This window comes from Tenrec ecaudatus, chromosome 15, assembly GCF_050624435.1.
Source record: "Tenrec ecaudatus isolate mTenEca1 chromosome 15, mTenEca1.hap1, whole genome shotgun sequence".
Classification (NCBI taxonomy): domain Eukaryota; kingdom Metazoa; phylum Chordata; class Mammalia; order Afrosoricida; family Tenrecidae; genus Tenrec; species Tenrec ecaudatus.
This window is the reverse complement of record NC_134544.1, coordinates 115398897-115515252: the sequence shown is the minus strand read 5'-3', so window position 1 is coordinate 115515252 and position 116356 is coordinate 115398897. Positions and strand designations below refer to the sequence as shown.

The following is a 116356-nucleotide window of genomic DNA, read 5'->3' as shown; positions in this document are numbered from 1 at the left end:
GAGTGTTGGACTTCTTAGCCATCTTTCTCTTTCAGAAGTCAGGCTGACAACCACTTAGCTCCGGAATCTGTGGAAACAAGAGCAAACCCTCGACTCCTTTGTAAAATCTCTCCTCTGGTTTGATAAAATATTGGCTCAGGAAAGGAACACTTTCTTTCAGGCTTAGAAAAATGAGATAGGGCTGCAGAGTCCTCTAGCGTTTGCCACTGATTTTAGCAGACAGAGCGCTTTCCACCAACATAGCGCCAGCTAAAGCCCCTGCAAACTACTCAGCCTGATATGCAGTTCCGCCGCAGACTGATATGGGAAAAGCTATTATTCCTGGACCGGGGTGGGGGTGGGGGGGCGGGGACGGCTTGTCTTGATCATAAATGGTATCTAATCCTGGGGATAAAGGACAATCTTCTTCCTCCTCCCCATGATCCTGCCGTGCGAAAGTGAAAGTAGCTCAGGGCAATGGAGCAGCTGATAATGGCATTTAAACATTTGTTTTAGCAATCCTATAATCTCTTGAACATCATTTCCTTCTATCACAACATCTGATTCTTTCTTCGCTAATTCTGGGCCTAATTCCTCCTCAGCTACTTCTGCATACTCCTCTTCCTCCCTTTGGGTTCCATTCTCTTTCTTATCTTTATCCTTTTCTTCAGCTTTCTCCGAGTCTGTCTCTAATAACTGTAAAGCTTGAGTAATAGTACTACACAAACACCATAGCTTTAAATTCATAGTCTGTCCCCATTGATGAGCAGTGTGTAATGTTTTCACTACTTGTTGCCATGCTCGTGAATTCAAATGAACCTTTACTTGACTGTAAAACCAATAACAATGTTGTTCTACATGTGCAAATAACTCTCCCAATGATTTATCTTTAACCTCCACCCCTGCAGAATGGAAGAGTACTTTTATTAACTTTCTGTATTCGCGTTCCATCGACGGGGAATTTTCCATTTTTTTCTCTCCTCCCCTCCCCCCAAAGGCCCTCTATTGATTACAGAGGTGCTCCCTTTCGGTTTTCCCTGTTTCACACAGGTTTATTTTTTAACCCCGAAAGTCCCTCTAGTAATTACACAGGCGCTCCCTTTCTGGTTTTCCATGCTTGTTTTTCTTCCGACAGTGCCTCTAGTGATTACAGCTTACCACTGAGGCACTTCCCTTTCGGGTTCTCCCTCTTCCTTTTGGCCCCAAGTTGGGCGCCAAATGATGTGGTTTCTTGAGCAGGGAGAATGAACATGGAACCAAACAGAAACACACAAACACTACATGACGGCAGCGCAAAATAGACACAAACAGAGATGGTACAAACTGCAGCCCTGACGGACCACAGCGCTTTACTTTTAGGTACTAAATACTGGCAGTGTTCCCATTAAGTTCGCTATTCCCACGCTTGAATTTCTCATAGCCTTGAGAGTGAGTTCCTTATCTCAGCCCGTACTGCTCTTGTTTACATTTTACCAGGGAACACTGTTTGTAGCTGCTCCCCAAATCCTTTACTGTTTAACCAGCTAGGACAGACGTTTGCACACTGTCCTAGACAGATACATGACACGAGACACACACCTTCTCTCATGGCTCCTTCAGGGGTCTTAAGGGCTTGAGGTTAAACAAGAAGCCATCTAGCTGAGAAGCAACAAGCTCCCATTGAAGACACACACCAGCCTGTGTGATCATGAGGTACAGATAGGATCGGGTATCAGTCATACCGTATATATTGATGCAAATGATGGGGTCAGAGAGGAGACCCAAAGCCCATCTGTAGACAGTTGGGTATTCCCCAGAGTGCACCGACAGAACACACAACATTCTTCTAGTTCTTTAATGCTCCCCTCCCCCACTCTGTCATGACCCCAGTTCTACCTTACAAATCAGATTAGACTGTAATATGTAAACTGGTACAGATAAGAGCTCTATACACATGGAATCTAGGACAGATAAAACCCCCAGGAACAGTAATGGGAGTAGCAATACTATGAAGGTAGGGGAAAGGTAGGTAGAGAAGGGGGAGAAATGGGGAACCAATTACAATGATGGACATATAACGCCCCACCCCCTTGCCACCCCAGTGAGATGAACAACAGAAATGTGGGTGAAGGAAGATAGTGTAAGATATGAAAATAATAATAATTTCTAATTCATCAGGGGTCCATGAGGCGGCGGGGGAGGGAGAGAAAAAAGAGGAGCTAATACCAGGGCTCAAGCAGAAAGAAAATGTTTTGAAAATGATGAAGGCAACATATGTATAAATATGTTTGATACAATTGATGTATGGATTGTTATAAGAGCTGTAAGAGCCCCCAATCATATATGTATTTCACTGCCATACTGGGAATCTTGTCACCATTTTAGTGTTCTCTCGGTTTCTCTTGTATTTGAAAGTATTTCTGAATAGCTTATTTGCAAGAATGGAAAACACTGTCATAGCTGCTTTGAGTAGTATTCCTCAACCTTAATTTTATTACCACATTCCTTTCACAGTGAAATGTAACATTCCTAACCTCATACTAGAATTTTATTTTTTATGTATATCCAAATTGAAAGAAGCACATAGTGTTATAACCAACTGCTGTGAAGACCTGGTAGTGCAGCTTCTAAGTGTTCAGCTGCTAATTAGAAGGTTGGTTGTCTGCTCAGCTAATCTGTGGGAGGATAGACCTGGACACCTATTTTTGTAAAGCGTGTAGCCAAGAAAACACGATGAGGAAGTTCTACTCCGTTACGTGGAGTTACTATGAATCAGAATTAGCTCAGTAACACTCAACAACAACATGCCTAACTACTAGAATTTATAATTGTTAGTATTTTTCTCTATTTGTTTTATCACAATATCTATTCTTTATCCATATATCAATCGATGTTTTTAAAAATGAATTTCAAATAAGTTGCAGACATACAAACACCTTATCCATATCTACTTTGGGTGGGATTTGCATATATTTTTTAATGTTTGTTTATAGTTCTTTTTCATTTTGAGGTAAAATTGATATGTAGTGAAATGGATATAGAAATGCAAGGTTCACTTCTTCTAGTTCTTAAATGCTTACTCCCCCCAATTATCATGATCCCAATTCTACCTTGCAAGCCTTGTTAGACCAGAGGATGCATAGCGGTACAGTTGGGATCTGGAAACACAGGGAATCTAGGACAGATGAACCCCTCAGGACCAACGGTGAGAGTGACAATACCGGGAGGGAAGGGGGGTAGAAAGGGGGAACCCATCTCGGGGATCTACATATAACCTACTCTCTGGGAGATGGGCAACAGGAAAGTGGGTGATGGGAGACACCAGGCAGTGTAAGATAAGATAAAATAATAATTTATAAATTATTAAGGTTTCAAGAGGGAGGGGGAAGTGAGGAGGGAGGGGGAGGGAAAAAAGGAAAATGAGCTGATTCCAGGAACCCAAGTGGAAGGCGAACTTTGAGAATGATGAGGGCAATGAATGTATAAGGGTGCTTTACTCAATTGATGTATGTATGGATTGTGATGAGTTGTATGAGCCCCAATAAAACTATTTATTTTTTAAAAAGACAAAATAAGAAATGGAAGGTTCACAGAAATATTAAGTGTACATATTTCTGATATGCGAGGTGAATCATTAGAGGTAAATTAGCAGTGTGGCTACTCTAGCCATCACTGTCAGTCACCTCCACACATTGAAAAAAAAAAGAAATATTATGTGTACAATTCTATGAGTTTTGACAAATACAATGCCATTTCCTAGGCAGTGTCCACTTTTACTCTCACTCTAGAGGACACAGTCTGTCTTTATATTTTTTAGAAATATCATTATAGCTTTGAATTGCATGTCTCTAACGTTTAATGATGGAATCTTGGTGGCATAGTTATGCATTGAACTACTAACCACCAGTGTTAGACCTGGTTGACTAGAGAAACAAATCCAGGGACATGCATATGTATAAGAAAGAGCTTTATATCAAAGAGTAATTGTATATTGAGAAAACATCTTAGCCCAGTCCAGATCAAGTCAATAAGTCTCATATTAGCCCAAATGTCCAATATTAGTCTATAAATTCCTCTTCAGACTCACACAGCACATGCAATGATGCCAAATGTAGGAAGATCATAGACTAGTAGGTGAAGTCTTGTGGATCCAATGCCGGTGGAAAACATCTCAGTGCTGGCACAGCTCTCCACAACATGGCTCGCTCAGATCTCTGCATTGTTTCACGTGGCTTGTCAACATGAAGGTGAAGCAGAGAGAGAGAGTGTGTGTGGCCTACTTTCAGGGAGAAAGAGAGGAAGTTCCCAGAATCCTCCTCATTTGAAGGTCACACCCACCAGGAGGCATCATCAGCCTGTGACCTGATTGACCAGTTACACCCAACTCCACTCTTTCACTTTATTTATCAAATTGACATTAAATTATGTAACTACCACAACAAGTTTAATAGTTTGAAACCTGCTGTTCCATGAGAGAAAGATAAGGTTTTCTATTCTTAGAAAGAGTTAATCTCAGAAACCTACAGGAGCAGTTCTATCCAGGACTGAATCAACTAATTGGCTGTGAGTGAAAGGTTAATGACAGCACCTTTTCATCTGTTTTTGACTATTTTAGAGAATACTTTGAAATTTGCTGTAGAACGTAGAAAAGCTAGTAACTGAAAGAAATAATGACATAGAAGAGATGAGCAGAATAGTTGAGAGGTCAGCTTGAGAAGATAAAGTACTTTAGTGAAACATGCAAAGACCTGGAGTTAGAAGCCAAAAAGAACACAACATTCATGCTAAAGGAAAAACTTCCCACCTCCAGTTACAACATCGAAGGGTTCTATGCGTAAAATCTGAGCAATGCAGGAAGCATCAAGCGAAGATGAAAAGAATACACAGAGTCACCCTCCCAAGAAGTGGTCAACATTTAACCGTTTCAGGAACTGATCAAGAACTGATAATATTGACAGAAGAAGTTCAAGCTCCATTGACATTGCAGAAAAATGTGGCTCCAGGAATTCATAGAATACCAGTTGAAGTATAAGTGGCCAGTCTGTTCTTATTTATTTTTAGCTTCCTTTAAATAATAATAACAATATTATTAACAGCTTTCAATTGACCTGATCAGATCAGATAGTAGAGTCCTCATCCTAGTAATCTCATGATTTAAGTGCCTGTTCCCGATTTAGAATACATCTTAGGTTTGTAGGCATAAATGTACATTCATGTGAACCTATCTTATTTTCTCCGTGTTTTGACAGACACTGGACTAGTTGCTGCTGTGTAAAGCAAATGGAATGTAATGATCTTCCATGTTGTGATAAATGCATCCATTGGGTGTGGTCTTTCTTCAGAATATAAGTGACTGGGCAGAGCATCCTCTCTCTTGATCCTGATATTTTTCAGGTTACCTGGCCTACCAATCTTAGGATGCAAGCTTGCGGAAGTCTTCAGCCTGTCACCTTACCTGCAAATTTGTATTTGTCAGTGTGTTCGACCAGGTTGACTAGGGAAACAAATTCAGAGACACTCATATATGTATGAGAAAGAGCTTTATACCAACGAGTAATTGTATATTAAGAAAACACCCACCCCAGTCCAAATCAAGTCCATAAGTCTGATCGTAGCCCATAAGTCTAATAGTCCACGAATTCCTCTTCAGACTTGCGCACCCATGCAATGAGGCAAAATATAGGATGATCACAGGCCAGTGGGTGCAGTCTTGTGGGTCCAGTGGTGGTGGAAGCATCTCCAGGGCTCTCACAGGTCTCAGTGTGACTCTGGCCACTCTCCAAGTGACTCAGCAGTAGGAAGGCGAAACAGAGGGAGGCTCTTGCAGAGTTCAGCAAATCTCCACGTGGCTTGTCACCAGGAAGACAAAGGCAGAGAGAGAGTGTGGCCTGCCTCCAAGGAGAAAGAGAGGAAGTTACCAGAATCTTCATGAGAAGGCCATGTGACCTGACAGACAGTCTAGACTCCACCCCTACACTTATTTATCAAGTTGACATGGAATTATGTAACTACCACAGACAGCCTCTCACAACCCTGTGAATTGGCAAGAATTTCCAGTCTACCACCTGACCTGCAGATGTGGGGGTTGCCATTACTCACAACTGCATGAGTTATTTGCTTAAGTCGATCTCTCTTTGTTTCTCTCCCTCTTTGCATAAAACACAAACTAAGACATTTTGGTACCAAGAATGATTCTAGAGGAGCAAAATCTTAATGAATTTGCAGACTTGGTTATCAAATCTACCATATATACTCAAATACAAGTCGACCTGAGTATACACCAAGGTACCTAATTATTACCTGGGAAATCAGAAAAACTGATTGACTCAAGTATAAGCCTAGGGTGGAAAATGCAGAAGCTATTGGTGAGTTTCAATAATCAAAACAAATGAAAATAAAATTACTAAAAATTAAGACATCAGTCGGGTAATGTATTTAAATATTTATTTTTTAAAAAAACATCAATAAAAGGACAACAAGTCATTTAACATTAATAAACCAGCACAGTAAGTGGAAAATGGGTTCAATAAAAACAATAAGGTATCAACAATCACACCTTAAGAGTACTATTCCCTGAGCTCAATCAGCAACCAAGCTAAAATGTAAAGTTAAAATCCTTCAAAACTGGATTCCTCATCATCATCTGTATCCCAATGCAGAGCTTCAGCTGGTGTGAGGTCATCATAGATGCTGTCCTCACTGAGATCGCTGTCATCACCATCAGTGCTGTCATTTTCATACAAAGCATGGTCTTCACACTGCCATCCATAGCATTACTAATACTACATTTCTGGAAGGCACGTCACACCATGTCTTCTGGAATGTCTTCCCATGCATCTCGAACCCACTTTGCTATTAACTCTATGTCAAGCTTCATGAGATTTCCTCCTTTTGTTAGTCAGGCTTGACCAGATGACATCCATTCATGCCACTTATCCGTGTATAAGCTGAACCCCAGTTTTTCAGCACATTTTTTTGTGCTGAAAGACTCGGCTTATACACAAGTATATATGGTAATTAGGTTTTAAAGCTCTAATGACTTGATTTTTATAATAAAGAAGGTACTGCTAACCCATGGCATGGTACAGCAACAAAAATATACAAAATATTACCACCATTGGATACTCTACTCAAATACTGTGAAAGACAAGGATCTGGGTGTCATATATTTGGTGTTTTTAACTGTCAAATTGACAAGTGAATTCAGGGCTCCAATGTCCAGGCCTGAGCAGCACGCAATAAAGATTCCAAAAGTTATTTGTGTTCTGAAAGAAAATCTATACTTTGTAGTAACATAGTTGAGATTTCCTAAAACTAAACCCAGAGTCTTATCTTAAAAGTGGCTGGATTACAATGCCAACTGAATTATTAAGCTGGAAAGGTGACTGAGGTTAAGGATCAGGAAGCAATAGGATCCTGAAAATTAGGATGGGGTCACTTAGAAGATACTGATGGCACTGAGGACATTGATCCTTAACATTTATTGAGTGACCTTTGCCAGTAAAATCAGTTCTACTGAAGTCTTGGTGGTACAATGGTTAAGGTACTTTACTGCTAATTGAAAGTTGGGAGTTCCAACACAACATTGCAGGGAAAAGATGTGGCAGTCTGATTCCATAAAGATTTACAGCCTTGGGAACCCTATGTGCAGTTCTACTTTCTCCTACAATGTCTCTATGAGTTGTAACTTACTGAAACTACAGTGAGTACACCATCATCTGATAAAATGACTGGGGCATCACCTGAGGTAGAAGTCTTGGAAACATTGCTGAATTGTCTCAAGACTTACCCCTATCTTTGATTCTAGACCTATGATTATACTCAAGTCTCAGCCTGTGGGATAAACAGTGGTGTCTGCTTGCTCTGGATGGCTGATAACCCTTAGGAAGCATAACCCCTAACCTACTTCTGTTGACCTTCAAGAATATAGTCATCTGCCATGTGTAGCAAGCACCTAAGTTTGGGATATATTTGGGGGAGACAACTTGGGAGAAATCTTTCTGTTTTCTACAATTCCCCATTTTGTTTTATATATAATTCAAAAGAGCCACAGTGGCTACATGGTTATTCTCTATACATTGAAAACTGTCAAGGCATATTTAATTACCAAATTAATATAGCTAACCCCAAAATTCAGGCTTATGGTAAGCATTTTGAATTCAGGCTTGGGGGATAAATGCCCCTATGCCCATCTACTATTGGGGGAAGGTATGAGAGGAATATCTGCTTCTATAGGGAGATAGAATCAACCATTTGTTCACTTTAAGGCAGCACAGCTTTAGAGGGAGAAACTGTGGACGTGATAAGTTACCACAGGAAAATGTACTTGGACTATATCTCCAACTACCAGAGTGCTGGCTTTTTACCATGGAACACTGGTCTTCCAGATTGCCTCTGTACTAGTCAGGTAATAAGTTCCAGTTCTGTTTCCCTCGGTGTTAAGATCCCACATTTCCCCTTCCACATTATGTTTAAGATTTAATAGTGTCATGGAGGCAACATGGTCTCTCTTCATATCTTTTAGCTTCCTACAGAAGCGACACGTGACTGTGAGCATCACAATTATGATGGTAAACAACACAGTCAGACTGGAACTTAAGCTATGTGAAACACTTTGAGCCCAAGCTCGAGGGTCGAATCCTTCCATGCCATCCACCAATTTCTTAATCACGTCAGAGCCAGGAGACACCTCGAGTCTGTCTTTGAATGTATAGAAAATATCCTCCTTAAGCTGATCAACATCTAATGAAATGTTTCCCTTAAACTCTTGCAAATGCTTCCTGATCAAATCCCAATCGTGCAATGTCTTATTATATGGATAAGGAATTATACAAAAATCAGTTACATTCCAATCGCATTTTAGCATTAATTGATGTTGCAAGTCCATGATCTGATCTCCCACCCACTGGACAGTTTGCTTCAGCTCCGCTACTCTCCCCCCCCCCCCCCCGCCCAGTTCATCGTCCACCTTTGCCTGAGTGGCCCAGAGCTGATGTGAGTCCACTTGCCACTTCTGCACGAAATGTTCAGTTTTGATGGACTCTTGTAGAGCACCCCCAGTGATGGCGGCAGTGGTGGCAATGGCTATGAGTCTAATTGTAGCTGCGATTAACATTCCCTCAAATAGGCGAGATCTTTTCAGTATCTCTGACACCACTTGCATCATGAAGGACGATTCCGGACTGCTCTCCCATCTGCGCTCCATCTCTACCGGGATCCACACCCCATCCTGCTCATTAGGATGAGGATGCTGTCTTTCGAAAGGTTTATAAGCAGAGCATGGTTGATGCAAGTGAACAATTTATAATTATGGCAAGTGGCACGGCGAGCAGTTTCATTGATGATGATGTTTCCTACAGCAGGCACATAAGGCAGCTTTACACACGAGACTATGCATCGAGTCTCATTCCTGTGAAAAGTATAAGTATAGCCAGAATGACTGGTGCCAGTAAGGCTTCCTGTGTAGCCTGTTAAAGGCTTAGTGGCAAGTGGTAACATCCACAGGTCCCACTGGTCAGGTCCTGTCTCAGGCTTCAGTAACCTGGGGTGGGGAGGCACAAGGCCTCCTTCATGCCTGGCCGTCAACTTTGACCTGGTAGTGGCAATGCCATTAAAGGTTTCTTGCCATCCACAATTACTTACATAATCACATGAGGCGATGTTGGATTCCTCTGAGCAATTAGTTAAACTCACCGTGGGACCCCCAATCAATAATAGTTACAGTGTCATTTCTTAACACCTTTCCATTCGGCCCCTGACATTTGAGCCATTTGAGCCTGTCAGCAACAACATGCTGGTAACTCATAACTTTACAGGTTTTCATGTCTCCTCTCCCATCCACAGTAGTGGAATTTTCATATTCTGAAAATCCTTCACCTATTATAGAAGCCATAGCTGATTTTCCAATTAGTCCATGCTTGAGAGTTAATGGCTAAATAGCTAGGGCTGGTGCCCATACATAAAGGCAGAGTTTCAAAACCAGAGTTAAATGAAAATATTTGCCTTCCTCATCAGGATGTCTGGCTGTTCCCTCAACTCTCGGAGCACAGCATGAGCTTCCCTCCTTTCTTCTGAGCCTTGCTGGCTGAAAAGAAATCCACTTATTTCTTTTGCCTGTGAAAACATAAACAAATAGCCCCTCTCTTCAGGGAGTCAGCAACCTAGAAACAGAATCATGGTTAAGATTTTGTGGTTCCTTCATGTTCTTCATCTTCCTCCAAACGTGGTTGCGTCCTCCTAAGGGGAGTCCATCCGCTTTATTCTGTGAAAACATAAACGTATAGCCCTTTCTCCAGGTGACAAATGGACCTGGATCCCAAACACAATTCCTGTCTCCCTGCGACTCCTTAGGACCAGCTTTTTCTGTGGAAGTGAAAATGTGTTTATCTGCCCTAATTTTGTTACAAGCTTTTAGTAAAGAGAAAAAATTTTGGTTAAAATGACTGAATGAACTTTGTCACACATAAGATCTCTCTTCTCCCCTTCGGTTTTAACAAAGCAGATATCAAAGCACTACTAGCAATCTCAGTTAACTTGTTTGATTTGGGACCAGTATAATTACTTAGAGTTCATTGTTATGTAAATTTTGACTCCCAGCTCTCAGAGAATTAGGAGAGCTAACTAATTGTGAGAACTTTGTACCACTCTAAAGATGATTTGAAAGACTTAAAAAATTCTTAATAAATTTGTCCAGCTATTTTTGAAGTAACTTACCAAGCAGACATTTTTTCTCTAAGTTAACCAATAAAGTTACAGGCTCAATTAAGCCATATTGCCCTTCAGACTTCTTGCACTGTAGGATGTTACTATCTTGCAATATTCTGCTCTGGTTAACTTCTCTCATTCCCTCCAAGCTGGATTTAGAGGAAGCAAGCGAGCAGGTCTTAGGCCCTTGTGAATGCCATGAGGAAATGACCCATATTCAGAGCTTAAAAACGGTTTTCCTCCAATTCCATGTGGGGTCCTGCCGTTTCCCACAACAGCACTCCAAAAGACCCCTTGATTTATAGGGTGGTCAGACTTCTCAAGTACTCTTTCCTGATAGGTATAAATCTTTACTCTAGAAATGCAAGGAAACAAAAATCACCTTAAGCAATCTTCCTTCTTATAAACCATTAATCAGTAAACCATTAATCAATGATTAATAATAGATTTAATCATTGCCTTAATTTCTTCTTTATAATCCTGACCAATAATTCCAGTAACCACCAGAACACTGAAAATTTAGGTTGTATTTTCCTAATACATATCCCATAGTTCTTTTAGGTAGCAGACCCTAATTACCGTTCTTAATAATTTCTGGTTTGATCACAGTTTTTGGCTTTTCCTCACAATTCTGATCAACTCCAGCATCAATTTGAATTCCTTGAGTACTTAACCCTATAATGCCTGAATTTTTAATTTCAGGAAAAATATTTGTTTTTATTCTTTACTTTCATAGTTATATACATTTAATTAAATGTTACAAAAATGTTGCACTCGGCATTATAGGGTTAAGTTAAATCTTTGTGATAAAAAACTGTATCAGAGGCTCCTGCTTTTAAGAATCAACAAACTGCTGTGAGGGTTTCTGAACCTTTTCTTGGTTAGTCAAACTTACTGCAGTGACACAGAAGTAGGTCAGGGGTTATTCTCCCTAAGGGTTATCAGCCATCCAGAGCAAGTAAACACCACTGTTTAATCCCACAAATGGCGCCCGGACGTGGGGTGGAGACAACTTTGGAGAAATCCTTTGGTTTCCCTCATCAGCAGGTCCCAAAAGGTGAGATATAAAGTCTGAATCATAGTTATTATCTACATTTTAAGACAACTACTTGATTTTTTCTAACGGGAATGATAATTAAGGTGCTGATAATATTACAAGGAATATAAAGTTATCTCTGTCTGAATTTATCAATATCGACCCCCTAAACAGCGTTTCTTCATTCAGTGTTTCTGCTCAAGGGGATAGAAATAGACCTAATAGTTTATTTGGTTGTTTAGCTAAAACATACACCCAAAGTTAGCCTACATTAAATGAAGTTAAAACATTTTCACTGCCATTGAGTTGATACTGATTGATAGTGACCCTATAAGACAGGGTAGAACAGTCCCTTTGACTTTCTGAGACTGTAACTCTTTACGGAGGTAGCAAGTTGTCTGTCTCCCAAGGAGCAACTCCTGGTTTTGCACTGAGGATCGGTATAGACCAACACAGAACCACCAAGTCACCAGGGCTCCATTGAAACAGTTGAAGGAAGCTAGAGGAAGGTAGCCAAAGGCATAAGAAGTCGGAATATTATAGTGGGCTTATTGTTAGACAGGCAGTGCTCAGAAGATATATGCCTTTCACAACTGTGTAAGGATAAATTGATGAGGAGAACATCAGCATGCTTGAAGAGTATTGTGACTGCACTTGTGTGTAGGTCAGATATTGGGAACTGCCATCACCGACTTGGAGAACCTAAGTTATATGGGATTGGTAGAGTCTTGGGGTGGCAAGGGCCAGGTAAGAGCACTTAATTGCCAAAGATAAATTGGGCATGGTTAGCAGAGTCCAGTAAGTAATCAGAACAGTCTAATGCATATGGTTTTATGGCATGGCTGTGTTATCCCTAGGAGTGGAATACATGGGAGACCTCCCAAATGTTTAATTGATCTATATTTAGTGAGGAAAATTTCCAGGTCAAGTTAACAGAATTCTAACTTGAATCACTAAAATAGAAAGTCACAGTCCCCAATCAATTCCAAGACTTAAGCCTGTCAACAAGCCCACAATCCCTTGAATGAGTGGGTAGTTGAGTTCTCTTGGGGAAGAAATTTACTATACTACCCCCAATTTTACTGTTCCTTTTACTTCTAGCCTTCCCCTAAAGGATCTATGGGTTTTTACAAATATGATTGTTCACTGGGGAAAATAAAATTATAAGCTCTCTTGTGAATTACTGAAAAACGAATCTGAACTGGCATTAATCTCAGGAGGCACAAAGTATCACTGAGGTTCACTTGTCACAGTAAAGGCATATAAAGGTCATAGAAAATTAGCCCATGTCTGCCTCTCAGTTGGTTCAGTGGGTCCCCAAGCCCACCATATAGTGATTTCTACAGTTCCAGAAGTCCTAATTGGAATAGACATACTCAGCAACTGACAGAATGTTTACGTCACATCCCTGATATGAGTAAGGGATATTTTGGTAGAAAAAGCCAGGTAGAAGTGATTGGAACTTCCTGTACCTAAGAAAATTGTAAACCAAAAGCAATGCTGCATTTCTGGAGGGAATGTAGAAATTAGTGCCACTATCAAGAACTTAAAGTATACATGGTGGGCAATTCCCACCACATCCCCATCAATTAGTCTGTTTGGTGTGTGATAAATAATGTATGTCTTGGAGAAGGACAGTGTATTATAAACATAACTATATGGCAACTCCATTTTCAGCTGCTGCTGTAGATGTGGTTTCATTGCTTGAGCAAACTAATACTTCTGGAAACTGATAAGCAGCTATTAATTTGGCCGATGACTTTTTCTCTATTCCTCTTTCTAAAGACCATCAGAAACAGGTTGTCTTCAGTCGGCAAGACCAGCAATAAATCTCTACTCTCCTACCTCATGCCACAGTGTCAAAGTGGATAAAATGTTCAGCTGCTTAGCAAAAGGATAATGGTTTGAACCAGCTAGCTGCTCAATAGGCGAATTATGTATCAGTGTGCGCCTGTAAAGATGGACAATTTTGAAAATCTGATGAACAGCTTTATTCTATTCTATAGGGTCACTCGAAGGAGCCCTGATCGTGAGAGATTCACATGGTCAGCAGTTCAAAATATCAGCAGTTTCATGGGAGAAAGACTGGGCTTTTTACTCCCATAAACAGCTACAGTCTCAGAAACCCATAGGGTGTCACGATGAGTCAGTATTGGTTCTGTGGTAGTGAGTATAGGGTCACTATAAATTAGAGTTCATTCAATGGCAGAGGGATTTTGGTCTGACTTCCCAGATATATTAATTCTCCAACATTATTTACCTACTTAGGAATATTGATCATCTTTCCTTTGCACAAGACAACTACACTGGTCCATTTTATTGATGACATTGTGGTGATTGGATTTAGTAAGCAAGCAATATCAGTGACTCTAGACTTATTTGCATGTCAGACAGGAAAATAAATTCATCAAAAATTCATATACTTATTGCTTCAATGGAATTTCTAAGGATTTTGTGTGGGGCATGTGAAGATATTCTTTCTAGAGGATGTTTTTGCATGTTCCTGCGCATGCTCCTCACCACCATACACACTAAAAAAGGAGACACAATGACTGATAGACTTCTTTGGATTTTGTAGACAACTTACCGGGATTCCTTTTGTCCTAGAGAAGCATGAATATAGTGTTCTTGTTGGGTGGAGTGCTCTGTATATGTCTAGGAGGTTGAGTTGGTCGATTGTGTTGTTTAACTTTTCTATTTATTGAGTTTCTTTCTTGATGATCTGTCTTTCCTTGAGAGTGGTGTCTTGAAGGCACCTTTTGTTATTGTCAAACTCTTTCTGTTTTCAACTCTGTGAGCATTTGTTTGATGTAGTTTGAGGATCTTTCATCGGGTGCATATATGCTTACTAAGGTTAAATGTTCCTGGTCTATTGTTCCTTTAATCATTATGTTATGTCCATTCTTGTTTCTCTTATTTGTCTGGAAGTCTATCTTAACAGAGATTAATATTGCCTGATTTGTTTAGGGTTGCTATTGTCTTGGTAGATTTTTCGCCGTCCTTTGACCATTAGTCTATTTTTGTTTTTGAGTTTAAGTTGTGTCTCTTGTAGGCAGTATATAGACAGGTCTTGTTTTCTAAGCCAGTCTGCTACTCTGTCCTTTGATTGGTGTATTTAATCCATTGATATTTAATGCCATTATTTTATATATGGATTTAAATTTTGCTATCATTTTGCTGTGTTTGTGTTTGGATTCTTTACCCCCCTAGTGGTAGTTTTATTGGTGTCTTTGTTTCCCCATTTCTGTGTTGTTTAGAGTGTTGCTTTCCTTGTATGGGTCCTAGGTGGTGGTTTCCTGTCTTATGCTCTCAGGTTGTCTACTGTTGTTGATTCTATGTCCATAGTCATCCAGTTAATGCTTGGGGTTTTTTTTGTAATGATGGTCTTGCTTTCTTCAAATTCCTTTAGTTTTCCCTTCTCTGGAAATACCTTTATTTCACCCCTATATTTGAGGGATAATTTTATTGGATATAGAATTCTTGGTTGGCAGGGTTTTTTCTTTTAGAATTTTATGTCACTCCATTGTCTTTTTGTCTGCACAGTTACTGCTGAGAAGTTTGCGTGTCCTTTATCTGTTTTCCTTTGTGGGTGACTCTTCTTTTGTCTTTAACTGCCCTCATGATTCTCTCTTTTTCCTTGAAATTGGAGTGTTTGACTACAATATGTCAAATGTTTTTCTTTTGAGATTGATTCTATTTGGGTTTCTCTCAGCTTCTTGAATAGCTATTTTCTTTTCCTTTGTGATTTTGGGGAAATTTTCTTCCAAGCTATCTCATCTGATTTTTTCTGTAGCTTCCCACCGCCCCCCATTTCTTTTTGTTCAAGGATCCTGATGAAATGTAGGCTGTTACTCTTGATGGTGTCCCACATAATTCTCAGGCTTTCTCCAGATTCTTTCACTTTATTTAAATATCTCTTTCTCTCATTAATTTTACTCAGAGCAATTGCCTTTGAGCTCACTGATTTGATTTTCCTTTCCTTCTGTTCTGTTCCTCTGATCTTTTACTATATTACATAATTCTGTTATCTCAATGTTTATCTTATGGGATTGTTTTGTTTAAAGAACTTCGTTTTTCAATTTATTTTGTTGTTCTCATGAGTGTTTCTCACATCTCTTGAAAGGACCTAAACATCATACTTCTGAATTCTGTTTCTGTTATTTGTAGGATCTCTTCTTCAAAGCACTCCATTGAGTTTGGGTGATTTCGTGTGTGTTTACTGTGATTGTTGTTTTATAGGCATTGTGATACAGCTGTCAGTGGTGTTATGGTTGATTTACAGAGTACTGTAGAAGCGGTTGGCTCTGTATAGTGACATCAGAGAGGTCTAATATGAACTGAAAACATACAGTGGTGAAATGGAGAAAAGGAGAAAGAGATAGGAAAGTAGGGGGTGGGAAAGAAGAGAGAGATTTCTGGTGGCAAGTATTGAATGGGCCACATTTACCCTAGCTTCTGGGTGTATCCTGGGGACCCAGGCCTCAGCTATGGAACACTGGGACATTGAATCTGAGTTGTTCAAGGCACACAGCATGCTTTAGATGAAGCATCAGTGAGAGCCAATGCAGAAACTCCTCTGGGTAAACTGGACCTTACCTCAGATACACTTGTAACCCGAGGGGTTAAGTCAGAAAACACATGGTGTCTGAGGAAGTGGAAGGCAATAGTGTCAAGACTGTTGAACGCTCAGTAGGCAGACAAACATGGTCTTGCTGAATCAAAGCCCTATATGTTGAATTAAGATATATATTATTCTGACAAACCTGTGACTGACATTCTCAGTGATTATTGTTGTAAAATTTCCCTGACAGCTAGCTCCCATTGTTTGTGTAAATAGCATCGATCCACAAAAGGACTGATTCTGTAAAAGTGAATAATTCAGGTACTGTGATACGGAGTTAGTCTACATTGGCACAACACCCCTCTCTTAACAGGGCTTTAAAAAATTAGTACCAGAGGCTAATCAAAGACTATATTAATGGAAAACAGTTATGCCCTAGGGTGAATATTGATAAGACTCTCTACTGTAAATTAACAAGGAAGTTTTGAAAGGGAGTCAAAGGCAGATTAAAAAAACAACAACAACAAAAAAAACAAACAAAAAACATAGATCCAGGCATGGGTTTGGGGCTCCCACTAAATGGTAGCTCCAACTTAAAAGCAATTAGTTCTTACTTCATGGCCCTGCTCCATACGCGCCCTCAGGAAGGGAACACAGAAGATATAGGTGCTATAGCAAAATGTGGTGAAGAAATAAGATGGTGCCTGGTATCAGATAAAATCATGTCTGGGCTCTTAAAGGCTTGTCTCCAAACAAATATCCATATAAGTGAGATTTCAACTAAGTCCACATGGAAGAAGCACACCATCATCAGCCACCGAAGGATTGTAAATCCTATAATCTGAAGTTGAAGGAAGGGTTAGTATCAGAGCCTAAATGTGTGAATCCAGTTTGCAGAAGGCTGTGGTTGACAATGAGAAACCCAGATAAAACTGTGGGAGCTACATAGGAAACAAGCTTCCTATGATTTCCCTCTATCCATAATTGAGGAATGGAAGGGAAGTAGTTACTAAACTAAAGGAGAGATGGATACTGAAGATCAAAAGGATGAACCTGACTTGAACAGTTAAAACCTTGTCAGTTGATCCCCCCTCTGCTGCAGGCTGGACCTGATCTGGTTTTCAACATGTTCTGTATTTTGATTTGTTTTTCCTTCATTCATGTTAGGGTGTATCTCAGATGTGTTATGTCATGTGTGTCACCCTCTTGAAGTTCTGTTACGCTTTTCTCTTTTTGGTATATGAGACTCAAGATTGGTGAACCTATAGGGACAGCAAGTAGAATAAGGTTTTTATTTTGGTGGGGGGGGGTGTACAGTGGAGGGAGGTTAAAGAGAGATGATGTCAAGGAGTCCAGGAAGGAAAAGAATGTGTTGAAACCGATTGTGGTGCATTTGCATAATGCTGCTTGGCATGACTGAACTATGGAATTACATATGTATTAACTACCAACTTAAAATAAATTTTAAAAAGAAAGAAAGGAGACAATAAAAGAAAATAAATTAAGCCCAGGATGGATTAACCTATACAGACAGCAAGTAGAATAGGGGGCTTAGGGGGTGGGGGGTACGGTGGTGGGGTAAAAGGGAGCAGTGTCAAGGAGTTCACGTTCAGAAGCTGCTTGTGGTAGCAATTGTACAATTCTACATGATGCGAATGAAATATGGAATGGTATGATATTTGTACTAAATTCCAACTTAAAAAAATGGCAGTATTAATATGTGACTGTCTGAATAGGCCAACAGATTTGTAAAAATAATGGGGAAATGTATTTTAAGAAGGGTAATAGGAATTAATAAGTTTTGTGGAAATATATATATATTTATCAAGGAAAGAAAGCAGAAAGAGATCATGTGTAGATCATGGGTGTGGCTTGAGTGTGGGTGCTTAAGTTCTGTTGCTATGGCAGTGTGAATGTAGGTGTGTCTGGATACCCCAAGGGCAGGGGGAAACTCCTTGTTTGGGTGGGTATGCTGGACTCTACACGTCTGTCAGCTTTTGCTGGGAGGAAATGTGTATTTTCAGGAGGGAGAGGTTACATGGAAGAGGACACCAGAAACAGAAGAAGAAAAAACTCCCAACTCACTGCTGCTAATTGATGCTGACTCCAAGAGAGCCTATGGGATAAGAAAGATAGAACTGCCTTTGTGGGGTTCTATGCATCACTCTTTTGGATGGCAGCCCAGCTCATACCCACTTTCCCACCAGAGCTCCTAGAATAACTCTTTACGAGAGTAGAAAGCTCCATCTTTTTTTCCCAAGGGGTGGCTGGTGGTTTTGAACTGCTGATCTTGCAGTTAGCAGCCCAATGCGTAATTATACCACCAGTGCTACTGTACTGGAAGAGGAAGTGGGAGAGCACTAGGGGAAAAAAATAATCATTGAATTGGAACAAAAAAAAATGAAAAATCAAATAGGAAACAAAACTTCCTTCTGGAGGGAACTGCTGTTTCTTTGATAGTGCTATGTCATGGGAACATGGGGCATATGACAGAGGGGAGGGAACCAAAGAGCAAAGGAGGAATGAAGGAGGAAGGGAAAAATGGTAAAAAGTGAAGGTTGGTTACTGATTATGTCTGCACCAAGCTGTCCATGTGGTCTGCTCTCCAACAGAGCCTCTAGAAGCCAGAAGCTTTGGTTGCCTGGCTTGCCTATGGGGCCAGGAAAGATCGCCTGTGCTGGGGAGGAGCAGAGCTCACAGAATCCTCACATGCTGCTGGCCGTTGGGACAGGGGAGTCTGTCAGTGGGCATTACTGCTCTACCACTTAGGTCTACTTAGCTTATAAATTGAGTTTCTCACTGCCAGGAAATGAAGGGATCCCTCCTAGTGGAATCTCTCCAGTCACTGCAGAGCTCGTCTTGTGATTGTTATCTGGCAGCCATATTGCCCGAGCTCAAAGGCACCATATCCCTAATTTGAATGTGCTACTGCAGTCTCCTTTACAAACTGTTAGTTTTAAGTAGGGCTTAGAATCAGAGAAAGCTCTGTTAAGAGGTGCAGGCTATCATTCACTTCCATCATGTGATCTAGCTCATCCAATTGTTCATGAGCTATCAGTGGCATAGAGAAATACTGTTGGAGTCTTAGGCAAATCATTGGCAAACCTATTGGCGAATCATAGTGCAGACCCTTCGAAGCAAAATATAACGTCCTCGCAGAAACTATGTCTCTTCTTTTTTTTTTTGGTAAGTTTTTATTGTGAATTGGGTGAGAATTTAGAGAACAGATCAGTTTTCTATTCAACAATTCATACACATTTTGTTTCATGTAATTGATTGCAATGTCAAGGACTTCCCAGGAATGCATATGGGAAAATTGATGTCAAGGAGGTATGGGAAAGATTTATGTGGATAGACCTTTCTGAATGGAACAAAGATGTGAATATATTTGTGTTTTGTATGAATACACACAAAGGGGACATTGGGCAGGGGAAGATTTTAACAACCAAGTGGATAGGACAACATGTTTTATGGTACTAGTCAGCCTTTTTTCCTAGCCTCTCCTGCCATTCCCAATGGGATGGGGAGACAGGGATGGGGGTTTTGCATGGGATCAGCATTACAGACTTTTACTCCCCAAGGCTGACTTTGCTGCAGACACTCCTTAACATGCAATCTGCCAGGAGCATAAGCCAACATTGAATCATTGATATGGCATGCTTTCTCAGGGCAGTCAGCTAGCAACCTGGTGGCTCACTGATTACATCAGACTCCTATGATGAAAAAGGAAGTTTCATTCTTATTGGCATAGATACTTCATCTGGTTACGTATTTACCTTCCCTTCACACAATGCTTCTTGCAAAAATACATCTATGGATTTACAGAATGCCTTATCCACCATCATGTAACCCCACTCAGTGTTGACTTTGATCAAGGAATTCACTGCACATCAAATGAAGGTGAGCAATAGGCCCATGCTCCCACAACTCATTGGTCCGCATGATCCCACATCATCTTGAAATAGTCAACTTGAGAATAGTGCAATTGTCTTTTTTTAATTATTAAATACTTTTACAGGGAGTTCTTACATCTCTTATCACAATCCATACATACATACATTGTGTCAAGCACATTTGTACATATGTTGCCATCATCATTCTCAAAGCATTTATTTCTACTTGAGCTCCTCATTTTCCCCTTTCCTCCTCCAAACTCCCTCTCATGGACCCTTGATAAGTTATAGATTATTATTTTCATATCTTACATCATCCTCTGTCACCCTCCACCCACTTTTCTGTTGTTAATCCCCCTGGGGGGATATATGTCAATCCTTGTGATCAATTCCTTCTTTCTCCCCCCACCTTCCCTTTATCTATATCTCTATTCTTATTGTTGGTCCTGAAGGGTTTATCTGTCCTGGATTCCCTGTGTTGTAGGCTCTAATCTATAGAAGTGTGCATATTCTAGTCTAATCTGATTTGTAAGGTAGTATTGAGGTCATGATAGTTGGGGGGAGGAAGCATTAAAGAACTGGAGGAAAGTTGTGTGTTTCATCAGTGCTATACTGCACCCTGATTGGCTCATCTGTTCCTTGTGACCCTTCTGTGAGGGGATGTCCAATTGTCTACAGATGGGCTTTGGGTCTCCACTCCTCGTCCCCCCAACTCCCACACCGCCAATCACATTGGTATGATTTTGCTCTGGGTCTTAGATGCCTGATACCTTATCCCATTAACACCTCATGTTCACACAGGCTGATCTTCTTAGTCCATGTGGGCTTTGATGCTTCACAGCTAGATGGCCATTTGTTTATCTTCAAGTCTTTAAGACCCCAGACGCAATATCTTTTGATAGCTTGGCATCATCAACTTTCTTCACCACATTTGTTTATGCACCTATTTTATCTTCAGCGATTGTGTCAGGAAGGTGAGCATCAGAGAGTGCAGGATTATTAGAACAAAGAGTTCTTGCATTGAGGAACTACTTGAGTGGAGGCCCAATATCCATCTGCTACCTTAATTCTTAACATACAGATATAAGTTCATAGATCTATTTCCCTATTCCCTGAGGTAAGAATAATCAGCACAGTAGGTATAGAAGAGAAGCCACCTACCTCACATTATATGTGGTTGAGTTTCAGGCAGTCAGGTGAAGGTCAGACTAAACCCAACGAGGTACATGTTAATCCAACACAAAGGAGAAAGTGGCGAAAGGGGAGAGAGAAACGGGGGGTGGGTGAGGCAGTTAGGAGAAAGTGAGATGATGACATGGGGGGGAACAGGACACTAAGCCACCAGGGTAAGGGTATTGGTTATGTCTCCACAGAATTGGGAGTGAGCATACAGACTCCACCAGGGTGCACCAAACTATGAGGGCAACATACCCACATGGAGGAATGCGTGAAACATTGGGCTACAGGGCCGGCCCCAACCAGAGCCAAACTGACCCCTCCCTAGAAGTATGTGCCACAGGGAACCACACTAAAACTGCAGGTTAGGGAGGGGGGCCAGCATGCCACACCCACAGAAGCAAACCAAGAAGGGAAAAAAAGGGACAGCCAGTCTAGACCCCAAATTGGCACACCGAGCCCGGGGACAACGTGCTTGCAAGAAACTGCTAAGGCATGGAGAGGACTGTAGGGCCGACGACAGCTCATGACCCCTTACTGAAGCACACTGTGACAGAGAACAGTTCTGGGGTCACACGGAGGGGAGGTAGTGCGATCTGAACCCCACACCACAGGGCAAACCACAAAGGGAACATACTAGATCAGCAAATGGAGCAAAGCCAAGCCACGAAGCCCCTAAGGAGCCCCCCAAATAGACCAGGCTAGGAGGGGAAGTTCCTGGAATTTTCCCAGGACCAGCGGGGGGTTAGTCATAAAGTCAGTGGGCAGGCCTGGAATTATATGGTTTTTTTTCTTTTTTTCTCCTTTTCTTTTTGTTTGGTCTATGTCATTGTCGGTTTTCCTACTTAAATAAGCATGGGAAGCAAGCTCAGAGAAAGCAACAGGACCGATAGTTCTGGAGGGACTTGGGGAAGAAGGTGACAGGGGAAGGGTGTGGTGAGCAAACAATGACATAGACAGTGGAACAATGAGGGAATTAAAATCATCAACAAGGAGGAGATAGTGATCCTGGGAGTGTCAGAGCAAGAGCAAACTAGCTGAGAGGAAGTACTAAGAGGTGGAAGTAGGAGGAACATGGTGGTGGGGCAGGAGGAAGGTAAAAGGAAACAGAGGAATGATCTAAGAAACAAAGCAATGGATAGAAGGATAAGCATAGGTGTGCACACATGTAAATGCATTAATTCACGGAAGTAGAGGTAATGGCCTAGGTACATATATTTATACGGCAATACACTGAGGTAGTGGACGTACTTTGGACCTGTGTTCATACCCTCCCTCAATACAAGAACACTTTGTTCTAACGAATTGGCATTCTGAGATGTAAACCTTCCCACAATAGCTGAAGACAAAATGAGTGCATAAGCAAATGTAGTGAAGAAGGCGAATGGTGCTGGTTCTTAAAAGATATATCATCTAGGGTCTAAAAAGCTTGAAGTTAAACAAGTAGCCATCCAGCAGAGAAGCAACAAGCCCACATGGAAGAAGCACACCAGCTGGTGTGATCATGAGGAGTCCTTGGGACTGTGTAATAGGAATCAGAAGACACATAACAAATAAATAAACAAGCAAACAAAAACATATTAAGAATGAGATGGGTTGGAGCAGAGACCTAAAGCCCATTTGTAGACAATGGAACATTCCCCTACAGATGGGCCACAGGGAAGAGATGAGTCAACCAGGGTGCAGTAAAGCATCAATGAAACCCACCATATTCCTGTGTTTTTTTGAGACTTTCTCACCCCCCACTATCATGACCCCAGTGCTGCTTCTCAATTCACACTAGACTGGAGCATGTACACAGGTACAGATGAGATGGGAGCTCATGACACACGGAATCCAGGAACAAGAGTGGAAATAGCTATACCAGAAGGGTAGGGGGAAAGGGGGAACCGATCACAATGATCGACACATAACCATACAATCCCCTCCATGGGGAAGAACAACAGAAAATATGGGAAGAGGGAGACAGTAGTCAGAGTGAGATATGAAAATAATAATAATTTATAAACTATCAAGGGGTCATGAGGGTGGAGGAGTGGAGGGAAAAAAGAGTAACTGATACCAAGGGGCTCAATGGAAAGTAAATGTCTAGAAAAGAATGATGGCAACATATGTACAAACATGCCTGATGCAATCCACGTACGGACTGTAATAAGAGTTGTGAGAGTCCCCAATAAAATGATCTTTTAATTAAAGAAAAAAATATAAATAGATATATATGCATATGTAACAAGGAATCAGATGTACTTTGAGCTTCTACTTAAATCCTGCCTCAGTACAAGAATGGTTTCTTCTAATAACGTGGCACTGTATTATACTCACCTTCCTGACAGGATCACTGAAGACAAAATGGGTGCTTAAGCAAATTTGGTGAAGAATGCTGATGGTGGCTGGCTATCAAAAGATATAGAGTCTGGGGTCTTAAAGGCTTGTAATTAAACATGTGGCCATCTAGCTGAGAAGCAACAAAACCCACATGGAAAAAGCACACCAGCTTGTGTGATCATGAGATGTTGACAGGAAGAGGTATCAGAAGATCAAAAACACACAACCAACTCAATGTGAAGAGGCATGGATGCACCTGAGACCCCAAACTCACCTGCAAGGTAATTGGGCATTTCCTCTCAGAAGGGCCCACGGAAAGGATGACAAATCCAGGATATGCATGACACCGATGAACCACATAATTATCTATTAGTTCTTTAATATTTCCTCCCCTTACTATTTAGGCTGCTATTTGTTTTACCTCATTAATCATGTTAGATTTGCATATGTTCATTTGCATATTTAAGATTGCTTGGTAAATGAAAGTCAAGATAACTGCAGAAACAGTAACAAGAGTAATGGCTCCCTGAGGGTAAGGGAAGAGAGAGGAGTGGGGAGGGGGTGTGAAAGGGACAATGGGGAGCTGATAGCATTGATGATTGTGTAACTCCACTTGATGCGATTGCACAACAGAATTGTAAGTGAGTGGATATATTTGACTGTGTAACATATGTCAATAAAACGTGTGTGTGTGTGTGTGTGTATAAACTCCCCAATAATGGCTGAAAAAACCATAGGAAGACCTCAATCGAAAAGAAAGGGTGGATTATTAAAACTGAAACAGCTTTAAAGTGGTCAAAAGGAGATCAAGTAAGATTATTACATTTTAACTTAGCAGTATCTGCCATAATTGATTTTATAATGCTCTTTGATGACAAGGCTACTCATATCTCTGACTATATTCAAGGTGATTCACCAGAAGCTTAATTCATGTGAGGATGCTGCAAATGGGCTTTGGGCTTCCACTGTCATTCATATCCTTTTATAAACCAGATGTTTATAATTTAATATCTATTACCATTCCCTCCTTCATATTTGGATTTTATTCTTTATAATCTTTGTATCACTCAGGCTGGTGTGCTTCTTCCATTTAGACTTAGTTGACACCTCACTTAGATAGCTGCTTCTTTGAAGACAAGACTTTAACATCTCAGACGTTATTTTTTCTGATAGCCAGGTATCATGTAGTTTCTTTGCTACACTTTGCTATGGCACTTATATTTCAGTGATCTCTGCATGGGGGTGAGTATTGAGTAGGGCCATGCGTGATAGTTAGGTTAATTGTGCCAATCTTGCCAACAGGAACATGTAGGATTAATTAGGTTGCAGTTTAATTGGAAGGTAAAGAGATAAATGGCTCTGCAAGGCCCGCCCCCACTCTCTCTTGCTCTGCAGTCAGAGAACATGCTGGAGCGTGCTGCTGCTTTAGCTAGTTCTCTGCCTCAACTTGTGAACTACACCACCTGTGAGCCAAGCCAACCCACGGCTTGTGTCGCTAGAGTTTGAGGTTCCTTCGAGACCTGCTTTGCCACGCTGCTGAGCGTAGGGCTGGTATATCCTATCGCCTTGTACTGCTTGTATTAACTTCACTAAGCTCCCGAGTTACTGACTCTTGGTGACCCACCCTGCTGCATGCTGCTTGCCTTGCCTGAGGGAGGACTCTGGTTTCTGCTTCCTTGACCTCGAACCCAGCAGCCCACGTTAGTTGAAGGACTTCCAGTATATTCCATGGAAGTGAGTTGTGCTGAACCTCTGTACTGCTGTGTGGACTAATTAGCTATTATATTCCTTCTTGCTGTGTATATATATATAAATCATAGGTGTGCTGATTTGTTTCTCTAGAGAAACCTGCCTAACGCACCATGCCATAAAAACTGATTGTTCTTAGACCGAGACTAGAATTAAGTATGAGCCCCCAATCCAACCACAATTAATCTTAGATAGGATATCAATCTATGTGTTCTGTTTCATTTTTGATGACTTTAAATTTTTAAAATAATGTAATTATTATTTTTTAATTGTGTCAAAAAGATACACAATAAAACATTCTCCAACAACTTCTGCATGTATAATTCAGTGCCATTGATTATACTCTTTGTGTTGAACAACCATTATTGATATCTTTTTTTCAAATTACTCGGCCATCATTAATGACTTCTAATTTTTCTAATATTAGTTCATTTCGCACTCCAACTGTTAATGGATGCTTGCAGCTCTTTGTTCTCATTTTGAGCCATGCCCCATCAGCAAATGAAAGTGCTGAAAATGTACTCCAGCCCTGTCATTAACACTGACTCGACTTTGTTCCTCCACAGTCATGTTTTGAGTGCCTTCAGATATGAGGGGCTCATTTTCAGCATTGGAAAGATAATGTTCCACTGCTATCCATAGGTTTTCACTGAAGAATCCTTCAGAAGGAAGTAGCCTTCTTCCTAGTGTGTTCTTCGTCTGTGCTCTGTTAAAGCCTGTTTACCATGGGTGGCCCTGCTAGTACTTGAAATGCCAGTGTCAGAGCTTCCAGAATGGCATCAACTCAAAAGCCACTACTGTACAACACACCAGTGATGATGGCAAAGGATTAGTGATCTGGAAATATGGCTGTCTTCAAAAGTATGTAGACCAGCAGTGCTGCCAATGCCCTGGCGGAGGAGCTGAGGTCAACATCAAATCTGAAAAATTTTAAATGGATTCAAAACTATTTCACCAAGCCAGCCCAAAGTGCATAGTTGTAGGTGATGGGGCCCTTGGTAAATATGTCTCCTGACATCCTAGGCAATAAAGAAATTTCCACCGGAATATTTACTGTTTTTGACACCTATACCATCACAGTATGATTGTTGGAGAGCCATATGCTCGCCAACTTTTTGATACGGAAGGGTAAGAGGATTATTACAGATAACAGCCACTGCGTTATCCACAAACATATTTCTATGTTTGGTCTCTCCATCTTCATTTGAAAACGTGAAAGAAAAGTGGGTCCCTGAGATAACACACCAATGTCTAAAGACTTTCTTGCTTGTTAGCATCCAAATTGGTCTCAAAGATGACCACCTCTACTATTGAGAAGCGTGTTTATCACCCCCAGGGACTGCCAAAAAGCTGACCAGTGACTTGAGAGCTGTCAAATATGTGGAGTGTTCTGCACTCCCACAGAAGAATGGATTTGATGAAGCAATATTGGCTGCCCTGGAGCCCCCAGAACTGAGCCGCAGGTGTGTGCTTCTATGAAGATCTCTCCAGAGCTTTTCTGCACAACTGGTGCCAGTATCATACCAAAAACAAAGTTTGAATCAATCTAAAGATTAAAAATGAAAACTTGTTTTGCTCTTCAAAAAAGAGGCGTGTATAGACCTAGATGGAGGAAACGCTGAGAAACAATAGCTTCACATTTTGATATTTTTAGATTGTTTATTTTTAACAAAGGTTTCTATGTTTTTGTTTTTTCACTTACCCTGATATTTTACTTTTCTGAAGGGACTATATCTATATTCCAGCTCCTTCTATAGTAGCCCCGCTCTCTTTTGCCCGAGTCCTGGAATCTTCACATTGATCTCCTGCTTGTAGAGGTAATAACTTCCGGAGGTCAGAAATGTACTGCCCAAACTGGATCATCCTTTTTAATCCTTCTTATCAACTTTAGAAATGCACTTTTATATTACTACTAATAAAAATGGTATCTGGGTGGCACAGGGCACTAACCCACCCAAGGGGAGGGTATTGTTTATATCTCCACAGGGAAAGAGGGACTAGACTTCAACCTGGTGCTCCAAGATGTGAATGCAACATGCCAGCGTGGAATGGTTAACTAATGGAGAGGTCTGGGGCGGCTGGCCCCAATCCCAATTACTACGTGGACACCTGCCCCTCCGCCCAGAAGAAGTTTTTTCAGGGGGCAGCACTGAATCTGCAGCTCCAGGAGAGGGACATGTCTGATCAGAGCTCACGGGACCAAATGAAGGGGTAGGAAGAGAGAGCAGAGCACATCCTGGCTGACCAATCCTGGAGGATGATATGCCCACTCAGAGCAGCCAAACCACCGAGAAGACCACATGGCTGGCCCCACTATGAGACACGACATCCCTCACTGACCCATAGCCCTACTGGTGGGAATTCTGCCCAATCTGATCCCACCACACCGAGGCAAAACACTAAGGGCATTCAACAGAACAGCAAGGGGAACAGAGCAACCAAGTCCACAGGGAATACCAAAAATAGACTTTGGGGCCAGGGCTTGGTGCCCCAACAGACTCAACTGGAAAACACTCCTAAAGGCCAACAAACAGTCCTTGAACTAACAACAAGCTTTTCTTTCTTGTTGTGTTTTTATTCATTGGTTTGTTGTTGTTTTCTTTTGTTGCTTGGTTTTGCTCTGTCTTGTTTTTGTGCATGTTATTATCTCCACAGGTCTGTCTAAATAAGGCAGACTGAATGAACAATCTGGAGGAGAAAACAATGGGACCGACATTTCTGGGGGGACATGGGACAGGGGGAGGAGGGTGGGAAAAGGTAGTGGGTGTTAACAATCCCAGGTACAAGGGAACAAGTCATCCAAATCGGTGGTGAGGAGGGTGTGGGAGGCCTGGTAGGGCGTGATCAAGGGTAATGTAACCAAGAGGAATTACTGAAACACAAATGAAGGCTGAGGATGACAGTGGGACAAGAGGAAAGTCAAGGGAAATAAAGAAAAGAGCTAGGAGCCAAAGGGCATTTATAGAGGTCTAAATAAAGGCATGTACATATGCAAATATAGTTTTATATAAGGATAGGGAAATAGATCTATGTGCATATATTTATAGGTTTAGTATTAAGGTAGCAGATGGACATCAGGCCTCCAATCAAGCACTCCCTCAATGCAAGAATACTTTGTTATATTAAACTGGCATTCTATGATGCTCACCTTCCTGACACAATCACTGAAGACAAAGCAGGTGAATAAGCAAATGTGGTGAAGAAAGCTGATGGTGCACAGCTATCAAAAGATACAGTGTCTGGGGTATTAAAGGCTTGAAAGTAAACAAGCGGCCATCTAGCTGAGAAGCAACAAAGCCCACATGGAAGAAGCACACCGGCCTGCGTGATCACGAGGTGCCAAAGAGATCACTTATCAGGCATCAAAGAACAAAATGTCATCTAATTGTGTGCTCGTCTCCCTGATACGATCGCTGAAGACAAATGCGTACATAAGCAAATGTGGCGAGGAAAGCTGATGGTGCCCGGCTATCAAAAGATAGAGCATCTGGGGTCTTAAAGGCTTGAAGGTAAACAAGCAACCATCCAGCTCAGAAGCAACAAAGTACACATGGAAGAAGCACACCAGCCTGTACGATCATGAGGCGTCGAAGGGATCAGGTATCAGGCATCATCAGCACAAAAAATCATATCATTGTGAATGAGGTGGGGACTGCGGAGTGGAGACCTAAAGCCCATTTGTAGGACACTGGACATCCCCTTACGGAAGTGTCTCGGGAAGGAGACGAGCCAGTCAGGGTGCGATGTAGCAACGATGAAACATACAACTTTCCTCTAGTTTCTAAGTGCTTCCTTCCCGCCCGACCCCCCCCTCCTACCCCCGCTAGTATCATGATCCCAATTCTACCTTACAAATCTGGCTAGACCAGAGGATGTACACTGGTACAGATAGGAACTGGAAATGCAGGGAATCCAGGGAGGATGATCCCTTCAGGACCAGGAGGGTGAATTGGAAAGGAGGAACCGATTACAAGGATCTACATATAACCTCCTCCCTGGGGGACGGACAACATAAAACTGGGTGAAAGGTGACTTCAGACAGTGCAAGATATGACAAAATAATTTATAAATTATCAAGTGTTCCTGAGGGAGAGGGGAGTGAGGAGGGAGGGGAAAATATGAGGAGTTGATGCCAGGGGCTAAGTGGAAAGCAATGTTTTGAGAATGATGAGGGCAATGAGTGTACAAATGTGCTTTACACAATTGATATATGTATGGATTGTGATAAGAGTTGTATGAGCCCCTAATAAAGTGATTAGAAACAAAACAAACAGTATCAACATTCTTGCTAAGAGAATGACACTTTGTGGAATTCCCTCACTCTGAGCTTGAACTGGGAATATTCAAGCCTTGATCTCAATCTTTGACTCATCAGTTTTTACCTGAGTGATTAAGACAAGTTGGGATCCTTTTCTTTTTGGAGCCCCGCAAAGTAGAGCTTCAGCTGGCCACAGAGACAAGCTACTGGTCAGGCCCACAAATCCTTTTCTGCTTTACTCCTGTCCTTATTCATGCCCCACCATTCACATTGTGGTCCTTGTGTATTTGCTGACAAAAGCTAATTTCGAGAGATTTGGCTCCTCTGTAATGAAAAGCAAATGATCCGTTAACATTACCTCTGAGTTTGTTTGAAACTTCTGAGGAAGAAAAACAACTATGATCTTGGGGAAAATTATTTTTTATTAGTTAATAAAAAATAATTTGTTTTTGTTGCCGGGAATATACACCCATCAAATAGTTTCTATGTATACAATTCAGTGACCTTGATTATATTCTTCCAGTTGTGCAACCAATCCCACCCTCTTTTTCTGATTACCCTTAAGTTTACAATCTGACCTTTTGAGTTGCTGCTGTCAATAGAATCCCATGTAGATCTATCTTAAAAGACTATAATGGTTACGGCAGACCTCCTTCACTGGTTAAAAGAAAATATTGCTTAATTTTAAGAAGAATTCAGGTGTTTTTGGCTTAAAAATTTAAAGATTACCTCAGGGTAATAGTTTTGGGAGTTCATCCAGACTCCATGGCTCCAGAAAGTCTGAATTCCATGGGGAAAATTAATTTTTAAGAAATAGTCCAAAGCCTATAATTATAAGTTTAAAATGTTACCAACCATTGACATTTGAAATAAGCTATTCTTTCTTTTTCATCTTTCACAGAGATCACTTTGACATTTTGCTTCTGGGAATTCTTTTTGGCAGCATATACTGAGCTGGAATAAATGGACGTTCTAAGCATTTGAAGTTTTGCCACTGATGTCTTCAAAAGAGATAAAAGTAAATAAAAAGGGAAGGGGAAAGCGTTTTAAGATCTTTAAAACATCATTGAAAGTTTGCTAGGCATGTGCTGTCAGAACCTAAAATGAAATAAAACATTTTCAAGAAGGGTTGACTTGGGGGTTTCCCTCATCATCTTTAGAGCGGCTGTTCAAGCTGAGGCCTACTCCATAAAGCTTCTTCCTGAGGACATGGGCTGACTAGCAGCGAATAAGGATTTAGAGCTCAGTGGGCTGCCCTCCGCGACGAGCCACTGGGTGTTGAGCCATGAACGCTAGGCTCATCTTACTAGTCTCCTCCTCAAACCCTCTTCAAATTTTATTCCTATTGATCAACAACAACAACAATCATTAGTGGAAACCAACCATAAAAATTTAAGAGATCAAGTGGTAGTTCGATGATATTACAGCAACGTGTAGTTGTATGAAAGGGTAGGGGGACGGGGGAACCCAACCTGTCAATCAGATCACAGCCAGATGTGGCCTCCTTGGGCGTGTGGTCTTTTTCTAAGCAGGGAGGAGGGGTGACTGGAAATGCCTCTATCCCTCTCCGCCCCTTTGACTTTCTGCTTGCTGGGACTCTGCCACTGACCCCGAGTCAGCGCTCTGTCATGTGCCCACCAACCTTGGAGCCACATGATTCTGCACCCCTGGGTCTTTGTGATTGCATGTGGCTATGTGAGTCTGAAGAGGGACTTAGGGACTCATATCAGACTTTTGGACTTGAGTTGGACTGGGCTGGAATGCCTTCTTCATATATAATCACTTCTTGATAGAAAGCTCTTGTTGCTCTAGATAACTCCATATAATTAGATGGGACTCCATACTGTGATATAGTGAGAGCAGGAAATCACAGAAAAAATATATTTCATGTGATGTCATTTATGTCTTAAAAATACATATGCATGGTGCATTTGTTGTTCCGTGATAGAATTCTTTCCTTCCATGAGGGAAACCCAGGTTTGATTCCCTGCAAAGGCACCTCAGACACAGCCACCATCCTTCTGTCAGTGGAGTCTTGCACATGTTACTATGATGCCAAATAGGTTTCAGCAGAGTTTCCACATGAAGAAAGAAAGGCTTGGTGATCTACTTCTGCAATCAGCAAACCCAAACCCTGTGGATCACAATAGTCAGATTCCAAAGAAATCACTTAAAGGGACAGCACAGGGCTCTGCAATGTTTCCGGCCATGATGCACGGGGTTTCATGAGTTTGAACCAACTTTACAGCAACTACGAACATCAATCTGTGTGAGTTAGAAACGTAAATGGAGTCATGTGCCCACACAACTGAAAATGGCAGTGCCTTCCCATCAATAAGGCAAGTGAAGGTTGCTACAGATGACGTTTGACTAAGCCCAGTATGGGTCTCAGCCACGGAGCAGCCTTCTGGAGCTTCTAAGGGACAGAGCAGAGTTCTCCTTACCATCTCAGTCCAACAGGTGTCCTTGGGTCTACTGTCCCAAGGTTCCTGGGATGAAGACAATGGCAAAGGAAATGAAGAGAGAGGAGTCAAGTTCTTGTTGATCTGGTCCTTCTCCAGAGTTTCAAAAGCCCCATCTTGAGGAGGGACCATTCCCTGGGACAGTCATTAGAAGGTGCCGCCTACCTTTGGATGTGCAGACTTCCCTCAGATTCCCAGCACCTTCCCCCAAGATTTTCTTGTTCTAATCTCTTCATTAGCACCTCCCCAGCCTACTACCTTAAGTCCTCTCTGCCTACACTCTGCAATATGGCGTAGTAAGATTTTTTAAAAATGTTAATGAGTGTGAAGGCTTACAGAGCAAAATGTAGTTTTATACACATCAAGAATTTATACATATTCTGATTAAACTCATTCACTTCAGTTTCCTTAATTCACCATTGCTCATCCCACTCTCTAGTGTTTTTGTTTTTTCTTTTTAACCCTTTCTTCCAAAGGTATCCATGGGACCCAATTATCTTTTAAAATGGAATCTCTTTTTCAGCTCTAGTAAGTGCTCTATAAAAACACATTTTTGGCTTTCTGATTTGAGGAGAAATGAGAAGAAAGGAACAATTTTGTAGGACTCTAGAACTCAGGGAAGGGCTGGAGTAGGAACTTCTCTATCTATCTAATCTACAAACCTCCTTAGATAGTTCTGGAAGGATTTGTGATATTTTATTGGGAAGAGAATACAGTGGGATGTATGTAGGGATCTTCGCTTTTTAGTCCATTGATTTCTGTATTGTTGCAAATTTTACAATGAGCATTAATTCATGTTTTACTTCTGTAAATAAGCACCCAAGTAAAAGTTGGCTGGAAGTCCATGTGTTGTTGAAGTTGACTTGATGGTAACTAACAGCAAGAACCATCATTTGTCTGTTAATTTGTTGTACTAGGGGGGTTTGTGTGTTGCTGCGATGCTGGAAGCTATGTCACTGGTTTTTCAAATGGTAGTATGGTCATCCAAAATATGTAAGTTTAAGCGAAGATTCCAGACTATGAACAGAATATGAAGAAAGAACTGGTTGCCTGCTTCAGAGGAAGTAGCCGCTGAAAACCGTATGCATAGTATGAAAACACTGTCAGCTACTGAAGGCCTAATGAATGGAGGCAGAACCTTGTTGGAGATGGTGCCCAAGGCTGGACCCACAGGTGAGAAGGCACTCCAAATATGACTGAGATGAAGCTGCTTTCTCAGAGGAGACTTGACCATTGTAACTTGAATGTACTCAAAATAACTCTAGGAAAACTTGAAGTAGTGAAAAATTAAATAGAACACATAAAAATCAATACCCTAGGTCTTAAGTGAGCTGAAATGGAATGGTATTGGCTATTTTGAATCAGAAAATTATATGGTTTACTGTTCCTGGAATGTTATAATCAAGAGGAATGGTGCTGCATTCCTTGTCCAAAAAGGATATTTTAAAATCTCTCTTGCAGTGCCATGCTGTCTGTGGTAGGATTCTATCGATCTGCCTTGAAGGAAATGCAATAAATACAATTATTATTCAAATTTATGCACCAACCACAAAAGCTAGTGATGCAGAAGTTGAAGAACTCTATCAATATCTTTAGTCAGCAATTGATCAAACGTGCCCTCAAGATACATAGATAATGATCGGCTAGTGGAATGCAGCAGTTGGAAACAAAAAGAAAGGAACAGTAGTTGGAAGAAAATAGAAATTAAGCTGGAAATCATGGAATTTTTCAAGACCAACAAGTGTTCATAGCAAATATCCCTTTCAACAACACATGAACTTCTTAAGATGGAATACAGAAATCAAATTGACAACATTTCTGGGAGGAGATGATTGAGAAGCTCAATATTAGCAGTTAAAACCAGACTAGGAGCTGACTGTAATAGACCATCAATTGCTCATATGTAAGTTCAGGTTGAAGCTAAAGAAAAGTAAAACGCCTCCTCCCTGGGTGATAGACAACAGAAGAGTGGGTGAAGGCAGATGTCGGACAGTGTGAGACATGACAAAATAATAATTTATAAATAATCAAGGGTTCGTGAGGGGGTGGTGGGGAGGGGGGAAATGAGGAGCTGATACCAAGGGCTCAAGTAGAAATCAAATGCTTTGAGAATGATAATGGCAAAAGATGTACAAATGTGCTTGACACAATGGATGTATGTATGGACTGTGATAAAAGTTGTGAGCCCCCAATAAAATGATTTTTTTAATAAGTAAAACAATCCACAGGAGTCAAAATATAACCTTTAGTCTGTGGTAATTATATAATTTCATGTCAACTTGAAGACATAAAACTGTTAGGGTGGAGTTTAGCCTGTTGTGTTAGTCTGGGTAGACTAGAGAAACAAATTCATAGATATGCATATGTATATAAGCAATAACTTTATATACAAGAGCAATTGAATATTGAGAAAACATCCCAGCACAGTCCAAATCAAGTCCGTAAGTCTGATATAAGCCCATATGTCTGATACAAATGTATAAAGCCCTCTTCAGACTCACGAAACACATGCAAAGACACTGAATGCAGGAATATTACAGGTCAGTGGGTGGGAAGTCTTGTGGATTCAGTGGCGGTATAAACATCTCAGTGCTGGCAGGGATCTCCACATGGCTTCTCCAGCTCAAGGCATTATCATAGTTCCATGTGGCTTGTCAGTAGAGCATCTCCCAGGGAGTGAGCAAAGAAAGAGAGTGTGTGTTTCCTGCTTCCAAGGAGGAAATATAGGAGTTCCCAGAATCCTCAGGAGAAGGTCATGCCCAACCAGAAGCCTTATTGGTTATCACCTGATTGACAGGCTACACTCCACCCTTTCACTCTCAATCCTCAAATTGACAAGCGATTATGTAACTACCACAGTTATGGTCCACATAGTTGAATGCCTTAGTATAGTCAGTAAAACACAAGTAAACATCTTTCTGGTATCCTCTGCTTTCAGCCATGATATCCCTCCGTTCCATGTCCTCTTCTGAATCCAACCTGAACCTCTGAAGCTTCCTGTCAATGCACTGTTGCAACTGTTGTTGGATGATCTTCAACAATATTTTGCTTACATGTGATATTAATGGTATTCTTCTATAATTTGCATATTCCATTGGGGTACCTTTCTTTGGAATGGGTACATGTGATAGGTGTTTTGTGCCAACATAGCACCCGTAAGATATGGGTGGAGTCTAACATGTCAATCAGGTCATAACTTGATGACCTTATTTGGAGGCATGACCAAGATAAATGGTTCTTTGAGGCCAGCCCTCCCTCCACCCCCCTTTCTCTGGTGGTTGGAACAGAGCGCTGCCTGATATAACTGCCCTGCCTCAACACATGTGCTGTGCTACCTGTGGGCCAAGTCAACCCATGGACTGTGTTGCTGAGTCGTGCTGTTCACCACACTAGCCCAGGGGTACATCAATTCTTCTGCCCTGTCTTGTCCACCGAATGTCACACTGGTCCATTACATTGATGACATTACGCTGATTGGACCCACTAAGGAAGATGTATCAAAGACTCTAGATTCATTTGGTACAACATGTGTGTGCAAGAGGGTGGCAAATCAATCCAACAAAGATTTAAGCACCCTTCACTTCAGTGAAATTTCTAGGGGTCCAGAGGTGTAGGGCATGTCGAGATATTTCTACTAAAATGGATAAGCTATTGCATCTTCCCTACCATCCACCAGTGACTACACAGGAGGCACAATGCCTAGTGGGACTCTTAAAATTTGGGAGGCAACCTTTTTCTCACTTAGGTGTGCTACTCCAACCTATTTATTAAGTGATGCAAAAGGATGCCAGTTTTGAGTGTGGCCCACAATAAGAAAAGGCTCTGCAACAGGTTTAGTCTGCCATGCAAGCTGATCTGCCATTAGGACTATATGATCCAGCTGCCTCAGTGGTGTTTGAGGTGTCAGTCACAGATAGAGAAGCAATGTGGTCTCTGGCAGATCCATATTGGTGAGTCAAAGCACAGACCCCTGGAGTTTTGGAGTAAAATTCTGCCATCCTCTGCAGACACCACTCCCATTTTGAAACACAGCTGTTGGCCTGTTATGGGCCTTAGTGGAGACTGAACACCTCACCATGGGTCACCAAGTCATCATGAGGCCTGAGCTGCCCCTCATGAACTGGGTGTTATCTGATCCACAGTCAGAAAGTTGGATGTGCACAGCAATACTCCATTGATGGAAGTGGTTAGAGCAGGCTCTGAAGGTACAAGTAAGCTGCATGAATAAGAGGCCCAATTGCCTACAATCTCCGCTCCTGCCACAGTACCTTCCTTCTTTCTTCTTCTTGCACCTATGGCCTCCTGGAAAGTTCCTTAAGTTGACTGAGGAACAGAAAATTGATGTATGTTTTTCTGATGGCTCTACATGTTATGCAGGCACCACTTGAAAGTGGACAGCAAGAGTACAGCCCCTTTCTTGGGATCTCCCTGAGGGACAGTGGTGATGGCAGAACTTTGAGGTCGTTCAGTTTGCCTGAAAGCAGTGGTCAAGTATGTGGCTATATGCTGATTTATTGGTTGTGGCTAATGTTTTGGCTGGATGGTCAGGGACTTGGAAGGTACATGACTGGAAAATATGTGACAAGGAGGTATGGAGATGAGGTATAGACCTCTCTGAATGGGCCAAGAAGTAAGGATAATCATGTCTCATGTGAATGCTCACCATAGGGTTACCTCTGAAGAGAAGTTTAACAATCAAGTGGATAAGATGACACCTAATGTGGAGACTAGTCCTCTTTCTTCTGCACTCCTGTCATTGCCAAAGGGGAATATGAAAAAAAAAACCAAAACAGCCTGGACTTCCACACACCAAGGCTGACTTGGCCACTGCCCCTGCTGAGGTCTCCATTTGCCAGCAGCAGAAGTCAACATTGAGTACAAGATATGGGGCCATTCTCTGGGACATCAACCAGCAACCTGGTGGCAGGTTGATTACATAGGATCAATCTGCCAATAGCATTTTGTTCTTACTGGAATAGACCCCTACTCTGGATATGGATTTGCCTTCACCGCATGCAATGCTTCTGCCAAAACTACCATTTGAGGACTTACAGAATGCCTTTTCCACCAGCATGGCATCTCACACAGCACTGCTTCAGATCAAGGAACTCACTTCATAGCAAATGCAGTGTGGCAGTGGGGCCATGCCCATGGACTCCACTGCTTAGACCATGTTCCTCATTATCCTGAAGTACCTGGCTCGATAGAATGAGGGAATGGCCTTCTAAAGACAGAATTACAGCACCAGGTAGGTGGCAACACTTTGCAGGTCTGGTTCAATGTTCTCCAGGAGGTGATATATGTTCTAAAGCAATGGCCAATATATGGTGCTGTGTCCCCAATATCCAGGATTCATGAGTCCAGGAATCACGAGGTGGAAGCCAGAGTGGCACCACTATTACTCCCAGTGTTCCACTTGCAGCATTTTTGCTTCCTGTCCCAGCAACCCTGTGTTCCTCAGGCCTGGAGGTCCTGGTCTCAAAGAAAGGAACTCTCCCACCTGGAAACAGCACTGATTCCACTGACCTGGCAGCAAGAATGTCCCCTGGTCATTTTGGGTTCCTCATGCCTTTGTACCAAAAGGTAAAGAAGGGTATTACTGTATTGAGTGGCATGATTGATCCTAATTACCAATTGATCTTAATTACCAAAGAGAAATTGAATTGGTACTATATAATGGAGGCAAAGAAGAATATGCCTGGAATCCAGGAGATTCCTTAGGTCGTCTGCTAGTACTACCATGCTCTGTGATTGAAGTAAGTGGTAAACTACAGCAACCCATTCCTGAAATGAATGCTAATGATCCAGACTCGTCAGGAATGAAGGTCTCTGTCATCCCATCAGGCAAAGAACCATGACCATCTGAGTTGCTGCCTAAGGGCAAAAGGAATACAGAATGTCTAATGGAGGAATGTAGTTCTATGTATCAGTTATGACTGCGTGATTAATTGCAAAGGTGATGTTTGTGACTGTCAGTATTTCTTCTTTACATGTCCTTTTTGAATATCTTTCTCTTGTTCATGGATAATATACAGATACAAATAGGGTCAGTGTGTTTTATCTGTATATTAGCTGTATACTATGCTTTGTTAAGTGCAAGTATGATTTCATTAATGTCTGAAGATTATCTAGCTCAACTCTATTGATCTGATGAGGCAGAGTTCACATGCCTCCAGATGAGGGTTAGCGTGGGTCCACCTGGTGATAGATCCATGAGCATGTGGCTGTGACCTCAGGCAGACCAAAGTCTACATGCCCTGGAGTGGGGGTGGGTGGGATGGCTAGGGGTGTCACCAGCTACTGAGTAGGTGAGGCTGACCACACTCTGGTCACCAAGGGGGTGGGGGACCAAGGGAGGATCCCATCTTTCTCATCTCGTCACTGTTGTGCCACTCTGTTTCAATCCACTACATGCAAAAGTTCAAGATGCCTGCACTATGTAAGGCCAGTCAACAATTTGCCCATCTTTTGTCACTTCCACTCAGCTTCTTCTCCTAGTTCATATTCAATCCATCTCTCCATCCTTGCCACTGAAGCTCAGAGTTCTAAGATTACCATGTGCGTCTGCTTCATCTGGTCTCTGTTGTAGAGCTGTGGTTCTCAACCTTTCTCATGCCGGGACCCTTTAATACAGTTCCTCATGTTGTGGTGACCTCCCCCCCAACCATAAAATTATTTTTGTTGCTACTTCATAAATGAAATTTTGCCACTGTTAATGAATCTGGCTACCCCTGTGAAAGGGTCGTTCGACCCCCACAGGGGTTGCAATCCACAGGTTGGGAACCACCGCTGTAGCGGTCTAAGGAGTGGGTATGCCTAGTTATTCATTACTTTCCATTCCAGTTTTGCACGGGCTTTGTAAAGCCCCCCTTGACTATTAACATGCCACTGGAAGAGCTCACTTTTATCTGTAGAGATTACATAATGGTGCATCCACTCAGTGAGACAGAATTTTTACTTTGTAGCCATTCAAAGGAATAAAGTATACACCTCTCAGAATAGTGCACACAATATACAATCATTCGTTAAAAGCAAGTGGTTGGTGAACAAGTAAATGTGGTGAAGAAAGCTGATGGTGCCCGGCTATCAAAAGAGATAGTGACTGGGGTCTTAAAGGCTTGAAGATAAACAAGCGGCCATCTAGCTCAGAAGCAACAAAGCCCACATGGAAGAACACACCAGCCTGGGTGATCGAGTGGTCCCAAAGGGATGTTTTATCAGGCATCAAAGAACAAAAAATCATCATATCATTGGTTGCACACCTCCATGATAAGATCGCTGGAGACAAATGGGTGCATAAGCAAATGTGGTGAAGAAAGCGGATGGTGCTCGGCTATCAAAAGAGATAGTGTCTGGGGTCCTAAAGGCTTGAAGGTGAACAAGCAGCCATCTAGCTCAGAAGCAAAAAAGCCCACATGGAAGAAGCACACAAGCCAGCGCGATCACGAGGTGCCCAAGGGACCAGGTATAAGGCATCATGCAAAAAAAAAAAAAAAGAATATATGTATGTGTATATATATATATATATATATACACCATATTGAATGAAGGGGGAAGTGCAGAGTGGAGACCCAAGGCCCAAGTGTCGGCCAATGGAGATCCCCTCATAGAGGGGTTTAGGAGAGGAGATGAGTCAGTCAGGGTGCGAGTTAGTACCGATGAAGAACACAGCTTTCCCCCAGATCCTGGATGCTTCCTCCCCCCAACTACCATCATCCGAATTCTACCTTGCAGGGCTGGATAGGGCAGAGGTTGTACACTGGTACATATGAGGGCTGGAGGCACAGGGAATCCAGGGTGGATGATACCTTCAGGACCAGGGGTGTGAGGGGTGATGCTGGGGGAGTGGAGGGTGAGTGGGTTGTAAAGGGGGAACTGATTACAGGGATCCACTTGTGACCTCTTCCCTGGGAGAGGGACGGCAGAGAAGGGGAGGAAGGGAGACTCCGGATAGGGCAAGATATGACAAAATAACGATGTATAAATTACCAAGGGCACATGAGGGAGGGGGGAGCGGGGAGGGAGGGGAAAAAAAAGAGGACCTGATGCAAAGGGCTTAAGTGGAGAGCAAATGCTTTGAGAATGATTGGGGCAGGGAATGTATGGATGTGCTTTATACAACTGATGTATGTATATGTATGGATTGTGATAAGAGTTGTATGAGTCCCTAATAAACTGTAAAAAAAAGAAAAGGGAAAAAAAAGAAAAGAAAATGATTAGGGCAAAGAATGTAGAGATGTGCTTTATACAATTGATGTGTGTATATGTATGGATTGTGATAAGAGTTGTATGAGCCCCTAATAAGACGTTTTAAAAAAAAAAAGCAAGTGGTCGAATAAAATCTATAGTGCCATCTGTTTCATAAAAAAATAGGACATACACATTTCAATTTTAATGAAAATACTATAGTTTATAAGGACAACCAAAGAAAAACTCAGATTTTTAAATGTAGTAGGTTATATGAAACACAATAAACACACACTCTTGGGAATGTAGGACAGACTAGAATCAAAGAGGCTTTTATTTTAAAATGTGGTTTATTTTCCAGGAAACTTTTGGGTTCTCTTCTCCATTTTGTTATTTCTCTCTGATTTCATAAATAATTATTCAAATATTCTAACATCAGTTTTGTTTTCTGAGACTTTAGAAGTCACATCTTTAATAAAGATGCCCCTTCTAATTACAATCAGTTATAGTAGGTATAAACTAAGACTAGACTTTACTTAGATTATCATTTGATTTGGTAGCACTATTTCAGTAATAATTAGATGTTATGGGAGAATGACAAAGAAAACCTACCAGCAAGTACACAACTTACCATAGGACAGAACTTTCCTGACACTGCCTTTAGAATAGCCATTGGTTTATAAGACAGTAAGTTCTTTTCCCCTCCTGGTTTTCTTTTTCGAAGCAAGGGTTGGTTATAAAAATACAAAGTATTTAAACCAAAGTAGCAATACAAAAATGAATTATGCTTGGGATATCAACAGAGGTCTACATTTTGATGAATGTACAGATTTCTATAGGTTTCTCTAGTGATATACTTTTAAATTAATCTAAAACACATTATAGATTTAGTACTGGAATTTTTCAGTCTTTCAAATCCTTTGTAAAACACAAAAATTAGGCAAAGTTTAAATATGAAAATCTATTACACCTAGGCATAATGGGAGAGACAGAGGTAAGAAAAATCAATTAAAATGTAACACAATTTAAGAAACCATCCTCTGTGGGAGGGGGAACAGAAATATTACACTCAAAATTTTAATTATAAAGATATGAAAACATGGTAAATGCTAGTTAAAAATCTATTTTTGACATATTTAAGGCTACATGAAGCATGCTACCAACAATCAAGAAACATCATTCAATTTATAGGTATGAAATTACTTTGAAAAATGCCAGCTTGAAATGAAGCAGCTGACTCTAAATTCTTTAAAAATTTTTCTCTTTTAAGTAAAAGGAAACCCTCAGTTTCATACTATTTAAAAAGGGAACATAGTTGTTTTCAAGGAAGAAAAGAATATCTAAATCTTTTTCTATTAAAAAATATATTCATGATCTGAATTGTAAAAATTGAAGGCTACCTTACCTTAATTGTATTCATTACAGTTGTCTGAAAGAGCAGGAATGGTATCAAGGCTTTAAATTTTATACTAATCATAAAATTACAAATGAACTCTCTACTGTTTACAGAAGGTGTTCCTAAAAACTTACTTGTAATTCATATATATACTAAATGAATCAGTAACCTTATAAAGTTAAGTCTCTGTAAACTAATTATTTATGCTTTAATGTTTGAAATTTTGTTACTAGAAAAGGCACATAGTGTTTAAGTTTATCTTTATTGAAACTATATAAAACGCTGACAAAATACTCTTCAGTGCATAAGGAGACAATTGTGGTTTTAAGCAGATTTTTTAACATTTCTTAATTTTAACATCCCATTATATAATTATACTTGATAAAAATACCAGATTCAGATATAAGCATAACAAATGAACTATTATGCAACAAAAAATGAATGTCAATAATTCTGTTTTCTTAATTCCTAGTTATCCAGTCTTGCTTGCTTGTTCATAGGCGGACACATGCTTGCTTGGCAGCACAGCATCAGAGGGATGAGCAGGTCCTTGTTGCTCTAGTTATAGCTGGATTTGTCAGTTATGACTCATCCCTAGTGCTCTTTAAGCTGGTATACAAGAAATACCTTAGCATTCTAATTATTTCCCTTAGCAGTGTACATTTTCATAGTATTCACGAAATTCTAATTTAGATGTTTCCTCATGGCCCACATAAGCACTTTGGGCAAGGAGAATGAGGAAGTTTTCCTAAAACTTTGTCGGTATGTATATTTCAGGACAAAATCTACAATAGAATAGTTTTAAACCGTAAAATACAAGGGTAAGTTAAAAAATATTGCTACAAAATAATATAAGTCTTTGCTAAACATCAAAATGTGAAGCTATTGTTTTTCAACATATCCTCCAACTGGATCCATACTCACCCGAAATGGCTATTTCCATCTCTCTAATCACAATGGCAGTGTTGGCATCAAAAAGGGGCTCAAATTACATTCCTTTTAAATGTTTTTTGAGTTTGGGATATCTATCTATCTATAGATTGTCGAGTTGATGGGGTTTCCCAACAAAAGTCTCTTAAGGTCGTCCTTGCAACCCTTGAAGAATGGACAGGGGCATTATCATGACAGAAAAATTTCCTGACTTTTTCTCACCAATCCACTCTTCCATTCTTCCTAATAAATTTGCACGATCATCCTGTATTCTCTGAGAAAAATCTATTAAAATTACTCATATGGAGTCCCCAAAAACCAGTTTCCATAACTTTCTGAGCTGCCTTGAATTTGTCACAGCATAGATGCTCTGATGCCACTATTTTGATTAGACACTGTTTCCTTTTTTCAGGCACCTTAACGAGACCAACACAAGTGTATTAGTCAGAGAACTTGTCTGGAGCGGCGAATATGTGCTTAAAGACGTTCTGGTTGGAATGTGAACTGAAGCTGTCGTAGCAATATTGTTTTCGCTTATCCTTGTATAGTAAGCATTTCCTCTCTGAAACCAAGCATAACTGGAAACTATATTTTGTATGTGATTTTTATAACATTTTTGAATGACATATTTGAGTAATTCATAAAACTGGTAAACAATGAAAGGCACTGTGAATAATAGTAGGTATCTATAAAAACTCAGTGTCTTAAGAATATGAGGGGGTACCCCAAAAAACCCTCCCCCCCAAAAGCTCTGCTGGGTGGAGCTTTTGTAGTCCGCATTTTTACCACTGGGCAATCATCAAGCAACTTGCTCTGAGATAGTGCACACAGTGGCGTCACTTGGGAAGGTTCTCTCTGGTCAAAGTGAATTTTTTTGTAGAAGCAGTTTTGCTCCAACCTCGTTTTTGTGATGGCTGATTGCAGAGAACAGTGTGAGGCTGTGAAATTTGTTTCCTGCTTGTGAAAAATGTCGCAGAAACTGTAGTGGGGTTGCACATAGCTTACAAGGACAGTGCTATGGGGAAAGCTAAAGTACACGAATAATTTTTTTCATTTCAAAAAGGTGAAATGTCAATTGATGACAAACCTCATTCTAGACTTTTATCAATTTCCTGAACAGATGAAAATGTCGACTTGTAGTGCATTTGGCATTTGTTCCACTAGGTCAGACTGTTAATCAAGCTTTCTATGGAGAGGCTCTGAAAGATTGTGTAACAGTGTGAAAAAGTAGGCCAGATTTGTGGCAGTTGGGGACTGGTTTTGCCACCACAACAATGCACCTGCTCACACAGCCATCTCTGTGCGCCAGGTTTTGGCAAAAAAAAATCCCCCCAAAACCATGCCTCTCTTGCCCTACACACCTTACTCACCTGACTTTACTCCATGTGACTTTTTGCTGTTTCCGTGAATGAAGAGGGACATAAAGCACAGCAATTTGATGATGATGAAGAAAATGAAGGAGGTGCTGTCAGCCATCCAAACAGATGAGTTTGAAACATGTTTCCAAGAATGAATTGCAAATTTGACAAATGTATTAAGTATAATGGAGAGTAAGATGACAGGTTGTTTTGTAAAAAAAAATTAAATACATAGCTTTGAAAAAAAACATTCAGGTTTTTTTGGGTACCCCCACGTACCTTGAACAAGTGTTAACTTACTTGGACATGCTTCCTTCATAACCTTCAAAACAATACGCTTTGGAATGCTAAAGAAAATAGCATCAGTCTGTATGTGTAATGCCTCATGTCTTTCAAGGAATTATCTTTATGCTTGTACCTTAAATAACCAAAGTTGTACAAAGACTTAAAGGATCCAAGGAAAGGCTTTATTGCTGGAGTAAAAAAGTCAATAAGAGCAACTATAATCATATAATTTATCAAATTACTAGAGTTATATATTTAAAGTAACATATTTCAGGTTTTTAGTATCCTCTTCATCTTACTGAACACTTTTCACATCTTTCTTTTCAACAAAATTGCTTAGCTCAGTATTTCCTGTCCTTCTTCAGAACATGCAGTTCATGCACTTCACAGCCTTGCTGCCGTAGTCGATGCACTCGGGCCCGATGCACTCACAGCACGCATTGTGGAACCAGCGGTACTTGGACGCCCCCATGGACTCACAGGATACCTTGCACTGGTGTATAGACATACAGTCATCAAAGTAGACCACAGTGCACATGTGTTCTGAAAAATTAAAAAACCTTAAGTGCAAGAAAAGAGGAAACCAGAAAACACTTCAATACCCAATTGAATATTATTAATGTTTGGTTATCTTAATTCGATGATTGCAGGTCGACCCAGGACAATCAATAAAACATTGAACAGGTAAACTGTACAGTTGGTGGTTTAAACTCACTATCTGCTCCACAGGAGAAAGATGAGGCTGGCTGCTCCTGTAAAGATTTACAGGGTTAGAAACACTACAAAGGGTCATTATGAACAGGAATGGACTAGCTTTGGTTATTTGAATCAGAAAATCTTTGGTTTACTATGCCAGATAGGACATAATCAAGAGGAATGGTGCTGCATTAAATGTCAAAAATGGACATTTCAAGATCTATCTTGAAGTACAGTGCTTCTGTGATAGAGTAAGGTCTATCTGCAAACAAGGAAATCCAATCAATACAACTATTATTCAAATTTATGTACCAACCACTAAAGCTAGTGATGCAGAAACTGAAGGATTCTACCAATGACTTCAGTTGGAAATCGTTCAAACATGCAATCAAGATGCACTGACAAATATTGGTTATTGGAATGCAAGAGTTGGAAACAAATAGGTCTGGGTGATAAGAAATAAAGCTGGAGACTCACATGACAGAATTTTGTAAGGTTGAAGGCTTCTTCATCTCAAATATCTTTTTTTCCAACAATAGAAAGGCAACTATTCATATGGATTTTTCTAGGTGGAATATGCAGAAATAAAATGACTACATTTGTGGGAAGAGATGATGGAGAAGTTCAGTATCAGCAGCTAACAGGAGGCTAGGGACTGACTGTGGAGCAGACCATGAAGTGCTCGTATGTGAGTTCCACTTGAAGCTGAAGAAAAGGAAAACAAGTCCACGAGACCACAATGCGACCTTGAGGGTGTCCCAACTGAATTGAGACCATCGCAAGCAGAGATTTGATGTGTTAAACACTAACGACAGAACACTTGATGAGCTGTGGATGGCATCAATCACATCACACATGAAGAAAACAAGAGGTCATTCAAAAGACAAGAAAGAAAGAAGCGATCAACGTGGATATCAGAAGCAACTCTAGGACTTCTTGTAAACTGTAGCTACAACAAATGGAAGAAATGACACCACAGAGATGAACAGAAAATTTCAAAAGGCAGGTCCAAATACCATAATGAAATGTGCACAGCCCTAGAGTAAGAAAAACAAAAAAGGAATACGCTCAGCATATCTTAAACAGAAAGAACTCAAGAAAAACTTAAACCTCAAGTTGCCATACTGAAAGATTCTATTGGCAAAATATTGAACAATATAGGAGACACCAAAGGAAGATAGAAAGAAGACACAATCATTGTGCAAAAAAGAACTAGCCAACATTCAATGATATCTGGAGGTAGCAGCACATGAGTAAGAACCAATGATACTAAGGTAGAGGTCCAAGATGCAGTGAAAGTATTAGCCAAAAACTGATGCTCATTTGTTTTTTTGATGTGAGGACAATAGTGCATTTGGAGTTTGTTCCACCAGGTCAGACTGTTAATCAAGCTTTCTATTTAGAGGTTCTGAAAAGATTGCTTAACAGTGTGCAACAAAAAAGACTTGATTTGTGGTAGATAGGGACTGGTTTTGCCACCACAACAATGTACCTGCTCACGTAGCCACCTTAGTGCTCCAATTTGGGGCAAGAAACAGCATGCCTCTCTTGCCCCACACACTTTACTCACCTGACCTTATTCTGTGAGATATCTTTTTGTTTCCATGAATGCAGAGGGCCATGAAAGCACAGTGATTTGAGGATGCAGAAGAGGTAAAGAAAACAATGAAGGAGGAGCTGTCATCAATCAAGAGGATGAGTGTGAAAAATGTTCCCAAGAATGGACTCTCAGATTTGACAAATGTATTAAGTGCAATGGAGAGTACATGGAAGGTGATAAGGTTGTTTTGTAAAAAATTTAAATACATAGTTTGGGCGGGGTAGGGTGGGCTGGCTGAATTTGGGTTCTTTTGGTACCCCCTCATAGAAGGAGGAAAGGGCTAAGTGGTGAGCGGTTGCAGGGCTGGGGTCTCACTTCCCCACTTCTTCCTTCCCCAGGGCTTCTATCTCTAGGATCATTTGTTTAAAAAAATAAATAAAAGAATTAGCCTCCCCCCACCCCTTAAAAAACACCAAAAAACGTCTAAAGATAACCTAAATGCAGGCTCATAGACCGCTGAGGATGAGTGGAAAAGAGAGAAGAAAGAGAAGCATTGGTCATTACCTTTGTCACTGGCATGCGGTGTGTGAACATTGTTGCTGGGAACTGACACATTCTGGTGGTGTGGCTGGTTCACAGTTTCTAAAAATGAAACCAAATTTTCATGATGTGAAAGTTCTTCTGCCACAGGGAAGGAAACGATGTTCCAATTTAACTGAGTGTCTCCTTCGGTGAGTGCCCGGAAGAGAGAAGGGATCGGTTCATGCAGCTCCTCCACGGTACTCTTTGAAGTTGGAGGTGTGTCACTATAATTTCGAGGATTACACATACCTGGGGAGGGTAATGAGAATAAAAGTTTACTTTCCACAGATTGCAAAATGTTACTTGATAACACGCTGATTATCGCTCTAAAATCAAAGCCCCAATATAATAAAATTATGTGACTTCTTTTACGCTCATATTTTTCAAGCTGTGTTGTGGAGTGGGGAGGAGAGAGTTGAGAGGACCTAGACAAGATGACATCCAACCCCAATAGTACTGAGTGCACGCGGCATCCCCAGAGATAATGAGTACACACGGCACCCCCAGAGATAATGAGTACACGCGGCATCCCCAGAGAGAACACATGAGGCATCCTGCGAATAATGAGGACACGCAGCATCGCAGAGATAACGAGTACATGCAGCATTGGTGCTCCTTGAGTTAGGGAGCCAGACGGGGCGGGGGTTGTCCCTCCTATGCCTGCACAGACCTCCTGCAGGAGGCTGGGAAGAAAAATCAGGTGACCATTAGCCACCCATAACGACCTTAACTGGGCATGCTCCAATTCAGACCCCTGAGTGGGGTGGGATGGACCAAACTAGGCCTAGGTAGGCTTGATTCAGCCAATGGGGTCAACCAAAACCTTCAAGCATGCCTCCCCAGCCAGCGGTTTGAAATACCCTGGCAGCAGGGGGGACGCCTCTTTGACACCCGCAACGCCCAACCCCAGTCAGTGGCAGGTGAGAAAGGATTCTTTCCTCTCTTTTACCCTGCTCCTGTGCTTGCTCTGGCTGTGCATGGTCTCTGGCCTCAGTTCACCACATGTGGGTATGCAGTCCACGAGGTTGCTGTGTTCAGTTGTGAGCCCCAGTGTGGCTTATGCTGTAGTTTGGCACACTTCCCTGAAATAGTGTGGATTCTTTTTTTCCCAATAATTTTATTGGGGGCTTGGCAACTCTTATCACAATCCATACATAAATCTACGTGTCAAGCACATTTGTTGCCATCATCATTCTGAAAACATTTGCTTTCTACTTGAGCCCTTGGTATCAGCTCCTAATAGTGTGGATTCTTTTGAGACTGTAAAACCTGAAGCTTCTTTATAAAAACTCACTTGGATTACAAACCAGGCTTCGGCATGAATTCTTCCTTTTCATTTTTTAATAATTAAATCATTTTATCGGGGACTTGCACAACTCATATCATAATCCACACATACATCCATTGTGTTAAGCACTTTTATACATTTGTTTCCCTCACCATTTTCAAACCATTTGCTTTCTACTTGAGCCCTTGGTTTCAGCTTCTCATTTTTACTCCTTCCTCCCCTCTTCCCCATGAACCCTTGAAAATGTATAAATTATTATTATTTTGTCCTATCTTACACCATCCAACGCCTCCCTTCACCCATTTCTCTGCTGTCTGTCCCGACGGGAGGAGGTTATATGTAGATCCTTATAATCTGTTCCCCCTTTCTCCTTCACCTTCCCTCTACCCTCCCGATATCACCACTCTCATCACTGGTCCTGAAGGGATCACCTGTCCTGGATTCTCTGTGTTTCCAGTTCCTATCTGTACCAGTGTACATCCTCCAGTCTAGCTGGATTTGTAAAGTAGAACTGGGATCATGATAGTTGGGGGATGGTAGAAAGCATTCAAGAACTAGAGGAAAATTGTATGTTTCATCATTGCTACATTGCACTCCGACTGCTCATCTCCTCCCCATGACCCTTCTGCAAGGGGATGTCCAATTGTCCACAGATGGGTCTTGGGTCCCCAATCTGCACTCCCCCCAATTCACAATGCTATGATTCTTTGTGTGAATTCTTTCTTATACAAAGTCAAGGACTGAGGTATTACCCTCTCGAGAAAACTAACAATGGAGAACTGGCCAATTCTAGGTTGTGGTAGAAGTACAAAATGACCATGAAATATATTTTTATCACAAAAGCAAGGAAGTGCTCAGTTAGTGAAAGATGGTGTTAAAAATACACGAGGAAACCTAAAGACTTTCCACTAGCGAAATTGATAATTTGAGCATCATAATAAATAGATTACCCACTGAATGATAAAATAGCAACCAATGAGTCCTTATAAATAAATAAACAAATTAAGAAGGGAAAGTTATAAGCATCCTTTGTGTGCTAATACACGTAGAAGATACTTTAAAAATCACCACTTGACAACACCTATTACAGTGGTGTTTGAATCAGATTGGGGGAGTCAATTGATGTTAAAGCTAGTAGGTAGACAGTGGATGATAAACAGGATATTAATGGACTCTTGAAAACCTTTCAACAAAATACTAACGAAACACAGGAAAGATCAATCCAATAAGACTGAAGTTACAAGCTTTTGAAACCCTCTTCAAATAACATTCTTGAAAAAGCAGAGGGAACCTAAGAACCCGAGTTCTGGACCTCTCCTGAGGAACAGAAGCTGCTAACAATGATACCCTGGCATTCAGAGAGTCGAATCACCATAAGATAACCCCAAAGTCATAAATTCTGGGTAGCTCTGGCAGGATACTTGCAGAGTTGTTCTCAGTGGAGAAGAGGGGAACGGTGACTTGACATGTCTCCACACCCACCCCTAATTAATATTACAGAGGGCTCTAGCACTTCTCCCCCAATGTACTTTGTTTGGGAATCATGGGTGCACAATGCACTCTGAGGAGGGGCAAGTATGACTGAACTCAGACAAGGAAAATTCACAGGTCATGGCTCACTAAATACATTCCAGCCAGGAAGGGGAGATTCATATCGGCTAGACCATTGCAGCGGTTCTCAACCTGTGGGTTACAACCCCTTTGGGGTTGAACGACCCTTTCACAGGGGTCACCTGATTCATAACAGTAGCAAAATTACAGTTATGAAGTAGCAATGAAAATAATTTTATGGTTGGGGAGGGGTCACCACAACACGAGGAACTGTATTAAAGGGTCGTGGCATTAGGAAGGTTGAGAACCACTGAGCTAGAGGCTGACTCTCAATGCCCAGCTGGAATTCTGAAATTCTGGGTGAGGTGGGTGAGGGGGTGGGGGCTGGTCAGGAGGAGTCAGCCCTAGGGGAGTGCAAAATTAGGTGGGCCTGTGTCAGGGGAAAATCGGTACAAAAGGATGTGAATCTCACACAAGACCCATCTGTAGGCAATAGAAATCCCCTTACAGAAGGGTCACGGGGAGGAGACGAGCCAGTCAGCGTGCAGTATAGCAACGATGAAACACACAACTTTCCTCTAGTTCCTTAATGCTTCCTCCCCATCACCCCTCTGCCCCCACTATCATGATCCTAGTTCTACTTTACAAATCTGGCTAGGCCAGAGGATGAACACTGGTACAGATAGGAACTGGAAACACAGGGAATCCAGGACAGATATCCCTTCGGGACTAGTGCTGAGAGTGGTGATACTGGGATGGTGGAGGGAGGATGGGGTGGAAAGGGGGAACCAATTATAAGGACCTACATATAACCTCCTCCCTGGGGTAGAGGCAACAGAAAAATGGGTGAAGGGAGGCGTCGGACGGTGTAAGATATGACAAAATAATAATTTGTAAATTATCAAGGGTTCAAGAGGGAGGGGGACACAAGAGGCAGGGGGGAAAATGAGGGGCTGATACCAAGGGCTCAAGCAGAAAGAAAATGTTTCGAGAATGATGATGGCAACAAATATACAAATGTGCTTGATATAATGACTGTATGTGTGGATTGTGATAAGAGTTGTATGAGTCCCAGATAAAATGATTAAAAAAAGAAAAAGAATGTGAATCTCATCTCTCCATGGTATCACCGCCTTATCAGCTCAAAAGAGACCAGTGACTGATAAACACAGTCAATGAATACAGGTTGTGTGAGCAAGTGAGCATTGTCATGAATATTATCTTCTCTCCAAGTTTGTGTCGGTTTTATTGATTATGGCCTACACTTCAAGAAACTCAGGATCTGAACTTGAAACCCAGGTCTTGGCAGTATTTAATGGTTTCCTGCTGTCAGTCCCTGATTGAGATAGCCTGACAGAATGACAAAGCCACCCTTGACTCTTCGAGATCTCCAACACGTGCACTAGGATTGCTTTTCAGCCTGAGACAAGTAAAAATAATGAAGAAACCCACTCCATGTCTCAGAGGTAGGAGTCATCTCTATGCAGATGTGTACAGAAGAAAACTAGATCTTTCTATAGAGGAGCACAGGACAATGATTTCAGCTGCTTTAAATTAATGGAAGAAAACTTTGACAGAAATACAGATAAAACAGAAGAGAAGATAGAATTCAGAGAGGAATACAGAACAAATTTGACAAAAATAAGTGATAAACTAGTAATAATTCAACAACTCCAAACAGAAATTCAAAAGGCAAGTCGTAACATAATTAGAAATAGATATTCTGAAAGACCAAAATGGAAGAATTAAAATAATGGAAACACAAATCCTAAGGTCAAAGACAGATCTATCAATATCAAGTCCAAGAAAATCAAGCTAAAAAAAGTTGAAGAAAACCTAAGGATTATATGGAAGGAAATCAAAAGGAACAACTTAAGTTTTGCTAAAGGCCCAGACTAGAAAGAATAAGCTCTGATTCCCCCACCCCGCCTGCCATTGAAACCATGTAGCCAAGAAGGCAACAGATTAATATATCCACATTCTTGAAAGGAAAAAAAACTCTGCTAACCAAGAATCTTATATTCAGTAAAACTATCCACCAAATATAAGAGTGGAATAAAATAATTTTCAGAGAAACAAAAACTAAGGGAATTTGTGAAAGCAAGGCCAGATTTAGAGAGAAAAACATATAAAAACCAATTGAAGGGAGTTCTTTGGGCACAGAATCAACAATAAGAGACAGCAACATAAAACCACCACACAAGCCATTATCACTCACTGGCGTGGCGAGAGACTCCATAACACAGGGTAAAACCGCTCCTGTGGGTCCCAGGCACTGTAACTACTTATGAGAGGAGAAAGCCCCATCTTCCTCCAGAGGAGTGGCTGATGGTTTCAAATTGTTGACCTTGTGGATCACAGCCCTACATATAACCACTCCACCACCATGGTTCCTGCTATACAAGATATTACTGTTGAGAAATCATCCAACTTAAGTGAAAAAAATCCCATGAATCAAAATAGGGAAGCATAGATAACATTTTCATATGAAGACAACAAAAAAATTAAAGGGAACAGAGAAGATAATGAAGAGTATAATGGAGAATATATTTAGTCATTTATAAAAGACAGCAAGGTGTATTAAATTGGAAAGAACACAATAAAAATATTTAAAAGAACCTATAAAACTTCAAGAAAATAAAAAGAAAACCATAAGATCCCGTTAAACACTAAGACAGAAACAAAACAAAAACAAGAAAACCCATAAACAAAAGGAAAGCAGCACAGAAAATTATCAAATAATGAAACATCATTTAAAAAAATGACAGCAATAAAACAATACACAGCAAAGCCAAGATTGCATGTTAATAGACAAAAACAATGTACATGCTTTTCACATGTAATTTACCAGTTCAGAGACAGAGGCTAACAGAATGAATAGGGAAGCAGGAGTCACTGACATGCTGCTTACAAGAAAAGTATCTTACATGTAAAGACAAAAATAACTAAAAACCAAAAGGGGGGGGGGGATCAAGATGATAGTCAAAGCAGCAATAGCAAAATTAATTTGAGAAAATAAACAGCAAAGTAAAAGCCATCATGAACAGGCAAAAAAGGCCACTATACAATGATGAAAGGCACACTTGAACAAGAATATGCAACCATAATAAACAAATATGAACACAATAAAAGACCTAAAAAAGACTTTAAAAATACATTAAACAAACTCTTATAGAACTGAAGAGACAAATAGGCCATAATATGGTAATACTAGGAGACTTCAATACATCACTTTTGGACAAAGACAGAAAAAACAACAAAGATACCGAAGAACTAAAAAACACAATCAACTTGATCTCTTAGATATATACAAAAGCCTTCAGCCAACAAAAAAGCACAATATACATTTTTCTAGTGCACATAGAATGTACTCCAGAATAGATAATATATTATGCCATAAAGCAAGTATCAGTAAATCTTAAAATATTGCACCACTACAAACAATTTTTTCAGATTACAATTTCACAAAATTAGAAATCAATCATAGGGCAATTAACCAAAACACAAAAACAGCCCCCCTCTAAGCAACCAACTAACAAAACCTCAATTAAATGGAAATTAAAAAACTCTTTATTTAAAAACTACAGAGAAATTGAAGAAATAAATAGTACATTTAAAAAATTCCTTGAAAAAAATGAGAATGAAAATTCAACATACTTAAATCTCTGGGACACAGACAATAAGCAGTACTCAGACTGCAATCTATTGCTATAAGTGCACAAATCAAAAAGGAAGAATTAAAATAAACACCTTATCACATAAACTACAACATTCAGAACAAGACCTGTGTAATAAGCCCTCAGACACTAGAAGAAATGAGATAATAAAGATTAGAGCAGAAATAAATGCATCAGAATATAAAAATAATGTGAAGAAAGTTGGGTTTTTCAAAAGGATTAACAAAATTTATAGATCACTAGCAAACCTAAAATAGGAAAAGATGGAGAAGAATACATTATGAATAAGAAAAGAAATAGGTGCTATCACAACAGAACCAACTGAAATAAAAATGATTATACAATATTATGAAAAATTATATTCTGACAAATTGAAAACCTAGAAGAAATGGATAAATTTCTAGAAACATACTACTTATTTAAGTAACATAAGAGTGAAGTAGAAAACCTCAATAGACTTGTAACACAGGAAGAAATAGATCTGGTCATTATAAACTCCCAACATAAAAAATTCTAGGACCAGATGGATTTACCAGTGAATTCTACCAAGCATTTAAAGAATAGTGAACACCAATACTACATAAACTAATTTAGAATATAGAAAGGGATAATATACTAGCAAAATAATTTTACTAAATATAACTCTGATATATAAGCCAGGCAAAGACATCACCAGAATTAAAAGTTATATACCATACATACATACAAAAATAATTTAGATTCTTGAATATTAAAGAGAACTCTGAAAAGGAAATGGAAACAATTCCATTTACAGTAAGTACCTAAAAGTTAAAATTCTTAGGAATATCTTAACCAAAGAGATACAAAGAAAACCATGAAACACTTCTTTTTAAGAAACCAAAAGAGATGTATATAAATGGAAGTATGTTCCATGCTCCTGGAAGACAATTATTGCCAAAAGCAATATTGTAGTTCTGATTTCCATCCTAGTACGATTTTTCAAAGAAATGGAAAAATGAATCACCCACTTTATAAGGACAAAACCCAAGAGAACCAAAAATTATTAAAAAACAAAGTAGGAGGCCTTTCACTCCCCAACTTCAAAACCCATTATACAGTCATAGTTGAAGAAGCCATTAAGGAGGGCCATGTCTAATGTCATGTATCTGTCTAGGACAGTGCGCAAACATCTGTCCTAGCCGATTCTCATAAACTGCTTCCTTACTGCAAACGGTAAGGAATTTGGGGAACAGCTGCATAGTGTTCCCTGGGAGCAGTAAACAAGAGCACTAAGGCCTTAAATATGGAACTCTGTCAAGGCTATGAGAAATTCAAGTGTGGGAATAGCGAACTTAATGGGAACACTGCCAGTATTTAGTAGATAAAAGTAAAGCGCTGTGGTCAGTCAGGGTTGCGGTTTGTACCGTCTCTGTCTGTGTCCAGTTTGTGCTGCAATCCTGTATTGTATCTGTGTATGTCTGTTTGGTTCTTTGTTCATTTTCCCTACTCAGAAACCATGGCAATAGTAATCAAGATTGTTTGGTATTGGTACAACTATAGATTTGTGCAGCAATGGATTAGAATTGAGAACCCAGAAAAAACAACAAAGCACCTACCTGATTTTTGATAAAAGACTAAAACATATTATGTGAGGAAGAGACTTTTAATAAACGGTGCTGGAAAAATTGGATCTCCACAAAATAATGAAACCAAATCCATACTTGACACTATGTACAAAAACAAACTCAAGATAGATTAAAGGCCAGAACCATAAATATCATCTGTTAGAAAACAGGAACTTAAGAGCCCTACTGTTATTGTTAAGCGCCACTGAGTTGGCTACAACCTATAGCAACCCTACACACAACAGTAGGAAACAGACCTGTGCCATCCTCTTAATTGTTCCTATCCCTGAGCCCATTGATGTAGTCAAAGGCCTTCCTCTCATCCGCTGCCTCTCCACTTTACCACGATGTCCTCCTTCAGGGACTGATCTCTCCTGACAACATGTCCAAAGTATGTGTATTAGTCTGTGTATTACAGCAACTCATGTAGAAGAGAGAGTTTTATATAAAGGTTAAGTGCACATCAAGAAAACATCCCAACCCAGTGCTGCCCAAGCCCACAAGTCCAACATTAACCCATTAACCCATATGTCCAACACCAATCCACAAAGTCCTCCTCCATCTCACAAAACAGACACAACAATGTTGACTGCAGGAGGAAAGCCGAACCAGTGAATGTGTAAACATCTCAGCGCTGGCAGGGGTCTCTACATGGGTGCTCCATCATCCAAGGCTGCATTGGGGTAGGTCCATGTGGCTTCTCCTTGGGGATGTCTTACAGGAACTCAGCCTTGCAAGCTGAAGCAGGAAACGAACCAAGAGACCCAAGAACTCGAAAAGTGAAGCTCACCAAGCCACTTATCCCTCTGCCCTTAAATTAATCCTACATGTGTTTATCGGCCAGGTTGGCACAATCAACTAACTCAGTATGTAAGCTGAAGTCTTGCCACCCTTGCCCCTGAGGAGCACTCTGGCCTTACTTCCAATCCAGATCAGCTTGTCCTTTTAGCAGTCCCTGGCACTTTCAACATTCCTCTCCAACACCACAATTTAAATGCATCAATTCTTCTTTCATCTTCCTTATGCAATGTCAAATTTTCACGTATCTATTAGGCAATGGAGAATACCATGGCTTGGGTCAGACACACCTTGGCTCTCAAAGTAGCATCTTTGCTCTTCAATACTGTAACGAGGTCCTGTGCAACAGATTTACCTCTCTTGACTGCTGCTTCCATGAGTGCTGATTGTGGAACCAACCTTTTCTCTGTTTATCATGATGTTACTTATTGGACCAGTTGTGAAGATTTTGGTCTTTCTTAAATTTAGTTGCAATCCAAACTGAAGCCTACAATTTTTTATCTTCATCAACAAGTCGTTCAATTCCTCCTCACTTTCAGCAAGCAAGATCGTGTCACCTGCTTATCACAGGTTATTAATAAGCCTTCCTCCAATCCTGATGCAACATTATTTTTCATAAAATCCAGCTTCTCTGATGATTTGCTCAGCATACAGATTAAATAAGTATGGCGAGAGGATACAACCCGGACACACATCTTTCTTGATTTAAAAACCATGCAGCATTCCCTTGTTCTGTTCATACGACTGCCTCTTGATCCATGTACAAATTCCTCATTACTATAGTGTTCTGGAATTTTCCCTCAAGGTTATTCACAGTTTATTATGGCTCATACAGTCCAATGACTATGCTTAGTCAATGAAACTCAAGTAAACATCTTTCTGGTATTCTCTGCTTTGAGCCAAGATCCACCCTGACATTAGTAATAATAGTCCTTGTCCCATGTCTTCTTCTGAATCTGCCCTGCACTTCTGGTAGTTCCCTGTCAATTTACTGCTGCAACTGTTGTTGGATGCTCTTACGCAAAAATTTACTTGCATGTGATATCAATTATGTTGTACTATAGTTTGAGAATTCTGTTGGATCATTTTTCTTTGAATGGGCACAAATATGGATCTCTTCCAGTCCCTTGGTCAAGTAACTGTCTTACAATCTTCGTGGCATAGAAGAGTAAATGCTTCCAGTGCTTCTTCAGCTTGTTGAATCATTGCAGTGGGTACTCCATCAATCCCTGGAGCCTTGTTTTTGGCTAATGCATTCAGGGCAGTTTGAACTTCTTCCTTCAGAACCATTGGTTCTAGCTCATATTCTACCTCTGGAAATGGCTGACTATCAAGCAGTTCTTTTTGCTATAGTGACTGTGTATTCTTTCTAACTTCTGTTGATGCTTCCTGTATCATTCAGTATTTTGCCCACAGAGCTTTCTCTTTCTGTTCGCAAATTCTAGGTCTTTGCACCCTTCATTATAATATTTGGCTTTGTTTTCTCAAGCTGTCCTTTGAGATTTTATATTCAACTTTCTGACATCATCCTTTCTATTTGCTTTAGCTACTCTATGATTAAAAGCAAGTTTCAGAGTCTCTTCTGACATCCACTTTATCTTTTTCTTTCTTTCCGACCTTTTAATGACCTTTTAATGCTTTCTTCATGAATGACGGTCTTGATATCCTCCAACAGCTCATTGGGTCTTCTGCATTAGTGTCCAATGAGTCAAATCTGTTCTTGATATGTTCTCTAAATTCAGGTGGTATAGATTCAAGTTCATATTTTGCTTCTGTGGACTTTTAAATTTTCTTGTGTTTTTTACCTCAACTTACATACGAGAAATTGATGGTCTGTTCCACAGTCAGCCTTTGTTCTGGTTTTAGCTGTTGATATTGAGTTTCTCCATCTTCTCTCCCACACATCTAGTCAATTTGATTTCTGTATATTTCATGTGGAAAAATCCGTGTGTGTAGTCTCCTTTTATGTTGTTTAGAAAGGTATATGCTATATGTGCTCGCTTCGGCAGCACATATACTAAAATTGGAAAGGTACATGCTATGAACATGTTGCTGGTTTTGCAAAATTCTATCATGCTAGCTCCAGCTTCATTTCTATCATCAAGTTCACATTTCCTACCTACCGTTCCTTCCTCTTTGTTTCCAACTTTTGTATTCCAATCACCAATAATTAGAAATGCATCTTGATTGCATGTTTGATCAATTTCAGACTGAATTCTTTGGCAGAACTAATTTCTTCCTCACTAGATTTTGTGGTTGTTGTATAAATTTGAATAATTGTTGCATTGATTGGATTCCCTTGAAGGTGAATAATTACTCTATCATGGACAGATACTTCATGATGGATTTAGCAAGATAATTTCTAACAGCGAATGCCTCCCGATTGTATTTTCTCCTTGTGTTATTCCCAGCATAGTAAATCATATGATTTTTGGATTCAAAATGCCCAATATCAGTCCATTTCACCCCACTAATCCCTATGGATTTCATGTGGTTGCATTTCATTTTTGACCATTTCCAATGTTCCTAAACTCACACTTTGCACATTCCAAGCCCCTATCATTAGAAGTTTCTTTCAGCTGTTTCCCCTTACCTTGAATCATGCCCAATCAACAAAGAAAGATCCTGAGACTCTACTTCCACAAGCTTTGCCTGACTCATGTCCCCATGGTCAACTCCTAAGAAATAAGCTCCTCTTCAGTCACATTTCCAGTGCCCTGAGGGGCCCATCCTCCGGTACTATTTCCAACAATGTTTTGTTTCCTTTGTTTAGGCTTTCAGTATCTAATAATGCAAAGAAGCTATGCATAAGGTTTTCAGTGACTTCTTCCTCCAAAGTAGGGAATAGAGTCCTTCTCTGTTGTCTGTTCTTAGCATGGAAGCTCAGATGAAACCTGCTCATTCTGGGAAACCCTGCTGGTATTTGGCATGCCAGTGACTGAGTTCCAGCATCACAGGAACAAACATGTCACCACAGTGTGACAAAGGGACAGAAGTCCTGAATACACTACAGAACATAATGAAAAACATCCACCCAGCTGAACAGAAAATGGAGTGCAACCTTGGTATTCAACCTATCAATCAGGTCACAGCCTGATGGTGCCTCCTTGTGGGTGTGACCTTCTCATAAGGAAGGCTCTAGGAACCTTCTTTACTCCCCCTCTCCGCAAAGCCTCACTGCCTTCACCTTCCTGTTGGTTGGCCCTGGCTACTGCCAGAACCCTGGAGATGTGTCCACTACCATTGGATCTACATGACTTTGTATCCACTGGCCTGTGATCTTCCTGTATTCTACATCATTGCATATGGTTGTGTGAGTAGGTAGAGGGACTTATAAACTAGTATTGGACTTATGGACTTGTGTTGGACTGGGCTAGGATCTTTCTTGATATATATAATTACTGTGGATATAAAGCTCTTTCTTGCACATATATGAGTGTCTCTGGATTTGTTTCTCTAGTTAATCTGGCCTAACACACCTTCTGAAAATACAACAATTATGTACATCAAAAGACTTTTCAATAAGAGCAACTGCCATAGCCACAGTCCCGGGGACTCTTGACTTCTGGGGTTACAGTGAATGATGAAGTTATCAAAGTTGTTAGTGATATGAAAGTGAGAAAACAATCTACGTAAGAGGAGATCAGAAAAGAAAGCAGTCCTCTTCTGTTCAAATGATGACAAAACACAAATAACTGTAGGGGAAGGAAAGTAGATCCTGGTGGGTGTCATTGGTGATACTGCGAAAGACCTCTACACATCTTTTGTGAAGTTGCTTCCCCTAAATCAGAGGTCCTCAAACTTTTTAAACAGGGCGCCAGTTTACTGTCTCTGAGACCCGCTGGAGGGCCGGACTATAGTTAAAAAAAAAACAAACTATAAACAAATTCCTATGCATACTGCACATAACTTATTTTGAAGTAACAAACAAAACGGGGCAAAAACACCCGGCAGTCCGGATAAATGTCCGCGGCGGGCCGCATGTGGCCCACGGGCCATAGTTTGAGGACCCCTGCTCTAAATGATGGCTGATATCCTTATACAATGCTACATATGAAATGAAAGGGTCTAAGAAAAAAGACCTAGTGTTTCTATTCTAAAGTTGCCTCTGAAAGTGCGACTTTCAAAGCAAGACGATATATGCTAGCTCTGAAGATGCCGTTTAAAACAAGTTTACAGCTAGTAATCTGCACTGGTCATTTGAGACTTTTTTTGGTAAAATACTCATGCATGATATTTTCTGAATTTGATTTATTTGGTTTAGAATTGCTCATCATAAAGCCATGTAATTAAAAATACCTTTATTATAGAACAGTACATTTTATAAACATTTATTTTCTTATGTTTTAATATGGAGATCAGATTTTTTTGTTTGCATTTTGACATAAGTATTCTTCAATACCTCGTTTGCTCTCTGGATAAATTAGGGTAGTTTTTTTTGTTTTGTTTTTTTAATTACCCGTATTCACATTTCTTAGTAGATGAGTAGTAGAAATAGGAAGGTCTTATTTGGTCACAATGAAAATAATTTGGAAAACATCCTTCTAAAGTTTAATAACACTTCTGAGATTTAAGAGCTTTCTTTTCTGCTACTACCCCTTAGAGGGGCTTCAAAAAGTTCCTGGGGGAAAATGAGTGTTTCCACGGACTATTTGAAGTCCTCTCATATATTCTGCACATTTCGAGAAAAGAGAATCGACAATCTTAAACATTAGGAGTATGACTTGGGTGTGCTCCTTTAGAGAGAATTTGATCTGCTCAGTGTAGCAGTTTGTTGTTAACCAGAGCGATTTATGGCAAACACATGCTGCTGTATCTTTTCATAGTTATCCACAAATGGAGAAGCAAACGGATTTGATTCTACTAGTGTGAAAAACTGGCAAGCTAGTAAGTCAGTGGTTCTCAACCTTCCTAATGCCGCGACACTTTAGTACAATTCATGTGTGGTAACCCCCACAACCATAAAATTATTTTCGTTGCTGCTTGATAACTGCAATTTTGCTACTGTTATGAATCGTGTGACCCCTGTGAAAGGGTCGTTTGACCCCCCCCAAAGGGGTCATGACCCACTGGTTGACCTGCTGTAGTAAGTAGGCAATCATGGCTCAATTTAACTCCATTGCACTGAAGAAAGTTTTATCAGAAGATAAGGAAAGAAAATATCTTTTAAAAGACAACAATAATCTTTTTAATGTGTGGAAGTAAATTTGAGTATAATTACTTTTTTCCCCCCTATTAAAATATCTTCCAGATGGAAGAAAGGGGTTAAATGTCTAAACTTTTTTTTAAAAGTATATGAATTACTTGGGGTCTTCTGCACTAAACAATTTTATTTCCAGCTTTCAGCTGTCCCTGTGAGATGTCCTGGAGGTCTCATGGTTAGGCCAAACTTTAGTAAGCAAAGTACGAGAATACTGACACTTGAGGAGGTACAAAAAAAAAAAAAAGAAATATTTAAAAAGCTATGTATTTTATTATTATTTTTGTTATAATACTACCTTATCACCTTCAAAGTATACTCCATTACACTTAAAACATTAGTCAAATCTGCAATTCCATTCTTGGAAACATTTCCAAACTCATCTGAATGGCTGACAGCACCTCCCTTGATTTTTTTTCTTCATCTCTTTCATGTTGTCAAAATGCTGTCCTTTCATGTCCTCTTCATTCATGGAAACAAAAATAAGTCACACAGAGTGAGGTCAGGTGATTGAGGTGCATGGGGCAAGAGAGGCACTCTGGTTTTGGCCCAAAATTGGAGCACTGAGATGGCTGCATAAGCAGGTGCATTGTCGTGGTGGCAGAACCAGTCCCCCTCTGCCACAAATCAGGCCTTTTCTTGCCGCACACTGTTACGCTCTGTTTTCAGAACCTCTGAATAGGAAGCTTGAATAACAGTCTGTCCTGTTGGAACAACTCCAAATGTACTAAGAGTCAACATTTTCATCCGTTCTGGAAGCTGACGAAATGTCCAGAATGAGGTTTGTCATCAATTAACATTTCACCTTTCCTTGAAATGGGAAAACTACTGATACACTTGAGTTTCCCCCATCGTGCTGTCCTTATAAGCTATGTTCAACACCACAACAGTTTCTGCGGCATTTTTCTCAAGCAGGAAACAAAATTTCACAGCCAGATGCTGTTCTCTGAAACAAGCAGGAAACAAAATTTCACAGCCAGATGCTGTTCTCTGAAATCAGCCATCACAAAAAAAGGGGTTCGAGTGAAACAGCTTTTATGAAAAAAAAAAATCACTGGGACCAGAAAGAATCTTCCCAGGCAATGCTTCTCAGAGCTCAGAGAGAGTTGCTCAATGCTCACCTAGCAGGAAAAATGAGTACTAGGAAATCTCCACTAGCCCAGTGCGATTCCAATTGTTGGGGGGTTTCCCCTCAGATAGCCTTGGAAACCCTGCAGGGAAATTTTACTCTGTCCTTACAGGGTTGCTATGAGTTAGAACTGACTGGACAGCAGTTGAGTTGTTTTTTCTTGGCTTATCTGTATACATGTTTATGTATATGGATGTATGTGTGTACATAGAAGAATGTTCACATATGTAATAAAGCACACAGTGCATACATGCGCGCACACACACACCCCATTATGAAGATAGGAGGAAAAGCTGAATCCTCATCTACACTTGTAGGAAGTCAATTGATATCATCTAAAAATCATACAACAGAGTAGTATAAGGATATTATCTAGAATTATGTAAGTAATCCAACAATCCAGAGTTAAAAATAGTTGACTCTGGGCATAGTATAAAGACTTTGAAGCTCAGAAGCAGAAAAGCCCACATGGAAGAAGCACACTGGCCACTGCGATCACGAGGTGCCAAGGGACCAGGTATAAGGCATCATGCAAAAAAAAAAGATATATGTGTGTATGTATGTAAATGTGTGTATATGTATATATATATACCATATTAAATGAAGGGGGAAGTGCAGAGTGGAGACCCAAGGCCCAAGTGTCAGCCAATAGAGATCCCCTCATAGAGGGGTTTAGGAGAGGAGATGGGTTAATTAGGGTGCGAGGTAGTACTGATGAAGAACACAGCTTTCCCCTAGATCCTGGATGCTTTCTCCCCCCAACTACCATGATCCGAATTCTACCTTGCAGGGCTGGATAGGGCAGAGGTTGTACGCTGGTACATATGAGGGCTGGAGGCACAGGGAATCCAGGGTGGATGATACCTTCAGGACCAAGGGTGTGAGGGGTGATGCTGGGAGAGTGGAGGGTGAGTGGGTTGGAAAGGGGGAACTGATTACAGGGATCCACATGTGACCTCTTCCCTGGGAGAGGGACGGCAGAGAAGGGGGGGAAGGGAGACTCCAGATAGGGCAAGATATGACAAAATAACGATGTATAAATTACCAAGGGCACATGAGGGAGGGGGGCGAGGGGAGGGAGGGGAAAAAAAAAAGAGGACCTGATGCAGAAGGTTTAAGTGGAGAGCAAATGCTTCGAGAATGATTGGGGCAGGGAATGTATGGATGTGCTTTATACAATTGATGTATGTATATGTATGGACTGTGATAAGAGTTGTATGAGCCCCTAATAAATTGTTTAAAAAAAAAAGACTTTGAAGAATTGAGACAAGAGATTGTGTTGGCACTGATTTTTGTGAAATAGCATAGATCTAATTTTAATAAATAGAGAAATTACTGTTAAAAAATCCGTACCAAATGGGGAGCTGATATCATTGATCATTGTATAACTACACTTGATGGGATTGAATAACAAAATTTTATGTGCATGGATATATTGGATTGTAAAAGATATGTCAATGAAACTATTATAAATAAATTTTTTAATAAACTGTTTAAATAAATAAATAAATTTATTTATTTTAAAAAAATCAGTACAACACCCTGCCTATTCTTAAGGAGTTGATGCTATATTGGGGAAAAAAATACAAAATAAATTTAGTATGCAACAGAAGCCAAAAATCTACATAACATAGAGGATCCTATTTCAGTTAGAAAATGAAGCTTAAAAAAAAAAGAGAGCACTTGATCTGGGGTTTAAGAGGCGACAGAGTTAACTGGTAGAGGAGGACATGGTGAGCATTTCTACCATCAAGTCTACACATATGTCTATGATCTTCCTAAGACGCAGAGATAGTATTCCATTCATACACTTTGGTGCTTTGCTGTTTTTACTTACTATATCTGGAGACTCTTCTACAGAAAGCCAATAAAAATAGCTTTTATTTTCTCAAGAATGGTTTACCGAAGTCTTCTATTAAGAAAATAATCTGTTTTTATTATGCTAAACATTATACATGTGTTTTAATAAAAAAATTCAACAATGTGAAGATTCAAAATAAAAAGTAAAAGTCTCTTTACTCTCTCCACTCCTCCTTCCCAAAGTTAAGCAATTTTAATTTCAGTATGTATCCTTCCAGATTTTTCCTATAAAAATATATAAACACATGATTAGTAACCTAATGCCAACTTTATCCCCATACTCCCCCAAATTGTGTTGTAAATCCTATAGTATATATCTTGAGTCAATTTCTTTTGAGATGGTGGAAGATGTATGTCAAGACACATGAAGATCCCAAGGAACCAGTATCTTAGAAGTCATTTCCAACAAAATAAGTAAGCCTTAAGTCAAAGGTAAGCTTAACAAAACAGTATCTATCTTTACAACCTGACGATTCATTTTAAATCAAATACTTCCATATTCTTTTGATGGTTTGCAATGACTTTATGTTAAATTGCATGACTTTGCAATTAGCTTTGTAATTAACTCAAGGTGAGATGTCATAAATAATAATACCTCAGGGTATAATTTAACTAGGAAAAAAAATCAGAGCAGATTTCTCCCCTTTTCAATTTTAGACACTATTATTAAAATTCTAATGTAGCCCAAAGTTCAGTAGTTCTGGGTACTACTACGCTAAGTCAATACAAGCATGCCTCAGGGTTATGAATGAAATTCATTGCTAAATGTGTCTTAAAGTCAAAATTATTTTAAAACGTTTTATTAGGGGCTCATACAACTCTTATCACAATCCATACAAACATCAATTGTGTAAAGCACATCAATACATTCATTGTCCTCATCATTTTCAAAGCATTTGCTCTCCACCTAAGCCCTTGGCATCAGGTCCTCTTTTTTCCCCCTCACTCCCCATTCCCCCTTCCCTTGCCCTGTCGTATCTTGCCATGTCCGACGTCTCCCTTCACCCCCTTTTCTGTTGTCCATCCCCCAGGGAGGAGGTCACATGTAGATCCTTGTAATTGGTTCCCTCTTTCCAACCCACTCTCCCTCTACCCTCCAAGTATTGCCCCTCACACCCCTGGTCCTGAAGGGATCATCCACCCTGGAGTCCCTGTGCCTCCACCTCCTATCTGCACCAGTGTACATCCTCTGGTTTAGCCAGACTTGCAAGGTAGAATTCAGATCATGATAGTGGGGTGGGGAGAGAGGGGAGGAAGCATTGAGGAACTAAAGGAAAGCTGTATTCTTCATCGGTGCTACATGGCACGCTGTTAAAGTCAAATTTGTAGGCATATCAAAACAGGTGCACACGATTATTATTCCGCCTTACTTTATTGCAAAATAAGAGCCCTGGTGGGCTGCAAACTAGAATCAACTTGCTGGCAAGGAATTGAGGTTTGGTTTCGTTCGTTCTTTTAGTCATTGAGTAGAAGCAAATTCAATAATATTCTATATTTCTACTAATTCTCATACACATGTTTGCCAATGCTTATAAAATACATTTCTAGATATTCTTTAAAGTCTCTCACAAAGGAACATTCCATGAGAAATATCAAGAAAATTTACTGGTTAGACTAATGGATCAATCAAACACTGATCTCCACAACCTGAGATCAAATAACTAAACGGTGCGAAGGAACACATTGGAAAGTCCTAAATAGAGTGTGCAAAAAAAGAGAAACAATGAAAGAAAACAGGCTTACTAGTCAGATACAGACTAGTAGCATACTCAAGACTACAGGCTTTAATTTACCCTCATAGAGTCTGGAATTGAACTCACCCCTGTATTGTAATAATCAACCGTTTAAGATCAAATGGGCAGCATATACCCAAGGACAGAGGGTTAAAAAAGAGGAATGGAAACAGGAAATGGAGAGAAAGTGGGATAATTGATGGTAGCTTGAAGAGACGGAAATGGATGAGTTGAAACAAAATGTGTATAAATTTTGTTTTATTTATATTTTTATGAGTTCTTCACCTAAACCCTAATTTAAAAAATTTTAAGGAGAGACTGGATGTAACTTACCGACACAATCACAACACTCATCCCAGAGCGTACCCAGACAGAGCATGCACTCCTTACAACACGAACAGTTTCCTTCTCCAGGCCGGCACTGGCAGAGTTCCTAGAAACCAAACAGAGGTGTCAGCTGAAAATGATATATACTACGTTCGAACTTGTTGCTCTTCCAAGCACAACCCCCCTCCCACAATATTTGCATTTACATTCAATAGCATGAAGTACGTATGAAAACATAAGAATTTAAAATGCCAAGCAAATATTTTGTTTCAGAAAAAAAATCCGTAAAAATATTTTAGATGTTTTTTTTATCACATACTTTGAAACGGATGAAACATTTGACTCCCCACCCCCAAACAAATCATTCGGTGCAAGTCAAACCCTAAATTTTGGGAACTACTGCTTCAATTACCATGAACACGAGGTGGGCAGGCAGTGGCAGTATTCAGGAGTGACTTGAGCAAGCTTTAGCCTTTTTCAATCCCTTCCCTTCCTTTAAGAAGAGACAGACAAGTATAGCTTCCCAACACAATATAAAATATTAATAAAATGTACCTTTCAAAAATTGCTATTTTGGTTGATCTGCAACATATCTTAAAAAGCCCACGGAATGACCCACAGTACCCCAAACAGTGAACCTCTGTGGGTAACTACGGGGCAGCCTGGCACAGCAATAAACAGTGAATAGACCAACTCTTCCCACAAGCCCAGGGAGTGCCAGTCCACCATGGTACAACTAACCCACCTTTCCCTGAGGTATCGCTCGTTTGAAGGAGTCTTTTTTTCTTTCTTTTCTCTCTTTAAACATCTGGGGTGGCAACTAATACACACCTGGTGCATTAACAAAGTAAAGATCTCATTCCCCCACCCCCACCATCAGGAAAGAGCGAATCCCATCCCCTCAGACATGATTCACTAGAGGTCTAGTCTCTGAAAATATTTATCTTAAATCACAAGAATACAGGACTCATAGCCATATCAGACACCATAATTACTCCCCTAGCCTTAGTCTCAAGCTTACTCTGACACCCTACAAGGTCAAAAGGTAGTAAAGCATCGTAATAGCAAACGCTGTTCCCCACTGCTTAGAAAACTTATTCTCCACACAGTCCTCACTCCCCGAGGCCAAGATGTGGGACCCAGCTGCTCTTTCTGCTGGTATTGCTGCTGCTCTGTATTCTGTCACTCCTATACCCTCCCCTCTTTATTTTTTGAAATAATTTTATTGGGAGCTCTTACAGCTCTTACAACATTCCATACATAATCGTATCAAATATACTTGTACATATGTGGCCATCATCATTTTCTAAACATTTACTTTCTACTTGAGCCTGTGGTATCAGTTCCTCTTTTTGTCCTCCGCCCGTCTCCCACCCTCATGACCCCTTGATAAATTATTACTGTTTTCATATCTTAAACCAACCACTGTCTCTCTTCACTCATGTTTCTGTTGTTTGTTCCACTGAGGGGAGGTAGTCATTGCACATGGTTCCCTCTTTCTCCCCCCACATTCCTGGTATCGCTGCTCCCATTTCTCTTCTTGGGGGTTTAGCTGACTTGGATTCTGTGTGTTGTGAGCTCTTATCTGTACCCATGTACATGCTCCAGTCTAGCCAGAACTGAAAGGCAGGACTGGGGTCATGAAAGTGGGGTGTGAGGAAGCCTCAAAGAACCAGAGGAATATTGAATACTCCATGGGTGCTATACTATGCCCTGGTTGACTCATCCTTTCCTTGTGACCCTTCTGTGAGGGACGTCCTATTTTAGGTCTACTGATGGGTTTAGGGTCTCTGCTAATCCCCCCCACTCTCATTAATATGGTTTTTTTGTTTGTTTTGGGTCTTCTGGTGCTTGTTACCTGATTCTGTGGACACCTTATAATCACCCAGGCCGGTGTGCTTCTTCTATGTGGGCTTGTTGCTACTCTACTAGATGGCCGCTTGTTTTAACTTCAAACCTTTAAGACCCCAGATGCTAAATCTTTTGATAGTCAGGCACCATCAGCTTTCTTCACCACATCTGCTGATGAACACATTTTGTCTTCAGCATTCGAGACAGGAGGGTGAGCACCACAGAATGCCAGGTTGTTAGAACAAAGTGTTCTTGCATTGAGGAAGGGCTTGAGCAGAGACCCAAAGTCCGTCTACTTCCTCAATGTATTGTCATATAAATATATGTATGTGTTAGTCTGGGTTGACTAGAGAAACAAATTCATAGAGACACTCATGTGTATTAGAAAGAGGTTTATATACAAGAGCAATTGAATATTGAGCAAATATCCCAGCCCAGTCCAGATCAAGTCCATAAGTCTGATATTAGCCCATATACCTGATACCAATTTATAAAGTCCTCTTCAGACTCATGAAACACATGCAATGTCACCAAATGCAAGAAGATCACAGGCCAGTGGGTGGGAAGTCTTGTGGATCCAGTGGCACTGTAAACACCTCAGTGCTGGCAGGGGTCTCCACGTGGTTCCTCCAGCTCAGGGCACTGGCAGGGCACTAATGTAGCTCCATGTGTCTTCTCAGCTGGAATGTCTCCCAGGGAGGCAGCATGTGTCTCGCCTTCAACGAGCTATATATGTCCTTAAAGCCTCCAAATGAGGTCATCAAACTGACTGACAGGCCAAACTCCACCCCTCTCTCATTAAGTCTCAAATTGACAGTAGGTTATGGAACTACCATAATGTACAGAGGCCCAAACCTCTATTTTAATGAATTAATATATTTATGTAAGTACGCACCTATGTTTATACCTCTATCCATAGGTTTTCTTCCTAGATCTTTCTTCGGTTTCCTTTTACCTTCCTCCTGCCCCATGATAATGCTTGCCCTTCTTCTGCCTCTCAGTAATGCCTCTCACCTATATTGCTGTTGCTCCAACACCCCCGGGATCTCTATGACTTCCTCAACGCTGCTTTTGATTCCCTGGTTGTTCCCCTGTCTATGGCACTGTTGGCTTACCACTCCTTTCCTCCAGCTCCACCTCCTCCTCCCCCCCAGCAAGTCCCTCTGGAACCACTGACCTCGATGCTTTCTCCTCAGGCTTGCTTCCCATGCCTATCTCTTAGTTTTCTGACCTAACAATAAGAGCACCAGGCAGGTAATTCTATCTGGATGCCATCTTGACGGATCCCCTCACCCTTCCCCTTTTAAAACAAAGTTGTGCACTATTCTTACAATTCATCCTCAATCAGACTGTTCCCATTTGTAGGTATATGTAAGGATAGGGGAAAGTTCATATATATATATAACTTTACTTTTTTACTCTCAACTTAATTTGTCTTCTAGTCTCTTAACATACCATCAACCTAGAAGTTTTCACCGACAACAGAGAAAAAGCTACTGGGAAAAGCTTAGAGCCTAAACAAATATACATTAACAGTTGCCCTGCATTTTACTCTATTATTATGTTTTAAAACTTTCACCTGTTGCCCTTTCCTTTTCCTTACTTTAATCTAAAAACCTAAAGTTTTATTTCATAGCACTATTAAGCCATCTTTTAGTTTCTCCTTTCTTCTCATCAAACCTTTCTTTGTTTCTCACCCTCATAAACCCAAAGCTGACACTACTCTTTCACTTAAAACACCGTTTTCCCCGTGAAACACTAGTACCCATTGCCCCATCATTGTGAAGAAGCATTTTTGGAACAATCTTTCCTTTTTTTTTAAAACCTACCAAACAACACTATCTGATCCTGCCCATTGCTTTGCCTACTGTCCCTTCCCCTCTCCTTCCACTAACACTTCTCCGGCTTTCTGATTGCTCTCCTACCACCTAATTTAATACTGTCCCCCAATACTTAATACAAACTGTCCATCACCCCTCTACTTCACCACCTAGCAAGAGTTAACCATCCCATATAACACCACTTCCCCAACACCCCTAATAGCGAATCCAAGATGTCAAAGAAACAACAGAAGATACTGACACATACACAAAACACAAGAAGCAAATAACTGAATACCAAGTAACCTAAAATTAATCCCTGAAATTGCACAGACTAAGGATTTGCCAGAAAGAGTTTAAAAGCATAATGATTGCACGCAGGCATCATTTTAAGGATGAGTCTGAATTGAAAAGTGACCAAACAATAGAAAAGCTAGTAAGCTCAGTTTAAAAAGTCCAAGCAGAAACACAAAAATCAAACACTAAAATAGCAGAATTAGTCAATGCTATAAAGGAATAGCACAATGCTATAAAAGAACAGAGAAACAGCAGTGAAGAAAAGGAAAGCCACGTTAGTGAGCCAGAAGACAAATTTATAGATCTAAACTAAAAGAAGACCAAAGAACACAGAAAGTATTAGAGACCGAGAAAAGCTTAATAACAATGTGGGATACAATTAAGGGGAACAACCTCCAGATTACAGGGACTCCAGAATAGGAAGAAACAAAAAAAGCCACACAGAGAATAGTCTAGGAGCTTCTGTAAGAAAACTTTCCTCAGAGATTAAAGGAGGAAAAGACAATTATTCAGGATGCCTAAAGAACCCAAGCTAGGTGAGATCCCCAAAGGAAAATACGCTGCAATATTGTCCTCAAGACATCCAACATCAACAACAAGGAGCAGTCACAGAATAAAGATCAAGTAAATAACAAAGGGTCAGCAATAAGAATAACCTCAGATATCTCAGCAGAAACCTTGCAGGCAAGAAGACAATGGAGTGACATATACAGAATACAGGAAGAAAAGAAATCAATTAACTTAGAATCTTGTACCCAGAAAAATTATCACTCAAATATGATGGAGAAATAAAAGTATTCCAAGAAGAGAAACGAAAAGAATCCACAAAAACAAGACCACCACTACAAAATGTACTTAATGAAGTACTACGGCCAAGAAACTAACAGCAACACACAAACCTGAAACCTACACACAAAACAATTACAAAAACCAACACAGACACAGAGCAACACTCAAATCAAGGACACATGAAGGAAAAATAAAAGGACACATGAAGAACAAGGAAACTAAATACAACACATATATATAAAGCAATATGACAGTTACAAATACACACATGGCAATAATTTTACTGAATGTGTATAGACTTACTGCACCAGTAAAGATAGACAGCAGAATGGAGAAGTGAACAAAATCCATCAATAGGCTGCCCTACACGAAACACACCTCACAAACACAAACATGAACAGACTGAAAAACCAGAGGCTGGACAAAAGTATACCAAGCAAACAGCAACCAAAAGAAAGCAGGAGTAGCAATTATTAATCTCCAAGAAGACAGATGTCAAGGCAAACAACGAGATAAGAACAAACATTACACAATAGTAAAGGGAACAACAGCTCAGGAAGTCATAACTAAAACTCAATAAAAATGCAAAAGAGCTCTCTAACACAATCAACAAAAATGCACACAACACTCCATCCAACAAAACACTGTACATATTCTTCTCCAACATACACAGAACATTTTCAAGAATAAACCACATACTAGGCCACAAATTATGCTTCAACAAAATTTTTTTTTCCAACAAAATTTTAAAAACAGATCCTATATCAATCTTTTTGGACCACAAAGTTATAAAATTAGAAATCAAAAATAAAATGTGCAGAAAAAGACAACCATAGGGAGACTGAACAACACAACGCGGTAAAAATCTTAATAAAGGAGGAAGTTAAAAAATTCCTTGAGACAAATGAGAATGGTAACACAATGTATGAACATCCTTGGGACATAGCAAAAACATTAATCAGAGGTCAATATATAGCTATCAACACACACACAAAAAGAGGAAAAATCTAAAACCAACACCCTAACTCAACACCCCCAAGAACAGGAACAAGGGCAACAACACGATCCCTCCAATAAAGGAAGGAAAGAAATCTTAAGGATCAGAGCAAAAATAAATTATATGGGAGGGAAAGGTGGAAAAAATTAACAGGACAAGAAGCTGGTTGTTTAAAAAGATTAACAGAATATATAGATCAGTGGAAAACTTAACAAAGGTAGAAAAAGAAAAAAAGCAAATATACAGAGTAAGAGATGGAAATGGTGACATTATAACAGATCCAAACGAAATAAAAGAAATAATAACACAACACTATGAAAAACTGTATTCAAACAAATTCCACAATCTAGATGAAATAGACAGATACTGTGTTAATCTGGGTAGACTAGAGAAACAAATTCATGGACACTCATATATGTATGAGAGAGTTTTATATAAAAGAGCAACTGTTTATTAAGAAAACATCCCCCCCCCCAAAAAAAAGAAAGAAAACATCCCAGCCCAGTCTAGATCAAGTCCATAGTCTGATATTACCCCATATGTTGACACTAGTCCACAAACTCTTCTTTAGACTTACACAGCCATGCAATGACACCGGATGCAGGAAGATCACAGCCAGTGGGTAGAAAGCCTTATGGATCCAGTGGTGGTAAAGGCATCTCAGCACTGTCGTGGTCTCCACATGGCTTCTCCAGCTCCAAGGCTCTGGCTGCCACCAGCCTCTCTCCATGTGGCTTGTCAACCACAATGTCCCACAGGGAGAGTGTTTGTCCCAGCTTCAGTGACTTATTTATCTCTGTTGCACCTCTAAGTGAGGTCATCAAGCTGTGATCTGATTGACAGGCAAAACTCTACCCTTCCACTCTTAAATCTCAAATTGACAACAGATTATATAACTACCACAGATACTTAGAAATATATCACCCACTCAGATTTTTAAAAATTTTGATTTATCAGGGGCTCTTACAGCTCTTATCACAATCCATACATATATCCATTTTGTCAAACAAATCTGTCAAACATTTCTTTCTACTTGAACCCCTGGCATCAGCTCCTCATTTTCACCCCTCCTCCCGCATGACCCCTTAATTATTTATAAATTATTATTTTTTTATGTTTTAAAACAACCAATCAGATTAGTACAAACAGATATTTAAAAATTCATTGACCTAGAATAAAAGGAGAAAAAGAGTAGGTGAATAAGAAACTACCAACCAAGAAAACTACAGGATCACACAGCTTCACAAGAGAATTTTACCAAATTTTCAATGAAGATCTGACACCAATACTACAAAAAGTTTTCTAGAATACAGAACACAATAAACCCCTAAACTCATTCTATGACGCCAGCATAACACTGGTACCCAAACCAGGCAAAGACGAAACATTACAGACTAATATCCCTCATAAACATAGATGCTAAAATCCTCAACAAAGTCCTGACCAATAGAATACCACAGCATATCAAACAATAATAATTCACCATGACCAAGTAGGATGCATTCCAGGTATGCAGGGATGGTTCAATATTTTAAAAACAATCAATATAATCCACCACATAGAGAAGGCAAGAAATAAAAACCACACGATCACACCAAATAGATGGAAAAGAGGCATTTGAAAATATCCAGCACCCATTTTTGATCAAAACATTCCACAAAATAGGATAGAAGGTTAAAACATAATGTCATATATGAGAAACTAACAGCCAACATCATGCTCAATGGGAAAAACCTAGAAACATTTCCACTGAAAACAGGGACAAAGCAAGGATGTCTCTCATATTCAACATTGTGCCGGAAAGTTTAGCTAGAGCCATCAGACAAAGAAATCAAGGGAATATAATTAAATAAAGAAGTGAAACTCAATATTTGCAGATGATATGATCGTGTCTATCTATCTAAATAAATAAATAAAATCATATATATCAACCCCAAATCTCCACAAAAATCCTGCTGACAGTAGTCGAGGACTTTGGCAAGGGAGCAGGACACAATGTCAGTAAGCAGGAATCAGCTGGATTGCCGTGTGACAACCACGGGAGCTTCAGAAAAGACATTAGGAAATCAATGCCATTTACAATGACCACACAGAAGATGAAACATTTAGGAATAAAGTTAGCTAAAGAAACAAAAGAACTATACAGGGAAAACTAGAGAACATTACTAGAAGAAACCCATATAAATAGAAGAAAATCTCATATTCATGGATAGGCTGACTTGATATTGTGAAAGTGAAAATACTACAATCTATTGATACGATACAGTGCCAATTAGACTTCCAAATAAATTCTTTAAAGAAAAGGAAACACTATTTACCAATTTCACATGGGCAGGGAAAACACCCAGGATAAGCAAAGAACTTCTTATAAAGAAAATCAGCTAGGAAAGTTAGCACTGCCTGTCCTAAAACTGCATGGTACGGTTTACAATGAGAGACACATAGACCAATGGATCAGAAAAGAAAACCCAGACATAAATGCATCAGCCTACAAATAACTAATTTTTGACAAAGAACCAAGAACCATCAAATTAGACAAAGACAGCCTCTTTATCAAATGGCAGTGGATAAACTGCATTTCCATATGCAGAAGGATGAAACAAGACCTGTATCTCTCCCCATGCACAAAGATGAACTCAAGATGGATCAAAGACTTAAATGCAAACCCTAGAGCAGTGGTTCTCAACCTTCCTAATGCCATGACCCTTTCATACAGTTCCTCATGTTGAGGTGACCCCCCCAACCACAAAATTATATTCGTTGCTACTTCATAACTATAATTTTGCTACTGTTACGAATCGGTCCACCCCTGTGAAAGGGTTATTCAACCCCCAAAGGGGTCACAACCTAAAGGTTGAGAACCACTGCCCTAGAGGAATCAAGATCAATGAGAACACTGGAACAAATTTAAGGGCCCTACTGCAGAGCATTCATAGACTGGCAAGAATAATAAAGGAAGTACACTTAGTGAAAGACAAAATACGTAACTGGGACATGTTGAAAAGACATCACTTAAAAAAAAATTTTGTCATTAATTTTGTGGGTGAAAATTGTGAGGTAAAGGACTGTGAGTTTTACCCTAAGGAAGTTAGCATCTCTATTCAATGGCAGTGAGTGAGTGATGGAGAAATGAGCCTGGCGTAATTAGAGTGCCTTGGTCTGGGATCTTCAGGTCACATCTGATCATTTGTGCTGGCAAGTAGGAGGTGACCAGACCATAGGAGACTCATCTGAGAGTTTGATATTAGTCAGCCTCAGAAGGTATGATCTAGCCTTTCGTGTAAGACTAGCTGATAGGTGCCTTGAACACTGAGGCTCATGGACTTTGTGTTAATTCAGAATATCTAATCAGGAATAGGTAGGTTCAAACCACTGACCTGGAAGTTAGCAGCCCCAAAGACAAAATACATAACTGGGACAAGCTGAAAATATATCTCTTAAACAAATTTTTTTAACCACTTCTCCCCTCACTTTGGGGGGGGGGAGCGGTAAGGGGGTCATGAGATTCTTTTTAACACTTATTGGCATTTCATACACATATATGCAAGACAGTAGTTTAATCATATCAAGAAGAGTTGTACAGCCATTACCACAATCAATTATAGAACATTTTCTTCTTCCTGTACTCATTTTTATTCACGTACTTACTTTTTAAAATTGTGGCAAAGATATACAAAACAAAACATTCCCACTTCAACAACATCTACATGTACAATTTAATGCCATTGATTATACTCTTCGTGTTGTACAATCAACACGGACACCCTTTTTCAAATGATTCTACCACCATTAACATAAGTTTAATGCCTCCTAGAAGGTCGTGGGAAGGAGATGAGCCAGTAGGGTACAAGGTATCAACGATGAAACATACAACTTTCTTCTAGTTCTTAAATGGTTCCTCCCCCCACTATCATGATCCCAATTCTACCTTACAAATCTGGCTAGACCAGAAGATGTACACTGGTACAGATAGGAACTGGAAACACAGGGAATCCAGGACAGATGATCCCTCAGGACCAGTGGTGAGTGTGGTGATACCTGGAGGGAGAGAGGAGGGAAGGTAGGGTAGAAAGGGGTAACCGATTACAAGGACTTACATATAACCTCCTCCCTGGGGAATGGACAACAGAAAAGTGGGTAAAGGGAGACATCAGACAGTGTAAGATATGACAAAATAATAATTTTTAAATTATCAATGGTTCATGCGGGAGGGGGTGGGGAGAGTGAAGGGAGAAAATGAGGAGCTGATATCAAGGGCTCAAGTAGAAAAAAATGTTTTGAGAATGATGATGGCAATAAATGTACAAATGTGCTTGACACAATGGATGGATATATGGAATGTGATAAGAATTGTACGAGCCCCCAATAAAATGATTTAAAAAAATTTAATGCCTCCTAAACAAGAACTCTTCCTCCCTCATCCATGGTAACCGTAGGTTAAGTTTGGTTTTCTTTTTTTAAATATATATATAAAATATTCATATAGCAACTTGTTTTAGGCAGTGTTCTCTAGAGAAACAAAACCAGGACACTTATGATTATATATATAAACGGATAGGTTTATTCAGTGAGAAGGAATTTAATGGCTTATTAGTCCACACAGCAGTACAGAGAGCTCAGTTCAACTCACTTTCATGAAAATTAATATATTGAAGTCCTTCAACTCATGTAGGCTAGGGATACAAGGTTAAGGAAGCAGACAGTGGAATCTGCTCTCAGGCAAGACAGGCAGCAGACAAGGGGAGTGGGGGGGGGACTGGGCGTTGGGGGGGAAAGGCACCAAGAGTCAGTAGTGCAGGAGCATAGTGAAGCAGGCCCCAATGGATCTAGCAAGGTACACATGGTGACGCAACCCACTAGTTGCATAGTGAAGGAAGTTTTGAAGGAGCCTCAAACTCTAGCGATGCACAAGAAAGCAAGATGTTCTACAGGATGGCTCGGCCCACAGATAGTGCAGCACATGGTTGAGGCAAAGAACTAGCTCAAGCAGCAGCACACTGCTCCGATCACCAGAAAGAACAAGGGGAAGTTCCAGAATCCTCATAAGTAGGCCATACCCACAAGGAGGCATCATCAGGCTGTCATCCATTCACTCTTAATACCTTCAAGTTGACACAGATTATGTAACTATAAACATCCATAGTTTAACCACTTCTTAAGAATTGTATATATATATCATGCCCCCTCTCACATTCACTGTATGCTCCCCAATTTCCCTCCCCCTCCCCATGTCCCATCCCGATAAACCATTCCATCAGTTATTGTCTCTATGCTTGATAAACTGGGAAACCTAACAGAAACAATAAAAAACAAAATGAAACAAAAAGAAGAAAATAATAATATAAAGATAAAATAAAAGTAAAGAATAAGAAAGAAACGACCACCAAAAATATTTTAAAAGCCAGAAAATAAATTTTTGTCATGGAACAAGCAAGAAACATTTGCCCCTAGAGCAAATTCAGGTTGAGTCAAGAGGGAAGTCAACTGACCAAGTATATTATACCATGGTTCAATCCACCATATCAAGTTTATAACAATTTCTGTCTGATAGCAAAGCTGTTTGTGTACTTCACCTGTGGCCAAAATTGAACTAGATACTTTGCAGATAGATTTTGGGTTCCTACTGTTCTTCACAGAATCTACAAATTAGCTGTTCACAATTTAAGCTCTGACACTTCTCCCTTCATCATATTTGGATTTTGTTATTGTGTCTCTGGATTACACAGGCAGGTGAACTTCTTCTATATGGACTTAGATGATGTATCAGTTAGATAGCTGTCTATTTGAATACAAGCCCCTAAGACCCCAGACACTATTCCAATTGTTAGCCGGGCACCATATGCTTCCTTTACCACACTTTGCTGTAGCGCCCTTATCTTCAGTGATTTTTTTCATGGAGGCAAGTATCAAGCAGGGCCATGTTAGAAGAATTAACTGTTCTTGGATCGGGCCTAGAATTACATGGGAGCCCAGAATCCATCTGTTTGTCTATGGGTTATGAACTACTCTTATTTACTTTGACAGTCATAGTATGACACACACAAAAAACAAAACACCAATGAGAGCAACAAAAACAAACAAACATCACCAGGCACATTAAAAGAATGAACGGAGAGCCCACAGATTGGGTTAAAAACCAGCAAAACTTTTACAAATGATCCATTGGACAAGGGTTTAATTATGAAAATCTAGAGAACTCTACAACAGCTCTATAAGAAAACAATGCACGACACAATTAAGAAGTGGTAAGAGATAAGAACAGGCAATTCATCAGAAATGAAATTCAAATGGCTATCAAACACATGAAAAAAATGCTAATTATCACTTGTGTAAGGCCCGGCTGACTAGAGAAATAAATCACTCATATATATGTGCATGAAAGTGTGATAAGAGTTGTACGAGCCCCCAATAAAATTATTTTTTAAAGTACTTTATATCAATCAAATGGTAATTATATGTATATCAGGAAAACATCCCAGCCCAGTCCAACTCAAATCCTCAAGTCCAATATTAGTCCATAAGCCTCTCAAAGATTCAAAAAACCACATGCAATGACGCAGAATTCAAGAATATCACAGGTCAGTGAATGCAGACTCCCATAGATCTGATTATCAGTAGACTCATCTCCAGGGCTCTGGCAGGTCTCAGAGTGGCCTGCCAGTAGGAAGGTGAAGGCAGAGAGAGAGGAGGTCCCTAGGGCCTTCCTTATGAGGCCACACCCACAAGGAGTCACCATCAGGCTGTGACCTGATTGACAGGTTGAATACCACCCCTACACTCTTCTACATCTTCAAGTTGACATGAAATTATGTAACTACCACAGACCGCCCCAATCTACCTGATACCTTTTCACAACTCTTTAGCCATACATATTTTTAAAACAAAGATAACAGTAAAATATTTGTGTCTAACAGGATAAATCTAAAATGCATATGACTCAAATTGTGGCAACCACATTTAAACATAATATTCTGTAAGTGAACAAAACAAAAATATTCTATGCCTCACAACTGCAGTTATGTGAACACCTACACCATAATCCTATCAACATATTCCCCCAAACAAGAAAGTTTGTAAGCCAGCCACTTCCTGCCTTTATCTGCTTGCCCCACCCACCCACCCACCCCCACCCCCGCCATTTTGGGTATACAATTTCTACATTGGTCATTTACATAAACCCAGTACTTTGAGGAGACAAGTATGTTCTTTGATGTGACGAATATTCATTATTGTTGGAATCCTGTGAGTTTGCATCCATAAGGAAAGTCAAATCAGGACAAGCAGTCCATCAAGTCAGCAGCATTATGCACCAATTCACAGCTCAAAAAATTTATCTTCATCTGTTTGGGTTCTGGTCAACTCAATTTGGGCCGCGTCAGTTAGCCTCACTAGGGTGCCTATTGGGTCCCATCACAAACTCTCAACACCCCCATTCCCTTTGGGCTAGGTCAGGCCATAGGCTCAGGTTCTGCACAACTCTTTAAACTTCAGACCAGCCAACTGCTCTCATCTTCTCTTCAAGTCCCTATGAACCAGGGTGTCAGTGGCCAGACTTAGCCCCTCTCTCCATTGCTGCTTTTCTCCCACTTTCACGCAACAAGTAGATCCAGGTGGTCACCTGGTGGTCACCACGGGCTACCCTTAACTTTAAGTCCTACAGGATGGAGTTCCTTCATGGCTATTTTTTCCAGCTTCAGCAGGAAACTTCCAGTTCAAAACTCAAACAGGCCAAAATGGCTCCTTTTGTTTCTTCAGCTCTCTCAGCAAGCCTTTTCAAATGCAAATGTCCTGAACACTCAAGGCACTGGATTGGGCTTACCTTTTCAGAGCCTTCTCTACAGGTATTGTCTTCTAATCCATTGTCAAGTCTAATTTAATGCCTAAAGGCAGTAGGCTTACATACTCTCTATTCATCCCAATAATCATTTCTATCACAAACTATATCAATAACAATAGGTAGAAAAAGATCAATATAACCTCAGGATAGCCAGATCCTAAACACATTTTAAAACAGTCAAATTCAGTCCTTTCTTATCTAAACTATTCCATTCATATGCAGTATGACTTTAGGTCTATGGCTACATCAGCCAAGATCTAGCTCTGTCAGCTAGATCTTTTGTCAAAATTTCAGTAAGCCATTTTGGTTAATGAGCATGGCTTCAGGAAATTCAAGGGCCATTTTTGCCCCCTAAGCTCAATATTTACAATTATCACATTCATTTTTTTGCCATTTCAGACAGGAATAACCAAAGACAACTGCTAGGTATCAAAACCTTCACTTTCCATGTTCTTTCCAGAAAACAACTGAGTAAATAACGTGGCCCTATCTGATCTCTAGCTAGCCAAAGAAGAAAAACTACCATAAGGCAGAAGTCAGAAGCATCCACTCTCCATTTTCATTTGTTTCTCTAGAATGTCTCTTCCAAAGTACCTAGTATATTAAGCTAGGTTGACTAGAGAAATAACTTCAGTGACTCTCATGTATAAGAAAGAACTTTATAACAAGAAGCAATTGTGAATCAGGAAAACATCCCAGCCAAGTCCAACTCAAGTACATAAGCTTGATACTAGTCCACAAACTCCTTTCAGACTCATGAAACCATATGAAATGATGCAGAATGCAGGAAAGTCACAGGCCAGTGGGTGCAAAGTCCAGTGGATCTAATATCAGTGGACTCATCTCTAGGGCTCTGGCAGGTCTCAAAGGAACTCACTAGCAGGAAGGTGAAGGCAGAGAGGGAGAGAAGGTTCCCAGGACCCCTCCTATGAGAAGGCCACGGCCACAAGAAGTCACCATCAGGCTGTGATCTGATTGACAGGTTGAATACTATCCCTACACTATTATACATCTTCAAGTTGACATGAAATTATGAAACTACCACACTGGCCATCCAGGAAATGCAAATTAAAACCCCAATGAAGATATGACCTTAAACCCACAATGCTAACCAAATAAAAAAAAACACAAAGAAACAGAAAACAATATGTCCTGGAGAGGTGGTAGAGAGAATGGAATCCATATTCAATGTTGGTGGACTTGTAAATATATACAGCCACTGTGGCAAATGATATGATACTTAAAGCAACTGGAAATTGAAATCCCCTATCATCCAGCAATACCACTGGTAGGCATAAACCCCAAAGAAATAAGACACAAAAGCACATAAGTGGATGCATGCTTTCCTATGGGAAAGAGAAAATTTAGTCCCCAGGATGTCCCCCATAATACATGCCAAACCTAAGGTGCTGTTTGCAAGCATGTGGAGGTCAACTGCTTAAAGGTTATCTGCCTGAAGCTTGTCAGCCAGCAATGGGACCCTTTTGTCTGTCCCACCCTAAGAAGGGTCCATTCCCTGATAAGGATTATGCATTATACATTTTCCCCTGAAGGAGAGCCCAAAGACACCTAAGGTCAAGCCAACTCAGGAATGACTAAGGTTGGGCTGCCATTTGACTCTAGAGCCCGCCTATCTTGTTACGTGTATGCCTTCCTGTCACGTGTATGCCTGTTGTACAACCCCTTCCTGTTACACACGCAGTTACCTGTAATTGGGGCGATTGGCATGCCCCTAGAGTGAATATATGCCGTAGTTGGAAATATATTCTCTGTCTCCATGTGGATCTGGCTCCGGAAGTCATGGTCCCGGAGGTGAGCACTTGCGTGCTTTATCTTGTCTGATGTCTCTTCCATTTTACACAACAGCCCCTTGAACCTGTTCAATTGTAGAGGATGATACCCCACACTCTCCCATGTTTATAGAACAGTTCACAATAGCAAGAAACTGGAAGCAGTCCAAATGCCCAACAGTGGAAGAACTGATAAAGAAAATAAGATACATACATACAATGGAATACTATGCATCCCTAGAAAACAGTGCTGAAAGCATAAAACACCACAGGACACAGAAGTACCTGGTAACCATTATGCTCAGTGAAGTTCCAAAAACAGCCATTGAATCAATGCTGAGTCACAGGGACACCCTGTGGATTTCTGAGGCTGTAGCTGTTTACTGGAATTCAAAGCCCTGTCTTTCTCCTTTGGGGCTGTTGGTGATTTTGAATTGCTGACCAAGTGGGTCACAGCCCAATGTGTGAAGTAAGTCAATTACAAAAGGATAAATATTGCATGAGTCTGCTACTACAAGGAGAGATATACCAATTAAACAAATCTTTGAGGCCAATTTCCAAAGGGGTAGAAAGTCTGCCAATCGGCCATGAGCTATACGACACAGGAACGAGAGGACAACCTTACTGGAAAACCATGTGAAGATCAGAGAGGAGAGCATAGACATTTCAGAAGAGGCACTGATAGGCTCTTGGTGGGTATGGTGGGGAAATGGGGAGGATCAATCTCACATTTGGAAAGAATGCTAAACAGTGATTGTTCGGAAACTAAGGAGAATGAACCCAATTTTATGTTCCTTGGTAAGCACTTCCAGTATGTCGCAACCCAATCTTTGGTGAACCGTGGCATGGAATAGGTACTATGATGACCTTAGATGCTGGCCTTACAGGGACCATGGCATCCCCCAAAGGCCACACAGAAGGACTCAACATAGAAGCCAGGTTGAACAAAATGGGCTCTATCTCAAAACTACCTGCACGCTTGGTCTTAGAAATGAAATACCAAGAGGAGAGTGGAAACAAACGATGGTCATTCCAAGACTACGGAAATGGTGGTCTTTGGACCTTTGTCCAATTAAAGGGGACCCAGAACCACCATATATTAAATATCTCAATTCTTCCCTTGCATCCTTATGACAAGTATTAATCTGATAGGCAAGAAGCTGCCCTTGTAAGAAATGGCACAGGGAATTTTCCCAGAGCACCAACTCAGATGATCAATGTAAACCTGTAAACCATGTTTAATCAATTACAGATATCAATCCACACAAAGCAACAACTCTTGAATTGTAGCTTGTAGTTAGATAATACTCAAATAAACTTCATATCCACAGTAGCCTAAATGCTATGCCAATGGATATATTATTCATGTTATCAATGCAACTGCCTTATACCCCAGGGAAATGGTGGACAGTGTTTTTCTTTTTAGTTTGTTTGTTTTTTGTTATTGTTATTGGTTTTGTTTTTTGTGACAATATGATTACCAAATTAAATCAGAGTCATTCATAACCTGTGGACAAGCAGATGGATTCTTAAAACCCCTTAACTCTAGCCTCAATCCAAGAACAATTAGGTCTTGTTACATACCCCTGCTCAATACTTGTCTTCTCCCTGCAGGCAACTGATCTTCAACCAAAGTCCAAAAAACATCTTGAAAGAGATAGTATATTAAACAAATGGTGCTGGCATAATTGGATCTCCATCTGCAGAACAGGGCCCATACCTCATTCAAGATGGACTAAAAACCTAAATGTAAATCCTCAAAATATAAAAATCATTAACGAGAAATTAGGGAAAAAATTAAGGTCCCTACTTCAGAGCATAAGCATGCTATCAAATATAAGAAAGGAAGCACACACAGAACACAACATTTGACTGGGACCTACTAAATATAAGACAGCAAAAACAGAACTGACGATCTGGGGGGGAATCTTTAGCAATGAAACAACAGACAGGAACTAATCCCTAAAAGATAAGACAACTGCAATATCTAAATTAAAAAATTATAATACTATTAAAGTAGGTAAAACACATGAACAGACAATTCACTAAAAATGACTTCCAATGGCTAACAAACATAAAAAAATGCTCATTATTATTAGTTATCCAGGAGATATAAATTGAAATGATGAAAATGAGGAGCTGATACCAACGGCTCAAGCAGAAAGCAAATGTTTTGAGAATGATAATGGCAACAAATGCACAAATGTGCTTGACACAATGGATGGATGTACGGATTGTGATAAGAGGTGTACAAGCCCCCAATAAAATGATTTTAAAAAAATTGAAATTATGTGACATCATGTCGCACAGTCAATGAAAACCCAATTAAAAAAAAACAAAAACATTTTTGGGGTGAAGAGAAGGTGGGGAGATTTGGGGACTCTCATACAGTGCTGATGGGTCTTTAAATATATTCAAGCACTGTGGAAGACAATATGGTACTATATCAAACGGAATAGCATCTCCATACAATCCAGCAATATCTCAACTGGGGATCTACCTTAAAAAAGAGCCATAATGCAAACAGATATATGCACTCACACATTCACACATCACTGTTCACAGTAGCTAGAAGTTGGAAACAGCCCAAATGCCCAATACAGAATAATGGATAAAGTAAATACACACACTAGATTACTATGATTACTATGCATGAACAGGCATTGGGTCTCTACTCAAGTACTCCCTCAATGCAAGAACACTTTGCTCTAATAACCTGGCCTTCGATGATGCTCATCTTCCCTACACAATCGCTGAAGTGAAAATGGGTGCATAAGCAAATGTAGTGAACTAAGCTGATGGTGCCCGGCTATTAAAAGACACATCGTTTAGGTCCTAAAGGCTTGAAACTAAACAAGTGGCCATCTAGCAGGGAAGCAACAAAGCCCACCTGGAAGAAGCATGCCAGTCTGAGTGATTATGGGTTTTAGACGGGATAAGGTATTAGGTATCAGAAGACACAAAACAAATAAATATATAGATGCAAATGAAGGGGGTCGGAGTGGAGACCCAAAACCCATCTGTAGATAATTGGACATTCCCTCACAGAAGGGTCACAAGGAAGGCACCAGTCAGCCAGGGTGCAACACAGCATCAATGGAACACACAACATTCCTCTAGTTCTTTAATGCTCCCCCCATCCCTCCACTACCATGACCTCAGTTCTACCTTACATATCCGGCTAGACTATATATAACATGTTCACTGGTACAGATAAAAGCTCTTGACACCTGGAATCCAGGACAGACAGACCCCTCGGGAACAGGAATGGGAGTAGCGATGCCATGAGGGTAGGGGGAAGGTGGGAGGAGAAAGGGAAGAAACAGGAACTGACTACAATGATGTATAATCCCGACCCTGCCCAGGGGTCGAACAACAATAATGTGAATGAATGGAGACAGAGGGTAGTGTAAGATATGAACATAATAATAATTTATTAGGAGTCCGTGAGGGTGGGAGGCTCAGGGAGGGAGGGAAAAAAGAGGAACTGGTACCAAGAACTCACACAGAAAGAAAATATTTTGAAAATGATGAAGGCAACATATGTACAAACATGCTTGATACAATTGATGTATGGATTGTTATAAGAATTGTGAGGGCCCCCAATAAAATGATTATTTATTTTAAAAATTCAATTACTTAAAAAAAAGAATACTATGTATCCCTACAAAATAATGATGAAACCATAAAACACCTAAATGACATGGATGACCTGGAGAAGATCGTGCTGAGTGAAGTTAGTCAATCACAATATGACACAAATATTGCATGAAACTACTACTATAAGGACAAAAACCAAGACAGACACTTGCATGCCAAAAGGAATAGCCTCTGGAGGTTCTCAAGCGGGAGCGGGGAATGGTGAGAAGATGAAGCAATGGACTAAAAGGTTGACAGTAACTGACTTGGGTGAAAGATGGGATGAAAAACTCGGCTTATACATGTGTATATACGGTAAGCCCACAAGAGGGAAAAGAAAAATCAGAGGAGGGAGGTTGGGATGGAACCGTAAGGAGGAGGATAATGAGTGATTTGAACTGTTAAATGCGGAGTTGATCTAGAATGTAAATGCCCCCACATAATGCACAATAAAAAAATCAATTTCTCCTGAAGACACATGGTGGCTTTAATTACACTAGTGTTTCTTCAAATTGGCCTTTCTCTTAGAGAAATATTTGTTCTTTACACACACTATCAGAAAAAGCAATAAGGATGAACAACCTTACTTTTGACACACAGTAGCATTGAGTCTTGAGTTTCAATGAGTGAGGATGTGAAAAATGACTAATGGATTCCCACATTGCTTACACTCAAAGTACCGATGCAATGTGGCTTCTAAATGCACTAAACACACTGGCTTGAGTACGGCTTTCCCATTCTTCATACCTACGGCTTCCTTTCACTATGTGTTCTTTGGTGCACAACCAGGGATGAAGGCCACCTGAAGGCTTTCCCATAATCCTTACATACATAAGGCCTCTCTCCTCTATGAGTCCGTGTGTGTAGAGTTAAGTTTGAGGAGTGCTTATAGGCTTAAATGAAATTGGATTTTAAAAATCAGGTGAAGACATGACTAAAAAAGAAAATACCCCTTATAAACAGTTCAACAAAATTAAAAATTTCAATAAAATCCTACCCAATAAACCCCAATGACATATCAAATAAAATAATAATACATCATGTCCAAGTGTGATTCATGCTCCATGTTCAACATTAGAAAAATAATCAATGAAATCCACTATATCAGTAAAACCAAGGAAAAGAGGATCATTATACTAATTGACACAGAAAAGGAATTAAACAAAATCCAATCCTGGTTTTTAAAACTCTCAGCAAAGTAAGAATATAAATTTTTGAACATAATTAAAGAAATACATACAAAATAAGTCAATATTAGTTACAATGGAGAGCGACTGAAAGAATTCCCTTGTGAATTAGAACCAGATAAGGATGCTTTTTATCACTATTCCTACTCAATATTGTGCTTTAAGTTTTAACTAGAGCAATAATGCAAGAATGGTAAATTTAAAGTGTCCAAAATAGCAAATAAGAAATAAAACTCCATCTGCAAGTAATATAATACTGCAGAGAGAGAATTCCAAAGCCTCCCCCACCCCCCCGCAAAAAAAATCACTAGAACTAATTGGTAGATTCAGGAAAGTGGCAGGGTACAAGATCACCATATAAAATTTAGAGAGATTCCTAACGAAGATAACTCTGAAAAGAAAATCAGGAAAGCAACATCATACACAATAACCACCCAAAAGACCTAACCAGAAAAAATAGAAGACCTGTGAAAAGAAAACTGCAAACCAGAAGAAACCTACACAAATGAAAGAATATACCATACTCAAGAACAAGAAAACTGAACACTGTGAACATATCCATATTACCGCAAGCCACCTACATCCATAAGAATGCAATATAATACCAATCCAGATTCCAACATGATTCTTTAAAGAGATGAAGAAAGGGATCAGCAAGTTCGCGTGTAAAAGAGGAGGCCCGGATAAGCAAAGCATCACTAAAGGAGAAGAACAAAGTAGGAGGCCTCCCAATCCACAATCTCAAACAGTCACAGAAGCCGAAAGCCAAGGACTGATACCACACCAGATACACAGACCAGTAGAGTGACTGAGAAACGAGAAGCACATCCATCCACCTATAGATTTCCAGCTGATTTTTAACAAAGGGATGAAATACATTCATAAAGGGAAGGGGCGATTTCTTTAGCAAAAGGAGCTCATGATACTGGATATCCATTTGCAGAAAACTGAAAAAGGACCCATATGCTTCTTACTGTACACAAAACACACTCATGATAGATCAAAGAAAAAATGTAAAACCTTGAACTACAATGTCCATCCAAAATAAAAACAGGGACAAAATTAGGGTCCTACTACATGACTTAAATATACTATGTCCAGCAGAAGAGAAACCAGGTGGCTGAGGACTCCAAAAACATTAATACACTTAAGAAGCACAAAAAGATTTCACCAAATTACTAAAAAGGAAATGTTGGCAAGGGCATATTGGACAACGGACTAATCACTAAAGTAAAAATAATAAATTCAGGACCCCAACAGCATAAGACAAATAATCCAATTTAAAAATTAGCAAAGGACATCAACAGACACTTCACCAAAAGGATATGTATTCAGTCAGCCAACAAAAGCATGAAGAAATGCTAACACTCATTAGTCATTTAGGAGATGCAAATCAAAATAATGAGATATGATGAACCCCATACCAACCCAAATTAAAAACAAAGTTCACAAAAACAACAAATACTGGCCAGGATGTGAAGAGATGAGACTCCTACAACACTGCTGGTTATTGTTGTTATTAGGTGCCACCAAGAAGGTTCCAACTCATGGAGAGCCCAAGCATCCCGCATCTTCTTCTAAATCTGGCCTGAACAATTGGAAGCAACTTACTAATGTACTGCTGCAACTTTTGTTAAATGATTTTAACAAATTTTGTCTTGCATATGGTAAGAATACTATTCTGTAATTTGAGCATTTTAGTGGGTCATCTTTTTTTTTAAATTGATACAAATATAGATCTCTTCCAGTCAGTTGGCCAAGTAGCTGTCTTCCAAATTTCCTGCCATAGAAAGGACATCTTGATTGGTAAAGTAGAGCCTTCAGGATCTTTATTTGCTGATGGTGCATGACTCAAGGTAAGGAAAGCAGCTGAAAAATATGCTAATAATCAGTACTTGGAATTGGGGGAAGTATGGATGCAGAAAATGTGGAAGTTTTAAAAGTGAAATGAGATTCATAAATGTATAAAGATTGATATCCTAGGCATTATTGACCTGAAATGGTCTGTTATTGGCTATTTTGAATCAGAAAATACTATGATTTACTATGCCAAGAAGTACAAAATCAGGAGGACGAGTGTGACATTCATTGTCAAAAAGGGCATTGCCAAGTCAATCATGAAATACACTGTTCTCTGTGATAGGATTGTATCTGTCTTCAAGGAAATCCAATCAATACAACTATTATTCAAATCTATTCACCAACCACACAAGTTAGAGATAAAGAAATGGAACAATTCTACCAATGACTTCAATCAGAAATTGATCCAATATGCAATGAAGAGGCATTTATACTTATTGGTGACTGGAATGTAAAAGTTAAAATCAAAGAGGCAGGATCAGTAGGTAGAAAATATGGTCTTGGTGATAGAAACAAAGCTGGAGACTGCATGATAGAATTTTGCAAAACCAACAACTTGCCCATAGAAAAATACCTTTTTCCAACACCACAAAAAGCCGCTAAACACATGGGCTTCTCTAGATGAAATACACAAAACTCAAATTAAGTGTATCTGTCGGAAGAGATGATAGAGAAGCGCAATATCAGCAGCTAAAACCAGGCCATGGGCCAATTGTAGAACAGATCATCAATTGCTCCTATATCATTTCAGGTTAAGGGAATTAAAGTCCACAAAAAAGCTAAAGTCCACGAGAAAGTAACTCAGGCGAGTCAAAATACGACCTTGTGTCTATGCCACCTGAATTTTGAGAACATCTGAAAAAGAGATTTGACACATTGAACACTAGTGACAGCAAACCTGCTGAGCTGTGGGAGGTCATTAAGAACATCATTCTTGAAGAAAGCAAAAAGTCGTCATAAAACACGAAAGAAAAAAATCAAAGAACACACTATGTTGCTTCATAAAAAATCAAAACAAAACACAACTATACACACCACATGGTCTTTCTATTCTACTACGTGGAATAAACATATCCTGGAGAAATAAGCCACAGCAAAGATACGTGCACATCCATGTTCAACAGAGCACAACTTAGAGAAGGAAAAAGGTGGAAACAGTCTAACAGCCCATCAGTGGACGGATGGATAACACACTCGGATGCAGACACATAATGGAATACTATGCTACGCTAAAAGAATAATAATGAAACTGTGAAACACGCATGACATGAATAAACCTGAAGGACACTATGCTGAGTTAAATCACAACATGGCAAATGTTGACCACGATTATAAAAAAGAAAAGTTTCTCACATCAAAAGGCACATTTTTGATGGTTACCACCGGGTGAAAGAGAAAAAGAAAGTGTTATTTTTAAAAAGAGAATGATCACACGCATTCACAAAATGATGGATGACTGTATCAGTGCTGACAAACTGTCACTGCTTAACCGTGAAGTTCCAGCATTAGACAATTGCCAGCTTCATCACTGCATTCTGGCAACTTTTATCATTAAATAACTGCAAAACCACTGAGAATTATGGCCCAGATGAGCTGACATACACTGATAACCCTCACAGCCAGCATTACTCTCTCCCTAGTTCCGTGTCTGTTACTGCCAGACATACAGCATTAATGAGTAAACTATTCAGACATATTTTTTACCATTGTCATAAATATGACACGTCAGATAAAGAGATAGTTGATAAGAGGAGACAGCATTTCAGAAGTGAAAAACCTATTTTTAAAAAACATTTTATTAGGGGCTCATACAACTCTTATCACAATCCATACCTATACATACATCAATTGTATAAAGCACATCCGTACATTCTTTGCCCTAATCATTTTCAAAGCATTTGCTCTCCTGAAAAACCTATTTTAATATAAAAAGCAAATAAGATGAAATCATTTCACAATGACTATTTTTTAAAGTCAAGAATAATTTGGAAACAATGAATTTCCATGAAAAGTAGCCGTACATCAAATAATTATTTCCTATATACTGTATGTCTTTAAAAATCACATTGAATTATATAGGTCATAAACATATTTGGAAATATATATTTTAGTTTTTTGACAGCAAGCAAATTATGTTTAGGATGGGCTCCCCAATCCCTGAGGACGACATTCCGGCTCAGAGCAGCCAACGCACAGAGAGGACCATAGGGCTGGCCCCACCACAAGACATGATGTCCCTCACAGAGTTATAGCGCTTCGGGGAACAACATTGGGGGAACCATGTGGGAATTGTGCTCAATTTGACCCCACCACAACGGGGTGAAAGGCTAAGGGTGTGCAACAGAGCAGCAAGGGGAGCAAAGCAAAGGAGTCCACAGGGAATACCAAAAATAGACTTTGAGGCCAGGGTGTGGCACCCCATCATACTGGGCAGGAAAACACTCCTAAATATCAACAAACAGACCTGAAACTACTTATAGGCTTTTTTTTGTCGTTAGTTTTTTGTTGTTGCTTTTGTTGTTTTGTTTTCTTTTGTTCTGTCTTGTTTTTGCACTTTTTATTATTTCTGCATGTCTATCTAGCTAAAATAGGGAGGATAAATAATCTTGGGGAGAAAACAATGAGACCGATGGTTCGGTGGGGCAAGGGAGAGGGGGAAGTAGGGGAAAGGAAGTGGGTGTTAACAAACCCAGGGACAAGGGAACAATAAGTGATCGAAAATTGATGGCGAAGAAGATGTAGGAGGCCTGGTAGGGCTTGATCAAGGGCAATGTAACCAAGAGGAAATATTGAAACCCAAATGAAGGCCCAACATGGTAGTGGGACAAGAGGAAAGTAAAAGGAAGTAGAAGAAAGAACTAGGAGCCAAAGGACATTTATAGAGGTCTAAATAGAGGCATGTACATATGTAAATATATATTTATAACAGGGAAATAGATCTATGCACATATATTTATATGTTAAGTAATAAGGTAGCAGACGGACATTGGGCCTCTACTCAAGTACTTCCTCAATACAAGATACTTTGTTCTAATAACCTGGCATTGTGTGATGCTCACCTTCCAACATGATCACTGAAGACAAAATGGGTGCATAAGCAAATGTGATGAAGAAAGCTGATGGTGCCCTGCTATCAAAAGACAGCGTTTGGGGTCTTAAAGGCTTGAAGATTAAAAAGCACCCATCTACCTAAGCAACAAAGCCCGCATGGCAGAAGCACACTAGCCTGTGTGATCATGAGGTGTCGATGGGATCAGGTATCAATTATCAGACATCAAAGACCCAGAAGAAAAAAATCATATCAAGGTGAATAAAAGGGATTGTGGAGTTGAGAAACAAAGCCCATCTGTAGACAACTGGATACCCCCATAACAAAAGGGTCACAAGGAAGAGCAAGTCAGGGTGCAGTATAGCATGGATGAAAAATAAAACTTTCCTCTAGTTCTTTAATGCTTCCTCCCACCCACTATCCTGATGCCAATTCTACCTTACCAATCAGGCTAGACCAGCGCATGTACACTGGTACAGATAAGAGCTGGAAACACAGGGAATCCAGGACAGATAGCCCCCTCAGGACCAATAATGAGAGTAGCAATAACAGGAGGGGAAGGAAAAGGTTGAGGTAGGAAGGGGGAACAAATCACAATGATCTACATACAACTCACCCCCAGGGGGACAGACAACAGAAAAGTGGGTGAAGGGAGTCATCAATCAGTGTAAGGCATGAAAAAAAAAAGATAAATTACCACAGGTTCATGAGGGAAGGAGATGTGGGAGGGAGGAAAAAAATGAGGAACTGATACCAAGGGCTCAAGTAGAAAGAAAATGTTTTGAAAGAGATGATGGCAACGAATGTACAAATGTGCTTGACACAATGGATGGATGTATGGATTTGTGATAAGAGTTGTATGAGAGGAGTGGGTTAGAAAGGGGGAACCGAAAAAAAAAAGAGTTGTATGAGCCCCCCAATAAAATGATTTAAATAATTATGGTCAGGATGAATGTTTTTCTAATAATTTGAACTCAAGTAAAAACCCTCACAATGTAATTCTTTTTTTTTTACACAATGTAATTCTTATGTGATTAATCAAACTCAACCTCACTGCCACCAAGTCAAATCCAACTCATAGAGACCCTATAGGACAGGATAGAACTGCCCCTGTGGGTTTCTGAGACTAACTCTTCAGAAGTAGAAAGCCTCTTTTTTTTCTGCAGAGCAGCTAGGGGTTTCCAACTAACCTTGTGGTTAGCAGCCCAACATGTAACCACTATGCAACCGGGACTCATGATAAAGCAAGGACAACATGAACGATGAGAAATTACTGAAAGTAAACAATTTCTTTAGGACACTTAAAAAGATGATTTTATCTTTAGCTACTTTAGTTACGAAAACACAAGTGAAAATTCTGTAAGCATAAGTGCTTTGCTTAAGAGGTTAAATTCAAAATAAAAATGCTTTGAAAATAAAAGACTTTTTTTTCATTTTAAAGGGCTAGAAATATCTATTAGAGTATAAGTAAAAAATAGCTTATCTTCACATTTTGGTAAGTTCTAAACTATTTCTAAGAAAATAATGATTATACGTAATCTTAATCTAAAAATGATTCCAGTATTATAAAAACATGTCAAGGTAATTTAAATGTTAATTAATTTGATGTCCAAAAAATCCATACTTCTTCCTTAAATTATGGACCTCTTCAACATCTTGTCCTCTTTCCTATTCTGGATCTCTACTTTCTAAGCCTTGTGATAATCTTGCCTTTTACTTGTTTCCAAGTCTGTATTTATTAACAAAAAATATGAGCTGGGATTTAGAATTTTCTCTTTGACTGTGCTATTCATGCATTTTATTAACCTTCCTATGGCTAAATTTGGACACTGCTCAATTGAATGGAATAAGTGAACCAAACACAAAGTTCACAGGAGTCCAAAATAAAGATCGACTCAATGCTTCCAATTACTTATTGCTAGCACCTCCGAGTTCTTAAACAGGTTTTATTCCACACTAATAGGCACTGAACTGCTTCGTGAATTGTCTTAAATCTTATAAAATCTCTAGTAATGTAAATATTATTACTTTCCTTTTCCAGGTAAGATGATGAAATTGTGCAGTATCATTCTCTTAATAATGACAAGCTGAGATTTGACCTTTTGTGTTTCCATAGTTCAAAACTATATGTGAAGAGCCTATCTTACCAAGGAGCCAGTAAACTTAAAATAAGACATTCAGATCTTTCCTCTACAGTCACAATAAGGTCTCTTGTTTTCTTTCTTAAAGCTTAGATAGAGTGGAGTCACTTTGCCTCTGAAACCCAAGAAGGGAAAAATTCACAGCAAAATTTTTATTGAGTACCTATGAAACTATTGTCTTTTCTGGCTGATTATCAAGACTGTCCTCTCAATTAGTGAAATTTGAATGAATGCTAAACATGATAGTGGGACAAGAGGAAAGTAAGAGGAAATAGAAGAAAAATGTAGGAGCCAAAGGACATTTATAGAGGTCAAACACAGGCATGTACATATGTAAATATATTTATAACAATAAGGAAATAGATCTATGCACATATATTTATATGTTAAGTAATAAGGTAGCAGAAGGACATTGCGCCTCTACTCAAGTACTCCCTCAATGCAAGAATACTTTGTTCTAATAACCTGGCATTGTGTGATGCTCACCTTCCCAACATGATCATTGAAGACAAAATGGGTGCATAAGCAAATGTGATGAAGAAAGCTGATGGTGTCCCGCTATCAAAAGACATAGCATTTGGGGTCTTAAAGGCTTGAAATAAGAAATCGGCCATCTAGCTAATAAACAACAAAGTCCACATGGCAGAAGCACACTAGCCTGTGTGATCATGAGGTGTCGATGGGATCAGGTATCAATTATCAGACATCAAAGACCAGAAGAAAAAAATCCTATCAAGGTGAATAAAAGGGACTGTGGAATTGAGAACCAAAGCCCATCTGTAGACAACTGGATACCCCCTAACAGAAGGGTCACAAGGAAGAAAAGAGCAAGTCAGGGTGCAGTATAGCATGGATGAAAAATAAAACTTTCCTCTAGTTCTTTAATGCTTCCTCCCACCCACTATCCTGATGCCAATTCTACCTTACCAATCAGGCTAGACCAGCGCATGTACACTGGTACAGATAAGAGCTGGAAACACAGGAAATCCAGGACAGATAACCCCTCAGGACCAATAATGAGAATAGCAATACAAGAAAGGTAAGGGGAAGGTGGGGGAGGAAGGGAAAACCAATGACAAGGATCTACATAGAATCCCCTTCCCGGGGGATGGACAACAGAAAAGTAGGTGAAAGAAGACATTGGTCAGTGTAAGACATGAAAAAATAATAATAATTTGCAAATTATCAAGGGTTCACGAGGGAGGGGGGCAAAAAATGAGGAGTTGATTCCAAGGGCTCCAGTAGTAAGAAAATGTTTTGAAAATGATGATGGCAACAAATGTACAAATGTGCTTGACACGATGGATGTATGGATTGTGATAAGAGCTGTGTGAGCCCCCAATAAAATGACTTTTTAAAAAAGACTGTCCTCTCCCTTGATATGAAAGAGTAATTACTAACTACTACTTTTTCTGAAACAGCAGAAAAAGTCACAAAATTTTAACACCTAACCCTCAAAATATTTCATCCGTAGTTTTTAGGAATTGTCAAGGCTTCCATTAACAAGAATGATCTTGTACTGATAGGATCTCATGTTTACAAAATTCCTCCCCAAAATTAATATGGCTATTATTTTATAAATCTAAACTTGTAATGAAGAAGCCTTGTTTTATCAGAATAGCCTTTAATGAAAAAGCTTCTGCTGACTTGAAAAGTAGTTAAATACATGTAGCTCTTCCCCCCCAAATTCCCTCCTGCCAGATTTACTTTTTTATAACTTTTTAAAAATAATTTTGTTGGAGCTCATACAACTCTTTTCACAATCCACACATACATCAATTGGGTAACGCACACTTATGCATTTGTTGCCCTCATCATTCTCAAAACATTTGCTTTCGGCTTGGGCTCCTGAAAACCTTTTCATAACTTTTTTAAAAAAATTAATAAATTCTCTGTAATACAAGAGCGTTTCAAAAAGTTCATGTTAAAATGGATTTTCCCCCCAAACCTTTTTGAAAACCCTCATAATTATGCTGGTCAATATAGGTTTGCCCACATGTATAAATCTGAGTAGAACATTTCTATGTTTTCTAACATAAAAGTACAATTTATATAATTACCAAGTTACCAATAATCAAGGGTTTGTGAGGGGGGAGGAGAAAAAATGAGGAGCTGATACCAAGGGCTCAAGTAGAAAGAAAATGTTTTGAGAATGATGTATGAGCCACCCCAAAAAAATTATTTAAAAAAATGAATGAAAAGTTTAATCTCCAATGACATTAACAGGCATGCTAACCAAAACTGGTAGGCCTGTGGTGGGATTTCTTCCCTTTTATGAAAATTAGTTTAATTATGAAAGTATATAGATAATATTTGTGAAGATTTTGTTTAATTACTTATTTTTATCCAGTGGTACCTATGTCCTGTTTTAAACTGTTTACACAATAACTGCCATCTGCTTTTGACCCTAAGATTTACTTGGGCCAACAGCAAGTGTGACACAAGGAGACAAGCTCTTCACAGTAAGAGCTGTATTCTTGCTCTTGGAAGCCTCCCTTACACATTAAAGAGGTTCTGCCCACAAAGAGGCCTGCATGATGTGAACAGAAGAAACCTGTCATTTCAGCTTAAGATTGATGCCTAGCACACCCAGCATGCTAACGGCCTGAGGTCATCCTGGCTCAGGTGCCCAATATTACAGTTAGTCAAGCTGGACTTGATCAGAATTGCCAACTACCCCTAAGATCATGAACAAATACACAATTACGGTTCAAATGTATTCATTTTCAAGAAGTATTCAAAACTTATAAAATCATTCTCCAAAGTTATTAATATACAAACCAGTGATTTCTCCATTTGTTTTTTGAATTTACTTTTTCTTTTTTAGTTCATGAAACACTGCCAAACAAGCAGAGCAAGAATAGCTAAAAATTCATTTGAAAAAGAAAATATGTTACAGAATATATAGTTACAAAACTATTCCGAAATATTAAAAACAGTCCTGAAACAAAAACCCACATCATTAGCTGTGGAAGAAGTATGAGGGACTCTTTTCGGGTCATGAAATACTATCTTGAATGTGGTAGTGGTTACTTGAGGGTATATAAAAAAGCCTATAACTATACTTGCGATGAAAAGAGTAAATTGTATTGTACATGAATTAACCCTAAAAAATTGACTTTTTAAAAAACTGCTTTGGGAGATGAAGGAATATCTTATTTTTTGGTATGGGACACTATGGTTGGTCTATAAAATAAAAAACAAACAAAACAAATAAAAAATAAAAAGCATTATATAAACGCAAACTAGTGTTAGAGAAAGCAATACAGTAGATAGATACAGCTTTGAAAATACATCTGTTTATCTTTTTAGCTAAACAGAATTTCCATAAACGGACACAAATACATTTCTATAAAGAAACATAAAACAATGGTAGAAGAAAATTTAGAATACAAAAACAGTGAAATTGTCAAAAATTACTTAACCATAGCATTAAAAAACTAGAAGAGACTATATAAAAATTTTATGAGTAGTCTGTGTTGGAAAATAGAACTAAGAATGATTTCCTTTTTCTGCCTCTTTTTATTTTCCATGTTCTCCGTGAGTAGGAAATATATTTATAATTGTAAATGAATGCCAATATATCTGAATGATTTAAAAATAATTTAATTCAAGTAGGTACAATAAAACGCAAGATATTTAAAATGCAAATTAAATTTCTTAAATATTCAATTAAGTACACTGTAAGTGGTTATATCTTGATCTTAAGAAACACAATAAAAGATAAACAAATCTAATTATGTAAATGTATACTATGTAAGCACTAAAAGCCAAAGCCTACATCGTACCTATGATGCTTGCAACATTTACTTAGGTCAAATAATTAAGTACAAGTGAATAAAACAGCATCAAGCAATTACCTTTATTCCAGAGAATAAACATAATTACATTATGTTACACAAATCAAGTTTGACATATTAACACACTTTAAGGAGGCCATCCAGTAAAGCCTTCCAGTTTCAAATAAAAATATCAATCCAACCTCACGATCAGATGCTTTATAAATTTTACCTGATGGGTAAACTTTTGCCTTGAAAACAATATAAACTTATATGAATCAGTATTAAAAACAAAATTTATAATTTTAACTAAATAAATCAATATGCAAATACATTAAATGACACTTCTTAGGTAAATCTAGTAACAAAGGTCAATGCAGTTATTCTAATTTTAAACACCTCCCCAATGAATTTCTTTGAAATAATCCAGCTGAGATTGAGGAAAAGTATAGAATGAAACTGGCCATAAATTATTAAAGCTGAGTGAAGCTCCTCAGCAGCCTCAAGTGATAAGTACATAGTGTATTATTCTATTTTCTATACTTTATGTATGTTTGAAAATTTTCCAAATGAATCAATGAAACTCCTGTTTGTTTTAATGTAATAAAATAGCCAGTGAAAATAAATTTTAATATCCATTTGTAAATCTTTGCAACTATCAAAGCCAGATAAGTAATTTGGAGGCAAACAATGACTTCTTTCTTTAAATTACAACTGGACTAACTCTTTACTTTTTAGACATTAAAGTTTTCATATTCTTAGAGTATTGAGGGACTTGAAGCAAGACAAAAATAGTTTACAGTCACAACTTTTTTTTTTTAATTTTAACAATTTATTAGGGGCTCATACAATTCTTATCACAGTTCATACATATACATACATCAATTGTATAGAGCACATCTGTACAGTCCCTGCCCTAATCATTTTTTTCTCCTCTTTTCTTTTTTTACATTTTATTAGGGACCCATACAACTCTTATCACCATCCATACATATACATACATCAATTGTATAAAGCACATCCATACAGTCCCTGCCCCATCATTCGCAAAGCATTTGCTCTCCACTTAAGCCCCTTGCATCAGGTCAGTCACAACTTTTAAGAGCAGGAAATTTGGATGTGAAGGAAAAACTATATGGATGTCAAAAGTTCATGGAAAAATTCCATGATATTCTATTTCATTTTTCCACAAACTTTTTGAAGACTCCTCATAAAGGAAATTAGTGTTCAAAAAGGGGGATGACAAAGAAATTTACATGTAAACAAATTATCACCAGTATAGTAATAAGTCAAGGTAATTATAGTGGAGACTAATGTGGGATTTCATTCATACTGACGAATGAAAAAAGTTAAGTTTTAGTTAAAAGCAATTAAAAACGCTCTCATGTAAGACAGAATATACTCTAAAATTGTGAATTATAAGAAAATATTTAGAATTTTAACTTCCTTCAAAAAATCTAAAATCATTTAATAGGTAATTTAATTTTTAAAATAAAAAAAGCAGAATGCCAATTTAGCATGTAAAAGTGCTAAGTAAATGTTCAGATAACCAGTCAAGTGACAGAACGATGATTCACTGATCTGAGAATATAAGTTTCTAATAATATGGTACCATCTTAAATATGACAGGTTGTAAATATTAGTCCAAAGTACTAAAGTCAATAAATATTTTTACAAAATGGGCCTTGACCCTTACTGAAGGGTTGTGGGGAGGAGATGAGCCAGTCAGGGTGCAGGGTAGCAACAATGAAACATATTACTTTCCTCTAGTTCTTAAATGCTTCCTCCCCCCACTATCATGATCCCAATTCTACCTTACAAATCTGGCTAGACCAGAGGATGTACAATGGTACAGAGAGCAACTGGAAACACAAGGAATCCAGGACAGATGACTCCTCCAGGACCAGTGGTGAGAGTGGCGATGCCTGGAGGGTAGAGGGAATGTGGGGTGGAAAGGGGGGATCGATTACAAGAATCTACGTATCGCCTCCGCCCTGGGGGATGGACAGCAGAGAAGAGGGCGGGGGGAGCCATCGGACAGTGTAACATAAGACAAAATAATGATTTATGAATTATGAAGGGTTCACAAGGGAGGGGGGGAATGAGGAGCCGATATTAAGGGCTCAAGTAGAAGGCAAATGTTTTGAGAATGATGATGGCAACAAATGTACATGTACTTGACACAATGGATGTATGTATGGATTGTGATAAGAATTGTACGAGCCCACAATAAAATGATTTTTTTAATGGGCCTGGAGATATCTGAAGCATATTAATCCATATTTTTCTACAAGCTGAAGAAACTAATAGAGTTGTTAAAAGCAAAATCCTACATTACTACTCTTTTCCCTAAAACAGCATAGCTAAACCACTCATTACATGAGCAAGGGAGTAGACCAAAATGACAATTTTATTTTCTTCCTGTTTAAAGTTAGCCTCCTTTCCTGTTGGAAGCCCAGGATAAATATTTATACAGGGACCACCCTTTCACAGAGCAGCTCGTAGGAGGGTCAGTGATGACCGCACGGCCTTGCAACGATGTTCATGAAAAACATGTTTACATGATTATGAGCTTCCAGGGCAATTTGTTATATTCAGCTTATTTCATGATGCAGAGAACATCACTGTCAACATAAACACATGTTGTAATTATCCTTAAAATACCCCAGATGTTGTTCAAACCAAAATAGCAAAAACAGAAACTAAAGCTCTTCTTAAGGAGGTAAATATCTTTCTTTAAACTCCTGTAGTTTCTCTTTCACCTTTCTTAAGGCACTTATTTTGTCCTGTTTCTTCTTTTATAAGGTCCTTAAGTAGAAGAAATATTATCATCATCTAACATGTCAATGTGCCTTGCATATCCCTGAATGTGAAACTGGAATTTTGATAACTTAGTATTTGAAATGGAAAGCAAAACCCTAGCAATTCTGAACCTGAAAGCCTATAAAAAGTTATGGACATTACCCCCAAAAAACCATGTATTTGTAATATTCAATAATAACTACAAGGATTCTTTTAAGTCCTTGGGAAGTCCAAGAACTCCAGTTAAATTCCAATTGTCAACCTGCTCTTCAGTGGAATAAAACAAGGCTAAAAAGAGGGTTTTAATGTTCAAGTTCCGGTCAAAGTGGACCCAAACCAAGCTCATTGACACGAGCTGATTCTCACTCACAGGGGCGCAAACTCTACGCATTGCCTTTGAGTCCATTCTGACCCACGTGACCTTTTGGGATTTCTTAAGGCTGTAAATCTCCACAAAAGCAGAAAGCCTCGGTTTTCTCCCAAGGACCAGATGTTGGGTTCAAACTGCTGACCCTGTGGTTATCAGCCCAACACACACTCACTACACACAACACACAACCAGGTCCATACTAAAAGAAACAAACAACAAAAAACAACAACCAGGAATTCACCTAACAGGCATCCATTGCCAAGAAAACTAGCTAATCAAAACATACTACTTAAGAAAACATTTCGCTCAGGGCAGAAAACACAAATCAACATCAAGGTTTTCCATGGGCCTCCAGTGACACCATCCAATCCATGATCTCTCAATTAGGTTTTTACTGCATCACTCTTAACTCTAAATGAACAATTTAACAATGCCATACATCTGAGGAGCAATGGTTGAGGATTAAGCTGCTAACTCAAGAAAAGCGCATTGTATCTGCCTTACATTATTAACACACAGATAAGCCATTTCCATCAATTGCAGAAAGTTCTAATGCTAGGTAAGCTACGTACTCGCCTATTACAGCAGAAAGACGCTTCAATTCATACCAGCCTTCCTGCCACCCTAGCAAATGCTGTGGGTAGCAAATTTAAGTTGTTCCCTCCTAAGAAGGCATATTCATGAGCAAAATAAATGGTTTGGGGTGGTTTGTCACATAACCATAACATAGTAAGAGGAACACAGAGAAACGAGAGTTCAGGGATCTGAACTCCCTAAAATGATTTAAATGGTGCGAATAATCACATTTCACCTCATTTCTCTCGCCCTGGATATTTTTAATCTCAGGTTCTCTGCCACTAGAGGTCAGAAAAGTTGTCTCCATGACTCCAGGAAAAGGTCTGAAAATTCTGTTTCTGAAGGAATAGGGCTGTCAGAAATGTTAGCATCAGTAAACTAGTGACAAACAATTAAGACCTAGCTTCTAGAATCACCATATTGAGATAACAGGTAAAGCTTCCTTTATCTCACAGCTTTTATATTTACATAACAATCTCCTTTTTAAAGTCTTTTGTAAACATTAATTGAAATACAAATAGAACCCCCAAACCACTTTGAAAATGTTCAATATTAATAAAAAGAATTAAAGGTATAAAATATATCAAAAGATTTATTTTAAATATACCCTTACAAGGCAAGTTATTTTCATGTTTAATTATGTGAGCTAATGGAATTTAATTAGAACTAAGAATCAAAAAATTACTGGGGGTTAAAGTGAATTTCCACCCGAACATGGATATATGACTATTATGAGATTTTCTCAGACTGAATAAGGAAGCCACACTAACTACCAGAACCTAGGGAGTGGCAAGGACTCCCTGGCAGGCCGTCACACAAAACTGGACTTCGTGTGCAAGCCACAACTTTTTAGCCAGCACCATCCTGCTCAGAAGTGCCCTATCAAATTCCCAGGCATACAATAACATGAGGTTAAAGAATTACTGTTCGTTTTAAAATTGTGATATTGATCTAATAGCTGCTTTAAATGCTCTTATCTTTTAGAAAGGCGCCACGGGGGATTGAGAAAGGTGGCATGGGGGATTAAGCATTGGGCTGCAAGGTTGCCCATTCAAACCCACCAGCAGCTCCACAGGAGAAAAATGAAGCTTCTTGTAATGATTTAATCCCCAAAGCAGCTGCCCTATGTGGTTCTGTAGGGTTGCTAGGAGTAGACAAAAATTTGCATGGCAGTGGGTTTGTCTTGGTTTATCTTTTAGAGATACGTATTATAGATAAAAGAGTATCAAGAATTTGTCTAAAATTAAATACATTTAGAGGCACAGTGTAAGGGAACATAGATAATGCAAGAGTAGCTATGAGACAATGACTATTATAATGTTGATGCCACTATTTTACTTTCTCCCATTTGTGCTTTAAAATCCCCATAGTAGAGATGCTAAAAAAAACCAATAAGCTTCTCTAGTTAACTCTTTCGAATTGAAATGCAAGGTAAAGATAAGCAGAGTCTGAGCTGGTGGAAACTCACATAGAGATTGGGCTTCCTAGCATTTTAGCTGTTAACTAGAAAGGTAAAAGGTCAGCAGTGAGAAAACTGTCTCTGGTCGGCAGCGAGTGGCTGCTCTGGGTCTGTGGAAGTGGGAACCATTGGAGCTTGGGGGAACCCTCGGTTTGGTGGGTGTCCAATGGAAAGGGACCCAGAATCACCACATATTTAGTACCTCCATGCCCCTGCTCGATGCAGCAGCATGACAAGTCTTGATCTGTTTGTTGCGCAGGGATCTGAACTTGGAAGAACGGATCCCGGAAGTTTCCTCCTGGCACCAGTTCCCACACTTGGAATGTGAGATGGAACTGTGTGGAGCAACAACTCACGGCTGCAGCTCACGGTGGAACTGTACTTGCACACTCCTCATGCCTAGTGTCCACAGTGATGCGTCACTGGAAAAACTGATGATGCTACCATCTGCAATCATCTCATACCCCTGGGGGATGAGGGACCATGTTTTACTTTTCTGTTTCTCTGGCTATTCGTTTTCCTGCCTTTAGTTGGCCTGTTTTGTTGTCTGCTAGTTGGTTTGTTGCCCTTGCTGGTCTTATGGGGTTTTGAATTTGCCATAATATAACTGCCAAAAGCAAACTTGAGTCGTGCATATCCCACGGAGAAGCAGATGGATTCTGGGTCCCCACTGAATTCTAGCGGCAATCCAAGAACAGTTCTATTAACATGGCCCTGCCCAATACTCACCTTCGTGAAATGATCAATGAAGATAAGGGTGCGACAGCAAAGTATGGGGAAGAAAGCAGATGACCGGGTATCAATCAGAATAGTATCTGGGGTCCTAAAGGCCTGCATTCAAACAAGTAGCCAGCGACATGAGAGTCCACTAAGTCAGCAGGGAAGAAGCAGTAGCTTACGTGATGCAAAGATGACAATCACAAAATTCACATACGACAAAGGGAAAGTATCAGAGCTTCAGTTGCACACACCCAAATTGCAGAAGGCTATGGAGGGCGGTGGGAGTCCAAATCCATCTGCAGAGGGTCTAGTCAGATTAAGCCTCTGACAGATCCCCTCTAGCCACAGGCAAGGGTCTCGAACAGCTTTACTATCAGACAGAGATCATTGTAATCATGATTACACTGGATCGAACTCGATACTTGGTCAGTGGAGCGCCCTCTTGACCCAATGTGAAAATGTTCTAGATGCAAATACTTCTGGCTTGTTCCATGACAAAAATCTCTTCTCTGACTTTTAAAATACTGATAGTGGTCTTCTCTTTCTTACTCTTTATTTGTATTTTTATCTTTGTATTATTATTCTTATTTTATCCTTACCATTTTATTTCGTTTCTGTTGGGTTTTCCAGTTCATGAAGCATAGAGGAGTAGATACACAGAGATATTAACGGATGCAAGAATTTATGGGGCAGGTAGGATTGGAGGGTGGGAGATGGGGAGAGTGAGGGGATTGAGGGAGCAAACTATGTAATTGGGCGGGGGCAGATAGAACTAGAACTGATGGTGACTCATTTTAAAATCGATTTAACTATGACAAACGAAAACGTTCTAAAATTGATTGTGGTGATGATTGCCTAACTCTTCTTGATATGATTAAACTACTGAATTTTGTGATATGTGGATGAAGTGCCAATAAAACTGTTTTAAAAATGCGTCTGGTCCATGGAAACAGTGACCACTTCTAGTGCATACACACCCACAAGCGCTCCCAGATCAGGATTACAGGCAAGAGTCCGCTAACTCGGACATTACAAAGAATTCGACTATGTGAGGCTCCTGAACTTTAGCTCACAGCATAGCTCCTTGCAGAAAGACACACAAAGACAAAAAGGAGTGCTGATGGTCTACACAACGAGAAAAGAAAGAACAGCTGGGGAAGGCATGAAGTTTGCTCCCAAGGAACACGTCTCTGTGGAGAGTAATACAATCAGTACACTCAGTAGAAAGGCTGTGGGTTTTGGAGTCAAACTCAAACCAAGTTCCACAGCCACTTACTAGCTACATAATCTGAATCAAATTACTTAACCTGTTTCCTCCTTAGTAGATTGAAAGTTGTAACAACAGTAACATGTTTATCTTGATGATAAAAAGGGATATAGTTGTTAAAAATCTTAAAGGCAGATTTCCCCAGTCCCAACCAACAATTTGACTGTAACCTCCTGGTAGTTAGAACCTTCCAACTAAAATGCTCCTGGATTTCTTACCCTCAGAAACTAACATTGTTGCATTGGGACTAAGTCCTGGGTTACTTTGTTAGATAACAATAGGATCCACCTAGGGTATTATTTGTCTCTATGACTAGCTAATTTTTCTAAATATAATAATTGAGCTGTTTTGTTATATAATCTATATTACTGAAGGGAATCTTTTTATTAGAATAGAGTGTTCATTGGCTTGCAATAGAATGTTTATTGATTCAGAATACTGAAAATCTTGAATCTGACCTTACTTACATGCAAGAGAATTGAAAGGGTGAATATCTAAAACTAGTATGTCATGGTACATCAAGTCCTGATTAAGACTCAGGCCTCAACTATATCTGTACTTCACTACATTTGAACTTTTTAAAAAGGGTACTCTTCATCCTACCTGAATGAGGCATTTGCTCACATCACTAGCACAGAGCGCTTTGTTGCAACTCAGTGACACAGGGATCCACAGGAGGAACATCAGGATGGCTGGAGTAAGCACAACAACATAGTGTGACTTCATGTTTCTTCAAGGAAGATAATAAGCAACTCTCAGGAAGCTAAATAAACAATGAGGAAAAACAAACTTCAATAATAGGTACTAAGGTAAAAATAAATATAAAAATGAAAACCAAAACTAGTAAAACAAGACTTTGTGTCAAAAGACTTTTAAGTGTTCTTTTAAAGATACATCTCAATAAGAGTATTTAAACAAAAACAAATTATAATTTTATATTGTAATGTCTTGTTAGCTATCTTTAAAGACACGGAATACTGAAATTCCAGATTCCTCAAAATGGTAATTGTTAGTTACAGTGCTATCTAGATCCTAACCGGAGTATATCAAGCAAATACAGGTATCCTCTGCTTCCCACAATCTGCCTTAAGTCACTGAACTTTTCCAAAAGACCCACCTGGTTTTGCTATTCAAAAAGTTTTGAAGAGGATTTCTGCATGTGTTTTACAGCTAGCCTAAGAGGCTCGGTGGGTTAGTCAGAATGGTGTTGATAAGCTCCTTCCCCAGGAATTACACTCAATGTTTCAGCATCAAGTCGTTATATAGCTTTAAACTATGTCTGTGAGTACCTATCGTCAGCTCAATTTATTTTGTTAATTTAACAACATATGTCCTGAGGTACTCTGGGGCCTTTAGTGGCAAGTGGATTATGCATTGGGCTGCTAACCCCAAAAGGTCAGCATTTTGACACCACTAGCCACTTTTCTATTCTCATAAAAGATTCACAGCCTGGGAAACCCACAGGGGCAGTTCTACTCTGCCCTGAAGGGAGACTGGAATAAGTCAGAATGGCAGTGAGTGAGAGAACACCAAAAATTGTTTCCCATGCAAATTAATGGTAGCTGCTTCTTTACTTTCCGCCTTTAGGGAGTGTGAAAGGTTTCATAGGAACATACTTTCAAATACTGCTGAAAACCTGTAACTAGATTCAAACCCGCACTGCACTGACATGGTTTAACTTTAGATTTTAGGTCCACTATTCAAACGTAAGCGCATACAAAAGTTATCCATTTTGTCTTATAACTTTAAAACATTTTACAATGTTATAATTTCTTATGATTAAAACAAATTTTAAATGCATTATCACCTTCTCGTTTTGGTCTCCCAACAAAATTGGTCCAAATAAAATAGTTTAAATAACTTAGCAAATAAAAATATATTTTTAAAATTACTTGGCAAATAATATGGGAGATAAGAAATTATTAATTTCATTAAGAACACTGGGCAGTTTATTAAAATACAAAATGTTCTTTTACTTATATTATTACCACAGTCTTCGAAGTTATTATGAAGACATGAGAGTCCATCAAAAGGAAGAAGAAAGGGGTCAGCAGAAATTCTGACAGGAGTTAAATAACCAACATGATTATTAAACTCTAAAAAGATAATCCTTATTAGTCAAAACACACACCCACAGGCTAATCAATAAAAACAAATGAATACTGATTGAAGGGTAAAAAGTAAGTTGATGCTGTTTTTATTACCTTGAGCCATTATTGCGAGGATTAGAAAGTCCAATAAAGCCCAGCAATTAGCCGGTGAGAAGAGGAGAAGGCTTTGTACTTGGATGACTCAAGGTGCACCGAGGAAAGCCCTGGTGATCGCTCCTGGGCGACCCAGCGCCCAGGGACCGTTAGCCCTCACTTTTCTAAGGATGTAACAGCGCCCAGCAAGTCAGCGGAGTTTACAGACCGCCAGGACATGTTTGCGGAGGCCCTCGAGAACGACCACAAAAGATACTTTTTAAGAACTTTCACTTTTTTTCTTCTTCCCTGAAGCTGCTCCCAAACGCTATTCCCCCAATCTCACTGGACAACGTGTTGATGAGATGTGAGCGCGAGCAGATCAGGGAGCAGAATCTTCCGTTCGCGGACGAGCTGGAAACAATACCCCATCGCGGGGGCTGTCCACGCTCCCTGGCGGGCCGGCCCGCGGGGCGCACACGACCCCGGCGGGCGGGCGGGCGGGCGGCCTTCCGGGCGGCGGGCCCGGCTACACCGCGGGGCTCCCCCGGGCCAGGCAGGGCCCGAGCGCGGGCCGGGCGGCTGCCCCGCCTCGCGGCGCCCGGCCGGCCCACACCCCGAACGCGCCCGCACTCCCCCGGCTGCCCCCGTCGGCCGCCGGGCCTGGCGGAGCCTGACGCTCACCTCGCCTCGTCCCCCGACGCGTCCGGCCGAGCCCCGCGCGGTCCGGCCAGATCGGGCCAAGTCCCGGCGCCGTCCCCTCCGAGCCCGCGAGCCTCTGGCACTGGGATGAGGCAGGCAGGCCGCTGCTCGCCAGCCCGCGCGGCCACTCCCTCAGCCCCCGCCAGGAGCCGCCCACCCAGCAGCGCGCGCACGCCCCGCCCAGAGCCCAGCCCCGCCCACCCAGCAGCGCGCCCCCCGCGCAGCCCCGCCCACCCAGCAGCGCGGCCCCCCCCCGCGTACGCCCCGCCCAGAGCTCAGCCCCGCCCACCCAGCAGCGCGCCCCCCGCGCACGCCCCGCCCACCCAGCAGCGCGGCCCCCCGCGCACGCCCCGCCCGCCCAGCAGCGCGGCCCCCCCGCGCACGCCCCGCCCGCAGCGGCGGGCAAGCCTCGACGGCCGGTGCAGGCCCCGCCCCTCATCCAGGGCTGCCCGGACACGCCGCACAGGCCCCGCCCCGGGCCCGGCTCAGGCAAGTTTGCCGGGGCCCGGGAGGCACGGCAGTGCGACAATCCCACGCGTGCTTTGGTGCGGAGCTGCCCCCCGCCTTTTACCCGGCCTCTCTCCCACGTCCAGTTCCGTTTGCTTTGTCAGCCCCAGCAGACCCCTTTCTGAGTCCCCTCTGCTGAGCGCTCTTAGAATGATTGCTCCTTGGCCCGTGTACAGGTTCCAGGAGAGCACAGCCACAGGGGCTGGAGTTCCCATTCTCCTCGGTGTTGCTCTGAGCTGTCGAATACCTGTACATAATCAATAAAACACACGTAAACATCTTTCTGATCGATATTCTCTGCTTTCAGCCAAGATCCATCTGATGTCAGCCATCCTTTGCTTCATGCCACGTCCTCTTCTGGGTGCAGCTTGAATTTCTGGTAGATCTGTGTCGACGTACTGCTACACCATTTTCAAATTATCTTCGACAAAATCTTACTGATATGTGATATTAATAATATGTTTGGGTAAGTCCTGCACTCTTCTTAGGTCACCTTTCTTTGGAATGGGCACAAATATGGATATCGTTCATTCTATTGTCCAAGTAGCTGGACAAATTTCTTCACATAGATAAGTGAGCACTTCCAGTCTTGAATCCGTTGGGTTTGGGGTTTTTGTCATGTCCCACCACCACCCTCCTGGTAATAAACATCTTATCTTTTGACACTGTATTAATAGAATAAATGTTCAAAATGTACAAAACCACTGAAAACATGTAACATGATTAGAGGAACAGATGGCGGGCGTTTATATAGAACCATGGTAGTCACCATCACTGATAAAATAGAGAAACATCCCATATAAATAATACAAGTCTTAAGTCACAAACCACTAAGCAAAGATTTTCCATTGCTCAAACTTTACCGGGGAAACCCATTGCTAATATTTAATATTGCAAACTAAAAATAACGTGGCTACCCACTCCAGGAAGACCCGTTCCTAACTGTGATACTGGATGATGCGGTACTAACTGAAACATTAACAAAGCCATCTTTTGCTGACTGGAAATGTAGCTATTGACGATTGTTCGGACTGGAGATTAGAAGAATTTAGATCCTCATTTATATCTGATCAAACTGTAAAGCATCGCCATGATTTCAATGCACAACGATGTTTATAAAACCCAAATAACTAGATTTGTAAAACACCAATTTCCTTGTCCACACACAAGTTTCTTTGATTGTAACTGACATGGACAGGATAAGCCGCCTGACCAGTGTAACCGATGAGTCACCGCATACCAGAAACCAAGTCTGACCACCAAGGACCTGGCCAAGTGAGGATGCAGTTGGGTTCCAGTCAATCAGGGACCACCACTTCAGTCTCAGCCAACCAGGGACAACCTCCTTAGAAAAAGTAAATAAATAAACAGCCCCAACTCAATGGCCGCTGTCAGACATATAAAAAAGGCCTGCCATCTCTGGGCTGCTTCTAACTACTTTTGCCCTTTTGCTGGTATAAACCCTCTGGGAGTCTGTCTCCAGGGTATCCGAACTTTGCTGCTCAATAAAGCCACTGTGCTGTCTCCTCCCACCTGCTTGGTCTTTAGGTCTGCGTGGTCGCCAGCAGTGGGGGATCCACCGGGAAAGAGGTCTACCATATCTGACTTCCTATAACTGTGGGTTGATATGTAGGGTTGCTACCTTTGAGGATTTCTGCATCATAGAGAAACAAACATCCCTATTCTGAAGAAAAATACTCAATGTGTCTCAATATTTTTCAAAATCCTCTCTCTAAATCTTCTTTTGACACTTTAGAGGAAAAAAAGCTTGGGATATAAAGTAATGGCAAACACAGGTGCGCCTGTATTTTGTGCTAAATATTTGAATTAATGCATATTGATGAAACAACTTCTCAATCATATGATCCTATGCTTGGAAAACATGAACTCACTTAGCTGGTTGAAAATGCAAATAACGATTATGACCAGAAATGTTCATGAAAACAGATTGAGAGTTCATATTTTGAATTCTGAAGAAAAGAAGTCTCTTCCAGGTATATATTTTCAATAAAATCCCATAAAAATCAAATCTAAGCACCATACTAATCTGTGGTAGCTAGTACAATGTAATATTTCTTCATAAACAGAGACCCAAATCTCCTCACCATCCTAGCTCTTGACTGGAATTCATTTCATCTTTCTATTTGGGAAGAAGTGATATACCCACTTCTATTTTTTGAAGGATTTTCAGTCTCAAATAATATAACCCAATATACTATCCTTATTCAAAATCAATTTGAATAAATGACTACCTATTGTTCTGCAATCTTAAAATAGCTAAACATTTCAAAATACAGGGGTATTATTTTTTTCAGGGTATTGTTTTATACAGTACTTTGAGCATTAAACATTACCAGAAGTTTTTTTTATATAATAAATAATTTTATTGTGGGCTCATACAAAAAAAATTACCAGAAGTAATACATAAACTCACTGCCATCACGTCGATACTGACTTATAGCAACTCTACAGGACAGGGTAGAACTGCCTCTGTGAGTTTCTGAGACTGTAATTCTCTACAGGAATAGAAACCTTCACATCCCCTTTAACCTCTTTTATGCACCGGCCCCACCCTCCACCCAACCTCCCACCACTGTCTTTCTCCTGTGGAGCAGCTGGTGTTTTTGAACTGCTGATCTTGAGATTAGCAGCCCAATATATAACCACTAAGGCACCAGTGACAGCTTAAATATTGTCTTCATAATCAATATATTCAACTGCATTGTTTTGTTTTCCTTTATACAAGTGAAATGTTTTCCCATTGCTGCAAATTTTCAATATTTTCGATCTTTCTCAAAACAGGAAAGATGAGACACATTTGGAATTCAAGTATATATGAAATATAGGGTCTTCCACCCCCCCCCAACAGCATTAGAGATGAGAGACTAAATGACAAGAAGCTAAGTTAGATCTTCGTAGCTTTGTTACAAATTACACCCAAAAAGTAAATAAAGAGCAAACCTAAACTAAAACTGAAACACAAAACTTCCAAATACATTCTCAGTTCAATTTAAAAGATAAGTCACCCGAATACACCCAAATGTCCAGATAGTGATATCTTTCTATTATATAATTAGTGAAAATTTATTTAAAAATGAATTCCTATCACTAAGTTCTACTCCATTAACTATCTTTTCTTTTGGATAATGCATTGCTATTATATTAAAATGTCATATTGAACTCCGATCCCATTTTTATTCAAAAGAAACTATTATTCAGTGATTTCTATGATTCCACAAATAACAAACAAAAACTCCATCCAATCACCACCGCAGCGCAAAACACAAAACACTACATCATTTAATGTAAGAAACTCAGTATCAATGCAAAATAAAGCAATACACTGTGGTATTGGAAGGACTTCGGGCCTCTACTCATGCCTTCCCTCAATACAAGAAAACTCTGTTCTAACAAATTGACATTCTGTGATGCTCACCCTCCTGACACAATTGCTGCAGACAAAATGAGTGCATAAGCAAATGTGGTGAAGAAGGCGGGTGGTGCCTGGCTATTAAAAGATATAGCATTTGGGGTCTTAAAGCCTTGAAGTTAAATAAGCGGCCATTCAGCAAAGAAACAACAAACCCACATGGAAGAAGCACACCGCCCCTGTGATCATGAAGAGTTATTGGAACCGGGTAATAAGCATCAGAAGACACATAACAAACAAAGAAACAAACAAACAAATAAAAACATATTGTTGAGAACAAGGGGAGGTGGAACAGAGACCCAAAGCCCATCTGTAGACAATGGAACAATCCCCGCACCCCCCACAGAGAGGCCACAGGGAAGGAACGAGTCAACCAGTGTGCAGTAAAGCATTGATGAAACACAATATTCCTCTGGTTCCTTGAGGCTTCCTCACCCCCACTATCATGACCTCAGTGCTGCTCCTTAATTCAGAATAGACTGGAGCATGTACACAGTTATTGAAAAGAGATGGGGCACATGACACACAGAATTCAGAAATAGGAGTGGGAATAGCGATACCAGAAAGGTAGGGATAAGGATGGGGGGGGGGGGAAGGAGAACCAATTACAATGATTGACACATAACCAAACACCCCTCTCCTGGGGGAAGAACAACAGAAAACACAACACAGGGGAAGGGCAACAATGGTCAGTGTAAGATATGAAAATAATAATTTATAATCTACCAAGGGGGTAGGAGGGTGGGGTGGGGAGGGAAGGGGGTAAAATGAGGAGCTGATACCAAGGGCTCAATAAGGTAAATGTCTAGAAATGAATGAAGGTAACGTATGTACGAACACACCTGATGCAATCAATATATGGATTGTAACAAGAGTTGTAAGAGTCCCCGATAAAATGATCTAGTACAATTTTTTTTAAGAAATGGGAAAACGAATTACCAACTTCAAATGGAGAGGGAAGAAATCCAAGATAAGCAAAAAAGCGTCTCAAAAAGAACAAAGTAAGTGGTCTTACATTGCCAGACCTCAAAACCTACTACACAGCCAAAGTTGTCAAAACAGCTTGGTATTTGTATAATGATAAATATATAGACCAATGGAACAGGACAGAAAATTCAGAAATAAAAATATCTGCCTACAGACAACTGGTTTTTGACAAGAACCCAATAAATATTAAATGGGAAAGGAAGGCCTTCTTTAATAGATCATGCCGGAAAAACTGGATATTCATCCGCAGAAGAATGAAACAGGACCCATGCTTCACTCCATGCACAAAAATGAACATGAGATGGATTAGACACCTAAATGTAAAACCCAAAGCTCTCAGGACCATCAATGAGAAAACTGGGGACTAATTAAGGGCCCTAGTGCAGCACATATATGGACTACCAGATACAACAAAGGAAGCACAAATAGAGAAGAATGAAATAGATGAATGGGATTTATTAAGAATAAAACACTTCTGTACATTCAAGAAATTCATCAAAAGAGTAAAATGAGAGCCCACAGACTGGGAAAAGATATTTAGCAATGACATAGTGGACAAAGAACTAATTATTAAAACCTACAAACTACTGCAAATCCACAACAAGAAATAAAAATGAATAGTCCTCTTAAAAGGGGGCAAAGGACCAGAGTAGACAATTTACAAAGGATGACACCCAAGTGGCTAACAAAGACTTGAGGAAATGCTCTAGTTCACTATCATGCTAGAAATGCAAACAAAGACGGATACCATCTAACACCCCAAACTGTCGCCCAATTAAAACAAACAAACAAACAGTGAACAACAAATACTGGAGAGGTTATGGAGAGATTGGAACTCTTACACACTCCAGTGAGCTTGTAAATAGGTATAACCACTGTGAAAGGCAAGATGGCGATTCCTAAAGCAGCCTGCAATAGAAATATACAACCCAGCAATGTCACTGCTGGCCATATGCCCTAAAGAAGTAAGAGACAGGTCATAAACAGATGTATGCTCTCCCTGTTCATGGCAGCAGAGTTCCCAATAGCAAAAGGTTGGAAGCAGCCCAAACTCTCACTAATAGATGAATGGATTAAAACATTTTTGGTATAGACACACAATGGAACACCACTCATCACGAAAAAAAATAAAAACAACTGAAGAAACTGTGAAACACCTTATGACAGGGAGGGTCTGGAAACTAGTGTGCTGCGTGAAGTTAGTCAAGCACAAAAGGACACATACTGTTATAAGGATGAGCACCAGGATGGGAGCAGGCTTTGGCAAGCCATCCAGTCTGCTGGCCAGGGTGCCCAGGCAGCTCCATAGAGAGCCTAACTGGTGCCCATGCAACACCCTCTCTGTGTGTATCTTGACCACTTTGACAGAGGTGCCCTCATGTCAGCTGGCAGGGACCCCAATAGAATTGAGAACTACAGACCATTTTCCTGAATGAACATTGATGCAAAAATTCTTAACAAAATACTGGCCAACAGAATACAAAAGTATATAAAACAAATAATTCACCATGACCAAGTGGGATTCATACCAGGGATGCAGGGATGGTTCAACATACGAAAGACCATCAGTATTATTTGTCACATTGACATGAAAAAAACTATAAAAAGCACATGATAATATCAATAGATGTGGAAAAAGCATTTTACAACATCCAACATTCCTGTTTAAGACACTCAAGAAGATAAGAATGGAAGGAAAATTCCTCAAGATGATACAAGCTTTATATGAAAAGCCAACAGCCAATGTGGTAGTCAATGGAGAAAAGATGAATACAATCCACTGAAAAAGGGGACCAGACAAGGATGTCCCTTGTCTCCACTCTTATTTAACACCATACTGGAGGTCCTAGCTAACAGCATAAGGCCAAGAAAAGACATAAAAAGTATTCACCTGGGAATGAAGAGGTGAAACTATCATTGTTTGCCGATGATATGATTTTATATATGGAAAATCCCCAAAGCTCCACAAGCGGAGTACTGGAAGCAATAGAGGAGTATGGCAGAGTGGCAGGATACAAGATCAACAAACAGACTGCTATACACATCAGATAAAACCACAGAAGAGATCAAAAAGGTGGTACCCTTCACAATAGCCAAGCACAAATTAAAATATCTAGGGATATACCTCACTAAAAAATCAAAAGATTTATATGAGGGAAAACTACAGAACACTATTACAAGAAACCAAGAGCGACCTCAACAAATGGAAGTATATCCCATGTTTGTGGACTGGAAGAGTCAATATAGTAAAGATGTCAGTTCTGCCCAAGGCACTATGTAAATTTAATACCATCCCGATACAATTACCCTCATCTTTCTTCAAAGAAATGGAAAAACTGATTACCAACTTCATATGGAGAGGGAAGAAGCCCAGAATTAGCAGAGAACTCCTCAAGAAGAAGGACACAGTGGGGAGGCTTGCTTTACCTGACTTTAGCACATATTATACAGCCACAGTGGTCAAAACTGCATGGTATTGGCAAAATGACAGGTACTTAGACCAATGGAAAAGAACTGAAAACCCAGAAATAAAATTATCAGCATACAGACAATTGATCTTTGATAAGGGCCCCAAAAATATCCAATGGGAAGCAGATGCCCTCTTCAACAAGAGGTGCTGGAAAAAAACGGATATCTACCTGCAGAAAAATGAAGCAGGACCCTATCTCACTCCATGCACAAGAATAAACTCAAGGCGGAGCACAGATCTCGAGGTAAAACCCCGAACTATTAGGGCTATCAATGAGGGAATTGGGACCAACCTGAGAACTTTGGCACAGGGAATACATAGGCTATCAGAAATAGGGAAGGACACAAATACAGATGAGTCACAAATTGACAAGTCAGATATATTGAAAATAAAATACCTGTGCATATTGAAAGAATTCACTGAGAGTAATGAGGGCCCACAGACTGGGAAAACATCTTTAGCAATGACACATCACACAAAAGCCTTATTACTAAAGTCTACAATTCTCTGATAGCTTCCAAAAAGAAAAAAAACTAATTGCCCACTGAGGCGGTGGGCAAAGGACCTGAACAGAAGTTCCACAGGGCCAGAAATCCGAATGGTCAATAAACATATGAGGAAATGGTCCAGGTCCCTAGCGATAAGACAAATATAAATTAAAACAACTATGAGATACCACCTAACACACTCAAAGATAGCATAATTCAAAAAATCAGAAAGCAACAAGTGTTGGAGGAGCTGTGGTGAGATAGTTCAGTGCTGCTGGATCTTTAGGCATGTACAGCCACTATGGAAATCAATTTGGCGATTTCTAAAACAGATGGAAATAGAGCTACCATGCGACCCAGCAATCTCTCTACTGGACATATACCCACAAGAGGCAAGAGACAACCACCACCTGACATCTGTGCTCCAATGTTGAGTGTGGCACAGTTCACAATTGCAAAGAGTTGGGAACAACCCAAATTTCCACCAGCAGATGAATGGATTAAAAACTGTGGTACATACATACAATATTATGCATTGCTATAAAGCAGCGATGAACACACGAAGCCCATCACCACATGGGAAGAACTGGAGGAAATTATGCTAAGCAAAGTAAGCTATGCCCAAAAGGTCAAGTACAACATGAGTCTACTAAGGTAAGCTTAAAAAAATGCAAAAGGGGAATAGGGAAAAAGCTACTATATACAAACATTCCTGGGGTGAGGTCCAGATAATATGGCAGGGCCACACCAAATCCAGGGATACATATAGTAGCTAACTAAAAAGGAGGGGGGGGGGGAAGAAAGAAAGAAAAAAAAGAAATGGGTAGCGGAGGAACGGGGCACTAACCCACCCAAGGGGAGGGTACTGTTTATCTCTCCATAGGGAAAGAGTGACCAGACTTCAACCTGGTGCTCCAAGATGTGACTGCAACATGCTTGCATGGAGCAGGGAACCAGGAGAGAAGTCTGAGTGGCTGGCCCCAATCCAACTATGTTGACAGCTCTCTCTACCCCCAAGAGAATTTACTTCAAAGGACAGCACTGAAGCTACAGGTCAGGGAGAGGGACATTTCTGATCAGAGCACATGGGAGCAAAGGAAGGGGGAGGAAGAGA

The 116356-nt window shown here is 40.0% G+C and overlaps 1 protein-coding gene across 1 annotated transcript; it reads right to left on the bottom strand.

Annotated features, from left to right (window-relative positions):
- Window positions 1-41043: 41043 nt before the first annotated feature.
- On the bottom strand, window positions 41044-107501 carry TWSG1 (twisted gastrulation BMP signaling modulator 1). The gene is made up of 5 exons (XM_075533176.1): window positions 107343-107501; window positions 105079-105238; window positions 66252-66351; window positions 47079-47345; window positions 41044-44821 (listed from the first exon to the last, which is right to left on the bottom strand). Exons 2-5 carry the CDS (start codon window positions 105199-105201, stop codon window positions 44640-44642), a joined length of 672 nt encoding a protein of 223 aa, XP_075389291.1. The 5' UTR covers window positions 105202-105238; window positions 107343-107501; the 3' UTR covers window positions 41044-44639.
- Window positions 107502-116356: the final 8855 nt, after the last annotated feature.

Bases quoted from the DNA above. Each gene is read 5' to 3' on its own strand.
- TWSG1 (XM_075533176.1), bottom strand. From the start codon at position 105,201: ATGAAGTCACACTATGTTGTTGTGCTTACTCCAGCCATCCTGATGTTC. The intron at 47,346-66,251 runs GTAAGTTACATC...TACCCTCCCCAG, and splicing joins TGAGTGTTGTGATTGTGTCG to GTATGTGTAATCCTCGAAAT. The intron at 44,822-47,078 runs GTAATGACCAAT...TTAATTTTTCAG, and splicing joins ACCGCATGCCAGTGACAAAG to AACACATGTGCACTGTGGTC.